Source organism: Pyrus communis, chromosome 15, assembly GCF_041283825.1.
Source record: "Pyrus communis isolate YQ-2024b chromosome 15, ASM4128382v1, whole genome shotgun sequence".
NCBI classification, from domain to species: domain Eukaryota; kingdom Viridiplantae; phylum Streptophyta; class Magnoliopsida; order Rosales; family Rosaceae; genus Pyrus; species Pyrus communis.
Genome location: NC_142579.1, coordinates 35,251,950 through 35,360,634, shown reverse-complemented (window position 1 = coordinate 35,360,634; position 108,685 = coordinate 35,251,950). Strand labels below are relative to the sequence as shown.

Below are 108,685 nucleotides of genomic sequence, written 5' to 3'. Positions count from 1 at the left end.
CTATAGGAAAACTAAATCTTCAAAATATGCATGTGTAATTCATAAGGGATTAGAAGAATTGCGTAGGATTGTTAAGGGGACGGCGGAACCCTAGGCTTTTACAATTTGGTTTTCAAAACGTTTTCTTTTGTTTTCTTTACTTTGTCAATTTATTTAATTGTTTAATTTAAAATTCGTTTTTAATATTATAGGTCATAAAATCAACCTCTTCCAAACTTTGTTTTCAAATAATTAATTAAGAATTAGTTTAAATACAAATTATTCATTCAATCCCTGTGGAAAACAACCTTGCTTGAGCCGTTTATACTACAACTACCTTGTTCTCTTACAAGTATTTTTAAGTGTTTTTATCTCTACTTTTACAGGTGGTAAAACCCCTATCAGTATGCATTATGCAGAAGAATGTCTCATTTCATTCGTCCTAATATGTATTATTCTTTGAGAAATTATCATGGGTCCAAGAATCAATGCATAACTGATGGTGGTTTTGAACTCTATTTCTATACAGTCCATTGTATGTCCAGCTAATGAATCGTGATCCTTTGTTAATTAGTAATTGCAGGGTACTTATGATGAAGACTTGTATGCGGAGTACTGAACGATGATATAATAAAAAACTAGATGAATGTTCGGGGGCATGCTGCTCATATGATGCCGGTTGTTGCCAGCAACTCAGAGGCTGAACATCAATCTCGACAACATATGCAAGCCATTTTGTCGCAAGATGCTCCTTTCCAAGGTACTGCAAACCTAAGAATCCATTTGAGAAAGAGAAAGGAAAAGTTTCGTGCAGAGTCACACGAATCTTCCAACTCAGACAAGTCGCCAAAAGGCTTTAGTGAATAGGATGAACGATCGACATGTGTTATTATATATATATATATATATATATATATATTATCTTGGGGTCCAAGAATGAATATTTAATCAAATGTTTATTAATATTTGCGGTGAAGTTGGTATTGGTGTGTTTTCAAAAGTTAAAATTGAAACCAAACAGTCTCCTAAACTGTGGTTTGGTTACAGAACCGAAATCGTGTCAAAACTGACAAATCGAATCATTTGGTACGATCCGATTTGGTTTGTGTTTCGTTTACGTTTCCAAAGTGCCCCTACCAAACATTGAGCCGTGCGAATTTGATTATGGGCCTTGTTGGGCCCATAACCAAGGTGGGCCAATAGGGCTACAAGGGCAAAGAGGACAAGATGTTTCTCAATTATCCACCCAACCGAGTTTAATGTGGGGTGTTTACCAAAAAGTAAAGAGCTTAATGTGGGGTTTTAAAACTTAAAACACAAATGAATAAGAAATGGATGATCCCTTGTTTGATGAAAAAGTTGGAATTACCCATTTGACCCTTACAATTTCCAATCAGGAATCCTTGTTACATTGATACAACGTTCAAATAACAGGCCAAATTAAGGCGGCATTCCAAACATTAAAATATTGGTCAAGACGTGACACCTTATCTCATTTGTATTGTTGTTACCTGTGAGCATCTAACTCAATTTATCAACAGACGCACTTGTGGATTCTTTTTATCATCCAGTCTTGCCCAATTTTAGTCAATTTTTAAGTAGTACATGCTTGTGGATATTACATTGTTGGGAATATGACTGATATGGAATAATCGGGACGTGATTCTTAAGTTGTTTAGGTCTTTTTTTGTTTTCTTTCTAAAAAGAGGGACAACTGGTAGCAATCCACGGTTATCCACCCATTTCGAGAGGACAGAAAGGCTCACACAGGCATTTCAGCCTCTTCCTGATCACAAGTCTGGCTTCCACACTAGTAGCGGATTTCGAACCCAAGACCTCCAGTTTTTAATTTAAAGGAAGCCTCGCAATTCATCTTTTACCATTGGGCCACCAGCTCATGGTTAAAATTTTCGGCTTGATACCTTGTAAAACTTAGGGTTGAAACACATTTTCAACACATATGATTCATTTATTTATAGGAAAACTAATGAAAATGGTTTGAAAATTTTGAATTTTAACGATAAGGACAAAATAAAGGGTAAAGTGAATAGTACTAGGATTGACTTTTTAATGTAAAAATGTGGTTTTTCATTAAAATGAACAGTATCGAGAGCTTTTCTTTAAAGTTTCTTTTATTTATTGCTTGTGTGATAGGAAAACGGAAATGAAAATGATTCCCATACCTTGCACTCTCATTTCTTGTCAGTATAAAGTATCGTTTGACGGTGTATTTAGAATGGAAAGTTACCTTAGGATAACAATAAACGTTTATGATTGAGTTGGGCATAAAAGATTAAAAATAATTTTAAATTATAAAATCACAATTTGAGCGACTTTTAGAGAAGCACACAACATTTGATTCTTTGAGAAGAAAAAAACTCGCATTTGGAAGAAGAAAAAAAATTTATGTGTTCCGAACAAAAGCGTTTTTTCCAAAAGTGTTTATAAGCAGAATTGATCTTCCAAACCCTAGAATAGCACAAACAATGCACATATTCACGCTGAAATTGCAGCGAATGCAGAGCAAGGAAAAAAGGAGCATTGTCCCAATGCCACTAGAACCACACGTATTATAATTTGTCATTGTCCCCCAGTTGGCAGAGTAAGACAGGCTCCCATGTGCTGCTGTGCGTTTTGTTTGTTAAAATATGTTGATATCGAAAAACTCTTACGATTTTCGTAATAAGCAAAAGGAGTCAACGCGGGAAATGCAACAAAAAACTGAAACTTCTACTAAACTAACCCCAATTAATTAACAATGATTTAACCATAACAACTTTGGACAACGTCGCCTCGTGTCGGAAGCTCAGCGATTCGCGTGATTTGTAGTCATCGACTCATCGAGGTAGAAGGCTGTGATTGTAAACGGAGCAGGACATAGAGTACGAATATATTATTAGTGTGATATTTCGCGCCGTGTTAATTGCTCTCTTGATAATGTCATACATTTACCTCACGATATAAGTATACTGTTACTGTGACATCATAAATTGCTCAATAATGTCCTAGATTTACCTCAGTAACAACATTTTTACACGTTAATTTACCACCAAATGAACATTTTAACAGCTTCTAACTTATCCAAAGAGAGAGAAGTTTTGGACTCCTATAGACGACAATGTAGCAGAAATAGATTCCACATCTAAACGAGGAAGAAAGAGTCTTGTACTCAAACGTCTAAACAGAAATGCACGTTCAGTTTTTGTCAGCTAAAAGTTTCCAAAACTCAAAAGTCATTAATTGTAGTTCAAATGGAGTTCCAAATCCAAAGCAGATGTTCCAACCAAGAGAAACTGCCCAAAGAAACTCGGTAACTTATGTCATCCGGCATTTTCCGAAAACAGGTCGATAAGTCAATCTCAAATCCTTCGTTCCCTTTCGAGTAAACTGATGAACTAACATGGTTTAGTACGACTCAAATGACGGGGCTGTACGTGTCTTTGAACAATATCCTGACTTGGAGCACCTCAGGTTCCACATAACAGCTTTAAACTTAAGGTAAGGAACCGAGCAAACCCAGCCGGTGTACAAGAAAGCAATCTGTCTCACAATCTAACTACCAAATGGAGGATTAAACCCATGCAAGCAATTTTCTTGCTGGAAATACCAAAAACTTATACGGCATAAGACTAACATACCTAGACGGCAAATTTAACCCGTCCTGGTCCATTAAGGGTTGGTGGATCGGATCGCATTGAGAGCACAGAACTGGTCAGTCTTGTAGGTATTAATAAGGTTTAAGATGACTTAGTTTAATTACCGTGTAAATGCGAGATGGCAGCTTGGGGCAAATTTTCTAGCTTTAACCTAACTCACTAACTTATATGCCCACAAGGAATTGGACTTAGTCAAATAACAGCGCAATTGTCATAACTATGGTGAGAAGATAAAGATGACATCTTCAAAATGCATTGACAAACTGTTGTGTGCCGCCGTGAAAATTCTCCTATGCTCCGGTGCACGGCATACACCGAGCAAAGGTATGGTTGGATCTTGGATGTGCGGTGCAGGATCTAACGGCCAAAACCCCGGTGCACGCTATACACTCACAGAGTTGAGTCTTTTTGTCTAACCATTTCAGGAAGAAGTGTCTACTCAAACATGAGTGCAACTCAGAGAAACCAAAATGTGATCAAAGTTATAATGTAATTTTCATCCACAGCGATCCCATTGAGACAGAAAGATAACGAATATGAATAAATAAGGAGTTCCTACACAAATACAAATAAAAAGGGAAAAATTCAGAAACAAAAGACAAGGCAACTGAGATTCTTCCTCTGCTAACATACTTGATTTGGCAGCATAAGCAACACTTGCAGAATCTCAAATCCCTTAAACAATACTATATATTGCTAATCATAATAAAACCGAAATCTAGAACAACATACCGGAAACCCGAATTCCTCATCCTCAAGAAGCAGAAGAAAGCCGAATTTCCTCCGCCTCCGAATTGGACCCATTTTACGCTCTTCCACCACCTACATTCACATTTTGTTTTTATTATCATAATCCAGCTCAAATCAGAGAAGTCCCTGGATCAAATTAAAGGGCTCGGAAAAAATCATTTCTGGGATTCATTCCTCTTCCCGATTCCTTCCCCTTCCCTCTCCTCCAAGAGCCTGCTGGCCTCCTCGTCGGGCTGCGCGGCCTTCTTCTGCGCATCCTTGGCCTTCAGAGCCTGCAATTTAGAGTGGTTGTAGTAGGCAACCCCCAAAAACGCGAGGCCGTAGCCGAACAGATTGATCGGGGTCACGGTGTCCTTGATAACAGACCACGAAAAGGCGATCAGAAGCCAATCTTTCACCACTCCGGCAACATTCATCGTCAGCGCCGAGGTCTTTCCGACGAGCAAGAACACGGCGAGATTCAGAGCAAATGCGCAGACAGAATTGGTCCCAAAAATCACGAAATCGAAATGGAAGCTCGAGGAATCACGCAGAATCGGGTACTCGACGAAGATCCAGGGGACGAAGAGGAAAGCCAGACAGCAAGGAGCCACGTAGTAGAGAGATGTTATGGGGTTGAGGGTAATGCCTTTGGATGTGAGGAGGATCTGGATCAAGACAAGGCGGGTGGCCTCGAATGCGACGGCGCCGAGCTGGAGCATGACGCCCCAGGTGTCGAATCGGGCCTCTCCGTAGGCGGCGATGGCGACGCCGATGGAAATGGAGATCATGTTGACCATGGTGTCAGTCTTGAAGGACTCCTTTTTGAAGGAGACGCCAATGGAGTAGACCGCGACGGGCATGAGGGCCTTGAGCATCTGGATGAAGGAGACGGAGAGGTAGATGTAGGCGGAGTTGGAAAGCCAGAGGGAGAGGGAGTAGAGGGCGCCGATGGGGACGACGGAGGAGAGGTAGAGGTCGCGGGACATGGTGACGGGCTCGACGAGGCGGAAGACGCGGACGAGGAGGAAGGCGAGGGAAGCGCAGAAGGACATGTGGATCATGGTGAGGGAGATGGGAAAGGGCCAGTTGTACATCTTCTTGTCGAGGATGTATTTGTTGTAGACGATGACGGTGAAGGAGAGGAAGATCCAGATGGCGACGTAGGTGTAGGAGAGGAGGATCTTTTTTATCACCCCCTCGCTCAGGGAGCCACCTTTTCCCATTTTGGAGGTGGGTTTTCGCCGGTGGTGGCGGTGGCGGTGGTGGGGGAGAAAGGGAGAGAAGTGAGGAGGAGGAGCAGGAGGAAGAAGTCAGATTCAAGGTGATAGAAGAAGGCAGTGAGAGCTGGATTTTAGTGAGAGAAACGGGGGTAATATAATAATTAAAAAAATATTAAATTTGGGAGCGTATCTGGTGTGGAAGTTCCATTTTTTATTTGGTGTGGGAGGGGAGGTGGTATTTAGGAGATCCTGGATCTAAGACTAGGGATCAATAGATCTGGACCATTGAAATTTGATCAAATGGTTATAATTATTATAATTTTTAAAGAGCTCCATATTTGTAGCTGTCAGATCAAATTTCAATGATCCCGATCTATTGATCCCTAGGCTCAGATCCAGAGAGGACCTGTGTCCGTGGTATTTATTTAGGCTTTTGCAGGAACAGTCTGCATTTTTGTGCAATTATGCATTTGATTTTGAGGTAGTCACGATTTTTTTGGATTTGGATTTAATTTGTACTTTTATCGTGGGATGGGAGGGAGGGTGGGGATGACAACTTTGAAACGTATATATTACTGTCGGGCTTGCATTAACTTAAAAGATTATAGTGCTAATGCTTATGGGATTTTCTGTTCATATATTATTGTCACGTATTCATTAAAAATATTGCTAACAGTCTAGTTAAATGCGAGATTTTCATTGTTTTAACTAAAAATGCAGAAAAATAAACTCTGACATGCTAGCTAATTGACTACCAATCTTAACTATGTGAATAATAATTAGCCAAATTTAGTTAGGAGGAGACTGTTAAATTTTTGCTAAACATTAGACTATAAGATTGTATTGTTTGTAGGCTTGAGAAGAAAAAGAAAAGTTTGGGTTGTTAAGTTTAGAAAAATAATATTAAAATATTTTAACTTAAACTAAAATAGTTAGTATTGTTGGATGTGATGACTAGCCATATTAATATTTGGGTCATGTGTTAGGTACAAAAACAAAAATTTAACTAGTATTGTTGGGGTTATTCTAACTAAACATTAGATATTACCATAAAATATAAAAATATAACTAATTTATCCACACTATCTCTTGATGTAAATATATAAATTTGAAAGAAAAAATCAGCAGAAAATATAAAAACGTCACGATCAAAATTTCTCGTGCACACAATTAAATGCCTTCCCAAAAATGAAAAAACAAACAGCGGCGAGTGTGTGGAATGAATGATGAATTGAATTGAAATGTGAGTTTCAAGTCCGAAAGAAAGGGAGCGTAGATTCTGATTCAAGGAAGTTGCTTTACGCGACCTTGTATTTTGTAAGTCGTTTGAATCCTCACGTGGGCTGCACCACGTGACCTCAGTATTCGGTATTCCTATTCAATTCAATACAAAACCGCAACCGTTTTTCTCTAATTTGGGTCTGTGGGCATTCGGGTACGGGCCTTCTTTTTCATTTTTTTTCTTTTTTCCTCTTCATCAGGGTTGTTGTCGGTGAGAAATTTCCAAATAAGGGGAGGGGATATGCCGTATTGGGAGGGTTCATTGCATTTCTTCTTCCACCTGGCCCACATAAAATAATCATTGCATTTTTTTTTGTACATTGAAATGAAATCACATTATTTTAGCGAGAGAATAAAATTTATAAGCAGATTTAAACTACATTATTATACCTGATTTATTGTGAAGTCTAGTTCATTCCTACATTTTTTAATGTAGATAGTATTGTGTGTCACAAAAAAATAAATATTATAACAGGATCCGTGCGGATCCTAAAACCATACATATCAAATGTTAGCATGAGAATAGTACTAAAAGGAACATTGTTAAACCAAATATAAAAATGATCGTAAATACATTCTAAATTTACTAATCGATCAACTTGTAATATTTATCTCCCTGTATATATGATTAATAGAAAATGAGGAATTTGATAAAGAAGATCTCATATGTCTTCTTCAACAGTCTTGATTCTCCTTGGTATTCGAATTTGATGTTGAATTGCCTGAATTACTAATTTCCCTAATGGCTAGTCGCCCACCAAAACCCTTGTTCTTTCCCCAATTATTTCATTTGAAAACTCGAACTGGATTTTGATAGGTAACCAATTTGTGATGCGGAACGATCCCAAGTGCTTCTTGGTTGTTAAGTTCTTGTCAAATTAGGATTAATAGTCAGGCAAATGTGTGTGAATTATTTGTGTTTTTCCTCTGAGTATTGCTTTCTGATATAATTCATTAATTCTAATGAAACAACTATTGAATAAAAGAGCTTAATGCAGAAGCACGTTTAAAAATGCTGAGCTGCTAGGCTGTTGAACGTGTTATATCACTTACTATAAAGTTATATAAACCTAGGGCACTATGCATCGATGAATAAATTATTTGTAAAGGTTTATAAGAGGTTGAATTACTCCTCATATTGTCAATGAGTTTTATGGTGGAATCTCAATTTTCTTCATAATATTATAGCAGGTTGACATCCACGTGTGAAGCTCAACAGTCGCACGTGCTCCACGTCACCCAATTCGTGTTGTCCATGCTTTTGGCAACACACGTGTGAGGGGGTCCGTTAGAAGTGAAGGTAAAAAGAGTCCAACATTAATGAAAAAATAAACCTTGTAAAGGCTTATAAAAGGTTAAATTACTCTCTATATTGCTAATTAGCTTATAACTATTGAGTTTTTATAAGTTTTTAGGGTAGAGATTTTCATATAGAAACAACGTGAAATACTAGCAAGGCCTTTTCTAATTAAGAATCTTAATTATGGATTAAAGACTTAATTATCAAGATTTTGGAGTTATTTACACTAATATTGTTCAACTTAACCACTTGCACAACCCAACAAATGACGAGTTGTCAAGTTTCCAATATAGAAATTGGTGCCTTCTCGAGACTAATATGTAACTGACCGGTCAGCCAGCACTCAAACTGTCAAACAAGTACAAAATTTTGGACAAATGAAAGTGAAGTCTACGTTTGGACAAATGAAAGTGAAGGCTACGCCAAGAAAGTTGCAGAGCTTAATTAATTATTGCTTTGGAAATGTGTGTTTGGAGACAAGAATCCTTTGCAAAGAATGTAACTTCATGAAGTGTCAATTATGTTAGAAGTAAAATGTTTCTTCCGTTCATATTTAGAAAAGAAATGGTAGTATCCTTGGGTTAGAATTTTGGGTGACAAGTTAAATATGGTATCGTATGAGGAGTTGTTAGCTTAGACTTGTAACGATTGGGAAAATGTGAATATGTGAGGAGAAATTACACTTTATATGATTAAATTTTTAGAATGCTAATAACAATTATAAAGATGTAAAGAAATGTCTTACATTAGGAAGTTCAAAAAATAATATTATAATTGCTTAATTGATTTTTATAAAATAGCTCAAAGCTAATCAAATTACCATACTTTGTTGTTCTCTTTTCTCATTCTTGTGTTTACTAACAATCAATGATTAGAAATAAATGAGTGATTCTCATTCATCTGTTTACTAACACCAAAAGAATGATAAAAATAATGCATCTAATCTCATTCCTTCTCATGGTAAGTAAACATTAAGAGCATCTCCAACATGTGCGACTTGGTTTGGGTCATTCGGCCCCCATATTTGTTTGTGCGGGTTCTGAACAAGGACAAACTACCTTGCCCACCTAGTTAGTTCTTTTGTTGGTTGTAAGGGATGGCGTGGTCTTGCTTCGTGCCCTTCAATCTCCCTTAGGCCATCTCTAACCGAGCCGACCAAAGGTCTATAGGCCAAAACATAGCCCATTTTGACACAAAACTCATCTCCAATGGAGGGCTGGGCCTAAAAAATTTGGGACCCACCGGGCCAAAAATATAACCAGAGGGCCAGAGGGCTGGGCAAACATAGCCAGTCAGCCAACCCTGAAAGTTGGGGCTAGTTGTGATGCTAGTTGACGTCATATAGCCTTTTTTTTTTAAGACAAAATTAAAAAATTCTAACATTTTCCAATAAATACCTAAGTCATTTCCACATCATTTTCTCACATCCTTTTTACCTTTCCATACTATCTTACCTCATTTTAATGTCTATGTTGTTAACATGCAAGTAAAATTAAAATATTTAATAACATGAAAATTAAAACAACATTTAGCGATAAGTAGCCCTCAAAATATGTCCGGAAACCTTATTTTAATATGGAAATTTAATTCAATAAACCGACAAAATTAAAGAACAAACTTGAAATAATAAATTATTGAGGGGGCTAAAAAATAGCCCCCTTTGGTTGGAGATTGTGTATAGATATGACATGACATTGTTCATTAAAAAAAATAATTTCTTGCAAGGCTATAATCTGGATGGAGGCCTTTCAAGAAATTATTTTTTAATGAACAGTGTCAGGCCATGTTTATATACTATATCCAACCGAGCGAGCCAAATGGTCATAGGCCAAAACATAATATGTTTTCACACAAAACCCATCTCCAACCGAATAGGGCTATTTTTTAGCCCCCTCAATAATTTATTATTTTAAACTTGTTCTTTAATTTATTAGTTAATTGAATTAAATTACCATATTAAAATAAGGTAAGATAGTATGAAATGATGAAAAGGATGTGAGAAATGACTTAGGTATTTATACAAAAAAAATTAGAATTTTTTTTTTAAATTTCGTCTGAAAAAAAATAATTCAAATTCCAACGGCTACATGACGTGACATCAGCTAGCTGGTGTCAGGATGACGTCATGTTACCGTTGGACTAGATTGGGTCTACCCAAATCGGGATGGCTGGTCAGCTTTCTTTGGCTAGCCTGCAAGCCTTGTGGTTGATTTATGGCCTAATGGGTCTCGCAAGCCTTTTGGCCCAACCCTCGGTTGGAGACGACTTTTGTGTCAAAACGGACTATGTTTTAGCCTATGACCCTTTGGCGGCTCGGTTGGAGATGGCCTTACTTCCAATTATTTTCCTATGTATTTGCTTGCCCTTAGTGGCTTTCTCGTTCTATTGGCTTCAGCCCTAGCAATGAAATATTCCAAGTTATTAAAAAAAAAAGCATCTCCAACAGATAATTTGTTAACCCACATGACAATTTGAAAATTAAATTTTTTTTTATCACAATTTTGCTCCGCATATAAAAAATTTACTAAGTTTTAATAAATTAATACTCTTATTAAATATTAAATTAAGACTCTTCTTATTAAATTAAGATTCTAAGGGACCATGAGAGAGCAGAGCGTTTCGTCCTATCATAATCGCAAATCTGTTTATTATCGCGACTGTCGTCATAGTCAACAAAGTTGAAACTTCTAAAAATAAAAACCCTAATAAACTTAAAAATAAAAAGAATAAAGACCCAACAGAAATTACTTTTGTTTTTAGACATCGCTGTAACTCAGCAAGTAATATGACTTTATAATAGTAAATAAATTTTTGGGTGTAGAAGAATAGAAGTTAAAAAGTTAGCTACGTGGACGAGAGATTATGATAGGGCCCCTCCACAGACACAGTGGCCTCCCCTCCCCACAATTGCGACCTCCCAGTTTATTTTTTTTTATTTTTTGAGATTTAAATTAAATATTAAAAAAATCAAGAAACAAAAATAATGCAGAACAACGAAAATCATTTCCATGTTTCTTTGACCAGAAAACCCGTAAAGTTGTGTTTAGGTGGTCGTTTACCTTTTTCGAAAGATGTTTCAGTTTTCTTGGCCTTTGCTTTTGTCACCACAATCATTTTCCACGTACTCGTTGTTTCTTTTTTCCTTAGATTTGGTAACTTTTTTTGAAAAGAAGCTTATGAGGAGGGTCCAGTTGGATGGACAAGGAACTTAAAAACACAAACCAAAGTATAAACTTTACTTAATATTGTCACAAAGTTTCATGTAATGTTGGGAAAAAAAAAATTGTTCAATTTCTCATGTGCGTATGGCTAGAATTGTAACATATTTACTTATCATGAATGAGAAATGTAGGGAGTCAGAAAACTTAAGAGTAACGGAATGAATGAGAATCATATTATTTATTACTCCTAGTTTATTTCATTTCTGGTTTTGAAGGCATGGAATTACTGATTTTAGGGTGGGTTTAGTAAAATTGGGTTTTCTAATGATTTTTCAATATTCAAGTGTTGAACTAATCAATTTTAAAAAATGGTGAGTCAATAAAGTTGAAATCCGAGTGATGTGATGGGTTTACAAGAGTGTCAATTCTGTTTCACAATCAAGATTTAGTTTTTCATCATTTAAATTAGTTGCCAAATTATTATTTAGATGTTAGTTGAAGAAAGTTGAAAGTTGGAATAAATTAGTCTTCTTAGACCATTTCCAATCGAAGGGTCCAAAGCGTCAGAGGACTGAAAAACGCCTGAAAACTGTTTCCAACCGAGGGCTAGGTCAAAGAGCTCGTGGGTCCCATTGGACAAACAAGAGCCAAAGGGCCAACCGGCTAGCCCAAATGAGCCAGCCAGCCAGCCCCAGGCTGAGCCATAAATTTGAGCATTTCTGTCGGATATAACTGATAGGAATGCTAGGCCAAATTTCAAATGCAACGGCTAGCTGACGCCAGTTATCGTTGGATTTTTTTTTTTTTTTTGGGCCAAATTTTTAATTTTTTAAATTTCTCATTTTTTTTCCCCTATAAATACTTGAACCATTGATTCACCATTCCTCACAAATTTTTCACCATTCCTACACCATTTCAATTCTCATATTTTCTTACCTCTTTAAAAAATATTCCCTTCAATTCTTTCAATAATTTTCAAATGGCCTCATTTGCAATAAAAGGTAGGGCTTGGACCCGAAAAGAAGATGAAGCTCTTTGCAGGGCTTATAGATGGGTGTCGGAAGATAGTGTGAGGTGGAGTTCTCAAACAAGTGAAGGTGTTTGGACTCGAGTGTCCAAAAAATACTTAGAGTTCTACGAAGGCACCACTCCACTGAATATCCGAAACCACGAGAGTTGTTCTTCAAGATGTAAGAAACATCTTCACCCAAGTTTGAACAAATGGTATCAAGCACTGTTAGCAGCCGCAAGTAGACATGAAAGCGGTGCATACTGTTACGACGAAGTAAGTGTTTTCACAATTTATTTTAAATATTTAATTATATTACATTTAATTTCATGAATTACTTTCCTTTAATTTTTGTATATGAATGGCAGCTCGAAACCCTTTCAGTTTCACGGTTGTTGGGAAATTTGTAAAGGGTGGGTGTTATTTGAAGATCCACCTCAACATAGAGTAGGTCCTACGCCGGTGTTCGGAACTACATCCTCAGCTGTAGATATAGATGAAGATGGATCTCCTACCATTCAACAAACAAGGGTAGAAAATCTGTCTTCGCGTGAAGGTTCCATACCTAGGGCCATGAGACGAAACAAGGCCCAAAGGTTGAAGGAAAAGGGCAAGGCAAATGATGATTATGCTGCTCTACATGAAGTGGCAGCCTTGTTGCGATTAATGGGGGAGCAAAATGCCATTGCCACGGAAGAAAGGAACCGTTGGCATGAAGAACGGGCCAAACAAATACAAGAAGAGATGGATGATGAGAATATGGAAAGGAACACTTTGAATTACACTTCATTGAGTAAGGCCTATTTTGATAGGAAAAAAAATATATATTATGATCCGACGGCAGTTGTTTACCTCTGACTACACTCTTACAATGGCGGATGATGAAGATGATGTTGATTATGGATATTAAATTTAAGTTGTTGTAGTTTTAAAATATCAGTTAATATTGTTTTTAAATATAAGTTGTTGTAGTTTTTAAATTTAAATAATAAATTATGTTTTGTCCTATGACATTTTGGCCCTTGGTTAGAGATGGAGGCAAATATGGCCATGTATTGTTCATTAAAAATATTAATATCTTGGAGGGCTAAAGAGCTAAAACGAGCTCTCTGTTGGAGATAGCCTTAGTTCCTATAGACTCTATCCTCTTTTCTTTTTTTTTGGTGAAAATAGACTTTATCCTTTTTGGGCAAGTAAATATGCTATATTACTAGAGCGAGCCATACTGCGATTTACGTATTATCTCTAGGAGATGCGGTCCCCATATGTAATAAAAGAAAGGCCATGTTTATAAACACCAAGCGTTTGTAGTCCAACGGTTAGGATAATTGCCTTCCAAGCAATAGACCCGGGTTCGACTCCCGGCAAACGCATTTTTGCATTATTACGTGGGCAAAATCTTCCAGTTTTCATTAGCTATAAGCGATTGTTGCTCTATTATCTTCAATTTTTAATTTATATTATTACGTAGGCAAAATAATTCTCTTTTCTTGTCAAAAAGAGAAACAAATAAAACAAAAAATAATCTACCACGGCTGGAAGTTGAACCAAGATTTTACAAATTTTCCAGTTTTAATTTGCTACAACGAATTCTTATTCCATTATCTTCAATTATTTACATTATTACGTAGGCAAAGTAGTTTTCTTTTTCTGTTCAAAAATAATTTTTCGTTGCTGGGAGTCAAACCTAGGTTAGACTAATTTGCTACAACGGATTATTGCATCTTCAATTATTTAATTTACATTATTACATAGGCAAGTAGTTTTCTTTTTTTTTTTTTTGTTAAAAAGATAAGCGAATGTTTTCTTTTTCTGTAAAAAAGATAAGCAAATAAAACAAAAAATAATTTTTGCTGCTGGGAAGTGAACCCAAATTAGACAAATTTTCCAATTTTCATATGCTACAACGAATTGTTGTTTTATTATCTTCGATTACTTTATTTATATGATTACGTCGGCAAAATAGTTTTTTTTTTTTAATAAATTATTTAATTTATAGTATTGCATAGGCAAAATATTTTTCTTTGTTTTGTCAAAAAGATAAACAAATAAAACAAAAAATAATTTTTCACTACTAGGAGTTGAACCCAGATTGGACAAATTTTCCAATTTTCATTTGCTACAACGGATTGTTGTTCTATCATCTTCAATTTTTTCATTTATATTATTATGTAGGCAAAGTAGATTTTTTTCTGTCAAAAAGATGAACAAAAAAATAATTTTCTTTGTTTTGTCAAAAAGATAAACAAATAAAACAAAAAATAATTTTCCACTACTAGGAGTTGAACCCAGATTGGACAAATTTTCCAATTTTCATTTGCTACAACGGATTGTTGTTCTATCATCTTCAATTTTTTCATTTATATTATTATGTAGGCAAAGTAGATTTTTTTTCTGTCAAAAAGATGAACAAAAAAATAATTTTCTGCTGCTGAGAGTCAGACCCAGGTTAGACTATTTTTTTTCAATTTTAATTTGCTACAACGGATTGTTTTTCTAATATGTTCATTTATTTTGTTTATATTATTACGTAGGTAAGCTACTTTACTTTTTCTGTCAAAAAGATAAACAAATAAAACAAAAAATAATTTTCCGCTGCTGGGAAGGGAGGAAGTGGTGGTGGGGAAAATAGTGGATGGGCAAGCTAAATTAGGATGCGGGACATGGAAAGAACAGAGAGGAAATCTGAGGTGGAGATGGAGGGAAGGGGAGACCGATCGAGTTGCACACGGAGAGAGAGAACAAAAAGGAAAATGAAAGTGGAGGAGAGATGAAAAGCGAAAAAAACCACCACAGAGTGTCGAATAGCCATCACATAGGCTGCCACCACAAAAAAGGATGGAAGAGCCATCACAAAGAAGGATGGAGGAGGTGCCGCCCCTTAGGGTGGCGGGAGAGGCGAACAACTGATCAAAATAGGGTTGTGCGAAAGTGAGTTGTAGAGAGAAGGAGGAGCACTCACACCATTACATAAGCCGATCGAATAACTCAAAATATATGAACAAATCAACTGTTCAAAGCTAGCAAGAATCCGCTGTAGCAAATTAAAACTGGATTATTTGATTGAAGCCAAGGTGGGCTCCCGGCCGCGGAAAATTCTTAAATTCTTTTTTCATCTTGCTTGAGTAGTTATTCTCTCGTGTGTTTCGAAAGAAGACTTCTCCTTACCTCTAAATTGGCGGCGAAATCAATCAGTTTAAAGATGAAAATATATGGTATTATTATTTTGTTAATTCATATTACATCACATTTTCGTGAGGAGAAAAAGTATGTACTTCACCAAAGAATTTACAAAATTTACTAGAAAGAATAGCTTAAAAAAAAAAAAAAAAAAAAAAAAAAAAAAAAACTAATTTTGCTGAAAATTGGTCATGAGGCAGTGCATGAAGCATTTCTAGAGCCAAATTCAGTCGTTGGAGCAGAAGAAGATACTGATAAATAAACTGCACTTGGCCTTGGCCTCGTATCCTGCAATTCGAATAGCTTCTCATTAGGGTTCATAAGAATTTGCACCACCTTCCGTATCTTTGGTCTTAGCATGGAATATGTGTGCAAGCATGCAAGCCCTACAATCAATGTCCTCTTTACTTGTTCCTCCTCATATTTTCCGTCCAATGTTTGGTCCACGCAATCAAGCAACGCATTTTTCGCATACAAATTCCAAACGTGTTCTACTAAACTGTGATCGTCCATGAACCCTTTTGATCTTCTCCCACATACCACTTCTAGCACCACCATTCCAAAGCTATAGACATCTGATTCTGGGGTAGCTTTCGCAGATAACCCTAGTACTTCCGGAGCTATGTACGCGGGAGTTCCTGCCAAAGGGATTGTAATTGATGAGTCTTGGAACATTAGTCTCGCTAGCCCGAAATCGCCTAGATGAGCATTGAAATTGGAGTCCAACATCACATTATTTGGTTTAATGTCTCTGTGCACCACAGGGTTGCCACACTCTTCGTGGAGGTAGAGTAATGCTGATGCCAATCCTGTTAAGATCTTGTACCTTGTTTTCCAATCAAGGTAGGGTTTTCCAATGTATTGATCGAGGCTTCCATTAGGCATGTATTCGTAGACCAGGAAACGATGGTCGTATTCGTGACACCAGCCTTGGAGTTGCACTATGTTCTTGTGCCTTAAGCGCCCAATGGTGCATATTTCTGCTAAGTACTCCCTTTCACCTGTTTTGGATTTTGAACATACAATTGTCTCAGTAAACAGAAATCAAAAGAAACTATTAGGAAAATAATTGCAGTATCTGAACCAAAAAAAATGATGCATTGATTATATTTTTGTACCATATTGTGTGTAACATTTGTGACATATGTGTGATATGAAATGTAGTACAAGAATGTGGTCTAAACAGTTGTCATGTAATTCTTTTCTTTCCGGTAAATTAGAAAGCAATGCAACTAGAACAAACCTTTTTTGGAGGTTGCTGAAATCTTCTTGACAGCAACGGTTTTAGGAGGATGTGATGAGAGGATGCCTTTGTAAACAACTCCAAATGCACCTGCACCCAGCAGATTTTCCTTGCTGAAGTTCTGAGTGGCAACTAACAGCTGTTTGTAAGTGAACATTTCCGGGGTATTTGCAGCTGTTCTTGACTGGCTTTCTATGTCCTCTCCATCCCTATGATTTCTCTTCACAACTTTCAAAATCAAAGGGTAAGTGCAGGCTATCAAAATTGCCACACCCAAGAAAATAGGAAGATCAACAGCCCATATGTTCTTAATATTATTGTGATGATCTTTGTCAGCAGGCCCTAAGGGTATTCCTGGTAACTCCACTGATGTGAAAACCCAATCAAGGACTTGATGGGTCTCTTGGAGGGTCCCACTGGAGGCGGTGAAGCCAACATAAACTGATCTTGGGACAACTTTAGACATGTCAATTGATTGGTTGAGGATGCTGATCAGTGTTGCTGGGATGTCAGTGTACCCAGCAGAAACTTGGAGGATCTGACTCCAAGCATCATAGCCAATTGTGAATCTGATGTCTCTTCCACTCTTGAGGTCAATTCCTGTGGTGTTGAGACTCTTTGCCACAACTGGGTTCATTACGCTTGTTGTGTCAATGGCAATGTGGTTCCCATCTGGATCATCAAATTCTTGATTCATGAAAGTATCTAGCTCAATGGCCATTTGTTTAACCACCCCACCTAATTTTTAGACAACGTCAATCAAGTATGTAAAAAAAGTGTATATGTATATGCATAATAAGCGCGCGTGCACACTTACACGTATTCTACAATACTAGAGTTTTTAAATTTGGTAAATTCTATATTTCTAATCATGAGACGTAGTTGTAGTAAACCACATTATATGACATGTCAAGAGTTCATTATAACTGGTCTTGATAATAGACAAAACTAGTAAATTTTACAGTTAGTGTGAAACTAATGTAACTAGTAAATGTTGTCCAACTAGCATTAGTTAAAAAAAATTACGCGTGCCTTCCAAATCAAGAAATAAAACTTTAATAGGAAATATAACTAACCTTGAGTTGATCTATCAAGGAGTCCAAGCAACGAGCCATAGCTATCAGGTGGAGAAGGACTAGTGTCCTGTGCAAAAACAAATGCCATTCCGTCTCCAGATCCAGTTGTGTTTGGAAAGGCAGAAATCCTAACAGTAAAGGTGGTGGAGATAAACGCTGGCCAGGCAATCACCGGGAGGTGATACAAAACCCTTCCAACCTTATACAATTGTGAGGAAGAAGATGAACTACTTGAATTGGCTTCTTGTGGCTCTGGTATGAGGTTCAAATATCCATTATTTGCAGTCACCGAGCCCATGCATATTAGGTCACCATTGTTACAGCTTTGAGGAGTGAAGGTGGGGAAGGAGAAAGTTGTATGTGTTTGATCGTTCATGGAGTACACAAAGGCTTGGCTGCTGATGAGAAAGGTAGAGAAGAAAAGAAAAAACATGGTTAACTGTAAATTGGAGGGAGCCATAGAGGCTTTGACTTAAAATTGGGTGGTTGCTCGTATATGCATATTATATATAGGTAAATAAAGTTTTTGTTATTTTAATATGGATTCCTACTGCTACTGAATTTTATGTTGTTTTTAGTTAATGTTTTTTTTTTCTTTCTAGTATTGTGACAGGGGAACTTTGAATGGAGTTTTGGGTAATAACCCATTAAAATATTCCTTTGTTTGTATATAGTTTTATTTAATCCTATTTGTACATGGTTTTTCCAAATCCTATTTTAAATGTTTTTATTACAAACGGATATTGTTAACCTTTTTATTCGTACCTTCCCGATTGTCTACTTAACTCTCATGTCCTTCTTATAATGTTACTTGATGATCATAACTGTCTACTTGTCAAATTATTCTTTAAAAATCAACTAAATAGAAATAGTTTTACTTTTTATGGCTTGTTTAAAAGTGTTTTTAAAATAACGCTTTTTGTGAAATTTATTTTGAATTTCAAAAGATGTTAAGTGCTTTTTGGAAGAAATATCAAATATGTGATTTTTACATGAAACACTTCAAGTGCTTTTCCAATATCCAATATTGGATTTTTGATAAGAATTGATTTAAAAAATATTTTCACTAAAAACATTTCAAGTCATATTCAAAACACTTCCAAACGAGTTTTTAATTAATATTTTTAAAATTTCAATATTTACGTAAAAAATATTATTCTTCAATTTATTCAATAACTGTTAGATGATTAAACGATTTTAAACTTAGTTAATATTTGTAAAAATAATATGTAAACACTGACTAATTTTAAATAGAATGAGAAGATTGATGGCGATTTCATTTTTAAATCCTATTTGTATATGATTTAGTGGCTGCACATGCGACAGGATTTGACTGTTACATTGAGTAAAATTTTGACCAATGAACAAACTTTTGTTTTTCAGATTTGGAGCTTTAAAATATAAATACTACCAGAAAAAGACAGAAGCTTGTTCAAAAGTTTCACCAAATTAAAAGCAGTAAACGGTAAGACCCCGCTGGTAATAAGAAACAAACGAAAGAATATAAAGGCCTTATTGTGCTTTTCCTTTTTTTTTTTTTTTTTTTGGGTCTGGCAGTTGGTCTGACTGTGCACACCCGGTTTACATGCAAAAAAGGTTAAAACGACATAATTATGGCTCTTAAATTAGAACACTTGGTTAACATGCAAAAAAGTGTGAAAAAAACAAATCCAACTTAGCACATGTAATCCATCACACTTGGTGTATATGCAACCATGACTTTGTATGTTCTTGCAATGTTGCGAGAGATCCCGGGGCCACAAGGGGGAGGGAGCTAGAGTGATTAAAATTAACACATACAGATGAAAATTACTAAGTGGTACTAGTGTATCACATAGTTTGTTTAACTAGTCAAAAGAAAGGCCTTCAAATAATGGAGTTAAACTTTTGCTTGTGAATTGATAGATAGAAGGAAATTGATATATGATGTAGATTGAAGCCTAAAAGCTTATTTGTTTTTCGGTTTTAACATATAATATTTTTTTCGGAAAATTCTATTCTAATCCTTATCTAAGATTACTTTTTGAATAAAACCTTATCTAAAATTAAAAACTAATTCTAATCCTTGGCATTTAATTGTAACTTTTTAATATTAAATAGGTTGTAATAATTATTGAGTTTTTTGTTTGTAGGCTATATATTGATTCCCATAAATAATAAAAATGTTATTTATCATTGATAGTTATTATTAAGTTCACATAATAAGAAAAGTCATATATTATAATATAATTTTCATTGTGCGTGAATTTCTCCATATATATTATATGCATATTACGTACATATGTATGTTTAGATACTATAGTTACGTGCCGATACATTTGTACCGATATTTTTGTACCAATACATTTCTACTTAAAGTTATGTACCGATATATTCTTACCGAAACTTACAAACAGATACTTCTGTACCTATGAATAATATAAGGTACCTAAAGTTATGTATCGATACTTCCGTACCTATGAATAAAATAAGATACCGAATGTTATGTCTAAATTGATTTTGTTTTGTTGTTGAATTTTTTTAATAATGAGAATTTGAATTTTGAATAAATTTTTATTTGTTAATATGATCAGAGCACAAAATGAAAAACATAATTATGGATGGGTAAGAATTTCGAATGGTAAGTTTATAAATAATAAATGTGCTATAATTACTTAAATATGGTAGGTTTTAAAAATAGGAACTTATATTAGATTTTGAAAACCTTTCAGGTTAAAATCTAAAAACAATCTTATTGAAGCCTTAAAATCTAAAAGCCCAATATTTTTTTGAACGATTAGTTATATCACACTTCTACAGTACGATGATGTAGTATAACGGTCTGACAAATGATTTTTCGTACGTATTAATGACCATTCGTTAGATACCGTTGCCAAACGACAAAGAAAAATATGCCGTTTTATTTTCTATGCATGAATTGTTAAATGTGCGCTACATCATATAGAAATTTGGGCGCTAAAATGCATACTATTAAATTATGGCATTCCAATGAATCAAGTGAATTCTAATCCATGATTAAGCAAATAAAAAAAATGTCACACTAACAAATAAGAGACTATGAATATGGAATTTAGAAGTTAAAGTCTTTAGCTTGTAATTTTTTGTTTTCTTTTTTCTCGGCATCATTAGCATATGAGTTAGATGTTCGCGAGGGTTCAAAATAATATACTACAATTCAGAATAAGGAATTGCAAAGACTAAATCTGAAACAAAGCATTTTATTTTCATCCATATAGGATTTGAGTACAATGTCACAGCTCTAATGACAAAAAGATACAAGAAGAACCTGAAATCTTAAACATCAGAAACTGTCGAGCTTTGTTCTTTGAGATCATCACGTCTAATCCCTGCGTTCATACTTCCGAGCCCATATGTGTTTTCCATTGATCCTAAACTTCGAAACTCGAGTACCTTTCAGAACACGATCAACATAAACTACGGTACTCAACACCAATTTAGCAAACAAAGGTTGTTCGTTAGGAGGAACATTTTCCATTTGCACATTTTCCACACAGGTTTCAGATCCCAAAAGTTCCATGAATAGCTCCTTGACCTCATATTGTGACACAGGGAAGCCTCTAGAAAATGTTAGGAACATAGTCCGATCATCCACGGACAGTTCAAGAAAAGGGCTCCAACCCCATAACCCTCCGGTGGGAACACCATGGTCGATGGAGCTATCGGGGTTCACTATTTTCACGTTACCAAACAGCCCGTTTGGGAATAACGGGATTACAAAAGTATCCTCCGGACTAAAATGTGCATGGGACAGAGGAAACAAAATCCTCTGCAAAATGTCAGTAAAAATTCTAGCACAAACATTGTTAACGAAATTTTTTACCCCACTGATTAATGTGTATCGGTTTACGCTGATGATTTGGAGTGAAATTTCCTTCCCCAGGAGCCTTTTAGTAAGGCGTAGGCTACCACCATTGGGTGCAGTTCTTGAAATGGTTCTAGGGCAATCGGTAGACTCTAGGCACTTCAAACATTGGACAGCTTCGTCAGCTAAAGCACTGAGTACAGCGTTTGAAAGCCTCACCATCCTGTGCACGAATTTGTTGTAACCCTTCTCCTGAAGGAAGAGCCACAACGCCATAATCATCAAGGATTCCGCTACATCACGGCGGAGAGTGAGCACCAATCGAGAAAAAATTTCTCGATTAGTGTTGTTGAGAGCGTGGAGTGTCACTTGGCTAATTACACTGGAGGAGGACATTTTGATAGTGAGGTGGTAGGTATGTAAGAGAAGAACTAAGAATGCTATGCGGTAAATAACTGGTACAAAACTACATTAAATAGGTGAAAAAGTGTGGGGCCCTTGATGTCACGTGACAACTCTCATTCATATGATAATTACATACACAAAACAGTTCAATTAAAAAATGACATGTGTTTAAAGTTGATAGTCATGTTAGGTAAGTTTTATGACACCACGAAGCATACTAAGAAATTTCCTAAATTCAAAATTTTAGATTAGGATAATGCATAGCAAGTTGTTTATAAGCACAAATAGATGCATGACAATTGTTCTTCGAGTGCAGAAGTTTTTATAACCTCCCGTATATGATTTTTATTTTTATTTTCCTGGCATCCGTTCTTAAATTCACAACAACTATCACCTTGATTGGATTTCGTTCACGACATCCATATCCGGTGTAATTAATGTATTTAAATCACCTCTGGAGATAACATGCAAAGCAAGAAGCGTTACGGTTGTTGGATGCAGAAAATGACAACAATGTACACAGATTCATGTACGAGATTAGTTGTTTTTCTTCTTTTTATGAAAAAAATTTAAATTTAAACCCGCGGCTTTGTTGAATTCAAGAACTAGTTACATTGACTCACCAAGTTTAAATGGACACAAAGATGCTGTCAGAATGGCGCACGATTCACGTTCAAAGTAAAAGCTTTGCAACTCCATTTTTGAAGATAATCTTCTTAAAAATTGGGGTATTTGGATTTTCATCATTGGATAAAATTGTAGTTTACATTCATAATTTTGATTTTAATCACTATTCTAGTTTCATTATTTAGGTACAAATTGTATTTGTAGGTACATCTAAATTCAATCTAAAATTCAACTTTTTACTGAAAAATCTTATTTAAGGATGACAGTTTGTAAATAAATGATGACATCTATACTGCTATTAAGGATTATTTTTAAGGGTATTGTTATTCACACACTCTTTTTTACCTTCCATACACCCTTATTGATTTTTATCCATTGATCTTCTTCCATTCATTCGATCCGACGGCCGAAATTTGAGATGAATGTGTGAAAAATAAAAAAGAATGCATGGATAGCACCATCCTTTTTAAGTCCATATACGTCCACACGTTCTTTCACTTGGAACTTACAAAGATAATTTGCTGTTAGGGGACAAAATTGGTGCAGTTACTCACTTGGCCCCTATCTCTTTTGATTCAGTTAAAAAAAAAAAAAAAAAAAGGATATCTAGGGGCCAAGTGATTAACTACACCAAAATTTTATTCTATATTGATCAACAATTGAGTTTTGCTTTACTTTGTTATGAATTTTTTTTGGAAAATTAGTATCTAGTCCCTAGCTACTAATGTTCATTGATTGAGACCTTATTAGTTTTCAAATTTTGATTGAAGTCCTTAGCATTAATGTGATAATGAATGTACATGTTAATTGCATATTTTTTAATTAAAAATTAGTAATTAATTTAGGGTTTTAATACTCACACCTCTATTAAACTCCTAATTAATTTTTGATTCAAACATTTCCAAAATAAAAATTAGAATAAGTTTGTACCCAATTGTTTTTTTATAAAAAGAATCTCAATTTTTTAATCTTAAATGTACCCATTCCTATAATTTTCAATTTTTTAAATCTTAAACGTACCATTCTTAAATATACCAATTTGTTATATGTAAAATGTACCCTTTTTTAATACAAAATATACCCAATTTTTCAATATAAAATCCATTTTTAAAATTATATGGGTACATTCTTTTTCGTTGATTTGAGAATGTATCCATGTCAAATTTAATCGAAGAAATTTACTAAGGTTATTAAGCCTAATATCTTCTTTTTTATTTCCTATGGTTTTGAAGAATGTACCCATGTTTTGGTACAATAATTTTTGTTTTTGTTAATTTGATGAATGTACCTATATATATGCACACAATATAATACAGAGCATAATTTATATTTTATTATTTTTAATCCAACAAATTATGGGTTTTATTTAAAATCTCATTAATATAAACAAATACAAATTTCAATTTTTAATATAAAAACTATAGTAGCTTACATTATTACATTAATGTCAGAGACTTCAATAAAAAACTAAAAACAGACAAGGTTTCAATTAAAGAATATTGATAGTTAGGGACCACATTCAAATTGTGCCCCCCCCCCCCTTTTTATTTTTATTTTTATTTTATCCTAACAAAGATTGACTACGTAATGGTATACTGTGATACGTAATAAAATGATTGATCGATAGATATGTCAAAGATACAATGCTAAAGAAACTATTTATTTAAACTATATTTTATGAATCATACGACGTGATTCTATATGATTGAATTACTACTTAAATGTTGATTGAATAATCCACAAGTATGTAGTAGATCACTCACATTTGTTGATCATAACTTGTTGAAGTACATAATAAGAAGGATGGTTCTTTTGCGATTGAACTGTCTAATTTGGACCCTGAATAGGATTGATTAGTTAAAGGTATATTCAGATGCGTAATCAAATGATTAATTGACACGTATGTGTAAGGTACAAAATCAAAAGATTTCTCATATTTTCATAATTTGAATTCATGTGATTGAATTTTTGGACACGTTAAGCACAATGCTGATTTGATTAGTTAATGGTATATTCAGAAGCGAAATCAAATAATTGATCGACAATTATGTGTACAATACAAAATCAAAGATTTCTTATCTTTTCTTAATTTGGATTCATCTGATTGAACTTTTGGACACATTGAGCACAATGCTGGTTAAACAATAGATATTTTTAAGAATAGAAACATTGAGCAAACCCCAACAAAAGAGGGTTGATGTAAAACAAAAATATTTAACAAGAAATAACTTGCATACAAAAATGAGTAAATAAAAAGTTCAACTAAAGAGCAACTCCATTGGAAGCCAACAAAGAAAGAAATCTGGATTGGCTTTTCTATCATGCTTCAATTAGAAATCTTATGACATAAGGTAAACCTCTCCAATATGCGCTCTCTCTTAGAGCAGCTTCATCGGGACTCTTAGCCCGATGGACTGGCGATTTTTGCAACCCAATAGCTAAAGCTGCAAGCTCCAGCTCATGCAGGCGTGTGGATGAGGGTGGGGCCCGAGTGAGAGGCCCGGCTCGAATCAGTGGCCCGAAAGGCCCGAGGCCAGGTGACGCCAGGCTGACGTCAGAGCAACGTCAGCCACAATATAAAATTAATAAAAATATTAAATATTAAAAAAAAGGTAAAAAATTAATATAAAAAAGTAAAAAATTAATAAAAAAAGTAAAAAATAAAAAAAAATATAAAACCCAGCAGGCTTCGAACTCAACGGCTTTCGCCTTAGTTCGTTGCCGAGGCTGATGATGCACCCACAGACAAATGGTAGAGACTAAACCCAAGGGTTTCAACTCGAAACACATAAAAAAACAAGAGAATAACTCAAGCAATTGAAGTAAGGCAATAACCTCACCTGGGTTTGAGCAATGGAAGCTTGAAACTCTCGGCTTCAATGGTGGATCACCCAAATGGTGCTTTGATGATGCATGCAAGGACATATTCGAGTTCCTCTCATCCAGGAAATTGATATTTTAGAGTTTGTTAGTTTGATTTGCTTTGGTTTCGAAGAAGAGGAAAAATGAGAGCTCTTAAAGCTGTAAAAATACAATGAGAGTGTCGAGATATTAGAGAAAGAGAAAGGTTTCAGAGATGAGCGGGAAGGGTTGCGTCGGTAGAGAGAGTGTGAGAGAGAGGGAGAGCTAAAGAGATGTGGGAACCGACTGACATGGGAAAGAATTTGAATAAAAATTCCGAAAAAAAAAATTAAAAAAAATTGATTTAATTTTTCCTATAAATATGTTATCACAATCTTCCAACTTACACCATAATTTTATATTTGGGTAAAGTACAAAAAACTACCTCAACTATTGGTTTCACGACACTATCATACCCCATCTTTTTAAATTGACAATGCATACCTCATCTTACGAATTTGTGCCAATGTCATACCTCCGTCAGTTTTTCTGTTAGTTTCTCTGTTAAGTGCTGACGTGGCTAGATACGGGGGTCACTCACTAATAATTAAAAATTAAAAAATTAAAAAAAATATATATTAATTCTCTCTCTCTCTCCCCCTTCTCTCTCGCCTCTCTCCCTTCTCTGTATCCCCAAAACCCCTTCCCACCCGACCTCCCCGTCCACTTCTCACCTGTCCCCCTCAACCTTCATCCACCACCTTTTTTCTCCCCTCTCTCTCCCGTATCTCCCTCTCCTCTTCACCGTAATCTCCTTCCTCCCCACTTCTCTCTCTTGCCGTGCCCAGAACCCCCCAAACCCACCTGGATTTTTTCATCCGCCCTCATTTCTCGGATCTACTTGTAAGCTCCGACCCGCTTCCCTCTCCTACTCCATTGCCCACTGCTGATCCACTGTCGTTGCCATCTCCAAAGCTGTCAAGGAGAAGGGGAGAGAGGGAGAGCTGTCAAGGTTGGGGCCGACGAGGTTGCTGTCTTCCCCTAACCTAAACCCAGATCCCACCCCAAACCAGCCACTCCCATTCCCACCAGGTGCATTTCTTATCTTCCTCTGCCGCTCTCTCTATTTCTAACCTACAAGCATGCATAAAAAACAAAGCATCCACCAATCTTTAGAACACACCATTAACAAAAGTTCAAAAATCCATCTTCCAATTTACCTCACTTTTCTAAGAACATAGAACCTTCAGAATATCAAAAAAATTCATTTCCTTTCTCCCACATTTTTCGAGCAACCAAACAAAGCAAAACCATTCAATTTTTCCCAGGAGAAAAAAAAAACCCAAGTTGTATTCACAAGAGACTCGGCAGCGGTGGTGGGTGCGGGATTACTGTTGCGTTTTGCTGGGCTTGAAAATGGTGCTGGGTTGCGGGAACAGAAGGAGGTAGCAAATGCGGTCCTCAACTTCTGTAAACCCGACGACGAAGTCGATTTCTTGGTAATCGTGGGGCAACAAGGCTGTCAAGGATTCGCAGATTCGAACCCATATGGGTAGTTTGGTAAGGAAGGGGAGGAGATCAATGGAGGGATTGGGTACCCGAAGAGGGGTAAGGTTGGTGTGTTCGAGATCGGCGACTTCGATGTCGTCAGTTAGAATGGGGAAGAAGGTCATGGTCGTTGGTGGATGGAGTCGACGATGAAAAAAAGAGAATGGAGGGTGAGTGCGAGTTGCAGATGAGAGAAATGTGGGTGGGGTTGCAGATGAGAGAAGGGAGAAATGGGGTGGATAGGGAATAAAGGGGGTGGATCGGATTTGGTAAAGACGGGAGGGGAAAAGGGGTGGGTCCCTATGTAAAAAAAATAAATAAACGATTTTAATTTTTTAGTTTTTAATATTTAATTAATATTTTAATAATTTATTTAAGCCACGTCACTATTTAAGCTAAGCCACGTCAGCACTTAACAGAGAAACTAACATAAAAATTGACGGAGGTATGACATTGGCACAAATTCGTAAGTTGAGGTATGAAAGTGTCGTGAGACCAATAGTTAAGGTAGTTTTTTGTACTTTACCCTTTATATTTTTCTCAAATAGTTTGGGTTGTAATTTCTTATTTAATGACACGTGGTACAACGAGACCGATTAACAATCCTATCCGAAATTACAAATAAAATTATTTTGTTTTATTTTATAAAATAAAAAATACTAATATTTTATTACCTATTGCCATGACTATTCAGTTTAGAGCAGTTCCAGCGTGGTGGAGGCCCCTTAGGGCTATTCATTATGTTACCCAACGAACAGTAACCGCATTTTGCATCTCCACCCCTACATTGAATAGTCCTGGCAATTGACAATAAAATATTAGTATTTTATTTATTTATAAAATAGTACAAAATAATTTTATTTGTAATTTCGGATAAGAGTTTTTGTAACATCCCACATCGTCCAGGGGAGTGGATCTTCTAAGCCTTATATGTATATTCTCATCTCTACCTAGCACAAGGCCTTTTGGGAGCTCACTGGTTTCAGAGTTCATCAGAACTCCGAAGTTAAGCGAGTAGTGCGCGAAAGCAATCCCATGATGGGTGACCTACTGGGAAGTTTTCATGTGAATTCCCAGAAACAAAACCATGAAGGCGTGGTCGGGGCCCAAAGCGGACAATATCGTGCTACGACGAAGTCGAGCCCGAGATATGGTAGGGGTTTGGGCCGGGATATGACAATTTAGTATCAGAGTCAATTCCTGGCCGGAAGTGTGTTGACGAGGTCGTCGGGCCCTTAAAGGGGGTGGATTGTAACATCCCACATCGCCTAGGGGAGTGGATCCTTTCAGCCTTATATGTATATTCTTAACTCTACCTAATACAATGCCTTTTGGGAGCTCATTGGCTTCGGAGTTCATCGGAACTCCGAAGTTGAGCGAGTAGCGCGCGAGAGAAGTTCCATGATGGGTGACCCACTGGGAAGTTCTCGTGTGAGTTCCTAGAAACAAAATCGTGAGGGCATGGTCGAGGCCCAAAGCGAACAATATCATGCTACGACGGAGTCGAGCCCGGGATGTGGTGGGGGGCCTGGGTCGGGATGTGATAATTTTGTAACATCCCACGTTGCCCAGAGGAATGGATCCTTTAAGCCTTATATGTATATTCCCATCTTTACCTAGCACGAGGCCTTTTGGGAGCTCACTGGCTTCGGAGTTCATTGGAACTCTGAAGTTAAGCGAGTAGCACGCAAGAGTAATCCCATGATTGGTGACCCATTAGGAAGTTCTCATGTGAGTTCCCAGAAACAAAACCGTGAGGGCGTGATTGGGGCCCAAAGCGAACAATATCATGCTACGGCGGAGTCGAGACCCGGATGTGGTGGGGGCCTAGGCCGGAATGTGACATTTTTAATCGTTTTCGTTGCGCCACATGTTATTATTCGAAAAGACAATAACAATAAAATATTAGTATATTTTTTATTTATAAAATAATACAAAATAATTTTATTTTTAATTTCAGATAAGATTTTTAATCGTTCTTATTGCGCCATGTGTCATTATCCGAAAAGACAATTATTGAAGATACTTAAGTTCATTTAGTCTTTATTTTTATTTCATTTAGAGAGTTTTTTTTTATTTGGTATGTTGATGTAATTTTATTTGGTGTGCTTAAATGTCTTTTGAATAAAGATTCTCTTAGTATAAATAAATGAAATTATTGGAAAAAAAATTGGACTGAAACTTTGACAAGATATGAAATTGTGGTGCAAGGTAAAAGATAATGAGAAGGTATTTATAGAAAAGTAAAATCATTTTTTTTTTTTTTACTTTTCAAAATTTTTTTTTTCTGATTTTAATAATTTTTTAAAATTTTAAAATTTTTTTATTCACCTAATTAATCTATACCATTGGATTTAAACAAATTTGAATTCCAACACTCCAGATTGTGCCACATGGCACAACGGTAACATTTCTGATTTTTTAACAGTTTTTTTTTTCAATTTTTAAAGTCAAATAACATGGTCCATTGATCTCAGGTCCAACAACTGATATTAAATAAGGTTTTTTAATTTTTATTACCGTTGGAAATCCAACGGGCACAATTTGTAGCCGTTGAAATCCAACGGGCGTGGGGAAGCCACGTGGCTTCCCAACGGTAACAAAAAATTAGTGCACCGCGGGCCCTTTTTCGAACTTTCTATCCCCTGACGTGCCCACGTGAGCTTGAACACCACGCACCTGATAAAAAAAATTTAAAATAGGCACCTGACATCAGTTGACGTCAGACTTACCTCAGGCGCTCGGGGTAGCGCGAATCCAAGGGCCTGCTTGGGCTCCCTCACCAACCAACGCTGGACTTCCTCCCTCGGGCAATCAGGCCCTGTGCTGAAGTCTATTCATCGAGCAATTGCTCCCGCTGGAGCTGCTCTTAGGGGTGGATATGCAAAAGGCAGGTACTGTTCACTGGAGATTATTCAGTAGTGAGTTGCCCTAGGGGGCCTTTGCAACGTTGGAGTTGCTCATACTTTCACACTCGGGCTGACTACATTGAGGTGGATCGCCTTATGGTATGAGATTTAGTGACCAACAAATTTATCCAAGTTAGTTTTGTTTCCTCAAAAGATAAAATCATATATTTATTTACTAAGTCACTATCTCTCAACAAGTTCTTGCACTTTGAAGAAAGTTGTTTGTACCGTTCAACTTTAAAGGAAAAGGGATCCTCTCCGAATCCCTTCCTCATAATCCACCAAGTCCGGGGATTCGAGCTATTGAAATTTGATCCAACGGCTACAAACAAGGGTCCACTTTAAAAGTTATAATAACTTTAGCCGTTTGATCAAATTTCAATGGTCTGGATCCCCGAACTTGGTGAATTAGGTGGAAGTGATCCAAAAATGATCCATTTCCAACTTTAAGAGGGTGATAAAGGACACTTGGCTTAGGGTTAGAGTTTATCAGTTTAGGGATTAGGGTTTAGATTCTTTTTCAAATTTAATTTATATGAAAGTAAAAAATTATTTGGTTGAATAAATCAAATGAATAATTTTATATATGTATGAATTGTCAATTTAGTTCTTGAATTATCACCTGAGTGAAAATTAGGTCCTTGAACTATTTTTTTTTTCTTCAGAAAATAAGTCATTGAATAAAAATCTGCAAATTACATCCTTAATATTAGATTCGAAGCTACTATATTCAATTTTTCGTCAATTTAAATCACGTTACTTACATGTGATACACATTGGAGAGTAGAGTGGCAATTTTCATAAAGAAATAGTGTATAGAGTTAACTTTGGAGGGTAAATTAGACATTAGATTTACAATGTCACATCCAAGCCCGGGCCCCCACCACATCCCGGACTCGACTCCACCATAGCACAATATTGTCCACTTTGGGCCCCAACCACGCACTCACGATTTTGTTTCTGGGAACTTACACCAGAACTTCCCAGTAGGTTACCCATCATGGGATTGCTCTCGCACGCTCCTTGCTTAACTTCAGAATTCCGATGGAACACGAAGCCAGTGAGCTCCCAAAATGCCTCGTGCTAGGTAGAGATGAGAATATACATATAAGGCTTACATGATCCACTTCTCTGGGGCGATGTGGGATGAAACAATCTACCCCCCTTAGGGGTCCGATGTCCTCTTCGGCACACTTCCGACTAGGAATTGGCTCTGATACCAAACTGTCACATCTCGGGCCGATCCCCTACCACATCCCGAGCTCGACTCCACCATAGCACTATATTGTCCGCTTTGGGCCTCGACCACGCTTTCACGGATTTGTTTCTGGGAACTCACACCAAAACTTCCCAATGGGTCACCCATCATGGGATTGCTCTCGCGCGTTACTCGCTTAACTTCGGAGTTCTAATGGAACCCGAAGCCAATAAGCTCCCGAAAGGCCTCGTGTTAGGTAAAGATGAGAATATACATATAAGGCTTACATGATTCACTCCCCTTGGCGATGTGGGATGAAACAATCAAATTGTCATATCCCGGCCCGATCCCCCACCGCATCCTGGGCTCGACTCCATCGTAGCACGATATTGTCTGCTTTAGGCCCCTACCATGCCTTCACGGTTTTGTTTTTGAGAACTCACACAAGAACTTCCCAGTGGGTCACCCATCCTGGGATTGCTCTCATACGAACTCGCTTAACTTCGGAGTTTCTACGAAACCCGAAGCCAGTGAGCTCTCAAAAGGCCTCGTGCTAGGTAGAGATGAGAATATACATATAAGGCTTACAGGATCCATTCCCCTGGGCGATGTGGGATGTAACTTGATTTTGATCGGGGTGTGTCACACAACCTACATGAAATGTTAAGGGCTTATAGGTGAGAAAATGATGGTATTACACTCTAAAGTGTGTCAATTGACTTAAGTTGACAAAAAATTGGATAAAATAGCTTTGAATATAATAGTAGAGATGAAATTAGCAATTTTTAATGAATTTACGGACTTATTATACCAAAAAAATAATTCAGGGACCTAATTTTCACTAAGATGATAGTTCAGGGACTAAATCGACACTTGACCCTGTGTATATTTTTGCTCACCACCTCATTTATCACCATTGGACAAGTTTAAATTTCGAAATGTGTGTAGTGGATAGAAACAAATCTTAAAATTTAAACTCATTTAATAATAATACGTAGAATAGTGAGCATTACCACCACCTCAAATGGTGAGCAGAAATGCACCCATTTCTATTAGACCATTCCAGGCAACAATTTTTATATTAAATTTTAGAATTTTGACTATTTAATTTAGGTCCATTTTGTATTTATTACTTTTTTTGCCAGGTTCCTTTTGAGGTTGTGTTTGGGTTAGGAAATTTCTTATTACTTTCTTTCCAATGTTTGGCAAAGAAAGGAAAATGAGCTAATTTGAGTAATGGTTTGTGGACTTTAGTCTAATTAGAGCTTTGATCTTTGAAAAAAAAACTGTTAGTTTAGATAAAAATTTATTACAATGTGTAGCCATGGTGTTTTGGATAACTTCGTTAGACATTTTGTCAGTTTTGTTGCTCCTTTTAAACTGCTTATTGACAAAATTTATAATGGAGTTGCAATTACTCTAAAAGACAGTCCCTAGCAAATTCATAAATCAATGTTTATGGATTGTTAGGTTATGCATCAAAACTCTAATTGGGCCATGGTTTAGGGCCTATACTCTAATTTTCACAAGCAAGATTTTGTAATAGATGCCCCGGATTTGCATTCTCCTCTTTTTCTTAATTTTATTAGCATTTATAATAGTTTTAAATATTGAAAAAATAGAGGGAAAATCGGAAAAGTAACCCACATACTCTTTCTTTTAACATTTATTATAAATATTTAGGACAATATTTTTTATGAAATGTACGATATTCATTGATTGGGAATTAATAAATACGATACCTACGACAATATTGACGATATTAAATAACAAATTGATATTCATGCACTTATTTTTATCCCTCGCAGCCTTGTTAATTTTGACCATTGATTTTCTTCAATTCATTCGATCTGATGGTCGAAATTGAGAGGCTATGTGAGAAATAAAAATGTATGGATAGCACTACTTTTTTTTTAACAAACGATATTATCCAGATAACGGGCTAAGCCTCACAATGGGTTTGCTCATAATCGAATATTTCATAGTCGACCAAATGCATGGAAATTGACGTTCATTTTGTTCGCGAACGCGTTCAACGGAAAGATTTACCTGTCCCTCATGTTCCTAGCTCTGAACAATTGGCTGATAACATGACCAAGGGGTTACATTGTCCTCAGATTTTGTCTCTTAGAAACAATCTCATGCTAGAGAGTCCTAGCTTGAGATTAAGCGAGGGTATTAGCTAGTCTTATGCTGACCTGGACAGTTAGGACACATATAATGGTTAATTAATGATGTTTTTCTGTTGTTTAGTTTAAGTGTCTGTTTCTGAATTGTAGATGTGCAATTTCAGTTGAATGAAAAGTTGTATTTCCTCTCTCTATTTTCTAACCTAGTTCTCTTTGAAAACCCTAGCTTCTCGGAAAAAAAGAAAAAAAAAACTGAAGAATTATCAATTTCGATCAAATAAAACTCTTAGAATATTGAAAAACACTTCTTATATATAATATTGAAATTTTCTCCAACAAAAGAGCGAATATAGTAAGGCTCTTACAAGGCCATAGGGAACTACAACATAGAGTTGGATCAAGTAGAAGCCATGAACAGTGCGATCACTTGTCGAGGCAAGGTACGGGCACAGTACTGTCATTGCAGGTTCCTTTGGCATGGCTGCAACTTGCATAAATCTTCTTACTAGGAACAGCAGAGGTGATACGAATTTCTTCCATAACAATGTTTTGACAGCCTTGAATCTGGTTGCAATTTAATTTGATCGCCTCCTCGCTTCCAGAAGTTCCTTGAAAATCAATGTATCTCACATCGCTCACGGTCACAGCTGATGTCTAATCATCAATATTTGGAACAAGTCAAGCCCCATGTCAACAAATGTGATATTATGGAAAAATTGTTCTCTTGCCAGAATCTTTAGTAATGCAAAATGGTTTACGTTTGTCAATTAAACTGTAAATTTGACACATTTATTATTCTAATTTTGTTGCATGTGAAATACAAATTCATAGTTTGACATCATAAGTATGGTAAAATAACATTACCCTATAAACTGTTAAACATTTCAAATAAAAAAGAGAAAGTAAATATACCTGATTTTCGCAGCTTAGTTTAGCTTCAGCATCACAATAAAATTGGTCAATGATGATAGGGTTTTCAGCTGCAACAAGTGTGATCTTCTCGAAAACTATATTCTTAGCATAGCCAGATCCACCCTGAAAATTAACAAGGACAATATCTTAGAGAATCGATGCAAATACAGGAAATGGGTCAACTGTATCTTAATTTGGAGACTGAACGTATAAATACTAACCATATAAATGGAATTTCTCCTTTGGACAAACAATAGGATAGTTCATTTAAACTACGGGGATGAAAGTTTCAATTTGGGTGTAGAGAAGAGATCACATTGATCTACCCAACTTGGATAAGATAAGGTGTGCATATACATAAATCTTTTATGGTACATATAATTATATATACCTGCCATGTTTTGATTCTTGCTCCATTTTGAGTTCCATTGAAACTACAATCTCTCACGTAAACATTTTCTACTGTTTCATGAGCTCCATTTTTTCCTAAGCTTCCCACACTGAATTCGACAAAGTATATAAAGTTACAACGAGTGTTAAACTTAAGGATAATGAGAGGGAGACTAAATTTTTAAACCTAATCTGTAAAGCAAATGATGTGTTACCAATATAAAGTAAGCACGTTAATTAACACTTAAGTAATAATCTAATTATTAACAACCACATCATTTGGTCTACAAAATTTAATTAAAAATTTTAGTCTTCCTAACATTACTTTAAACTTAATTATATGCTCAACATCTAATTAATGTTGTCAATAAATTGATATAATATATTTTGTGTGGTTATTTTGGATAAACCTAATTCCATGGCCCGGTCCACACGCAATGTTGGTAATGTTGATGTTGGAAGACCCAGAACTGATAGCGATACAGTCATCACCTGTTGTAACAAAATGCACAAAAAAAACTAATTGGTTGCAATGGCCTGCAAAATAATGATCATGATTAATTACATAAAATTAATTTAAATTAATTACCAGTTCCAATAAAAGAGTCATGAATATTGACACTGATAGAGTTTGAGATATCAATTCCATCAGTATTCGGACTTTCGGCAGGGGCAATTATAGTAAGATGGGAGACATCGACGTTGATGCAGTGGTTTATACCAATATGAGCTTTTGGGCTATTGACATGTGTAAGTCCACTTAAACGGAGATTGTTACATCTGTCAAAGTGTAGAGCCTGCAGTAATTGGTAAAACCCAACTTTAATTTAGTAATATGGATTAAAATGATATTGGTTCAAACAAATTCCTATGGTACCATTCTACCAGATGAAGTAATGCTATGTTTTTAATACAAACGATAGTGAGGAAATCGGGATCAACACACAAAACTGATACATTTGTTTATACACGCTTTAATACAAGTGAGTTCCACTTTCAAATGAAATGGTTGATCAACCTAGATTAGAGAGTGCGTTAATTATTGTGTCTTATGCGTGTCTAAATAGTTTTGTTGATCAGATAATAAATTTGCACCACACACTACTAAAAGAAAAATCAGTTTGACTAATAGTTTGAATTCATAGTTTGATAATTAAATTCATACTAACCTTTGGTCTTTCGCAGCTCTTCTCATTGACCTGTAAATATGTTGGATGGGATAAGCATCTTAGATGTATGGTGATTATATTATAATTTCAATAGATACGAACAGAGTATTACATTTATGAAGGAGATATATTGATTGGCGATGCTATTGCTCCACCAAGATGAACCCTGGCCATCGATTGTTCCTGAACCATCGAGCGTGAGATTTGCCACATTTGTAAATTGGAGCCAGGCATTTGATGATGGGCACTCTTTCCATGCATCCACCGTTTTGGGAGCCACTACATTCCCCAGGACCTACTCTCCGGACCCAATATGAAAGGAACATTTAACCATTTTTCAAAAGTTGAAGTCATATTACTGAATAATTTTAGTTTGCACCAATAAACAGACAATAGCCATGGATGAACCTGAGCCTACTACCAGAATAGCCACATATCTTACATCACTAAAGATTATTAAGCACAAGAGACTTACATATGCTATGAATACATTGTCACTCGTAGCGTTTCATACCACAGTGACCCAATACATGTGCCATATAAATATTTCTTATCCAAACTCGAATGAGCACATTAGGATACAAAATAAAGAAAAAAACAACAGAGGGAAATATAAAGACGAAGAAGGAAAGGAAATCTTAGCTATAATTAGAGGATTATAAATTCCTTATTAAATTTGCTTGCCATAAATATTCCTTATTAGATTTACCTGAATATGGACCCTCTTAGGCCTGCAAGGGCCTTCAAATTCGATAGGCTGCAGTAAGAATGTTTTTCCCTTGGGTACAACTAGTGTAGGTACGTCACCAACTTCATCTGCTCCACATAAGGCTTTCCATGCATTTACAAAAGCCTATACATGCAAAGTTAAGAACGGTTCATTATTTTTTCTATACAATGATGCTGGAGTGGAAAGTGTGGCTAAGTAACACAATGATTTATATTTAAGTTTATTCTTTTTAACTTGTTCAAGTAGTATTCGAAAGAACGATTTTATCCACTTACTTTTGTTTTTACCTCCCAAGCTTCTACACACAATCCGTTAATTTATGTCCTTTAGTTCTTTTCAATAATTTGGTCCAACGCCCAAAAATTGAGAGGTGCGTATAAAAGATAAAAATGGATGTATGGATAACAACACTATAGTAAAAAAATTATTATTCAACAAAAAAACAACTGATTAAAATATTTTCATTTGTTAAAAAATAATTGATAAAATAATTAAAAAAAAACTAGTATTTTCCTTTGTAAGATGATGAAAAATGAAAAAAGATTGAAAATTTGGCCCCCAATATAACACATTTATGTCCTATTTCATGAAAATAATTTTTTTGGTGTCAAGCATGCTTTTGATTTAATAATGTGACGAATTAATTGTTTTTGAACCACTCATGACGACTTAAAAAAGAATATGTGTTACATTACTACTGATTCATGTACTTGGGATAGAACGTCCTGAATGACCAGGGGTCCAGAACTCAAGTATAATCAATAGAGAACCTATACACAAAGCATATACCTGTACAAAACATATGAATGTGAAAACAAAGAAGAAAGTGAGAAGTTACTTCAGAATCGTCAGCTTCTCCATCCCCAACTGCTCTATAATTAAGAACATCAAATGTTTTTTCACTGTACCCAATATCAATCAACCCAGACAGCACAATGCTAAATATCAAAAGGCTAACGAGTCGGTCCTGCATTTTTTTACGAAACGGGGGGAAAAATTAAACCAGAATTGAAGCAACAAAAGAAATATGCTGGAGTCCAGCAATAAATTTGATAAGAATATGAATTGTTTGAGATTATGTACCAATACATATATATATAGTAGCCGCATGCAGGCGGGGGCTGCAAAAAAAATTGAGAGCGGGTAATGCTTATCTTTCATATTCATCAAAGTAAATCATAAAATTGAGATCTTGGTTTTCTTCATTTCCTTGTATTTTCTGATTGCGATTTTTCTTTTCCAAGTTAAACATCTACGAATCCAGATGCAAATATATTACTCAGAAAATAGATTTTTTTCCTAAAAGAAGGTTGACTAGGTTGAAGTGAAACTCTGTAGGCCACGTATATAGAACATTTGTGTAAAATTAAGATCTTATAGTTTAACTGAATATATCCTTAGAAAATGTTTTTCAATTAATTACATTAGTTTCCATATATATAATTAGCTTACTAGCCAGAAACCTGTTTGCCTATTATGTTACTATTTAAATCGTGCCCCTTATATATTAACGTAAATTAGTAATGGCAAAAAGGACAGTACAGTGACTTTTACAATGCAGTCTCAAAACCAAACCATCACAAAGGAACACAATTAGATACCGCACTCATCACAAATCTATATCGTTATCACAATCAGTGTGAGTCAAGCAAATTTGTACCAAATGCTTAGTAGGTAAAGCAAAAGAACTTTATTCAATTTCTTTAACCATATATTTTCAACCACCATTTCCAATTTGGAAGCATTTTCCAACTGACTGGAGATTTTTAAACTAGGTTGGTGGTAAATCATTTTTTGTACGGAAAAACCAGAAGTCATAGTACACCTTCGTGAAGCTTTCTTTCTAGTTTGTTGAGAAGAACATATATATGACTGAGAATATGCAAACGCTTGTTTTATTTAGTTTGAGGGTTTCTTTTTTCCTTTTTTTTTTTTTTTTTCTTTCTTTCACACAATTCTACGTTCACGCATATTAACGATGGTCACACGTTAATGTTTGTTAGTCACATAGATACACATTAACAGCATCCTTATTTTCGTTAATCTTGAATTCAAATTTTCTCTTGAGCATGTGGCCTTAAGTCAACATGTGGAAGCTTTTCTTATTCCACTTTGAGAGTCTCTTTACCAAATAAGGTTTCGTCGCCTAATGATTTGCCCGACAAAAATTCGTCGGGCAAAAGTCGTCGATTATATGCTTACCCGCTAAATATTAAAACTTTGTTGGGCAAATATTGTTCACTGACAAAATTACCAACGACAATTTCATCGAGTCAAGTGCATTGACCAACTTGACCCTATGATTATAACTTGTCTGAAGACAGCATTTTATCAGACAAAGTCGTATGTTTCAAAATTACACTTTCATATCTCAGGTTTGGGGTCTATTTCAATGTCTTACAACATATTCGAAACATTTCACTTTCATACCTTAAGTACTATTTTATTTTAAAATAATACCTTCGTTACATTTTTCATCCATTGATCTGTTAAGTGCTGATGTGACTACCAACGTGGCACACCACATGGCAAAAATAATAATTTTTAATGCATTAAAATTATTATAATATTTACCCTATTTTTTTTTATTATTAAAATAAAAACAAAAAAAAAAAGGTCATCGTCTTCCCCGCGACCAAACCCCCCATCCCACCCCACTTATTTCCGGCGACCTCTTCCATCTCTTTCTCTTCCCCCTTCTCTCATTCTAACCTCAAATCGACATCGATCGGACCCACGAGATGCAGACGGGTTTCGGATATGGGAGTTGAGACTTTCGGAGTTGTCGGGATTTGAGCCGCCACCGCCGAGTTGCTGCTGCTGCTGCTGCAGACCCTGGCGTTGGTGGCCGTGCCATTGTTGTTGGTTCTCGGTGAGTTTATGGGGGAATACGAATAGGGCTTCTCTCTAAATTCTTGAGGCCTTAAGCTTGTGGTGTACTCCATTTGGATTTGGTGGGTGTTCTTTCACCGCCACCGCCACCAAAATCTGTTCTGAGTCTGAAGAAAAACAGAAAGAGATTGCTTTAAGATGGGGTTTGGGTTGCAACTTAGAAGAATACTTGGGATTTGGAACTGGAAGAGTGAAAAACAAGGCTTTTGATTTTTGGTTTGGCCCTTTGAAATGGGAAAAGAAAGAAAAAGGAGAAGAAAAAAAAAATGGTTGCGGGGGAGGTGGGGGTGGGGTGGGATGAGGTGGGTTTTTGGATGGGAGGGGAGGTGAAGAGAGTGGAGGAGAGGGAGGTGGTTGGGAGGTTCTGGAGGGATAAGAGGGGTGGGTTCTGCGTTTTCAATTTTTTTTTTTTTGGGAAGAAGATTTAGGTTTTTTTTTAAATTAAAAAATTATTTTTTTTTGCCATGTGGCACACATTTGGCATCCACGTGGCACAAATGTGGCAAACACGTCAACATTTAACAGATCAATAGATGAAAAATGTAACGGATGTATTATTTTGAAATAAAATAGTACTTAAGGTATGAAAGTAAAATATTTTGAAGATGTTGTAAGGAATTGAAATGGATCTCAAACCTAAAGTATGAAAATGTAATTTACCCATAAATAAATTTCAAAATTTTTTGCCCCACAAAACAATCGTTGGGCAAATTTCTTTATTATTTTAAAAAAGTCATAATTCACTTTGTCACGCCTAATTAATTCCTTATACACACTCTTGGAAGTAATTTTCTCCAATTTCATCCTCTCTTTAAATTTCTAGCTACATCTATTTGAGTCTTCAGTTTTGGTTGAACTAAGAGTAAAATTTGAAATCATTTTCAGAAACAAAACAAAGGGGAAAGAGTGAGTTGAACTTGGAGCGGAGAACCCTAAACAATAAATAATTGGCACATGTTGTCTGGGAACATTTTTGTTGTAGTGGAAAACAGTATCTGTACCAAATTGTTCTGGTAGTGAACATGTGTGTTTTAAAAAAGGAAATCGATATCAAGAGTATTAGTAGAATCAAAGATAGGTCAAATTATAAGCACCAAAATTAGCAATCTTTAGAAAACACATCACCTGCGTGGCGGATTTGGTGAATCCACTCTTCACCTTATGCGTGACTGTGCGTTTGCTCGGTGCGTGTGGATGGCTTCTCCAGTTGGCTTTCCACCATGTCCTCATCGCTCCTCATCTTCGATGGATTGGATTGCTTCTTGGGTGGCGGTTCTGAACCCCGAGAATTTTGCTATCTGTTTGATGATTCTTTGGGCTATCTGGGGTGCTCGTAACAATAGGCTGTGGAATATGCAATGGAGGCCCCAGATATTCTCGCGTCCAGATGCATCTCTTGGTGGCAGGCTTTCATTCGAACTGCTGTCCCAACTGTGACTGCAAGTACACGCCTCCATCAGGACGTTAAATGGTCTTGGCCTCGGACAAATTTTCTGAAAATCAACATTGATGGGGCTTGGAACGAATCTTCTAAGCAGGGGGGAGTTGGCATGATTAATTTAACGATCAGGTAAGTTTTGTAGCTGCCACAAGGAGGAAAATAAACCATATTTCTTCTCCTTTACATGTGGAGGCAGTGGCCGCTCGTGAGGCTTTGCTTTTGGCGATGCAAAGGGGTTATTCAAAAGGGTAATGCTATGGAGACTCAATTTGTAGACTAAATTTTGAAAACTAAAGGACATGAAAATTGATGATTGGTTTATTGTTTAAGCGTTGATAAACATGCTTATTTCTATTGGTGACACATCATTTAGTTTGTAAATTTAGTCTACAATTTGAGTCTCCTTAACATTATCCTATTCAAAATTTTATTCTTGAGAGCGTTTCGCTCCATATTGCGGCGGCTCCGTAGGATTCTTCTAATGACTTGTTTGAGATTGGGCTCGTTATTGAAGATTTGAAGGAGCTTTTGGCCTCAATCATTGGAGTTTCTTCTACTCATGTTTGCCGACAAGCTAATGGCATCGTCCACCGTCCACCGTCTTGCACGATTTGGTTTACTTTCAGGCTCTAATTGTAACTAGTTTGAGAACCCCCAGACCTCAGATCAGATTTACTTTATGAGGAAAACTTGGTGTAACTGGGTTTTGTAACTTCATATGTTTATGGCAATGAATCTATCGACTTTTCTTCTAAAAATAAAAATCACAATTTTCAAAAGGTTCCTTTTCAAATTTAATATTGCAGGAATGAAGAAGAGAGAGAGAGAAAAGGAAAGGGGCACAATTTATTGATTGGCAGCAACGGCCAAATGAACTCGAAAAAGAAAATGTAACTTCTACCTTAAGAAAAAGGAAATCTAATGAACAACAAAATTGAAAATTGAATTGCAATATGCATCGACGGATCGATCACTCTGATAGGCAAGGAACGACAGGTGTAGTAGAGCTTGATTTCCCACTGGCATTCTTGCATAAAGCTTTGAGTACTGGCTTTCAAGGCACCGCCGAAGTTAGGTTGACAAGATCCATTACAATGTTGGTGCAACCCACGCTATCGCAATCCAGTGTTATAGCTTGTTCACTCGCTGAAGTTCCTTGGAAGCCAGTGTAAGTCACATCACTCATGTTTATAGCCTAAACCAAAGAAACCTTTATATAGTGAATCTAAGCCCCTTTAAAAATAAGGATAACTAGATTTTACACCTTCAAGTTTGAGGTGATTTTCAAAATAGGCCATGAGGTTTCAATTCATCTAAAATTGCACCATAACGTATTGGAATTGTATCAATTCATCTAAAATTGCACCATATCCTCCCTTCAAACAAATCAAGAAGAGTGTTATTGAATATCTAAATTAATTATTTGAAAAACATGTTACATCACAAACTGTTTCGTCTAGAAAAATGATATATGGTAGAGAGAGAGTCTTCTATTGTAAGAGACCGATTTACATTAGAGGGTATCAACACATGCGCAAATTTTATCCGCCTAAAAACGTAAATGATATTTACCTTCCAAGTCTTGATTCTTGCACCATTTTGAGTATCGGTGAAGGTACAATGTTGAACATGCACTTGTTCAACTCTATCATCAGCTCCACCTTGTCCTAAGCTTCCCACACTTTAGAAACAGAACACACACGCATACAGTTAAAAAGTCAATTAGAAAAATAGTTTGATTAGGTTGTTTGAAACCAACTAAGGCTTAGGATTTAGGGTTTAGGGACCCTTTAATTGTTCGTCAAGTTTCATTTTGTGACGAAAATGTAAAAGACAACTTTTTCACATACCTAATACCGTGACCTGGTCCACATGCCACATTTGTTATGTATACAAAAGAAGAGCCACCCTTAATTGCAATGCAGTCATCACCTATGTCTTGTAAACAATTAATCATACGTTACGAAGAATATATGCAAGTAAATAACATAAACAACTAAACAATGACGAAAATATCATGGGTGTCCACAACGAAATATGTCATGTTGACGTGTCTTCAAGTATAAAATCATTGATCACCATGTTAAAATTTAACTTAATAGGCAACATCACGTCAATAATGTTAAGCAATGTTACAATTACACAAACTTAGCAAAACTTCAAGTTGAAATACTAGTGAACTCATAGTTATGAATACAAAGAATACTTAAGCTTCAAATATATATATAAAGTAATGTGAATTACCGGTTCCAACGGAAGAGTCACGTATATCTATTTGACTTGACAAACTGATGTCAATGCCGTCAGTGTTGGGGCTATTTGCAGGTGCATTTAGATGAACATTTGATATATGGACACCAGTGCATTGATGGATCACGATATGATTTCTTGGGCTGTCTTGAGAAGTAAATCCACTAAGTTGGAAGGTTGTCACATTTGTGAAAGTGTAGAGCCTAACCACAAAATCTCAAAATGAGATTTCAAAATCCCAAAGTATATATATCAAATATGAAAACCAAAATTTCCTAGCTCAAATAATGTAATCTTTTTTCCTTTATAATCATAGTGAAAGGTATATTACCGATGGTGCTTTGCAATGAAACGTATCCTCCTGAACATACATATTAACAAAAAAAAAACCTGATGAGTTTTTAATCTTCATAAATAAAACATGAAAAACGGTATTTTAATTATAATTATGAGTTAATTTACCTACTTGGTTCCACCAAATTGCACCCTTCCCATTTACATGTCCGCTTCCCTTGATGATCAGACCCTTCACGTCTTCGAAGCATAACCAGCATCCAGATTCGCACGCCGTTGTCCATACATTAGGACCGGAAGGACCCACAATATTCCCGTCAACCTGATTAAATTCAAAGAGAAGTTAAATTAATATCATTCACACATTATAATTAAAAGAGGAAATGCATGCATAACCGTAAACCTTAGTTGATTAATCAAGTACAAGGATTAACGAAAAGAATTCAACGAAACCATATATATGCAGATATGCCTGAATTTGAACATTGTTGGACTTGCAAGGACCCAAAAATCTGAGAGGGTTGAGTAAGTAGGTTTTCCCTTGTGGGATGCTTAGGGTTTGTGAAGATCCTGGAGTTCCACATGCTCTTTGCCATGCCTTCAAGTGAGGAAAAAATCATATCATTAAAGTGAGGAAAAGATTTATCTAATTACTTGTGAATCATCTGCGACGCCATCTCCAGATGCACCAAAATCAAACACATTATAAGTACCATTTTGCCCATATCCAATGCCAAAACTAGATGTAGGTCCTGCACACAGAATTTAAATAAATAAAATGAGAAGCTAATTTTAGTAGAGAAAGAAGTAATGTTAGTACTAAGCAAGCAAGAATCGAGTCCAGAAATTGCAGTGTTCCTCACCATTATCAGTACGTAAGTATATGCGAGATAAATTAAAACTCAATTTCATAACTTAATTTAGCGATGATCACCCTACGCTCCTCCCTCTTCTTATACATGGTGTGGGAGTTGGCCGTGCATGCATGCAGTCACTATACTAGGATTAACGCTTAATGACTATTAATCAGTACATTTGGGTATGCAATTGTTTTTTGTATGTAAAATAAAGTCCACGGTTAGCAGGGTTGTTTTTTATTTTTTATTTTGGGATAAAATTAGGGTAATACTAGAGAGAACAAATTTTAAACCAAATATGCAAACTAGATGATGTATCACCAATAGGAAATAAGTACGTTAATCAACATTTAAGTAATAATCTAATTATCAACAACCACATCATTTGGTTTACAAATTGAATTTAAAAAATTTGGTTTCCCTAACATTATTCATAAAACAAAGTCCATGCATGCAGTCACTACCTAATATTATTTCTTTCAAAGTGCACTGCCACAATTTTTTTTTTTTTTCCCTCTTCTTTTTTTCTTCATATTTTTAAAATTTTGAATTTTTATAAAACATTCATCGAATCCATAGCGACTGAAGCTATGTACCAAAAATGGAAAGTGTACAATTACAAAATTTAAAATATTCATCTAGTAGTATTCCTCTTCACTTGTAAATAAGAGGTCTTAGGTTCAATTTTCGTCAAAGGTGAATTTGAACCATATTATTGCTAACTCATTGTGAGGCTAAGCACACCCCCTCCTCCTTAATGTAGATAATATCGTTTGTTAAAAAAAAAAAATTGAATCCATGATTCATGCAGTATTTCAAAAAAATTTAAAACATTCTTCTAATCCATAAGAACTAAAATTATGTGTTATAACTTGTGCGTATATACCTTAATCTAATACGTAGAATGTTTTATATCATAATTGATCAGATTAATAATGACTTTATATAGTGAAATTTAGACACAGCATCACGATCGTAGTGCACTTATAAGATTAACTATACTGATTTCATGATCAATCATAGTCGGGCAAACATTCTAGCTACGACCTTGCTCGACGAAACCTTGTAGAGCAAAACCTTTAACGACAAAATCCTGTCAGACAAAACCTTTAACGACTCGGCGAAATCCTTTTGTCTGGAAATGATGTTTTTTTACAGTGTCATTATTGGAGTTCCGCATGTATAGTTGGTGGGAGTTGGATTTCTTAAAACTGAAATTCTTTTACCACCTCATATATTACATAATTATTGGGGTTTTTTTTTTTTTTTTTCTTAATAATTTCTCTTGCATGTAGTTGATTGATATGTTACATGGCGAGAGCATCTCTCAAATGTTTTGTTATTTCCGAAGTGTCTTTCTTTTCTTTTCTTTTTTTTTTTTTTTTGTGATACAATATGTTATTTTTATTTCCAAAGTTAAATTTGCTATGCGAAGAACAATATATATACATCTCATCCATATGGCATGCACATGAATTATTCTGTCAATAACAATTTCAGTTTTTTAGAATAAACGTTCATCAATAAAAAATGGATTGTGGAAAGGAAAATATTGGAGCAAAGGGACAAAGAGAGAAATCAAATTCAGGTACAGAGAAGACCAAGGGGCACTTGCAACCAATATGAAATGTGTTCTCTAATTCCATTATTCTTTACCACTCGTTACTAAAATTATCTTTCAAAAATCTACACACCAGAATTGGTGGAGTCCTGTAATTCATCACTCCTAATTGATCTATAACTATCACCTTCATTAGAATTTTTAATAAAAGACAAAATCTTCACTTCCACAGTCACCTTCACCCTCGCAAACACCGTTCAGGCAAGGCACAGTAGGTGTGGAGCAGCTTGATGTTCCTTTTACATTCAGACAATAAGCAGAAACCTCACTTCCATAGTCCCATGATGAAATGTTAATCTTGTTCATTGAAATGTTGGTGCAATTTGTACTTGCACACTTCAATGTGATTGCATCCTTCCTAGCACTAGTTCCAGTCACACCAAAATATGTAACATTGCTCACTGACACTGCCTCCGTCTGCAACATTAATTAATTAATTAATTGCACAAAATAATTAGAAATTTTGCATGTGTAATTAACTAAAACTTTTTTTTTTTATTTTTTTAATAACAGTCAATATGTTATCAAAACTCATGTATATCTTTACCGAATTTTTGCAATCGTGTCGACCATTGCAGTAAAATTGGTCAATGATGATCGGATTTTTGGCTTCCCTAAGATGGATGTGTTGGAAATGGATGTTCCTGGCGTACCCTGAACCTCCCTGATAAACAACAATGTTTATGAGATGCTTAAATTAAAGTTATTGATCAAGTAACTGATAGTTCCTGTCTAAATGTGTGGTCCATATTCATTGTAGCTAACGAACACTACTCGTTAATTATAAAGTTTGGCCCAAAATATTGTTGTCCCTAAACGCTACCTGCCAGGTCTTGATCCTTGCTCCATACATGGACTCTGTGAGGGTACAATTTCCCACGAACACTTCTTCAACTGTTTCAAACGCTCCTTGTGCTCCAAGGCTTCCCACGCTACAAGATCAAACAAAGTTCTAATTCATTTTATAATATATTCTTTCATATATATGTTTTTGCTCTATCTCTTGTCTTGTGGATAGAGAGAGCAAAATCGAATTTGAATTTGGTAATCTAAAGAAACTCATGTGAAAACACTTGCTCCAAGGCCCCCTTTTTTTTTCTTGTGAGAGGCACACATTGTATCTGTTTCATGTAAGTTTCTCTTTTATGTAGGTTCTATATCAACAAAAGAGAAATTAGGTCATTGACAAACCTTATACCATGCCCTGGGCCACACATAATCCCTGTAATATTGATCTTGGAACAATTTCCCTTGATAGCAATGCAGTCATCCCCTAAAATCAATAAAAAGTAAAATCATTATTTTTATTAATACGAACAGAACCACGTAATTAAGTAACAGATATTGGGATTACCAGTTGCAATGGTACTTTCATGGATGCTCACATTTTTTGAGCTTGAGAGATCAATTCCATCAGTGTTAGGGCTTGATTCAGGTGCAGTTATATTGAGATGAGTGAGAGTTACATTTTCACTGTTACTGATATAAATATGGCTTCTTGGGCTATTAACATGAGTAAGTCCCCTAAGATGAAGATTAGAGCAGTTGCTGAGCCGTAAAGCCTGCAATACAATCACACGTAACTAATTAGACACTTCTTTTATTAGGATTGTTTTTAGTTTAAAAGAAAGGGCTAAAATTTCTTTTAGGATTTCTCTTATAACTAATTAGCCACTTCTTACCTAAATTTCTATTATAAATTAAAAGTGAGAAATGATTTTTTTTATCGCTCTATACATATCTTTTTTTTTTTAATCATGTTCCTTGATTCTCTTTTAATTTATTCAATGCAAATGTTAAATATAACAAAAGTACGGAGTGTGAAAATGAGTGTTTAAAAATCACTTTCCTAATATATTTCGACAATATTAAGAAGAGTGGTCTTACTGTAGGACTATAGCAGTTTCCTTTACCCTGAAAATCGAGAGACTGGTATCTGATTATTTCCTGGACATGAATTAAAGTTTGGTTACCTATGTCATGATGTAATATGGATAAGGTTAATATGCACATAGAATGAGAAATGTGTACTTTGTGTTTGTGGTGTTCCTTTGGTTTATGCCACCAATTTTCACCCTGGCCATCAATCTTTCCCGATCCATTGATCATGAGGTTGTCCACGTTTGAAAATAGTAGCCAGCTATTTCCAACACAACCAGTCCATCCACTTATATACGCAGGAGCAATGATAGTTCCAAAAAACTGCATCCAGCAAAATTAAGTTTCAATTGATCAATTTGAATACTGAATAAAACAGTAAATAATCGATCCAAAAGTTGTTAGAATGTGAGCATGACAGTGGGAGTTAGAACCGGTCGTAATGCTTTAAATGAATCTTGATACTTAGCACTCATAATTCGATTAGAATTATGTGTCAGTTTCGGATCCTACACGATTTTAATAAGATTATTTCAATATAAATAGTAGTCAGCGCTCTCACATAATAGGCAGCTCATTAATGGACGTAGACGTATTGTAAGTCGAGCATATTGTTGTGCAAGAGAGGAGAAACTTACTCTTGAAGTCAAGCTATGACTTATCTTCTTCGAATTTTAAAGAACAGATTATTCTGACATGCAGTGTTAGAGCCTTAGTTAAAAACTCTCATGATTTTCCATTATTAATTATTCTTACAAAAATATAATCCAACTTTTCAGTTACTTTTTTTTAATACCGGTGATATTCTACACTACAAGAAGAAGGATTCGAATTTGAGTCCATCGATGGAACACATATGAAACAACTTATACTGGTTAGAAGCTCCCAAAAAAGCATTTTTTATTTATTTCAACCATAACTAACCACCAAAAACGTTTTCTGCTATCTGAATACTACTTTGACATTTTCAAAATGCTCCAATGAACAAATTAATTAGTACCTTAATTTGAACTGATCTCTTGCAGGGGCCCTGGAAATGCACAGGTTTCAGTTTAAATGTCTTTCCGCAAGGTATTTCAAGCATTGGCAGACCATAATAACTTCCTTCAGCTTCACACAACTCCTTCCATGCTTTTAAAAAGGCCTTTCATTGCACAAGATATATATATACATATATATATATATATATATATATATATATATATCTTAGAAGGCAACTTTGAGGATTTAAGAATTAAAACGTAATTAACTAATTACAGTAAAAAAAACTGCAGACACAAAGTTGAAGGCATGAAGATATTTATTACTTCGGAATCATCGTGCTGGCCATCTGCAAAGGCGCCATAGTCAAGCACGTTAAAAATATTACTTCGGGTTTCATCCACAGCGCCAAGCACAAAACTCGTTAAAGCAATATAAAGCATCAAACTGGTGCGCAGTAGTTCCTGCATGAAATATATATGTAGTAGTTATACTAACTTAGAGAATGATAATATATGCCTGATTTATTAACATTTCGTGTGAGCAAACTTACTCCAAATACAGTTATGTGGTGTTATTATTTCACTCAAATTATAACATGCGTATTTGTTTTCCATTAATATACACTAGAAGTGAGACATCAGACATGTGAAATCTTATACCACGTATTACGTGTGCCATAGACCGATAAAAAATTCTCTATTCTATGCATGTATATGTATGTATGTATATAAATACATATTCCCAAATATAGTCGTAGTACTAGCTAGTAAAAACTAACTTACAGATAATAGGATTGCAAGATGAAAAAGGAGGTAGAAATTCTTGTATATGGATACCATTTTGAATATAATATCCACTGAAGAAATGGCTTTGTCAAAAGTTTTAGGCATGGTTTACATCAACTTGGCCCGACTTCTATAAATAGGAACAGTATTGGAGCAAAGAACTGCATCCTATTAACTCTCTTTCCTGTTATTCCAAAACACGTATCTGCAGATGAGGAAAGTGTTTATTGCCATGGCTCATGGTGTTTGACTCAGTTGGATGGTTTATAATTTATGAGAAAGTGCTCTATACAGACTCAAAATTGAGATCTCAATTCGGGGAACACTATGACTTGTGAAAAACATTTTTGGTTGCAACAGTTACACCTTCATGTATTCTTATTAATTCACGTATTAAATATAGGCGGATAGCAGTTATGATTTATTGATAAACAGATACTGTGTATTTAGCATAAGTGACTTAAAAACACTATATAACAATGTGAAACTGTACTACCGAAAAACTCCTCGCATCCTGTGAGTTACATCGTATTCGTCAATGCATCTTAGTGCTGGTGCATTGAAGAAGAGAGCAGCTTGTCAATCAATTCCCCAAACATAAGTTATGGTTCGACTTAAAAGCCATCATTTATAGGTTTTAAGTTTCCGATTTGAGCCTGAAAAAACTTTCGGGTACATTGGAGATGTCCCAAATATTGCAAATGGGTGAGAGTGTGATTATGACAAGGGGTCACTAGAACCAGTTCACTAGTGTGTTGGACTTCGTAATTTACCAAAATAGCAACGGGGACACTTCGGTCATTTTAAACTTCTCACACGACCATTCTTTTATTTAACCGTTGAATTATATAAATTAAACAAAAACAACAAATATGATTAAACAAGAATGTAAAAAATGCTTTTTATCCTTTCTCGAACAGAACTGTTACAAACAGTTTTTCCGACATCATCATTTCCCCAATAGAAATGCATTCGGAATTCAGAAATCTTGCATCATCAGATACCGACATAAAAAAAAGAACAGAAATAACGTCGAACAAAATCTTCATAGTAAAATCTCAATACCGACACGAAATAATATTAAAGCAAATAACATTTTCTTTGTTCTCCCTCCTCCTAGTGTCTCATCCTTTCTGTTTTAACCGACCCTGCGAGATGGCTGGTACTTCATACATAATACTGCAAATGAATTCTAAAATTTCCAACTCTGCTAACATCTCAAACCAAGCCCTACCGGGTAACAGGTTGGGGAGGACCGCAAATTTCTACACACCCATATTTAAAAACACTTATACATCAGCGTCGAGCTTCTACCGCATAAAACAAATCGTTCAAAATCAGTCTGATAAAATAACAGAACGGTTTGCAACACCCTCCACCACCAGTGCAAATGATGCCTTCATACTGAGATGTAAACTTCAATTAAGATGGCACTGCATACAAAGAAGATAGTGCATTAGGAACGCATAAATTCAGCTAATCACCTGTCAGAAGCACAGGAAGGGCTAGACGCGAGTAGTAAATTAGAATTATGGTCTGACTTGCAGTAACGATTGACATATCAAAACTGGTAAACTAAACGATGAAGAAATAGCAGGGCATTAATGGAAAGAGAAGGAAAATATCAACCATTTACTGCCATGTGGTTAAGTTGCTAACTGTTTTCATTAGAAAAATAAACCCTAATTCTTTTCCTAAATAAAACAGAATAAAAAAAATTCATAAAACAAAAAAGTGGCGAGGTTAGATATTTAGGGAAACCCCAAAAGATAGGTCTTTTGTTTTTTATTATCTCATTTTTCCTGTTCAAGAATAAAAAACTGGGGATGTTAATTGTTAAAAATAATTTTTACTGAAGAAAGGCAAATTATCGGTGTTGTACAGTCAAAATAAAAACAAATCTGAGAAGATTGTTAAATGTGATACAGGTGCTTCTGTTTCCTAATTCCAATCAGTTATTTTCTGACCTTTAGACCAAAAATAAAAAGTTGACTATAAAGCAAAACACCAGAAAAAAAATATCCAGCAAAGAAAACATACTGTATGTGGCAGTATCGATCTGTTCAGGAAGCTCCTTTATGTCAACCTCAAACCTCTCCTGAACCTGCATTTGCATACCCAATAAGTTTAAAACAACGGAAAAATTACAATAAACAGAAGAGAACACACGTGGATAACTAATTTCGTACATCATTTAGAACATCAGAGTCTGCTGCGGATGAAACAAACGTAATAGCAAGACCTTTGGTGCCAAACCTACCAGCTCTGCCAACCTGTCAGAATTTACATGAAAGCAAGAAGTTAGATCCAAGATATATTCGTGAATGTGTTAGCTGTTCATCATCATGTTAATCATCAGAATACTACTACCTACTACCATCCATCTTTGTAACCAGGCACAATGTAAATGATCTTATTCTGTACCCAAAAACTATAAGACTCTTAACGTAGCAGATCTATTACATATGAATATAAATTAGTTGCCAGCCATTCACATAAGAGACAAAAGATGTAATAGAAATGCATTTTAATCTATATTTATATGAACAGTAAACCACACCGCATAAATGCTCATGCATTATGATCATCAAAATACATTTTCAATATCAGGCCTCTCTTCCAGCTACAAGTAACCCCAAAAGAAAAACTAGAATTCTTTCTTAGTTTTCCTTTTATGGAAAGGAACCAAAGGCATATAATTATGCACCACAATACCCAAAAAGAAAAGATAAACAGACGCTAATCAAAAGACAATACATAAGCTAAAATTCAGTTAGACAAGACTTATTTCAAGAATCAAACCATAATATCAACTTACCCTGTGTAAATAAGTGTCAGCAGAATCTGGCATGTCGTAGTTGATAACAATGTTAACACGCTCAATGTCGATTCCTCTACCGACTAAATCAGTTGCCACGAGAATCCTGTTCTGACCCTCCTTGAATCCTTTGTACCGCTTCAACCTACAAAAGAGATACAATTTAAAATTAAACGGTCAACCTCCCAAATTGAAATAACTAGGCCAAAAAATGACGACAAGTTCAACAAGACATTTTAAATGACACAGGCAATCAGAGGAGAGAAGTAGGGGCAGTGGGACACAAACATCAGAAGATAACCGGAGAGAGTACTCATTGCCTATAACATCAATTTAAAAGTATGAAAAAACTCTAAAGCACAAGAATCACCAGGCATGCAACTTGAGAAAAATAACATTTATATAACACCAGACAAGTATATAGAGAGAAGAAAAAAAAATATAAGACACTGAAACATTAACTTTATAAATAAATACACAGTATAATAAACACCGAAACAAAGCTGGTTAGCTAATAGTTTGAATCAAATTTTATAAAACTGTTAAGCAAACTTTGATTTAAAGATGGAAAATGACAAATTACTAAGATCAACTAAAGCAAAAGTTGGGGTAATGAAATATCCCAAATCCAATAAAAACAAAATTTGTGACAAAAAAGTGTCAGAGTAACAAGAAGTAACAACTCGACAAGGAATACAATATGGAATAATAATATATAGGAATTAGTAACAAACCTTTCTTCTTGGCTCATTCCAGAATGGATGCATATAGAGGGAAAGTTACACTCAGAAAGCAGTTTGTTCAGCTCAGCAGCTCTGCTAACACTTTTGACGAATATAACAACTTGATTGAAGTCCAATGCATCAAGGAGGTCATTCAACTTGCGGTTCTTCTCTGCCTCGGTTAACTTGATGTAGTGCTGAAATTTTAGATTATTGAGGTAAGATTCTAGTTTATTTTTATGAAGGAGCAGTGAAAGGTAATAATTATATGAATAAATAAGTGTAATAAACTAAAAGACCACTTGCAAACTAAATACCTGTACTAGACCATGCAAGGTCAACTTGGCTTCATCATCAACATATATTTCCATAGGCTGAAAGGAACAAATGTCACAGTAAATCATATTAGGGGCCTTCCTCAAGCTAATAGAATCCAGAACGAAATGAATGACGGATGCAGATCTCCTGAATCAAGATTCCGCTCCATCTGTTTTGTCTCCTTGAAGTTAACTTTTTCTAAATCACTTTAAGCCACCACCATTGACGCTCAATACAATCTATTAAGAAATTTGACTGCTGACCAAGGCTGATCCCAGTGGGGGACACCAACATGAGTACCCCCGCTCCCCAACACCGCCGACCCACCCACCCACCCACCCAACCGCTCTCACCCTTGACTGGAAAATAATGCCAATACACTGGACTACAAATTTAAACCCACCAGATGACTTACTAAAAACAAAAAAGCCAAACCCAACGAGGAAGATAAACCTAAGGAAATACTAATGCAGATTGCAAGGCACTTATCCCACAACTGAGAGAACTCCTAGTAGATGGCCTCCTTTGTGTCTTACTCTCGCTTTTTACTCCAGATGAACACCCTTGTCAAGCCGCAAATTCCAAATAAACGGCTGACTGGTGGTATCCAAATAAACACGATGCCAACGGTAAGCACGTTATGTAACCACCAGATTCGACTTAATTACAAAATCTCTCGGAGAATGTGGGATTATGAAAAAAGAGACTTCAAAATTGAAGTAGATTCGGCCATGGGACATTACATCTTGCATAAATTTCTTGCAAACCGGGCGGATGTCTTTGCTGAGTGTTGCGGAAAACATCATCACTTGCTTATCGTGAGGCGTCATCTTGAAGATCTCCTGCACATCTCTCCTCATGTCTGCATTGAGTAGAAGCAAATATTAAGATGTCAGGACACCAACTGAGACATACATAAAAATCAGAGCACAACCAAAATTCAAAATAGGTAAAATCCATACCGAGTGATTCAAGCATCTTGTCGCATTCATCAAGGATAAAATGCCTCACATTCTTCAAGGAGAGGTCTTTATCTCTTGCCAGTGCTAGTATTCTTCCGGGAGTTCCAACAACAATGTGCGGGCATTCATTTTTCAGTAAATCTTTGTGAAGTTTGATATTAACACCACCATAGAAGACAGCAACCTTGAGATCAGGCAAGTATGTACTGAACCTCTCAAATTCATGACAAATCTACACAAGAGTTCAATGACAAATTAGTATTGTATAAACATGAACAGATGGAAAAAAATTCAGTACTATTATAATCAGATCCCAAATGTACCTGGTATGCTAATTCTCTAGTATGGCAAAGGACAAGGGCAGAGACTTGGCCTGCGACAGGGTCAATCTGCTGTAAAGATGATAGAACAAAAACAGCAGTTTTTCCCATCCCAGATTTAGCTTGACAAATAACATCCATTCCGAGGATAGCTTGAGGGATACATTCATGTTGCACTGATGAACCAAAGAAAACCGCATCGAAGGAACCATTGGTAAGTAAAACATAACGTCTCCAATCTTTTTATGAAAGTCTTTACCGAAACTCTAATAGTTCTCTGAATTCAAGATTATGATAGTAGGACAAATTACCTGAAAAACATGAACTAAACTGAATTAGAACTAAACACATAAAAGAAAACAAATGAGAAGAGGCCCGAGAAGTTAAATATTTAACCGACAAAGACATAGATTGATAAAAATAACATAATGGGGATTCAAATATACTTATATGACCAAAAAACATAATCATAAACTTCACCGATGAAACAGGAAAAAAAATATCAAGATAACACGGTTTGACTTCGGCTACAAAATAGCAATCGAAAAGTCTAAGTTCAAGAGTTTACCTTCAGAAGGATGCTCAAATCCAGAGTCGACAATAGACCGAAGAAGCTCAGGCTTCAAAAGGAAATCTCTGAACCCTGAACTGTGAATTCCAACATATCCCCTGCAAAAAAGCAATTACGAACATAACTTAGACCTAAATAATATTCAATTGCAATCAGAATACTTCTGCATTACGATCGGATTTTGAATTACAACAATCATATGCAAGCAACAGATAATAAGCAATTAGAATAACGAAAAAGTTGAATTTTTAATTCCGATCGACCAAACAACGAACTGAAATAAAAAAATTTATAAGTAAGCAAATCCGTAGAACAAAAACTCACTTTTTGGGGGCTTCGCCGTTGACTTTAGCTGCAGAGTCAGGGGCCTTCTCCTCCTCTTCTTCGTAATCGACGAGCTCCTCGTCGTAGACGTCGTCCCTTGTTTCGCCCATGTTCTGCTGAGAAATGGAGACTTCCAATTAGGGTTTTTCGAAGCTCGAGACGCAAATTAGGGTTTTGAACTTTGAATCGGATAAATTAGGGTTTTGGAGATAGAGAATTATACCTGGGTTAGGAAGAATTAAGAGTGAAAGTATTGAGTTTTGGGGATTCTGCAATTGAAAAAGTTAGATGAAAACGCGAATTTGAAAATTTTTGTTGTTAGAGAGAGAGAGCGGAGAGAGAGAGGGACGAGACCTCGACGAAAGAGGAGAGCAAGGGAAAGTGTAAGTGATAGGGTTACAGAAATTGGGAGCCGCAGATATATATGTAGCTGCGTCCCAGAATTGCCCTTGGGGTTGTCCGCAATTGCAAAAAGATTTTTCAGGATTTTTTCTTGCGGAAATTGTAGCAATAGTCTTTCAACTAAAAATCTATTACTATTGGTCTCTCAACTTATTAAAAGGTGCATGGTCCTTCAACTAAAAATTCATTATCAGTGGTCCCTCAACTCTAATTCAATTGTAGCAATGGTCCTTCTAACATAACTTGTTTTGACAAAATTCTGATGAAGTTGACGAAAATGACCATAGCTACACATTTTGATGAGTTGAGCGATCCCAATTATAGCAATAGTCCTTCCAACATAATTCATGTTAACAAAATTTTGACGAAGTTGATGAAAATGATGATAACTACATATTTTGATGAGTTAGGGACCAATGGTAATAGATTTTTAGATAACGGACCATTGCTCCAATTTGATTAAAGTTGAGGGACCATTGCTAGAATTTTTTTTTTCTTTTTTAAAACATTATTTTTTCTTTCTTTATTTTCATGGTAACAAGCGACTATTTACTACAGTAATGGAAATGTGTTAAGTCATTGCATGATGGTGTGAATTCAAACATCATTGATGACTAATCTAACATCTAATCTAATAAAATCTATCATTTAACTCAAAAAACACAAAAAAAAAAAGTTGAGTGACTGTAGTTGATTTTTGGTCCTAATCATGCGAGAAAAAAGTATTTGTTAAAAAACCAAAAAGAAAAAAAAAATCTCTACAACACTGACATGAAACAGATACTACTTTCTTAAAAAAAAAAAAATTTTGATTTCTAATTCAATGCGCACAAAAAAAAATAAAAAAATATGCAAGGCCCGTGTTACGATTCGTAATACATACTTGGAAAATTCAAGTTATAAATTGATTCGAAAGAAATTGTTCTAATATTTAATTATTTTTCTTTTTAGTAATTTATGATTTTCTCGATCCAAACAAGTAGACAACTCCGAAGTTTGGATAAAGGCCAACCATGTCATTGTATAAGGAGTTGATCCTAACCCTGTACCACCCACTTTCTCACCCCTATTGGGCTTGACTTGTAACCATCCTCCAAAAATGCATCTATTTATGACATCCAGTTTCTCGAGTATTACAACTCTTCCCTAATTTTCTTTGTAAAATAGCTTCTCTTAATGTGAAATGACCAAAATGCCTTCAGAAGCATAAATTTCGTCTCTTATTGGACCTTTGAGCTCAAGACACGTAGTAATCAATATTCGATTTCATTTGGACGGTACTCATCGTCGTGAATGCCTGCGAAATCCGGTGTTTTAACAAAGAAGTTGTGCACATTTTAAGTTTACGGGCAAAATGGTAATTTTGAGGGACAGAAAAGGAGCTAAAGGCAGCAGCCGCGCTGCCCTGTCATTTGCGTGGAAACGAGCAGATAAGCCTGCTACTTCTCTCTTCTTTGTTTTCTACCTACTCAATCTCCATTCAAACTAGTTTTCATCATAACTTGCTAGCTCCCTCCTCATTCTCCAATGGCTTATGCTTTGTACTTGGCACCTTCAAATTCCTCGAAAATCACCCCACGACCAGGTCTTTCTCCGCTTCTCTCCTCCTGTTATCCGCCTTTTTAGTTTGGACCGGAGCATAGTATGCGCAGGTTGGATCCTTAGCCATTGGATTTTTAGCAGTATATTGAGTCGTTCATTCAACTGTTCCATGCTATGAGCCGGTTCATTTTAGAATTTCCGCTTGTTAATGTTCTTTCTCATAAACTTAGTTGTTATTTGATCACTGACTTAAATCAATGTACGCACAATGATGGATAGGCAACCATAACACTGCTCAAAAGCTGGTTCGAATAGATAAGCTGCTCCAAAATTCTCCTGCCGCTAGATTTACCAATCTCAAAGCTAAGGTTCTTTACTTTTTTTTCCCGATCTAACCTTGAATTATTTTCTAATTTTCAAAGTATCTAGTATTCGAGTTTATTGTCTATGAGTTGGATGATCACATCATACTTTGGTATTACCATTAGAGCATGTTAATCACGTGTTAAGCTTAGAGGCAACACGTGCCCCACATCCCTAATGACGGTTGAACACGTATTATGTTAGATTGGAAATGAAAGTCTTGCATTAGGCGCTTAAAAGATAATTTTGATTAGACGCTCGTGTTTCAGCAATTTCTTCATTGATATAATTTTGATGCCTGTATACGTTGCATGCTGAAATTTTGGTGTTTTTTTTTCATCCCAATAGGCTGAGAAAAGCAATGAAGGCGTAAAACCGAACAGCATGATTTGCCCTGATTGCGATGCAAATGGTAAGCTAACTCTAAAAGCATATATATGTTCAATTTTCGTTTTGGGGAAAATTATATTCTTGTACTGTGAATTGGGCAGGTGCAGTTCTGTGCTCGCAATGCAAAGGTAGTGGAGTGAACTCTGTTGATCTCTTCGGTGGACGGTTTAAAGCCGGTGACTCGTGCTGGCTCTGCGGGTAACCCCTTTTCTGTCATTCAAACTACGATTTTCGGGCAAAACAATGTGCTAGTTTTCCTGGAGAGTATAGGGTGTAAAGACTCACTGAAACAAACCGTTTTGCTATTCATTCTCATTGTTCTTGTTTCCTTGTAGTGGTAGAAAGGAGATGTTGTGCGGAAATTGCAATGGAGCTGGGTTTCTCGGAGGTTTCATGAGCACTTGCGATAGTACGCCCGAATGATGTATAATGCCATTAGCTGCACAACCTTCCTAGCATTGGACTTGTATACTTGTGTACGTTGGCTAAGTATAGTGATATAGTCTTGTGACTTACTGTATATGGATGGAAATTTATGGGATTTCATATTATAATGTGGTTAATTTGCTGGTTCAGGTCGAATTTGATTAAGAATTTCAACTTAATGAACAGCTTCGAGTAGCCTTTTTTTTTTCTTTTTTTTGCATGCATATGACTATGATTACTAAAATGCAGATAGAAGTAGGAGTTCATGTCTCCGTTATTTTACAAATGGTTCATATCAGAATGCCCTAGTGACTGCCATCTGAAATCGCTAATGGCTCCTGATGAATTCACCCATATTTCTCTGAAGCAAACCGGCCCCCTCTGAATCTGGATGGAAGACATGAAACACATGAGACTCGTTCTCCGCCTCCACCAGCTTCACTTCTTTAACTCCTTTTTTCTGCAGAAAATCTGCATACATCACTCCCCTCTCTTTCAAAAAATCCAAGCCAGCCACATAAACAACCACAGCAGGGAACTCATCGCTCCATTCGGTTGCAGACAGTCCGGTCTTTTCAAAGTTACATCCGAAATAGTCTCGGTTGGAGCCTTTAGGTATGCTTAGTCGCCAAAACATGTCATTGCTCGTCACATCCTTTGCTCCCTCTTCAGCCATCTCTTTCTCGGTTCTCTTTTCACTCCCAAAATAAGGATGTACCAACAATAATCCCCTTATTTTGACATGACTGATTCGATTGCAAATGGCTTTCACAGCAACATTGTGAGTTATGTTCCCTCCAGCGCTGTCCCCGGTGAGAAAAACCCGAGAGAGATCAGCTTTGTCTAGCCATGGTTCAGAGCTTGCTTGGCGACTAAGCCAATCAAACGTGTAATAGCAGTCTTCATAAGCTACGGGGAGCCGGTTCTCTGGAGCTAAACGATAGTCAATGGACACAACAATGGATTGGGATGCAACAGCTAAGCCTCCTAAGAAATGATGGTAGCCAAGCCATGTGGTTGAGCCAATGCAGAAGCCACCACCGTGAAAATTAACCACAACCGGAAGCTTCTTCGAAGATGTTGGATTACCAGGAAGGAAAATCCTTCCCGTAATGGGTTTCGATGAGTCAATAATCACATCCTTGGACTTGAATCCGTCGGTTGATTCTGGTGAGGCAGATGCCACCCCGGGTGAAAAGCGTTTTACAGATCCATCGGAAAAAACTTGAAGAAAGTCCGGTGCTTCTTCAACAATGGACATAATTCTTCAAACGAAAAGAAGCTCTTCCAGTTTCTTCAACTGACGGTCTCCCAGTTTGTGAGAGTTTATAAAGGGTTGGTGCTAGTAAAAGATATGATGTTAGGTTCTTCATGTAAAGTGTGTTGGCCAATAATAAAAGAAGTCGGTATTAGAAAAAGGGTAGGTAAAATGTGGGAGGAACTGAAAAGTTTAGAAGTCAAAGAGGTGCGTTATGTATGTGTAGGGCAAAAAGATTTACCTAACATCAAGACCGGACTTTGACGATATCTCCAACCTTGACGGTAATTCCAACCAATAATGCAATATCATGTAACTTTACACAAGTTCTAAAAGACATTAAGGCTAGTCGGCCGGCGGGCTGGAACCTAATGCCTAGGCGGCTAGACGAGGTATGGGCGGATTTAATTAAATCAATTATATTTCATGTAAATAAGTGTTTGTTTATACTTAAAATATATATGATTTCATCATAAACTACAAAATGGAATGACATATATTATGAGTTATTGAAACATAATAAAAACATGGAAAACAAATATATAATGTGTGTTTCTTTAAATATTCAATAAGTCTATTACAATTTATTAAAAAAATAAAATGCAAAATGAAAGTTATTTATTTTCTGTCTAAGTGAGTCACAACTTAAGGCGGATGTCTAGACGGGTCTAGTCGGGCTAGGCGAGTGCCTAAGCGGGCGTCTAGGCGGGCACCTTAGTAGATCTAGGCGTCATTTCTCAATTTTCAAACGCCTAAGCATTAATCGAGACGGTGGCTAACCGTCTAGCGCCTAGACGGGGACTAGGCGACGCTTGGCGGGGACTTTTAGAACAGTGACTTTACAATATGGTAATGCATTATTGATTTGGAATACCGTCACAATGACAATTAGCGGAAGGGCAATGAAAACTAAAATTCTGAAACTTTGTACAAAAATTAAAAATTCACATAAAAAGGGGGCAACAATTGATAATTATAACAGACAGGGAGACAATCATCTTCACACGAGTTAACTTCAGTTTGACATGCAAACAGTGGTCAGGGTAAAAAGGGATGGGATTTCAAAGGCTCGATCCCACCGTTATGAGAATACAATTGGTATCTATGATTGGTCTAAATTCAATACCAAAAGGAAATTCAATCCCTAATTTTTCAAAACATTTATTTGGCTACTTGTTCTAAAACAGGCATATTCTTCAAATCCTCTTCCATCACATTTATTTGCAAAGGGGGCAATGAGAAGGCACTCACAGTTGAGCTTCCACTCCGTACCTCTTTCAAGACACGCAATGCCGACACAGTTTGCTTCACATAGACGCTCTCCATCTGTTTTATTTCTGCAAGTTCTGTAGGCGCTTTAAATATCCTATCTCTATTTTCAGTGACAGTCGTAGACTCACACCGTTCTTCCACTTCGGTTGCTTCAGATGGGGCTGATGGGTCATTCTTGGAGAAAACATGATCGAGCATCACCTCGCACTCCTTTACAAGTTTGTTTAGTACATCAGTAGTGAAGAATGGTTGTTGCATGACCCTTTGGACAAAGGGAAGGCGAATTAGAGCACCAGTTCGCTTGTCATGTTTCTTTAGTATCTTCAATAGACCTGTCGAGGAAATAGGAAGCAAAAAACACCAAAAAGCACGGTTCAAGATTCTAACAATTAGGAAAACTAAAATAAGATTGACAAGTTCCTTTATCAATATTAGCCATTCATTCAACTGAACTCGCCCATGTTGAGTTTTATTGGGCTTTACACCTTTATAAACATGTTATATTTTGTAATTACTGTTTTTCAATTACAACAATAAGAGATTCAATAGTTGGTAGTCTCATGCACGATCGCGCACAACCAGAATGTTAATCTTTTCAAGACTAGGCATCTCTTTTATAAGTTTTGCACACAAACACAAGATAAAGATGTATACCTGTATAGTTAAGGGCGCTGTAATTTTCTAACAAAACCATCTCTCCATGAAAATCAACTATCTCTCTCCCTACATTCATCAACTCTTCATTGGAATCCTTTGCGTCTGCTACCCTCTCTTGCAGCTCCTGTACTCCAAAATCAGAACCAGAAAGTACACAAATTAAAAAATAATCAAAGTCGCATGCCTCTGCATCTTAGGACACACTTTCCGCCAATTGGCAGGTCCAAAGAAATACATAGAAAACTCAGGGGCCAAGTGTATTTGCAAGTTCATTAATAGAAGTCGTTAAGTCTTGGCGAAGAAAAGAGTAATACTTGTGCATCATAACATGCCAAACAAAGCATCAATACCAATGATTACAGTAGTGCTTTTGGTCAAAGACTATCGAAAGCATGAAGCATGTCATGCTCTCCCTTAATCATATTGTGTAAGGCGATTACTCATAGAAGAATTGTGTGACACAATAAAACTAAATTGACGGTCACAAAAAAGAAGAGTGATAAGTTTTCCAAATTCAATTAGCTAATCAAACTTATAATACAGACATACTGCTTCAGGTGATAAAGGGTTGAAGAACAAACCGCATTTGATGATGATATATACAAAATTGGAGACAAAAGGATTAGCAAATTAGCAGCCAGGAAAGTCCTGCATCAAATTATGTGTAGAAAAAAAAGACCACAGAAGTTCATCGGCAATTAATGTTGCGAATATAGGTAAAGATTTTTGTCATGTTCCGTAGTTAGACACATCATGAATGCTCTGGGCAGTGGATTGCGGAATACAAGACAGATATATATCAAACAAATCATATTTTTTCTTTAACAACACTGATATAATGTCAATAAGTTCTTATATGCCTTAAGTGGTTGTACCAATTGCTGCAAAACCCGACATTTTAAGTCAAATGGAGCTCTGAAACAAACAGAAGGCCAATTTCGGGATCAATTCAACCAAATTACATACATCAAAATTGGCTCGTCAAATCAAATTACATAGCTAAATCTACAAGATTGCTACTGAAACCAAAATTTACAGCAAAACAATGTCCTAAAACAATGCAAAAACCAACCAATTTCATCCAAATTCAATATTATACATCAAAGACACAATCTTTCTATCTGCTAAACCAAAATTATCAAACAAAAACGTTAAATTTCCGAATTCGCAAGCAGCAATTCAATCTCTCAATTTATCAAAAAATTCTCGTAATTCCCAAAATCCGAATTGTATTCTTAGATAATAATTTCAAAATAAAATCAAGAAATTATACCTTCCATCGAATAACGTAATCTTCCTCCTTCTCCTCAAAAAAAGCATTAAACTTTTCCAATTCGTTCTCCAACAACCTCACGAAATCCGTTACCTCCTTGGAAACCTCACCGCCCTCGCCGTCAGCACGATCGTCGTCGTCGTCGGACAATCTAGGCCGTTTATTGGGAGGTTTGTCTCCGTCTTTGGGGTAGATCAGCTTCAGCTGCTTCTTCAAGTCCTTGTACGACAGAAACTTGTCCCGCCATTCCGGCAAAGCCTCCTCGATCAGGATGCCGAGGCTCTTCGAGAACTTCATGCTCCCGCGCTACACCGCGACGCCCGAAGTGTTCTGGGAATTTTCCGGCGAGATGTGCTGCGAACAGCGGCGACGTGCGGGTCTGATGAGAGAGAGAGAGAGAGAGAAGGGGTGAGAGAAGGACGGAGAGGTGATTATATTTAGAAGCGGAATTAGAATATTCGTCAAGTGGGTTATGGGGAATATTCCCTCTGTTAACTATGAAAGCTAAGGACTTTGTATTTTATCTTATCTTTTCATTTCTTTTTGGTCGGTATTTTTTTATCCTTTTTTGTATTAAAAAAATATTTGGAACATTTTTTTTTTTTTTTTTTGGTCAAATGGAACATTAAATTTTAGTCCAATTAAAAGTTTTGATCTTTTAACTAAAAACTTGTAAGTATTAATTGTGAACTTGTCCTAAATTCATTGTGCAAATCCAGGGTCTATTTGAGCAACTTTATAAGAACTTTCATTACTTTTTTTTCTTTCTTCTTTTATTTTGAACGGAAGTTCTAAATATATTATTCAATAACATTATTACTTCATATTGTGACAAGTTTAGAAATTAATATTTACGAATTTTTGGTCAAACACCAAAGTTCAATTGTGCCAATTTAAAGGACAAATAGTCCAATTTTCTCATATTTAAGTGATGATAAAAAAAAAAACTATAGTCCACTAGTCTTTTTATTTATTTATAAGTGAGAAATCTTATATTCAAATGTGAAAAATAACGAGTCGACAACTAATTTATTCTCTCACCTCTTCATGTAAATATACCAATGATAATAATAATATTAGGGGGTGTTTGTTTTCTCTCACTAAAGTTCACTGGACTGGACTAGACTAAAGATTAGTCCACTCCCATGTTTGTTTCCTGGCTAGACTAGTTTTAATGGGATTAGTCGGGACTCGCTTTCACTAACAACCTCACTAGCCGTTCTTAGCGTGTCCCCTTAAAAACCATCGGACTAGCTAAGAACTTCTTCGTCCTGCTTGAATCACCTCCCTGACGTCGATTTCGACGGCACAAGCTTTGGGTGAGGCTTCATCTCCGATGATGACCTCGTTGATTGGGTCATCTCCGCCATCTTCTTATCTTTCGCTGCTTCGTTATTGTCTTGGTTGTGGCTTTGAAGCTACTGATTTTGGCTTTGCCTTCGGCCTACCTCTTCATTGACTGGGTCATCTCCACCATGACTGCTTCGCAATCTTAGTAAATCGATTTTTGTTCTGGGTTTTTGGGTTTTTTTCCTGGGATTTGTAGGTTTAATTGGTTACTGGAAGGCTTACCTTTCTTTTTGGAATCTCTGAAGGCTTGGCGAATGGTTAACCAATAAATTCTCTTAATTAAACAAGAAAAGTAAGATATTGATGCATAATTTGATAGAGAGAAAATGATGGAGAAGAGAAACGAGGAAGGGTAAGGGGAGGAAGGGGAAATAAAATTTGTTTGGGTCCATTCATTTCCATACTTCAGTGCCCTTTAATTATTACTTTTTGTTTAATTTTTAAGGCAAAAGTGAATTAAAAATGGCAAAAAAAATATAGTCTTTGACTTAGTCTGACACTGCACCAAACACTTCACTAAGCTAGTCCAGCTTAGTCTAGTCTAAGCCAGTCCAGCTTAGTCCCTGAAACTAGTCCAATCCAAGACTGTCCGGTGCAACAAACGCACCCTTAGAGGCCAAGCTTTAAACCTCATTACTGCAAAGATTAATTATTGTGAATATAACGTTACGTGGCTTTTCGTTTTATCCACCTCATGTGTCCACCGTTGATTGTTTTATCTACTCACTTGCTATTAACGTATTAATTATGCAAATTTTGTAAATCAATTATTGATTCTTTTATTTTCTCAATTACTTGATATTATATGTGCAAAAGACCAACCAAATTAGAAATGATTTAGTCATCCATATATATATAAATATAATTAACAATTTTTAGTAATATATTCACTGTAACATCCCACATCGCCCAGAGGTGTGATCCTTAAATGTATTTTCCCATCTCTACCTAGCACGAGGCCTTTTGGGAGCTCACTGGCTTCGGGTTCCGTTGGAACTCCGAAGTTAAGCGAGAAGGGGGCTAGAGCAATCCCATGATGGGTGACCCACTGGGAAGTTGCTCATGAATTCCCAAAAACAAAACCGTGAGGGAATGGTAAGCCCAAAACGGACAATATCGTGCTACGGTGGAGGAGTGGGCCCGGGAAGTGATCCGCCTCGGACCGGGATGTGACAATTAACTGACACACCCCGACTGAGATCAGGGCGTGCTGGCCGTCATGTGGAAGTGACGTAGCCATGTGCACAGTGCGGAAGCTAAATAAAATAGTAATAAAAAGTACGAATAAATTAAAAACTAGCATACAAGTGATAACAACCAGTGCTAGCGAAAGTGAGACGCTAAGTTCAGAGCAATAAGTCTACAGCAGTCCAAAAGAAAAAGATGCGACAACAGTACACCCGAAGGTGACCCTACAATGGTGAGTGTCTGTCAGAAATGCCGGGACGCCCTCTGGGAAACCACCGAACCTGCTAGACCACTAGAACCTGGAGGGGCGCAAAACAAAAGCGTGAGTGGGCAAAAACAAAGCTTTTAGAAAACTATTTAATCAAATACATTCTAACCCCTCGCCGTAAAACCTGTATACTTCCTAGAAAGTAAATATACGTAGTATATATGCCAATCATGCTCAATAATATGCCATGCCGAAATCTCATAATGATATGCAAGTGCTCAGGTATAATCATATCTATAACATGTAATCTGGCAGCCGGAGTCACCTATCGTGACCTGTACGGCTGCATCTAGAGCTCAAATCTCAAACTCAATAACTGAACCTGCCCACGAGTCGGAACCACCTAAAGTGGTCTGTACGACAGACCTGGGTGTAATACATATATATGCTCTAGTGTTACGATCACGTGAAGGCTGTGCGAATAATCGCGGGTCACCTATGAGTTGGAACCACCTAAAGTGGTCTGTACGACAGGACTGTGCACCTAACTTGGATCCAAGCTGAGTGTGTGGTGCGGGAGATGAACATCACGTGAAGGACTGTGCCTTACTCTGGGCGGGAGCACGAACACCGGGGGTGGAGGTTATGAGCTCTCTAAATATCTCGAATCGCTACTGAATGTAAACATGAATTACACTTACCTGGCACTTACCTGTGCGTCCACAACACCCAATATGCATATGTATATATATATATATATGCAACTACTAACGTAACCAACGATGCATGAATAACGATAATGTAATGCATGGCATAACCAATAAACATTTAAATCAATTTATGGGAAAAATATAGTATATAGGTATATACGGAAAACCAAAAGCCCACTCACTGGTATGTGGAAGGGTCGTAGCCCCCTGCCTCGAGTGACCACGCTCGTCCTCGGGATACGTATCACCTATATGCGAAATAACTATAGAAACGTTAATTTTAAAGCACATAACCAACTTCTCGTAATAACTTCTCATACATTGCTCAATTTGGACAAATGAATATACCAACGTGCTCTACACAACCTCAGGATCACACCCAAATTTTTAGAAAAAATTTCCACCGCCGCACGCGCCCCCACGCGCAGGCACATGCCTGGCACGCTGACGGCGTCAACTGACGCCGTTAGGAATATTCCGTCAGTTTTGACAGATTCCGTTAACGGCGTCAGGAATATTCCGTCATACTTGATGGAATATTCCGTCTCCTTCTCCGGCGAACCTCCGGCGCCGTCGCCGGCGCCGGAAAATCGCGAAACCTACAAACCGTGTTTTCTCTCCCGTTTTTCAACCATTTTTCACGATTCTTGCACCAAAATGAAGCCCTAGACTAGTAGAACACGTCCATACAATTTTTAAGGGCTAAAAACTACTAGATCATACCTGTCACCAAACTCCAAAATCCGGCCAACTTCGAACACGGCGATCCCGACGTCCAAATTCTTCAAACGAAGTACTCTGAGACTCCTTGGGACCTCACTAAGTCACCTACGAGCTTCAAAATCCCAAAAACGTGCTAAATTATTTTTGCATGAATAGTACTCAAATCGGACCTTGTGAAATCGACGTGAAAACATCGGAGTTCTTACCTGAAAATGGTACGATCGTGCTCCTCTCAACCTCACGAGCTCGAATATGGGTTTAGTTCCCTCGATCTGCAAAGATTTGATGGGTTTTTGGTGTGTCCGTACGTATGTGTTTGAAAAAGGAAAGGAAAGGGAGCACGGGAGAGACAGGGAAAGGAACAGAGAGAAGTGCAGTGTGTGGGAGTGTGTGTATGGTTCCAAACATGCCAACAAGGCTCACAACAACGATTAAACGTAAAAGAAACGGACTAGGGGTAAAAGTGTCATTTCACACACACGTTTCGATATTTTCGGGACGGGATGTTACATTCACGATCTCAATTTGATTAATGTTACTGTTACACATATAAAAATATTTAAATGATAACTATCAAAATCGAATTTTAATTATGATTGGACAAAGTGATACCCCATGAGATAGAAAGGTTACAATTATTTTACTATTATTTTTTAAGAAAGAGATTCTTGGTACATACGCATGTGGTAATTAGTTATTTTTTAATTTGATTGTTTGTTTTTCAAAATATATTTTAATTAACTTTCTAATCACTCACATTTTCTTTTGCAAAATTTTATATGTTTTTATCGGAATTCTGAAAAGGAGGAGCAAAATTTTTTTTTTAGTACACGGCATAATTTACACGGAGAAGAGGACGTGTTCAGCTAAATCATACAATAGGCAAACTAATTTGGTATTGAATTCGCCGTCCATAAAAGTCGAACCTAAAATCTTTTACTCGAAGAAAAAAGCACAATTTAAATTATTCAGTTCTAATAAAACAATACTACATTTACGTTTTTTAACATATAGCATTATATTATTTGACCAAAACACCACTTGTATAAACTGGTCGTATATAAGTTGTAGTATTTCCAATGTGACTTTCATCGAACACTTCGCAGTCCGCATTTACTCTTCCTTTAATTTTGCCCTTTCCTTTTTCCATTCTAGTCAGAGTCACAAAGCGGGAACTTCTCGAAGAAGGGAAGCCAAAAAGCCACGAGACCGCAAGATCACGCTTCCTTCATTCACTCATAAACCTCTCCACATTCCACCACCGAGACACATAACTCACACTTAGTCTCTCTCTCTCTCTCTCTCTCTCTCTCTCTCTCTCTCTCTCTCTCTCTCGCATATTGTCTCGCTCCGAGTTCTCCAACTCAAGAGGTCAGTGCTGCTTTTCTTCCTCAGTTTCTGTTCATTTGTGTTTGTTTCCCGAGGAAATGTGGGGGAAAATTTGGGCTTTTCTTGTTTCTGGTTGTATGTACATGGTCTGATAGATTTCTGGTTGTAATTATGTATCAATGAAATGGAATTTCGTTCTAATCGGATGCAGTTTTCTCAGAAAATTTAAGTCCCGACAGTGGAAATTGAGTTTGGTTTTTGTAAGTGTGTATGATAACAATTTGTTCAGTTTGTTTTTTTTCTGTGCAAAAAATGGAACTTGTTGTTCTGATGAATCTGATCATGTTGCTACAAGAGTGTAGGAGATTAATCGAAAGCGAACACTTATGTATTTTTGTTAGTTGGGGTTAATGAATCTAGATCGCTGTCTTGGGGCTAAAGAGGAAGATGGAGTTTTTTTTCGATTTCAATTAGTTGAGGTTAATGGGTTTTCAGTGTTCTTCATTTGGTAACATATGATGTTTTGAATTCCACGACGATTCGCCAATACGTTGCGTTCTGTCTTGTGTGCGTGTATTGAACTACGAGATACACAAGGAAGGTGTGGGAGCGCCCATCATGTGGAAGCCCTGTCCCCAAACCACTAAACCAGACATATTGATCACTGTTCTTGTTTTGCTTTACACCATTTATGCTTCCAATCTCTCTTGCCGTCTTTTTCTTTGAGTGGAAAACCCAACACCAAACCACATTGTTGTTTTGTATTGTGTTTACTATTCTTCCATTCGGTTTGATTTACTGATTGATTGGAACCTTAATCTTTGGGTTTGTGCACAACATTCTTTTCCAATCAGCAAGGATTTCGTGAATGAGGTATGAGTCTGTTACAATTTTGTGTGTTATATTTCTTTAGATTTTGTCAAACAAAAGATTATAATTTTCCATCCTCGTTGGTCATGGTTGCTGAGGACCCTTTTTTGAGTTCTTCGTTACCAGATGGTGACTTTGGTGGTTGAATTATTGTGTGAATATTAATCTATGTTGCTGATTCTGCTCAAGTACATGTTTGTTCATTTGTATCAGGCGTACTGATCTGGTTTTTGTCATTTTCTTTTGTGTCAGACAGTGAATATTTGTAGAGAAAATGGAATCTGAAGCAAGTGAAACTAGCACAGTGGTAACTCAACTTAGTTTTGGTGGATTTGGTAGACATGTGAAGGCAAGCGATCTTGTAACGTACTTGGAAGATGAAATTGGGCTTGTATATAGGTGCAGGTTGAAAACATCTTGGACCCCTCAAGAGTCCTTTCCAAATTTTGAGCTCATTGATACTTCAAATATTGCAAGAACAAATGATTATATCATGGTGGAGCCTCATGCATTTGTGCATTTTGCCATGACTGAATCAGTAACTTTTGCTATGGATGCAGCAGGGCGTTCTCAACTTTTTTACAACAATGAACCATTGAAAGTAAGTTTGGGCCCTGAGAATCCATATTTCTTGAATAGGAGGAGGAGGGATAAAACGCCATTCAAGTTATCTGATGTATGTGTCGAGATTGGAAGTTTAGTTCGTCAAGATGAGTTTTTGGTTGCTTGGAGAGGACAGACTTATGGTGTTGACTTTATTGTGGATCCCTTTGATGGAACATGCAAATTTTGTTTTACCAGAGACATTGCATTTTCATTTAAAGGGATAAGGAAGCATGCAGTCATTAAATGCGATTTTATGGTAGAGTTCTTGGTAAGAGACATTTCCGAAATCAAGCAATACACAGATACTGCATATCATGTAATTCTGTTGCGGCTGGCTTCATCACCCTTGGTTTCGTATAGAACTGCTGATGATGACATTGACCAATCAGTCCCATTTAATCTGTTGGATGATGATGATCCTTGGATTAGAACCACGGATTTTACTCCTAGTTGGGCTATTGGGCGTTGTAATTGCTACAGAGTTTCAATACCCCCCCGACATGGTGCAAAGTTGAAGAGGACCATGGATTATCTTCGAGAATGCAGGGTGCGGGAGGTTTGCCTCAAAAGGCCTCCTAAGGTTCAAAACGAACCTGATTTTGGAATGCCTGCTTCAGATCCTTTCTTCTGTATTCATTATAAGGATGATATTTCGTTTGAGATAATGTTCTTGGTTAATGCAGTAATGCACAAGGGCATTTTTAATCAGCACCAGTTGTCGGACAGTTTCTTTGATTTACTGAGGAGCCAACCAAAGGAGGTTAATTTGGCTGCATTGAAGCACTTGTGCACTTACAAGCACCCAGAATTTGATGCCTGTAAGAGACTGAAAGTTGTTCAAGATTGGTTGCTGAAGAACCCCAAGCTTTTCAAGGATCCTAAGCGATTGGATGACATTTCTGAAGTTAGGAGGTTGATTATCACCCCAACTAAAGCCTATTGTCTTCCACCAGAGGTTGAACTTTCCAATAGGGTTCTTAGAAAGTATAAGGAAGTTGCTGATCGGTTCTTAAGGGTTACCTTTATGGATGAAGGTATGCAGACAATCAACTCTCATGTTCTGAACTCTTATGTTGCTCCTATTGTGAAGGAAATTATGACGAACGCCTCTCCTCAGAAGACAAATGTATTCAAAAGGGTGAAGACAATTTTGACTGACGGCTTTTACTTGTGTAGTCGTAAGTACTCTTTCTTGGCCTTCTCATCCAATCAATTGAGGGACCGTTCTGCCTGGTTTTTTGCTGAAGGCATGAACATTACTATCCTTGACATCAAAACATGGATGGGGAAGTTCGCCAACAAAAATATTGCTAAATGTGCTGCTAGGATGGGCCTATGCTTTTCGTCTACATATGCAACAGTAGACGTTCCATTAAGTGAAGTTAATTTTGCCCTTCCAGATATCAAGAAGGGTAAGTATGATTTTTCTGATGGGATTGGTAAGATTACTCCTGACCTTGCAATGAAAGTCGCTGAGAAGTTGAAACTTGTCAGAGATCCACCTTGTGCATATCAAATAAGATATGCTGGCTGTAAAGGGGTTGTGGCTTGTTGGCCATCCAATGGTGATGGACACCGGCTTTCTTTAAGGCCTAGTATGAACAAGTTTGAGTCATGCCATACTATACTGGAAATTTGTTCTTGGACTAGGTTGCAGCCGGGTTTTCTGAACAGGCAGATTATCACATTACTGTCTGCACTGGATGTTCCAGATGAGATATTCTGGAGAATGCAGGAAAGAATGGTTTTAAGGTTAAACCAGATGCTTGTGGACACGGATGTGGCATTTGATGTTCTCACTGGCTCTTGCGCTGAGCAAGGAAATGCAGCAGCCATAATGCTGAGTGCTGGTTTCAAGCCCCAGACAGAACCTCATCTACGGGGCATGTTAACCTGTATACGAGCTGCTCAGCTCTGGGGCCTTAGGGAAAAGGCTAGGATTTTTGTTCCTTCTGGAAGATGGCTTATGGGATGTCTAGATGAGCTAGGGGTACTTGAGCAAGGCCAGTGCTTTGTCCGAGTGTCTACCCCGTCGCTACAGAATTGTTTTGCCAATCATGGCTCTAGGTTTGATAAGATTGAGAACAATCTTCAAGTGATTAAGGGGCTTGTTGTGATAGCAAAGAATCCTTGCCTTCATCCCGGAGATATAAGGATTCTTGAAGCAGTTGATGCCCCTGAGTTACACCACTTGCATGATTGCATTCTTTTCCCTCGGAAGGGTGATAGGCCCCACACAAATGAAGCTTCTGGAAGTGACCTCGATGGGGACCTTTACTTTGTTACTTGGGATGAAGATCTTATTCCCCCAAGTAAGAAGAGCTGGACTCCTATGTTGTATGATCCTCAAGAAGCCAAACCTCATGGGCGTCCTATAACTCAGACGGTACTTACTTGCCCTTTTCATTGGGTGTCTTCAGGATTCTGTGAATATTTTGGAACATGATTAATTGTCTTCTCTTTCTATGCTTGCTTTCTATAATGGACAATATACCATTCTTTTCTTAGACAAACAGCATTTTCACTATCTTGCATGCTTCGACAACAAAGATTAATAAAACTGCATGTCTATCAGATATGTGAATTTTCTTTTAGAGTTGATAGTGTCATCAGTCTGATATCATGTCTAGTTTATGCTCACAAGAGTTGTTTTGTTTTATGCTCTATAGGAGTAAGTTTCTATCAACTAATTCCCTGGAAACACATTTGATGCCACCATTTTTGTTATGGTTGTACCATTAAGGATGCGTGTATCAACTAATTCCCTGGAAACACATTTGATGCCACCATTTTGGTTATGGTTGTACTATTAAGGATGCGTGTCATAAACTTCTTCAGTTTAGCGTTATTCCTAGAAGTTGAAGCTGGTAGATGGGGACTACAGAATTTTATGTTCACACTCCTACAGTATATCTAGCAACATGAAATGCAAGTTAATAATTGTTTTATATTCTATCAACATGAATTGTCAATGTCAAGTTTCCTGGCAAATGGGTTTTCTTTTTTGTACAAGATAACTATTCTTCTACTTAATCCATTGATGGAAAGGTTATATAAACAAGATGTGGCAGAATTATGACGTATTGTCTAAAAGTGAATCAAGCGATGTTTCCTTTGTGGTTTGTTCTTCATTTATTAGGTTTACATTCTAAATAAATTGTGTTCTCTTGTTTGATTTACACTATTTTATTTTGGTCCCAAAGTTTTTCATGGACATCTTTTGATTCTCTTACCATCATTATGTTTATACCTCAGGATATTATAAATTTTTTTGCGAAAAACATGGTGAATGAGAACTTAGGGGCTATATGCAATGCACATGTGGTTCATGCTGACCGTAGTGATTATGGGGCTATGGATGAGAACTGCCTTCTATTAGCTGAGTATGCAGCATTAGCAGTTGATTTTCCGAAAACTGGAAAGACTGTTGCCTTGCCAGCACATCTAAAGCCAAAGATGTACCCTGATTTCATGGGGAAAGAGGAGTACCAGACGTACAAGTCAACAAAAATTTTGGGGCGACTATATCGCCACATTAGAGATGCTTATGACGAAGAAATGGCAACCTCTTTGGAGCTGAATTATACTCCCGGTGACATCCCATATGATATGGATCTGGAGATTCCTGGAGCCACTGATTTTATAGCTGATGCGTGGGAGAAAAAGTGCTCTTATGATGGCCAGGTGAAGGGTCTAATGGGGCAATACAAAGTTAAGAGAGAAGAAGAGATTGTTACTGGGCATGTTTGGTCCATTCCCAAATCTAACAGCAAGAAACAAGGAGAGCTGAAGGAGCGGTTGAAGCAATCCTACAGTGCTCTTAAAAAAGAATTCAGGCTAGTTTTTGAGAATAGTGATTCAAATATTGAATCTCTTACTGATGATGAGAAGAGTATACTGTATGAGCAGAAGGCATCGGCATGGTACCAGGTGACTTACCACCCGAAATGGGTGAAAAGATCAATCCATTTGCAAGAGCCAGATGTTGCTGGAAATGTGGCGATGTTGAGCTTTGCCTGGATTACAGCCGACTACCTTGCACGAATCAAGATCAAGCGCCGCGGAGTTGAACATATTGATTCTTCGAAGCCTATCAACTCTTTGTCAAAGTACCTAGCTGATCGAATGTGACCAGTATTGGAAGACCTAAGAGCCGTTTATTGTGGCATCTGGAAACCCTTGAGAGTTGTCCCATGTCTCTCCGTTAAACATCACGGGCGACAAGGCCATTCTGCCAATTTTATTAGCTTAAGTTTTATGTTTAATCTTGTGTTTTTTGATTTCTCCTTCGGAAGTATGACTCATTGAAGCTACTGGTTGATATCTCAGTTTTATTTGTCATTTGCCAGAAAATAATTAATATCTCAAATTTAAATGATTCAAAATAAATGGTTTCTTTCAAACCAGAAAATTCAAAATTTAGCGGTCACCCCAGTAATTATCGAGCTAATCCATCAACATTATTCTAACAGAGTAGTTACCACTCCATTCAATCTACACTCTAAAAACGATCGAAGCAGAACATTGATTCTATTCCGAGACTCTGCACGGATCCACGACGAAACAGAGTATGTGCTCACGCACGTGAGTCCATGTGAGTGATAACCGTTGATGCAGGTGGGGTTAGAATGCAGCGACAGCCAAAATTTTCTCGTATGCAGGTTCGCTCACGAATGACGCTAGCAAAACTAAAGCTAAAATTTATCTGTGACTACAAATATCACTGTCAACTTCTCACTCGACGACAATCACATGCACTGAAAAAACCCATTAATTAGTACCCTTTGATGTATGGAGCATTGATGATCATTGACCATCCCCACCTACCCAAGGGCAGTCCCTTCTCTTTTAGCTTTGTCATCGAACGGACGTTTGGGGCGGCAGTTCATGTGGTCTTAATTCTTTCTAATTCACACCACTGGATGTGTTTGTCCTATTTCGCTGCCTTGAAAAATCCACATCTGCTTCTCTTCACCTCTTCAACTATTGGTAGTTGATTAACTTCAGAAAAATCTCATTTTGTCATTTACGACAAGAGTTCGACTCTCACTTTCTTTTCTTTTTTCTCTCTCTGAATTAATGGAAGAAAAATCCATGAATGTGTTGGGAAGAGTTTAGGAAATTGGGTTTCTTTCCTTTCATTTGAATTATGAAACTCGGGTATTGTATTCGTCATTCACAACATGATGAGCATATCTCTTTGCACTCGTGTTTTCGATGTCTCCTTCCTCGTAAATCTTTGTTAAACACAACCTTTTACCCAAGGGAACTAAAAACTCCAGAATTTCGGCTCTAATGGATTTACCGCTAGAGCTTTTTTTTTTTTTTTTTTGTGAAGACAAATATGTTTTACAGTAAAATAACTCTTCAGATATTCTGCGGCAGAAATCTAAAATTGTCCAAGCATGTGGTATATGTGCTTGTCAATCACATTAGAAATTCTAAGTTGATGTTGAAACAAAAAACATGATGGCTATGTGATGTTAACACTGCTTAAACAGATGTTATTTTCAAATAATTAAGCATAATTAATATTATTTTCGTATCAGATTTGTATCACATCTTTGATAGAGTCCACCAATACATGTGAATCTCATTTTTTTCAAACAGATAGTAGAGATGCTTTATACACCAAATTTAGATTTAGCCTATATATGGAAATCATCAGTTCATTCATGTGCCAAATTATTTTTACTGTGTTTCTATTTCTGCATTTGTCTGTAAGTACAACCAGAGAACAATCTTCACAATTCTTTTCTCATCTTTTGAAGCAATTGAATCATTTTTAGGGTTTTAATTGAAATGTACTGGACAAAGTCAAAGTTCAATTATTCTTTCTATGAAACAAGTTGTGTGCTTTGTGATTTCTTCTTTCTTGAGTTTTCCGATTAGGCAGGATTTATTTATGTGCATATAATAATGTAGGGTTGGGCATTTGGGATCGAAAACCAAACAGAAATACAGATTGAACCGAACTCTATTGAACGGTTAATTTTTACGATTTTGAAATGGTTTCCATCGGTTTGAAATCAGACCAAAAGTTAAAATAACGGTTTGATTTCGGTTCCTAGTATTTGGAACCGTCGGCATGCTCGCTTGTTGCCCAAACCACTTTTTAGTAACTTCTTTAGAGTAATATAATATCGTTCGAGTTAATATATAGATGTAGTTTATACAAATACTGAAATTAACCAAGTATTGCTACAACCAAACACACAGAATTCACAAATATCTACAAATCTTTCTACAATTTGTTCACCAATCACAAAACAACAGTGTGGTGGCATTTTATGATTTAATTAACTACTGTACGTAGCTGCAAATTGAGCACTTAACTGCCTCCCTACTTCGAGGACTAATAACACTAGGAATTCAAGCAGCTCAGCTGGTTGGTAATATCTATCGATATTTCTACTGTACTTCGAAATTTTCAACTGTTAAATTCCAATTATTGTTTTTTATCAAGAACTTAACGGTTAAGAATTCCGGCATATAGAATTCCCCTTAAATATTATTTCCTTCGTGAACATTACTTGTGGCTGAAGGCATTTGATAATTCCAATTCAGCAACTCCTCTATCATCTGCATTGCAAGTTTATCCTCTTCATCCTGATCTGCCTCACTCATTCCACCCTCAATCAACCCCACCATTGACGATGAACTTGACGATGACGTCAAGGACGACAGTGATTCCTCTTGATGATCATGATCAGAACTCTGCTTCTTCTTCTTCCCAAGCTCAATCCTCATGACCCAATTGGAGCTCGCCCGCGATCCAGCAGGGCGCTTCTGCCAGACCCCAATGTCGGAATTGTCATTGTCGAGTCTCAGGCAAGTGAGGGAGGGAGATGGGTCTTTGCAGCATTTCCTGAGCTTGGCGCTGAGCAGCTCGGAAAGTGCTTTCGGAGACCATGGAGTGTTTTGGTCGGTGGCAGGTTTCGTTTCTTGGTCGGAATTGTTGTTTGATATCGGAAAATTGGTCTTGGCATTCTGTCCGTTCATCAAAATTGCTGCTTGGTCATATGCTCTTGCTGCTGCCTCTGCTGTCTCAAATGTCCCAAGCCACACCCTCCTCTTCCTAAAACCATCAACAACAACACATAAAAAATAAAAAAAATAAAAAAAAAACAATAGAGAAAGTAAGAATCATTTCAATAGCATGGTGATCGAGTAGCGCAGTTAATCTAACATGTTATGTTACTAGATTCTTTCTTGTCAGACAGTCTGACATGTTACCATCCGACTGTTAGTGTTTGGAGTTAAAAATGATGAAATGGGGGGTGGATGAAGTATTAAATGGAAGAATGTGAGAGTATGGTGGACTTACAGTAATGGGTGGCGAATTTCTGACACCCAAGAGCCCCACTGGCGCTGCCTGACTCCTCTGAACTTCCTTGTTTGTACCATGTTTTTATGATTTTTGAGAAATGTCCACAGAGAGTTTTTGAGATATGAGATTTTAGAGTGATGAGGGAAGAGTACAGGCATTTATAAGGACTGTCGGTGGCTTGCTAGGTCGGACAGTCTAACGTAGTAAAGAGGGAGAGAGTGTGAGTAATAAAGTCATTCACCTGCACAGCCATTATAAACACCCTCAGGTTCTTGACAACTGGAACAAAAGGAAATGAGCGTCATGATATGATCCTTTCTCCCTCTCCCGGCCAAAAAGAAATTGCATTTACTATTTCTTACCAACAGAAATAAAATATTAAAAAATAAAAAATAAAAAAAAATCATATTTTGTTTACTCTAATCAAATTAGCCTAGGGTTTCTTAATCTCTAATCAAATTAGCCTAGGGTTTCTTAATCCGACGATTAACATCAAACTTTTTGGGAAATTTTTGGGCATAGCGAGTATATGCGACTGTCTTTCTCACAATAAGAGCATTGTAATACTTTCATGGGCGATAAGTTTTTCGTTTATATGTTGCATATTGAAGATTTTTTTTTTTTTTCCTTGGATGCTTAGGTCGATTTAGATTTTTTTTTAGGATTATACTATTCTTTTAGGACCAGGATTTCTTTAAAAATCATGTTGATCAAACCCATCAAAGGGTTTATTAATACAATACAAAACTCAATGTTTAGAAATTTTTGCTCACAGCAAGTATATACAATGTCTCTTTTCTCACAATATGAGCGGGGTTTTGTATACGGTTATGTGCACTTTTTCGTCATCGAGGCATAAAATTAAAAAAAAAATGTAAAAAATTAACAAAAAAAAAAAAAAAAGATTTAATTTTTCTATAAATATCTTTTCATTATCTTCAACTTAATGACACTTGGTACAACGAGACTGATTAAAAATTATATCCGAAATTACAAATAAAATTATTTTTTATTATTTTATAAAATAAAAAAATACTAATATTTTATAAAATAAAAAATACTAATATTTTATTGTCTATTGCTATGACTATTCAATTTAGGGGTGAAGATGCAAAAAGTAATTACTGTTCACTAAAAGCAGTTACTATTCACTAAAGGGGATGCAATAGGCAGTTGCCCTAGGAAGCCTACCAACACTGGAAGTGCTCTGAAGACCTTTTCTTTTTCCTCGGATGGGCATTAAGGTGTTTGGTTAGGGGTTGACTCAAAAGACTTGTGGACTCTGGATTGGTTGTTTACTCTTCTAGGACCACAAGGGTCTCTAAATTATTGACCTTTTAGCGTCCAAATTTATTGTTTGGCTTTGAATTTTCGACCTATTTTCAGTTTATCATGTAGCGTGGCTTGAATTATTGATCCCCTTTTCCATGTTTGGCTTAACACTATCTTCCGGACTAAATAAATGAAAGGATGTTGTTGTCAAGTTGTTGTCAAGTTGTTGTCAAGTTGGCTCGCCATCTAATTGTTGCAAAAGGTTCTTGAAAGCTTTAGACATGCAGATGCATTCAGTATTGGAATAGCAAGTAGCAACTCGAGAGGGAAGCAAGTGTAGAATATTGTAGGATTGATCGGCCTGCCTACTTGTCGGATCCAGGCAGAGACTTCTTGCGTGTTTATTGGTGCTGGGCGATGTGTCGTGACAGCTAGACGACCTATCCGATTCGTGATTTAGTTTTTTTTTTTATTTTTTTTTATTTTTTTTTTTAACTCTTATTTCGGGAGAGTAGGATTATCTTCTTTCTTTTTTTCCCTACTCTTCTCTCATCACCTATTTGAACGATCATGATTAAGTCACATCAACATATTGTGTTGACATTTTTTATAGAGAGAGATAGAGAGAAGGAGTGGAGAGTGTGAGATGCGGGGAGGGAAGGAGAGGGAAATTGAAGGAGAGAGAATCCTATTCCTCTTTTAGGAGGGTATCGGCTTACTTAGAAGGATTCCTTTGTACCCTAAAACCTATACTTGTAGATAGGATTTCAGGGTTTTCTTTTTTGTAAATGAAATACAAGAGAAACACTTTGAAACATTGTGAGAGTTGTGAGATACCAAGAACTAGGGTTTGGTGGAAGAGGATGTGGTCCGGATCTCTCTCATCAAAGGTTTAGGATTAAGTTTTCTTCGCCATTGACTAACTCCCATTGACTTTCTTTTTACTCTTTCCAACACAGAATAAATTGTCGTCTCATAAGGATAAGGATTGTCTGCTCTCTTATTTTCGATGTCTTTTCATATTCTTTTATTTTGTATGATCACGGTTAAATCATGTTAACATTTTATATAAATTTTTTATAGAGATAATAAGACAAAAATGAATAGTAATATAAAATGTTGACGTAGTTTAACCGTAACTACATAAACAAGAGAGCACGAGAGGGCACCAAAAGTGAGAGGGCAAACAATCCTTGTCCGTCTCGTAAAACCAATCGATTAAATTTGTCCATTTATAAATTGGTAGAGACATTTTTACATTAGCACTCAAGCACCAAGTAGTTAGTAAATTTAAGAGTGGGTTCGATATGATTATTGTACCCAAACCTTTATACAAATTACCATATCAAACTTTTGACACGGCAATACCAAAATTTCGGTATACCATAGAATTTAAGTCTGCATGATATAATAATGGTATCGCACCAATTTGGTATTCTTCTGTATTTCTGGGCCCGAATCTAATTTTTAGCCCAAAACGTTTTTTGCTTCATTTTCTTTTGTAAAGTAAATTAAAATGACGTTAACCACTAGTACAGGCTTAAAAAAATGTGTTACATTGGCATATTCCATAATAAATTAATACATTAAATTGGTTTGTACATAAAGTACATTGGTTTACATAATCTTCACCAAATGACTTGGAAGGTGCACAATAGGCATCTTGGAAGCAAAGAAGGAACTTATTCTAGCTTGAATTTTATGCAGATATATCCCTTCCTTCATAGACAAACTCACTGAGATCCTCCCCCTACCTCCCTCTTTCTATATGTATATCATTTATTCCAAAACCTCTTCAAATCTCTCCCCAACAAAGTAGCTTTTGTACAATACCATACACACCTCCCACGTCTTTATACACACAATTTCATTATAGTCAAATCCAACGGTTAAGAAGGTATCCGGGGATCCCTCTTGTTAAAGGATTCCTATATATATATATATATATATATATATATATATATATATATATATCATATACATTCGTTAAAGTTTTGCCCCATAAAATAAAATCCCTAGAAGTTTGTTCAATTTATGTTGCTTTAACTCTTCCTTGAAGCTATATAGTATTCTTTTATGCATGTATGTATATATACATGCATATGCTTCACCTCTATGTTTTGTTGCAGGCGAGCAATTCCCAAAAGAGTTTTAGTCACGGAAGTTAATAAATACAATGCCAAGTCTGCTTCATGGGATGCTTAATGCAACAATATATGAAGTTGATAGGCTGGACACTGGATGCGGGTTCAACTTGTTGTGCAAGGTACCTTGTTTTTTCAGTACGATTGAACCGAAACCTTTTAATTCTGTACATCATTTATTTGAGCTAGTTAATTTGGATGTCACTTTTTTGTTGTATGATGTTGTTATAATGCAGAAGAAGTGGTTATGCGGGAAACAAAGTATAAACCGACCAAGGAAAATTGCCTCTTTTCTACTTTTTCTATTTTTTTCCCCTCAAAATCATGTAAAGGGGTAAAAATTGATATGGTTGTAAATAATTTCATTTTTGTTGGTATGATATAGTTGCAAAGTTGTAGAACGAGGTGTCACAATAAAACCCAAATGACTTTTCAAAGCACTTCTTTAAAACAATATTATGCAAATTTGATGATTTCAAGTTTTCTCTTTTTCTATTGATGTGAGATTCATTATTAACACGTCATCTTATGTGGACAACATAAATCGGAAGACGTAGTGTACGTGTAGCCGTTGGATTTTACACATAAACTACCTTATCTTATAAGTACATGCAAAATCCCTTCTTTTTCCAATCTAAGATTTATACTTTCAACATAATATGTATGAAATATTTGTTGAGAAAAGCTTTTGATCCTTGACTAAACTATAAAGTCATTATCCCCAAGTTGTACCAAACATATTATAATGCCTCCAAGAATGTGTCAAATTTTGTTTCTCCAAAACTTTCTTAACTTTAAATCCTCTTCATCCCATACAAGATAAAGAGATGTCCTGTGAATGAGTGACTTTGCCTTCATAATCTTTCTTATACTTTCTTATGCTGTTTTTTTTTTTTTTTTTTTTTTTTTTTTGGTTACCTGCAAATCCTCTGCTACAAAAATTGGTGCATCTTTTATGAGTAAAATAGCCATGCAAATTAATCTGGTGAACTGTAACTTTTGTTTCCACGAATTGTACTGGAATACCATGCATAATGTCTCATATTTCAAACTTTTGACCGTATTTGAATGCTTAATTTCTCTTTTGCTCAAGTGTTTTTACCTGATATTTTTTCTTCCTTTACTTTTGACATTGTGGGTGCACCAAAGTCACCCAAAAGGTTTGCAACTCAAATCAAGAAGTTAGTGTTTTGCCGACCCCAGCAGGTATATTATACATCCTTTGCCAAATATATTTATATCAAGTTCATTTTCCTCCAAAACTAATACTTTTCTGCATAATTCACTCTGACATTTACCATGTACATTTTGTATATAGATTGTTGGATCCAAACTCTATGCAACAATTGATCTAGACAAGGCGAGGGTCGGGCGGACGCGAATGGTAAATGATCCAAACAATCCGAAATGGGGGGAAGAATTTCACATCTACTGTGCCCACAACATCTCACACATTATATTCACTGTCAAAGATGATGATCTCATTGGGGCAACCCTAATTGGAAGAGCATATATACCAGTTGAGGAGATACTCAAGAGTTATGGGGCGAAAAGATGGGTTGAAATTTTGGATGAAGATCACAATCCCATCAATGGTAATTCTAGAATTCATGTCAGGTTACAATTTTCCAGTGTTGCAGAAGATTTTCACTGGTCACTTGGGATTACAAACCCTGAGTATGAAGGTGTTCCAAGGACGTTTTTCAATCAAAGGCAGGGTTGTAGGGTTACTCTATACCAAGATTCGCACATTGCAGATGAATTTAATCCTCATATTCCTATGCCCCTAGGCGGATTATATGAGCCGCAAAGATGTTGGGAGGACGTCTTTGATGCAATCACTAATGCAAGGTACTTTATTTACATAACTGGATGGTCTGTGTACACTAAAATAACCTTGTTAAGGGACCCAAGAAGGCGAAAAGATGACATTACACTAGGGCAGCTTCTTAAGAGGAAGGCTGATGAGGGCGTTTTGGTTCTTTTGCTTGTTTGGGATGATAGAACTTCTATTGAGGAGCTGAAGAAGGATGGTTTGATGACAACTCATGATCAAGAAACCGAAGAATATTTTCGAAACACAAAAGTGCATTGCTTCTTATGCCCTCGGAACCCTGATGTAGGGAAAAGCATTATTCAGGGTTTTCAGACTGCCACAATGTTTACTCACCATCAAAAAACGATTGTGGTGGACAGTGAGATATCAGGCAGAGGATCACAAAAGAGGAGGATTGTGAGCTTTGTCGGAGGCATTGATCTTTGTGATGGAAGATATGATACTCAAGAACATCCCTTGTTTGCAACCCTGGGTACAACCCACCAGAATGATTTCCATCAGCCCAACTTTGCAGGCTCTTCAATTAGGAAAGGTGGTCCAAGGGAGCCCTGGCATGACATTCATTGTAAACTGGAAGGGCCGGTTGCTTGGGATGTCTTATACAACTTTGAGCAGAGGTGGAAAAAACAGGTTGGAGAGAAGTTTTTAATTCCAATAGGCAAACTTGAAGAAATCACAGTTCACCCTTTACAAGATGTGTTTTCAAACGACGACGAATCATGGAACGTTCAACTATTCAGGTCCATTGACAATGGGGCTGCTTTTGGCTTTCCTGAAAAGCCTCTTGAAGCAACACAAATAGGACTTGTGAGTGGGAAGAATAACATCATCGACCGAAGCATTCAAGACGCGTATATCCATGCCATCCGGCGAGCCAAAAACTTCATTTACATTGAGAATCAGTATTTTCTTGGAAGTTCATTTGGATGGAGATCAAAAGACATTAGAGATGAGGATATCAATGCTTTACACCTTATACCGAAGGAGCTTTCGCTGAAGATTGTTAGCAAAATTGAAGTCGGAGAGAGGTTCAGCGTCTACATTGTTGTCCCAATGTGGCCAGAAGGTATGCCTGAGAGTGCTTCTGTTCAGGCTATATTGGATTGGCAAAGAAGGACAATGGAGATGATGTACACTGATATCTCAGAAGCCCTTCAGAAAAAGGGCTCAAATGCAAACCCTGAGGATTATCTCACATTCTTCTGCCTCGGCAACCGGGAGTTGGAGATGGATGGAGAATATAAACCTCCCGAGACTCCAGAGCCAGACACCGATTACAAAAGAGCTCAAAAGGCCCGGCGTTTCATGATTTACGTGCATTCAAAAATGATGATAGGTAAGTGACTCATAACCGCATATTTCCATTAGAACTAGCATGTTAGAATGAACAGTCCTAATTCGTAGTCTAGTAACATGTTATAGCACATCAGAATTTATGGTCTTGAATCACGGCTTAGCAACGTAACATGTTAGATACCTCGTACAGATTACTAGTCATTATGTTCCAATATTGATTAAAGTAATTTTTCTAACATATGTCTTGTTTTAGTTGATGATGAATACATAATCATTGGATCTGCCAACATAAACCAAAGGTCAATGGATGGGGCAAGGGACTCTGAGATTGCTATAGGAGCATTCCAACCTAACCATTTAGCTTCGACAATCCCAGCCAGGGGCCAGATCTATGCTTTCAGGCTAGCACTATGGTATGAGCACCTCAAAGTGGTTGACAACTCCTTCTTGCATCCAGAATCTTTGGAATGCATCCGAAGAGTGAACCAGATTGCCGAAAGGAACTGGGAATTTTACTCGAGCGACACGATTTGTGACATTCCAGGTCACCTTCTCCACTACCCCATTGTGGTAAGCAATAATGGAGCTCTAACAACACTGCCTGGCTTCGAATATTTTCCCGATACCAAGGCTCGTGTTTTCGGCACCAAATCTGACTACCTTCCTCCAATCCTCACCACTTAGATGTTGTGTTTCCTCTAAAAGTGTAGTTCCTAGTTGAATAATTCGAATGTAAATTCCTACTAGTTACTAGCAAGTTCGTGTACAAAAACGTATGCAAATAATATCCAAATAAAAGTTTAATGTCCATCAACTGTGATATTGCATTTGCCTTTTTTTTTTTTTCTTTTTTTTTTTCTCTTTTAGTTCCTCTGCCCATAATGCAATGGAATTTCCCCATCTGACCTCACCAAGAAAGACATAACTGGCAGAAGCTATTTGTTTTAAGGAAAACTAATGAAAATGACTTGAAAACTTTGAGTTTTAACGATAAGGATAAAATAAAGGGTAAAGTGAATAGTAACATGATTGACTTTTTAGTGTAAAAATGTGATTTTTCGTTAAAGTGAACAGTATCGAGAGCTTTTCGTTAAAGTTCTCTTTATTTTAGGGAAATTACTTTTGCGCACCCCTTCTGCACTATAATTTATTTTTATAGTATGGATTAAACAAATCAAAGATTAAAGATTAAAACCAAAAAAAGGGCACACAAAATAATAGAGTGAAAATTCCCTGTTCTTTATATTCGTGAAGATAACTTCTTGTATAGGAATTTGGTATTGTGCCAAACGTCACACTGCCAACTTGGTGGAAGCACAAATCATAACATCTTCTCAATTTTTTTACTTGCTGCTCTTGGTTTAGTGTTTTTTTCTTTCTCTTGGTTTAGTGTTAAAAGTGATAAATTTGAGAGGTGCTTTTCATGTTGCATACATAATTGTAAATTAGTTGACACCTTGTTTTGCCTTATCCATTTCAATTTTTATGTCAATATTCTGATTCACCCAAATCAGACCAGAACTTCAGAATACACTTCATATGCCCACAGCAATCAGATAATTGAGTCCTTTTACCCCATATCCAATAACAAGTGTCATCTAAAAAAAATTACAGCAAATGATGCAAAAGAACATGGCTCCCGGTCTCTTTCCATCAAGATTATCGGATCAAGTGATTCGGGTTTTTGAAATTTCATCCAATGGTCCACCTGTTTTGATCTTTGAGAAAATGTGTGATAATTTTTTATCATTTAATAAAATTTCAAAGACTTAGATCACTTGATCCGATGACCTTAGTATAAGAGATTCTCTTTCCAAAGAACACTAATTGGATGATGATAACATGATTGATGGAATCCATCACAACACAATCCAAGAATTTCACTCCCTACTCACATTTGACAAGGACGCATAAAAATATTAAGAAAAGAAAGAAAAAAATAAAGAAAAGAGAAGGGGAAAGAGTTGAAGAAGAACAAGGGGTGCCCCTTCGGTTGAATCAGAAGCCAACCAGAGGGCCATCTGTTCCATTAAGGAGAGAAGGACCTAACACATATGATATACCCAATTTCCAATCCAACTATGCTATCTTTCAGGTTCATTATAATTAAATTAAATTAACAATTGCAAAATAAAAGGTTTCTTTTTATTTATTGCGGTTGGAATCATTTTTCTTTTTTATGATTTTAATGTATTTTTCTTCCCTGGAATCAAATAGAAACATGGATCTTAGGTTGCATGTGAATTTTGCTAACATTAAATTGTGGGTCAATCTTTTTTTTGTTTTTTTGTTGGAAAATTGTGGGCTAGGATGTAGGATGCATAGACACGGACACGAGAATACAACACAATCTAAAACGAGAATACATTGAATTTCTAAAAATGAAGACATGATACAGTTGGATACAAAAATTTATATAATAAATATATTTTATAAACAACAATAAAAAAAATTAATTACCCAAATATAAATTTATATAATTCAAACTCTCAAAAAGAAAGGGTGGTAGTGGTATAGAGTCGGTGGGCTATGTAATTTCGGGCTTTATTCCCATTTAAACACTAAAAATAATTAATAAAAATATGTGGTGTCGTTTTCTCTGCTGAAACAAACAAACGGCATGTCGACGTATAGCAGTCATGTTTCTTCGCAAAGCCTCCTTCCACCAGATCGGGTCGTCTTCTTCGCGAGGCCTCCTTCCACCACATTGCGTCATCTCCGTCGCGAGGTTTTCTTCCACGTATCCATACCGTCTGATACCCGCTTCTAAACCGTCGGATACCCGTATCCATCTGTCAAACGCAGTATCCGTATGGGATTATGCAGGATCGTGAGGTTTGTTTCTCTCCTTCGTGGATTCAGGATTTTGGTGGAAAAGTTTGAGCTTGGCCGCTTCTAGATGAAAAGCTGTAGATATCTCCCCTCTTGGGTCTCTGCCATTTTCACATGCGTGGGGTGAGTTTCTCTTTCTTTCTGTTATTTTTTGGAGAAAAAAGGTTGTGGGTTCTGTTTGTTTCCTGAGAAAATTAAGGAAAATGAAGAAAAGTTGAAAACTTTGGATTGTTTATGTTGATTTTCCCAGCAACCAAACATAGGCATTCTGCTCTAATTGTCTGGTTATTGAGAGAATGAGGGAAGAATCATTAAAGTGAGACTTCACATGTCAGATGAGATTTGTTTTTCCAAGTATTGACTCTTGAAATTGAAATCTGAGATATGCAACTCCTTGGTGTAGTAAAATTGATTTTGCTCTTTCTGGGATGCTGACATCACAGGAAAAAAAGAAGAAGATTTAAAAGTGAAAATTTGCTGTTTTTACTTCGTTTTCCCCCTTAGTTTTCTGGATGACCAAACAGGGACTTTATGTTTCTTCTGTAGCTCAAGCTTTTTCCTTTAACTTTGTTTTAGAATCTTTGTACTTTGGTTTACTTGTTCGTTAAGCGATCCTGAGAGTGAGTGAACTTGGAAATGTGTTTCTAGCTTTTTTATTTCACATTCTTTGCTTCAAGCCTTAGGCATTTGGTAAGTATATTCTTAGGGGTTTCCCTTCGCATGGATTTCTATAGGAAATATGTATTCTGGGTGTTGTTTTTGGTCTCAGACAGAGAGATGCTTTGAGAAGAAACCGTGCTGTTCATTTTTTGTGTTTTCCGGTGCTTGTTTTCGATCTTTTGTGGTTGTAGTTATGGAGAAAATCAATACGAAATGCAAGGCTCTTTTCAGAGTAAGGGATGCATGTTTGTTCTTTTTCATATGTAAACAATTTATTTGTAATGAATTTCTACTCCAGGGAATGATAATGCCTTGTGTTGTTATAAGAGTTTTTCGTAATTGGATTGTCAGTGCCGTTTGTTGAACTTGGATCTGGTGGCGTGAGTTTGAGTGGCTAAGTTATTTTCTCATGTTTGAGTTTAATAACTTTAGTTACAAGGCTTCATTGTTGCAATGGTTGAATTCGGTACCAGTGCAGTGATATTTTAGCTTTATGGATAATGACGGATCTAAATTCATGCATGGCCGTCCATTATTGTTGAATGGTCGCTTTATATTTTTTCTTATGCAGACTATGAATTGCCTTTGACAGCAATGCAAACCTTTTTTCTGTGAGAGTGCATGCTGAGGAGCTTGCATCATTTTCTTTTGTAAGGTTCTGTCTAGTTTACCTGAAAAAGAAAGCCAGATTTGATTATGGGTGGAAGTTTCATTAATTGGAGGATTCTACAGTTTTAAATCATGTTGATATGTATGCATCTGCGTTTCAACTGTTTCCTTATTTCTTTGTTTCTGGGGTGTGGAGGCTTAGAGAGATTCCGAAGATTTTTTGTATGCCGATTATATGCCCCTGTAGTATTAATTTTCAATTTCCTTTTACTCGTTACAGTTTGGCATGAACTTTTGTATCTTAAATGAAATTGATAGTTGTGGCACTAATCATTTTTTGTGGTTACTTCAACCTAATTTGTAACAGAGCAGAGGCTGTCTTGGATGCTGTAGCCAACCCCGTATACATATTCCAGTTGATGAGCCATCAAACAGACTGAGAATTCAAGGTCGATCAGTGAGAAAAAATAGCATATCAGAGGATTTCTGGTGTACTAGCACTACTGAAATGGAGGACAGCATCTCATCTGTTAGCACTTCAAATCCCCTTGATTCCCACAGTACTACTGGCAGCACAAGCAATACAACTGCATTTGTAAATCATGGCAAGTTCTCTCTGTGTCTCTTTCTCTTCAATGTAATTTTTGTGGGCATGCCATGTCTCACTGATATCCATGCACGTTTTATTTATCTTCAACAACAAAAGAGAAGACAGCGGGTGGATATTCACGAAAGTTTGATCGCATAACCATTTTATTTTATTTTTTTATGTCATCATTCTTTGATTGATCTTAGCTATCTTTGAGAAAAATAGAAGTTTGGCCTGGTGTTGCTGTTGCCATATTATCAAGCTGCAATATTTTAGACCAGCAAAGTGAGAGCAATGGATGATAGTTTTTGCAGTGCTTTTCTGAAACTGTGGCTTTACTATTTGTCCGGAATCATATTATTGTTTTACCATGCCTCTAAATCAAATTGTTCTGTCAAACTAAATTTTTAATGTTCAAAATTTAAATGGATTCAGGTCTTTTACTCTGGAACCAGACAAGGAATCAGTGGCTTGCAAATAAACAGCCTCAACGCCAGAAGCAACTTCGAGAACCTAGAATAAGGTGAAATTTTTATTCCTTGCACCTCTTGGCTCTTGCGGATATTCATTAAATCATCTCCGAACTGGTCAACCTAAACGCTTAAAGTATGAACCGACACTTCCAAGCATGTAGAAATAGGTGCCCTGATTTCCAACTTCACCGCTTACTCGTCTTCACTTGATCTTAGCTCTCTCTTGTTTGCACATTGGATCGGCACGCAGTTGCTGCTTGTGCAAGTTTTTATTCCTGGCAATTGAATTGTCAATTTTACGCTGATGATTGGATTACTGTGTTTTTGTAGTTGGAACGCCACTTACGAGAGCTTACTCAGTACCAACAAGCCTTTTCCCCAGCCGATCCCTCTTCCTGTAAGTTGACTTGGCTCCACACCTATTGCTAATGCTTCAGCAAACCTCTTTGATTCTGACCATTTCTGTAATTTAAATGACAGGAAATGGTCGATTTTCTCGTCGATATTTGGGAGCAAGAGGGTTTGTATGATTGACCAAGAAAACACTAAAAAAACTCTCTTGCTTTTTTGCATGGTTTGCTTAATTATCAATAGCTACCTTACACTATTTCTCAGCTATTGTTTTTGGAAATTGTTATTACCACTTGAAATAGTTGTCTTCAACTCCTTCCCTATTTTGGAGCGCTAATAACCATTTTCTTGTTTTTTCGGAAAAAAATAAAACTCGAAGACTGACACTAGCGTTAATCCAGGTGGTTAAGTGCGATTAGCAGTAAAAACTAATTGATTAAAATTGAGGGATTGTCTACAATACTTATATGTATTTAATACAATCACCATCTTACGGTCAACTAATTCATGTGAATGTATGTGCTGTAGTCAAATCCAAAAAATTGAACATTTACTTAAGTAGATGGTGAAAGTAAATTGCATGGGTAGAATTAACAAAATTGAAGGTACACTACCTAAAGTCACAATGGCCAATTTTAAGACTTTTGCCCTTATTTATTTGTCAAAACAATGTACGGTTGGTCCATCCACATGTCACTAGTGCTTCCTTGGTGGCATCACGTTCTTCAACATTTCGTCCTACCTTAATGCTCTTTGTCCGTAATATCCACAATTTTGAAAGCCATCACTTTGCCAAACGTAAAATGCGGAGTCCCATTTCCTATTTATTTTTATTTTGATTATAAACGCCAATATCATACGATGCGTTAATTAGACAATTCAACTAAAAACAGACAAATCATCAAACTTCGATCATACGATGCGTTAAAGACTTAAATTTAATGAAAACCTTTAAAATCTATAAACCAATATTTTTTTTATTGGTATTTTTTTTTATATAGTTGAACCAAACCGAACGAAATCGAAATTAATCCTAACCACGGACGAGACACTTTAGATGATGCCTAAAAGGAGGAAAGAAATTGCGTGAGCCAACTTAAATGGAGCCAAGTCAAAAAAAAATTGAGGACTTTGGACTAATGTGTTTGAGTATCAATCTAAATACAATGTTTTATGTCATGCATGTTCCATGTTTCACGTTTAATAAGTGTAATCAGAATAAATAAAATAATAAAATGGATGTGTGAAGTGTGAACCTCTTGCTAATTTCTCCTTTTAAATTTTGTGGTATGCTTCCATGTAATGTAAATTATGTAATGGTGTTCTTTTATGAAACAAAGTCCAACCTACGATAGCGATTGATATAAAACGAGTTTACTGTTATTGTAGCGTCTCAATTTTTAAAACAATATAATGTGAAAAAACCTTTACACATGATATGCTTTATTGAGGAGAAAAGTAACGTAATAGTAAACTTGTTCAATGTAAATTATTTCCTGACCCCACATTTCTTCACTCTTGCTTCTCTTCAACACACAGAAGACAAAGACATTTAAGCACCATGTTTTGTTACTCCTTTAAACACTAGTGCAAAATTCAAACATTGAAAGTGGATGTGGGCCATCTTCATTTGAGATTTTTAAAGATAAAGATGGGTCAGCCCAATAATACATGATCTAGCCTTTTTCTATGATTTGAGGTGCATGAATAAAATAACGCTTCTTTATAGTAAACGAGTCATTTTATTTATTTGTAAATTAAAAAATATATATAAATAACCTATTAAAAACATAAAAATGAATTAATACGTGTCAAATTATGTTTGATCTGTATACCAACGATCCTAGATATAGGAATGGTTAATGAGCATACATTTAGTTAAATGGAGGTTCATGTGAGTGTAGTTTGTTACATGTGGTGGTGAATGGTGGTGATTGTGCTTGTGCTGGTGATGACAGTGATATATGGGCACCCACTGACCATCATTAGGGATACAGTCGCGCACCATGTGCTGACAAAATGTTCTTGTAACATAATATTTTAGGTAAGGAGATGTGAAATGAGTTGTTTACATGCATGGTAATTTTAAGGTTAAAAACATTAACATATTAAATGTTGTAATAAGGCCTAAACGTGTAGGTGGCCAAGTTGGAAAAGGAAGAGCAAAGAGCAGTAAGACGTTTTAGGTTCAAATTTTGATAGGTGTAAGTATATTTGACTCATTTGATGTTTAGAAATCGATTAAATTGGATAACTCATTAGATTCAAGCCATGTTGAAGCAAGAAATTAAGAAATTTTGTTCAAGTAAAAAAATGAACTAATCTCGAATGAAATTTACTTCTTCCGAACTTCCCAAATCCATGCAAAATGAATAATTCTTCACCTCTACCTTTATTTTCCAGTTTAACAAATATTAAATCTTATGAGGTATTCAATCTAATTCAATTCTAAGTACTAAACGAGCCCTTCAACATACACTTGAGATATGCATGTAGTTGGACGTAGGAAGTTTTACCTTAAATTATATGGTGATCAATATATTCGTTAGAAAAGAAATAGTGGGTTGGCCAGCATGATCCTTCAAGTTCAAGAAGAAATCTTTTAGGTTAATTAGGGGATGTCATGAGATATTCTTTCTTGTTTTTCCATGAGAAATCCTTAACCTACAACTTAAACTAATATTTAGCCGGGAAAACATATTTCAGAGAATCTTGGAATACGGATGCTCCTGACGGAGACAATCCAAAATCCATCTTCTTAGCAAATGCAAATCATATTTCTTAATTATATATTGATAGACCCGCTAATCCAGGGAGGTTACATGCTAATTAATTAGCTTAATTTAGCTGGCTGATGATCTGAAAGGATAGTGCTTGTGCCTCTGGCTCCGCGTGGGACGGATTATTGTAAATCAAGTTGCTAGATTTAGTTGCTTAATTATATAGTTAATAGAGATTAAAAATAGTGATTAATTAGCCTCAAAGCAAGGATTCAAAGAATGAAAGATGTGCTTGGGTGAATAGGACTATGGTCAAACATAGCAGGTACACATGCATACGATGCACCAATTTCAAATTGCTTAAAAATCGAGAGAGAGAGAGAGAGAGAGATGATTAATATTAAAGCTTTTCTTGTAGGTATCATGGGACTGCATACATGGAATCGAGATTATCTACCAGCGGACTCAGAAATCTGTGCCGTTCAAAAGAGAGAGATTTAAACTCTTGATTTGTGTGAGATGAATCAGTAAGATGAGCTAATGAAGACCTTAAAAATTAAAATAAATGGTCTAAATTTCTCAATCGTTCACATCAAACATAAAGCTTCAGAGAACATCTCAGTTGACTGGGATTCGTAGTCATGACTCTTATTCACCGTTCATGCTTGCTCGAATTCGTGTTCTCGAATTCGTGTTCACTTTAATCACTGATTAGTAAACATGCTATGAAAAATGATTCCAATAATCTTCTCGTAATTCCCTTTGCTAGTGTAAAGACTACCTCATTCTCTACCATCTCAACAAACTATTTGTATCAAAAAATGCATGCTCTTATAATAGTATTTGGATTCTCTCTTCTCCCATTTCCTCTCTCATTTTATCTCCTCACTCCTTCTATTTGAACGGTTAAGACTAAGTAACGTCAACATTTTTCGTTGATTTCTTTATAAAGAGAGAAAAACAAAGAGGAAAGTATGAAAGGAAGCAAGTAAAATGGAGGAAATTAAGAAAGGAGAAAATCTTACTCCCTCTCTTTTCTGCCTATGTATAAGACTAAAAACAATTGACTTGGGAAGCAGCAAGTTCAAGTTGGGTCAAAAAGAGAATCCAATAGGGAAAGGAAAAGTAGAGCAGAAGAAAGAAACAGCGAACCTAGAAAGGTGAGAGGTAATCCGTACGCGTCATCTCTCTCTACCTCTCTCCCGTTGCAGGCTGCAATCCTTCATTGTACATTGAACAACTAGGGGAAGCACCGTCCGTCCCACTTGCAATATAGTATCCTAAAAGTAAAAGATTAAGATAGGCTTTGCGTAATTAGCGTCACAGTTATCATTCTTCTAATAAGTTAATTCACTCTTGGATCTGGATTCCATGATATATGAGATGGCTTAAGCCAAGTGGTGTGATATTATTAAGAATGTTTAGACTTTTCTTTTCAAGTTGAGGATTTAGGTTCCCAAAATGTGCTGGTTAATTACTCGTTGGAGTAGAGAAGAGAGTGCAAGAATAATCAAAATATTATACACTACTTATATTCAACGTGTCGTGCGCGATTGTTATTGATGTGTACGTGCAAAACTCATTGTAAGATAGTACATACATTGATTTTAAACTAACACATCAACAATTAATTATTATCTATTCTAACAGTTGTCAATCTACAATCTAAATGATACGAAAATTGAAGGCAGTCAGAAATCAAACACGTGATTGTGTGAGGATAATACCCCTAAATGCTCAATATTTAAGCTCCTCACATAACAAATGAAACTCTGAGAAAATACCTTCAAAAAAGTCTTTTAATTAATCCTATGACATAACTTGTTATGTTATCATTGTTAACTAAAACACTCGTCAAATTTATATTTTTATGCAATCTTAGATTTATTGTTTGAAAATCCTCAACAGACCTTTCAATTTCAACCGTTACTTCTCGATTATACAATGATGGTGGGGTTTGTTTTCTTCTCTTTTGGGCAATTTAAAGTACCTTGTAAGTCAAGGTTTCAAACCTTAAAGTAAGGCGATTCACCAATAGGTTGGCCCCCAACCCAAGAACCAATGAACTTGGAGCTGGCATTGAACCAAATTTAACCAACCCTCTGGCTCTTTTTTGCCAACCGTGGTATCCACATTGAGTGGCTATCAATTATAAGGCTTGGATGATTAGATACACACAGCTGGATCCCCATTAGGGAATAGAATAATAGTGCAACTTGGTTGTTCAAGTTAATTATTTCCAACTTGGGAGGTTTCCAATTTGTAAAGAGTTTGCAAAATTCAATTGAATTATTTGAAAAACACCAACTGAGAGTATAGTGATGAGAAATGGGTGATTAAACACTTGAAAATAAGCTGACATTCTATTTCGATGGTTCAAGGAAGGAGTATAAGAATCTATTACAAGCTACAATGGTTTGAAAAAATCAATTATGAAAAAAAAAAAATCACCAAATAAGAAATCGTTTAGTCATCTAACTTTTATCTAATAAATGAACACGTTGTCAGCTAAGCACTAAACCTGATGATTAAACAGTTTTTTATTAGATGAATTCTTCACATAATTTATTTTTGAAGGGAGACTTAAAAAGTAGATATTTTTTATCATCAAATAATGAGAACGTACAAGTTGATTGAAATAAGAAGGCAAATTAAACATGAATGTATTGTAATGTGAGATAAGGGATGAAAGTAACATGAATTAACCGTCTCAAGTACGCAATGTGGTACAAGATATTTAACATATTTAATATGATTGGCAAATTAAACATAACAAATGTCATTTTCAGCAAACACACAAAATTCAAATTCATTGTTCCCTTGGTACGATGCAAAAGGGTACAAAATGGGTTGACTCGTAAGTACCACTTTTTCCTTCCTTTCTTTTTACCTTTTTTCAACCCTCAAGTCTAAATGGCCTATTTATAGGAGTTAAAGTGGGGATAACTATCTAATCTTCTGGAATGATTTTAAATTAGTTTTAATCTTTTAAAATATTTCAAATAACTATTTAAACGTTTTAAAAATTAGACATATTTTAGATCATCAGCATTAAGTGATGACTTAACCAATATAAAGTGATGAAGTTTTTAGCATTAAAGGATGAGGTGGACAAATATTAAAGTTGATCTCTACTAATTGCATTTAGAGCTTTAATTCCCCCAAATCAATTTCCTTTAGCCAAGTTAAGTTGTAAATTTGCTTAGCTAAACTGCGTCGATTTGGAGATTCAAAACTCTATAGATGACTTGAGAGTAAAAACTTGCATTAATGATTGTCCACATCGCCACTTAGCACTAGTGAACCAAACATATATCCACTTTCTAAAATGCTTGGTAGTCATGTGGAATGTTTTAAAAGGTTAGGACTAATTCGAAATTAGCCCTAAAAGTTGGGTAATTCTCCAACTAAAATTATTTGTGTATGAAACCATGTCTTTCTTGAAAATAAAATGCATTGAGAAATCTAATATCTACTCAAATTTTATCAATTTTGACGCATTTATTGACACAGTTAATTGTATAAAGCACATAATGCCCTCGCACTTTTACTCAATTTTCTTTAATTTTGAGCCGAAATTATTTTTTCAGTCACCATCTTCGGCCGAGTTCTTTGATTCACCAGTTTAAGTGTCAACATCTAGCCTTCAAATTGCGAATAATATCGAAAACGAAAATTCGCTAAAAGCGGGGCAGCACATTTTTTGAAAAATGAGAAGGAAGATTTTATTTGAATGTATATTTTGTTACTCTACATCCAACTTAAAAGTTTAATATGAATTGTCATTTCTACCCTAAGGTACGTAAAGCGATGACAAAGTATTTGGACTCTTGTGTGAGGGTTCGGTTTATCACTCCAATCCTCTCCAAATTTTAAATTTTACTTTAGAATATGTTAATATCATAAACTTATCACGGGCCTAACTTTATTTTCAAACTTTTTACTAAATAGTACTTTTAAATAAAATATGTTGCAAGACTCAATTTGCTAACGTGAAGATTAGCAAATGACCGTGTATCTTTGTAAGTATGCGAGGTCAGTTGTCATCTTTTCAATTTGCTAATTGGGCTGTTACTACCTTTGAATGTACGTCTTTCCTATATGACATAACAAGTCTAACTTTACTACCCATTTGTCCACCTTTACCTAAAACAAGTAAAAAATATGCATTTGTGATTAAACGTAACATAGTAGGAAATCAAAATGTATCGAATCGGGCAACACCACCTCTACAAAGCGAATTACTAAATGAATTGGTATAGTTCAGTTGTGCTACTAGTTTAAGGTAAAAACAAACGAGAAAGTTACACTGCTTGATGCGAAGTTTGGAAAAGCCCTACGAAATCGAAACGCACCAACCTCTACTCAAAACAAGTAAAAAATCCGAATTAATTGGATAAATATTACATAATAGGAAATCAAACCGTAAATAGATGGACCGTAACGGCCTCTATCAAAATAAGTAGAAATTTGAAATCTCGCACAAATAGAAAAACAAACTGTAAAATATCGGACTGCATCCACCTCAGCCTCAATAAATAAAAATAGGATAAATATAACATAATAGTATGTCAACCCGCACAAAACCGGACCACATACAATGTTTCTCGTAATCAGTAAGAAATCTCGCAGCCTGGATTAAATCTAACATAATAGGCAATCAAATAAATTGGCAAACCCAATTTCATCTATATAAGAACTCCCTCATTCTCCATTTTCCTCCACACATTGCAATAGCAATCTTCTTACTCACCAAGAAGCAATCCAAAGAGTGTTCTTCCATTAAGCCTTTTCCAATAAGAAACCTTGTCCATCCTCTTCAACCAACCACCATGGTTACCATTACCATAGAGAGGGGATAATTTATATACCCCTTCTACATCAAATCCAACCAAACACCCCCCATATCCACCATTGTGTCCAAACACCCCCACTAGGCAAGTCCCCTCAATACCAAAACCAAACTGAGAAAAAAAAGGCAGGTTACGGTTTGTGGTATTCATCGGGTGGGTGGCAGAATATTACAAAGAAACCCACCTCATATCCAAATACATTGCATGTGAGTTTATCTTGCGTGTATTGTCACGTACCGAAACCCTGTCGTTCACGATAAAATCTCCTATCAGACCGAGTCCCACCCTTCATTTCTCTCAGCTCCCTCTCCCTCTCCCTCTCCTCTCCATCTCTCCTTTTTTCCCTATCTGATAGGGTTTCCATGTCCGTGTAGCTCCAACCTCTCATGCATAAGTGCCTTCAAGCTTTACTGATCGTTGTTGCAGCCTTAATCATTTCTGGGTTTCTCTTTTTTGCTCTCTTTCGAGGGTTTTTCGACCAAAAGCTTTGCATTTTCGACCGTCAGGAGGTTTTTGAGCTGCACCCATGTCGAAGCTACTCGGTTTCTCCGGTAAGTCTCGAGATTTTTTTTTTTTTTTTTTTGGTTAAATTTATTAACTTTTGGCTTAAATAGTTGTGGGATTGTTTGAAATTTGTGATTTGAACGATGTTTAGCTGTTAAATTTGTAGATCAGGGATGATATATATTGGAATTTTGACTATCTAGCCTGTTTTGTCTGTTGGGTTTTCTTGTTTTGGTGATTCTTTTATATTTTAGTTTCATTTTTGGAATAATAATTTTGGGTGCTTAGCTGAGATAGTTTTGGATTTGAAACCCTAAGGATGGATCAGCCTTCTGTTTCATGTATTTAATTTGGGGGTTATTGTATTTATTTTCTTCTTTTTGGGTGAATTTATTGCTTTCTGAAATTAGATGAGGATTAATTTATGGATCATGGATCTGATGTGCAAGTTTATTAATATGGGTAGATTATTCTTTGTCTTCAAATAGTGAGGGACCTGTTCTGATCAAAATTAATCTTAGATCTTGATTGAAAGTCTAATTTTGAATTCAAATTTCAATTTTTTTCTTATTATGTTTCTGGATGAATGTTTTGTTTCAGCTGAGCATGTTTATTAGATTAGATCTTCATTAATTTATTAAGTTAACTTAGATAGGGATTTGTAACATATTGTGGATGTTAATATTGTGTTCTTGGTTAACAGGTAAAGATGATTTTTGCCCTGGGGGAATATACACAAACCCTAAAGAAGCTGGCCTCTTCTTGTCTCTTGGACACCATGCGGATGTCCTATTTCCTCCTCGCAAGAGGTCTCGCATCAGTGCCCCCTTCGTTTTTAGCGGAGGACGTTTTGAGAAGGAGGTGTCTATAGATGTTCTACCAGATGAGTGCCTCTTTGAAATCTTTAAACGGATACCTGGAGGTGAGGAAAGGAGTGCTTGTGCATGCGTTTCCAGGCGGTGGCTTAATGTTTTAAGTAATATCAATACAGACGAATTCAGCAGCAACCCAACCAACCTATCTTTCAAGTCTCAGGATGAGGTCTCTGGAAATAATTCTGAGGATCAGGAAGTTGAGAATTGTGGATATCTTTCCAGGAGCTTGGAAGGAAAAAAGGCAACAGATGTTAGACTTGCTGCTATTGCTGTTGGAACTGCTAGTCGTGGTGGATTGGGAAAGCTTATGATCCGAGGAAGCAACTCTGTTTGTGGGGTGACAAACCTTGGCCTTAAGGCAATATCCCATGGCTGTCCTTCCCTGAGGGTTCTTTCTTTGTGGAATGTGTCCTCCGTTGGAGATGAGGGCTTGTGTGAGATTGCTAAGCGCTGTCATCTGTTAGAGAAGCTTGACCTCACCCAGTGTCCTGCAATATCTGATAAGGGTTTGATTGCAATTGCCAAGAAGTGCCCTAATTTGACCGACGTATCACTTGAGTTTTGTTCCAACATTGGAAACGAAGGTCTTCAAGCTATTGGCCAGTGCTGCCCCAATCTCCGATCCATTTCAATCAAGAATTGCCGTCTTGTTGGGGATCAGGGAATTGCTGGTTTGCTATCTTCCACCTCTTATGTCCTGACAAAGGTTAAGCTTCAGGCTTTGACCATCTCTGATGTGTCACTTGCTGTTATTGGACACTATGGCTTGGCTGTAACTGATCTTGTCCTTGCCAGCCTCCGGAACGTGACTCAGAGGGGTTTCTGGGTCATGGGCAATGGTCAGGGACTGCAGAAGTTGAAGTCCTTCACTGTTGCATCCTGTCAAGGTGTTACAGATACCGGTCTCCAAGCAGTAGGAAAAGGTTGCCCAAACTTGAAACAGTTTTGCCTTCGCAAATGTCTATTCATATCTGACAGTGGGTTGGTGTCATTTTGCAAAGCAACAAGATCTCTTGAGAGCCTTCATTTGGAGGAGTGCCACAGGATCACCCAATTTGGGTTTTTTGGTGCTCTTGCCACTGGTGGTTCAAAATTGAAGTCTGTAGCTTTTGCTTCCTGCATGGGATTGAAAGATGTAAACTTTGGATCACCTGCTGTGTCTCCATGCCAATCTCTTCGATCATTGTCCATTCGTAGGTGTCCTGGATTTGGGAACGGTGGCCTGGCTCTTTTGGGTAAGCTTTGCCCTCAACTGGAGCATGTAGACTTCAGTGGTCTTGAGGCTATAACAGATGCTGGGTTTCTCCCACTGGTTGAGAACTGTGAGGCTGGCCTGGTAAAGGTTAATCTCAGCGGTTGTGTGAATCTAACAGACAAAGTGGTTTCATCCTTGGCTGACCTACATGGTTGGACTCTGGAAGTTGTAAACCTTGAAGGCTGTAGAAGGGTCAGCGATGCAGGCTTGGCAGCTATTGCAGGGAACTGCACATTGCTCAGTGATCTTGACATCTCAAAGTGTGCAATCACCGATTTTGGAATTGCATCTCTAGCCCTTGCAGACCTGCTAAATCTCCAGATCCTCTCCGTGTCTGGGTGCCCTTTAGTATCAGACAAGAGCTTTCCTGCCTTGGTGAAAATGGGTCAGACCCTTCTTGGTTTGAATCTTCAGCATTGCAACGCAATCAGTAGCAGCACTGTTGACCGGCTTGTGGAGCAGCTATGGCGTTGTGACATACTTTCCTAGGTTGGGAAGAAACTGGTAATTGTTCATTTCAGAATCGTCAACCAGTGATCAGGATTGACGTAGTCAGGAAGTCCACAAATCTTAGTCAGCTTTTGTGAGTAGCCACAGTTCGTTTAGTTTTTGGACCCATCAGCTATGGGTCTTTAGTTGTCAAGTGCCCCGGTTACCTTTTTACCAGGGAAAAATGGCCATTTACCATTTTTTGCAGGTTTCCTATCATTGGAGATCTGTTCCAGGTACTTGTGCCGTATATATCCCTGAGCAAAACTGCTTCCGGGTGCTTGATCTAGGTTGCCCTTCCAGTTTCGAGTAGTTCTGGTTTGTATTGCTAGGTGCAGGAGGCCTGTCTTTTTTGCTTGGCTATGTTCAATGCTTAGGCCAAGTTCTTTTAGGCATCCTATACCTAGTTCTAGTTTCTAAGTCAGTCCGTTGTTGGTTTTACCGAGTCGCTCACGTTTTTTTCACTTGTATGCCGTACGTGATGGTTGGGTCGTATGTTTTCCTCAAGGGGTGGGATCAGAGTTGCGAGGCCATCGATTTGTCTGTAGTCATGTAATCCGGTTGCTTTCGGCGGTTCCGAATCTGTGGTGTCCTTGTGTTTGGGGGCTTTGGCCTGGCGGCGTTATGCGTCTGCCTCGACAATCCTTTTCCTTTTGGGGAGGGATTTGTTTTTCTTCCAAGCCCCTGTTTTTCAGGCACCATTTGTTCATGGAATGTGCTCGGCAACTTCTTCATATTATGTAGTGGTCTCTGTATCTCTCTGCCCTTTGCGATGTATGCTTCTAATGATATTAAATAAAATTCAGTTGTGTTTTAAAATGTGTTTTCCATTTCATTTACGCTGAGATCAAGGGTCGAGATTAAAACATCCGGTTGTCTGTCGGATTTGATGTCAAATGTTGAGATTAAAATGTCCTGCAAAGTCCATTTATGTGAATTGGTATGTTGTGTGTTGTACATTTATGTGAATTGATATGTTGTGGGGATGTAAGCAATTGTGGAAGCTGTTTCCTTTCCCATGTTGTTCCAAACCGTGTTGTCTCGCTTGCTGAGAAGCTTCCTTGGCATGTTCAATGGATATTTCAAAAAATGATGGCAGTAGTTTGCTTTATACTCCCCGTTTTCTCCTTCGGTGCTCCTCCCTTTAATTCTCTTTTGAGGAGCGAAAAAGAGAAAACGAAAATGTGAAAATTACTATCTTTCTTTGGAGTGCAGAAGAGAAAACGGAAGTGTGAAAATTAATAAAGGTAAAGCCTTGTTAGGGTCGGCTTCAAATGCAAGTTTGAACAAGATCTTTGATCAAGATTTTTATGTCGGGATGATGGTAAGCTTGACCTAATAATATAATATATTGAAGTTCCACATTTGCCCCTATTATAGTGGTTGCCACAGTTACTTCGTCTCTATGATGGATGTTTTGTCTCGTTCACACAAGCCAAAAACTCATTTTCTGTACGCCTCGTTTGTTAAAGTGAAAAAGTCCAAACGTAAAAGTTTGTGCAAAAGTTGCTAATATTTTTCTTATTAATATCTCTTGATTCTCATTTGCTTTATCCAATTCAAAAGATGTGCGGAAATCACTTTCGCAGTAGGCAGCTAGACCGAAATTGTATGAGCGTTGTTTGAAGGTCGCTAAAGATGCAGGAAAAACAAGAGGGCTCGGTTTATCTTGCTCAAAACTACGCCGTTAAGGAGTTCAGTTCACTAGTTTTTCTCATAACCTCCTCTAACGAAGTGGGGACTCTACATGATCACACCCACTTCCTTCAATCTCTCCACCTTTCCATGCACGTCTCAACCAAGAAAAATGTTAAACTAGCAAGACATCTTGGTTTCAGATCGTGCTAAGAAAACACGGTTCAAAGTCCTCGAACGCCGATTTTACCCTGTTTGCGGTTCAAGTAACATACAGAAAGCAATACAATTTAAGACATCGAAGCGACTGAGAAAATCTACAACACAAAATCAGCCTTGATTGATTCACAATGCCCAATTGTTCAACAGAACCAGCTGAAATATATTTTCCAAGCACGAACTAATATCTAACAAAAGTTTTTCCAAAATTTTCCCCGAGTCTTCCCAATTATCTGGCAACTAATGCATATGCTTAAACATATAACTTAGAAAAACAACCTGACAAATAGTTACATACAGTGCAGAAAGCTGGAATTCAGAATTCCAATGACAATGACCAGCAACCTTGAAAGCAAGCACACAAAACAACCATGCTGCTGACTACGGACAAGACATCACAAACCATAATGCAAAATTCTTCATGCCGCCTTCGTCGAATTGATATAGATCTATTACCTTTCTTATTTTAGTAAACAGTGTCCTCTTGATGGAGCTCTCTCTGCGCGTCCAGTTTTGTCCATGCTTTGTGCTCAATGCTTCGAGGCTATAGGTTCTTGCATGTAGGTGGGCTGATGTTGCTCTTCATCGGCTGTCTCGTCATCTGTATGGGACTGCTCTTCGCTTACATTGGCCTTGGGAACTGCTGCCTCCTGATCTTGGGTGTGAGATCCAGCTTCACTTTCTGCAGTGGGCACGGTGGCATTCTCATTCATTGCAGCAATTAAGTTGGTCTTTTCCTTGTTTACTGCCTTAAAAGTCGTTTTTTGTTCATTCACTGCATTAGGTAAAGTAGTCTTCTCAGACGGGAGTCTAGGAAGAGATTTCCGTTGTGGCTTCTTTGGATGCACAGGAGAGGGCCCTTTAGAAGTGTTCTGAGGGACTTTCTGATCCAGACTAAGCCTGCTAGATTGACCATTTGTATTACCATTTGCTTCAGAAACTGCAGGAGGTAAGCTCTTCCTACGTCCGAGCTTGGGAGACTTGGCTCTTGTTGTTGGTATCTGCATCAATTGCACTAAAGACATCAAGGCGAAAATAAAGCAACACAATGCCGTCAAATAACAGCCAAGTACAGTGAAGCAGGATTATCACGATGCCATGCTAGCTTAACTAATGGTAATAGAAAGGCATGTTTAAGAGTACATATTAGTCAAGAAACTTGACACCGATTTTTTTTATAAGCTTTCGCTAGACTAACAAAGTATGAACTGTAATGTGCAGTGCAATTTTGTGTAAAACAGTTGTTGGTAGCTTCAAAATATTACGCCCGTGGTGCCTCCTTTCCAATCAAACGGAGCATGGTAGCTGTACTAGACTAGTCAACACTAACTCAGATGCTACCATTGTTCCAACCAACAGACAGGATGGGCTAAGTTCATGAGAATATGATTAAGCGATTGATAACTTCAAGGATTGGCATGAATAACATGTTCAAATGGCCAAGAATGAAAAAGGTGCAGCACAAACTCAAGAAGTGGTAAAAGATGCACTCTCTTCCCGTGGGGATTGAAGAATGCGAAAAAAAACTTAGGACCAAGACTTTACCAGTAAACAATTGTTAACAGTTGCACATGGGAAGAAGAAATTTAAGCGAGACTATATAGGAAGATCTAACAAAGGCAAACATGCCAATGTACATACGACAATTGTAATATAAGAAAACTGGCAATGCAACCAGCATGAGCAAAGGAGGGGGAGGCATGCATGTCCTTTACCAACATGCATCATGCCATTTGTCATTTTGAAAGAAAAAGCAATACCTTCTTCAGCTCCACCTTAGGAGGTGGAGGCTCCTGATAGAAGCTTGGCATTGGAGTTGCTTTGAAAGTCAGTTTCTTCCTGAGCATCCTAATCTCAGCTTCTAGAGTTTCCTGTAAAAGAACGGCCAACATTAATATTAAGAACAGGATTCACACAGAGGTTTCCCTTGACCACCATTGATTGAATACCACCTTAGACTTGGCTTGCAAATTATTCTTTTCCATCTCCTTTGCATGTATCTTTTCCTCCATTTTCGTATAGAACTGCCCAAGGTAATTGTAAATGTTACTTCGATAACAGAAATAGTGTTGGAGGACTGAGCATAGGAAAGAATCAGAAAGGTGCAAATGCAGAAAACTAACCTCTCTCCTTTTCTCAGCTCGTTCATCACACCTAAAACTGAAACCATAGTTCGGAAGTGTACCAACCCTAGGATGTTTATCTCCTTCTGTAGGACTTCTAAGCAGCTGTTAAGGATAAATGATAAAACAACAATAAAACGCAACCGAAAAATAATGTAAGAAAACCAGCACATTTGGAATGCAACAAATGCTCAAAGAGTTAAGGATACAAAGAGGATTGAGATTCTCCTTCAGCCTGATTCTGGGATCCCTTTTTCAAAGGCTTCAGCTTTGCCTTCTCCCTGTAAAAGGTAAATCATTATTAACAAATAGCTGAGCTAACAATTCAATACAATGGTTTCCGAAATAAACATCTCAAATCAAGATGGTCACCAAGGATTAGGAGAGAAAATAAAATATAAGAGATATAAACCCCTAATTCATAATAAAGAGACAAAGAAATAGAATATAAGCACAAACATAACTCACACGCTGCTTTCAGACAATTCTGCATCAGGTTTTTCAGGTTGCTGCTGGAATTAAATAGAGATTAGACAAACTAATCAACAAGAACAAAGATATCAAAAACCAAAAACACAAAATTCGTTGCAAAGATAGGGAAAACTGTAAAAAAAAAAAAAAAAAGGAAACCGAAGGTGAAATTGATGTTTACATTGGATGACTGAACCTGTCGCCCATTAAATGATCCACTCTTGTTAGGCTGTTTGGGGCGTGAATTTGGAGCAGCTGAACCATTCGAAACAGAAGCTTTAGCCTCTGCGCCATTTCCATCTTTGCTGTTCTTCATCGAAATTGGGGAGACGCTCTTGGCACCAGGGGCCTTCTCATTCTTGTTCTTCCCTGGACCTTTATGCACTTTGGCGGGTTTTGGGTGAGTAGAACCTTTCACTTCGTCTTCCTGCAACACAGATATGCAATCAGCTCGATGCATATAATTACTCAAAGCAACCAGCTGAAATCCAGGCTCCAGCACTTCCTACCTTAGCAATAGTCAAAGCAACAGTCAAACCATTGCTTTCAGGGTTGACATTGGCCTCTTTGGCTTTCCAAATAGATGAGCTATTATTAACACCGTCATCCTGCTTATCAACATTTTCAATTTTCCCGTTTGATGCTGCAGTATCCGTCATAGTATTCTCGCTGAAGGTCCCATTCATGTCGTCTGAAACAACACCAGCTTGCCCATGAACACCGTTTTGATGAGCCACCTCAAGCCCGTAGGTGGCTGCCAAATTATCCGAATCCATGACACACTAACTACAAAAATAAGAACAAAATAATTATTATTCCCATCAAAACTATTATCCATTGAATACGGACTCGAATTACGGTATTGCCCAATAAAAACAGTAATTAGATTAATTTTCCTCCACTTTCTCAGCATACAAACAGAGTATAGATATACTCGCTTCGGATTAAATTCCGAAATTAGTTCAATCAAAATACACCAAGATTTAAAAGTGAAAAATAAATAAAATAAATTATATAATAAAATCCACATCAAGCATAAAACACAAGCCACATTTTCCAGAACAAAAATCTGCAAATTTTACACTGATCTAAAACAAACATGCAACAAATTAACCAGTAAGACAAATCAACGATCAATACAAAAGGCACAAGATTCAACATTCGGCTATCCCTAGAGCTCAGAGCTCAGTCTTCAAGCTGAAATCAATACAAAAAAGACCACAAGATTCAGCATTTTCCTGGCATTTCACCACATTTTCTCAGCAGCCAAACGGACTGCCACTGTAAACCAAGCTCAAAGAGTTTCCACTCACCTCGATAAGCGCGCAACAACAACAATCAAAACTCCATTACCTCCGGCCCAACCGCAGAGACGGCTTGAAGGATCTGAGCGCCGGAGAGGGAGTAGAGTACCGCAGCGACGACGGCGGAAGCGGATCGGAGGATCCGGACCCAAAAGGAAGGATCTTTTCGGATTCAAAAGTCGGAGTTTTGATTTTTCCTTTTCATTTTTTCGGGTTTAAAGAAAATGAAATCTGGAAACAATAATTATAATAATATAATATTAAGTATTAACTGTTGTGGATTTGAAAATTGACGAAGGTGAGCAAATAATGAAAGCGAATCGGACTGAGTGAGTGGAGACGCCGGGCTGACTCGGTTATGACTCGGAGGAGGAGGCGTTTTTCTTTATAGATTTCGGATTTTAAATCACCAAATCCAGGTCAGGTCAGGTCAGGTCAGGTCAGGTCAGGTCTCTCTCTCTCCCTGCCCGAACCAAATACGCCTTATACGGTCATTATACTTTCAACAGATACGGTTTTACGGTTTTCGGGCAACCATTAACTACCTACTAACAAAGTAATAACCACCAACCCTCCCCACCAAGTATTTTACAGTTACTTCTTTTGGTTTTTCTTGTACAATGTGAAAAAAGATATCTTTCTTTTTTCTTGTTTTATTTGACCGATAATATGAGAGGAGAAATCGAATATAGAATGCACGATATAATTTTTTTATCGAGACAAGATGTTTGTTGTTTTATTGAAGGATGAATTGTTGTTATCGATAATGTGTAGATATCGTATTAATTCTGTTGATAGTGTTGGTTAGGCAAAATACAATCTATATCCGATACACGATTGACGATCCTCATGTCACCACCTTAGCCCTTAATGTCTAACACAAGCGATGTACGGAATGAGATATTGGACGCAAGATCTTTGGTGCAAGAATAAATGCATTTAATTAATTGGACATCTCTTTTTAGACAAAATGTTTGTTATTTTTAAAGGACGAATTGTCGATGATGATAAAGAGTGGATACCGTAAATGTAGACTGCCAAATTTATATTGTAACCTAGACACGTTTGGCAATCGTAACGGCACCACCTCACTATTAATATATGACAAGAGCGATCTACGAAATGAGGAATCAAACGTGGGATCTAATGACCAAGAATAAATGTACTTAACTACTTGAACATTTCTTTTGGAGACAAGATGTTCGTTGTTTTTAAAAGAACGGATTGTCGGTATCGATAAAATGTGGATATCGTAAATGTTATATCAATACCGACACTTTATCCACACTTTAATGATACCGACAATTCGTCGTTTTTTCTCATTTAAAAACACTGGTTGATGATCCTAATGATGCCATCTCCACTCCTTAGTATGTTTTGTAACCAAAACACAATTTATGATCCTATTAGAATGTTATATTAGTTTACATAAGTTGAGGGTGTATTCAATTAGGAGTTTAAATGATTTTGAAAAAGTTATAATCTATGGAGTTTAATTTAAAGAAGTTTTATAGACTCCATGTGAATTTTGAGTGAAATAATTTGAAATATTAGGGGAGCGGCCTAATTTCCTAATGCCTAAAAAACACTATAAAATCTCTTGAAGTCTATTAAAATCCTTCGTTTTTAAAATACGTTAAAATTAAATTATAATGAATACATATGAAATTTTGTGAACTACTTTAAAATACAAAATGAATACACTCGAAGTTCTATGAAGTTTTATAAACTTTTTTAAATCTTCATTGGATAGCCATGAATTTATTAAAAAATTTGATTGAATATATATGGATTTATAATTTTTTTTTTTTTTAACCATTTAAACTCCTAATAGAATACACACTCTGTAATATCATTCTACTAATTAATGAAATCTTATTTGTCAATCAAAAGAGGGTGAAAAGACAAATTAGTCTTCTATCACACACAAAAAATGATGGGCAATAATGTAATTTCACATGTCTAAATTTTACCGTTTTTATTGAAGCCTGTGATGTTAAAATACTTCCAATATTAAAATAAATATAAAAAAAAACCTCTCACTCCCCCACGTTCTCCCTCTCTCCCTCTCTCCTTCTCATTTTCTAAAAAAATATGTTCATATACACAAAGTGTGTAGGCAAATGCTAGTTAATAATGAAAAAAACACATACTTAAGGTGATTAATTAATTTTGTTTTTGTTTTTGAATATGATTCAATTAATTTTTTAAATACAAGTCATGTTTGAATCAAACAATAAATTAAAATTTTGAAAGCAACTAACTAGAATTAGTAATGCATAATTTCTACCGCTAGAGAAAATCATTAAAACAAAACCCTAGCCGTCGAACCCAACACCCAAGGCAGGGGTCGCCAGCATCCTTTTCTAATCTTCTTTTTCCTCTTTGTTTTTAATTGTGGTCGTTTGAGAAGAGCCTTTGGTTTATGATTGTAGTCGCTCTTTCGCTTTGTCAATAATAGCTTTTTTGGTTGTCATCGTGTCGTCGTTTGTTCAATATCAACTTTTAGAGCGATAATTGTTATAGGAAGAGTAATCTGAATTAGTTGTGAGCTACAGGTATTCTGGTTTTTCTTGCCACCTTGAGTGTCACGTGTCGGTGGTTCAGAAAATCATAGTCCCACAATTGCCCTTAATTATGCTTCTGAGAGTGCACTCTGCTTGAAGATGGATAGTTACCAATAAATGATGACCGAATTATTGTAAAATGAACTTGATACACA

The 108,685-nt window shown here is 36.6% G+C and overlaps 15 protein-coding genes, 1 non-coding gene and 2 pseudogenes across 30 annotated transcripts; 7 read left to right on the top strand and 11 right to left on the bottom strand.

Moving 5' to 3' along the window:
- Nucleotides 1–4,149: 4,149 nt before the first annotated feature.
- On the bottom strand, nucleotides 4,150–5,766 carry LOC137732527 (putative sugar phosphate/phosphate translocator At5g25400). Its single transcript, XM_068471850.2, has one exon. It carries the CDS (start codon nucleotides 5,588–5,590, stop codon nucleotides 4,541–4,543), a length of 1,050 nt encoding a protein of 349 aa, XP_068327951.2. The 5' UTR covers nucleotides 5,591–5,766; the 3' UTR covers nucleotides 4,150–4,540.
- Nucleotides 5,767–12,308: 6,542 nt separating this feature from the next.
- Nucleotides 12,309–13,248, top strand: LOC148690921 (uncharacterized; annotated as a pseudogene).
- Nucleotides 13,249–13,639: 391 nt separating this feature from the next.
- TRNAG-UCC (transfer RNA glycine (anticodon UCC)) lies at nucleotides 13,640–13,711 on the top strand. Its single transcript has one exon. It is a non-coding gene; the product is annotated as a tRNA-Gly (tRNA).
- A 1,996-nt stretch (nucleotides 13,712–15,707) lies between these two features.
- On the bottom strand, nucleotides 15,708–18,213 carry LOC137734215 (putative L-type lectin-domain containing receptor kinase S.5). Its single transcript, XM_068473537.2, has 3 exons — nucleotides 17,838–18,213; nucleotides 16,762–17,499; nucleotides 15,708–16,519 (listed from the first exon to the last, which is right to left on the bottom strand). The coding sequence occupies exons 1-3, from the start codon at nucleotides 18,211–18,213 to the stop codon at nucleotides 15,708–15,710; spliced, it is 1,926 nt and encodes a 641-aa protein (XP_068329638.2).
- Nucleotides 18,214–21,177: 2,964 nt separating this feature from the next.
- Nucleotides 21,178–22,056, bottom strand: LOC137734287 (uncharacterized). Its single transcript, XM_068473591.2, has one exon. It carries the CDS (start codon nucleotides 22,054–22,056, stop codon nucleotides 21,178–21,180), a length of 879 nt encoding a protein of 292 aa, XP_068329692.2.
- An 11,642-nt stretch (nucleotides 22,057–33,698) lies between these two features.
- Nucleotides 33,699–39,463, bottom strand: LOC137734346 (putative polygalacturonase At3g15720). Its single transcript, XM_068473652.2, has 9 exons — nucleotides 39,231–39,463; nucleotides 37,357–37,420; nucleotides 36,498–36,641; nucleotides 35,918–36,083; nucleotides 35,209–35,421; nucleotides 35,030–35,111; nucleotides 34,621–34,729; nucleotides 34,230–34,352; nucleotides 33,699–33,971 (listed from the first exon to the last, which is right to left on the bottom strand). Exons 1-9 carry the CDS (start codon nucleotides 39,461–39,463, stop codon nucleotides 33,741–33,743), a joined length of 1,365 nt encoding a protein of 454 aa, XP_068329753.2. The 3' UTR covers nucleotides 33,699–33,740.
- Nucleotides 39,464–41,905: 2,442 nt separating this feature from the next.
- LOC137734429 (putative polygalacturonase At3g15720) lies at nucleotides 41,906–44,261 on the bottom strand (annotated as a pseudogene).
- A 1,715-nt stretch (nucleotides 44,262–45,976) lies between these two features.
- LOC137734515 (putative polygalacturonase At3g15720) lies at nucleotides 45,977–49,625 on the bottom strand. Its single transcript, XM_088685047.1, has 8 exons — nucleotides 49,572–49,625; nucleotides 49,059–49,196; nucleotides 47,905–48,075; nucleotides 47,228–47,435; nucleotides 47,065–47,146; nucleotides 46,697–46,805; nucleotides 46,421–46,537; nucleotides 45,977–46,290 (listed from the first exon to the last, which is right to left on the bottom strand). Exons 1-8 carry the CDS (start codon nucleotides 49,623–49,625, stop codon nucleotides 46,015–46,017), a joined length of 1,155 nt encoding a protein of 384 aa, XP_088541173.1. The 3' UTR covers nucleotides 45,977–46,014.
- A 922-nt stretch (nucleotides 49,626–50,547) lies between these two features.
- On the bottom strand, nucleotides 50,548–55,953 carry LOC137733931 (DEAD-box ATP-dependent RNA helicase 15). Of its 6 annotated transcripts, none has more exons than XM_068473158.2 (13): nucleotides 55,910–55,953; nucleotides 55,779–55,824; nucleotides 55,556–55,671; nucleotides 55,229–55,329; nucleotides 54,664–54,836; nucleotides 54,341–54,572; nucleotides 54,122–54,240; nucleotides 53,378–53,434; nucleotides 53,073–53,257; nucleotides 52,339–52,483; nucleotides 51,710–51,793; nucleotides 51,561–51,624; nucleotides 50,548–50,953 (listed from the first exon to the last, which is right to left on the bottom strand). In XM_068473158.2, the coding sequence occupies exons 3-13, from the start codon at nucleotides 55,663–55,665 to the stop codon at nucleotides 50,943–50,945; spliced, it is 1,281 nt and encodes a 426-aa protein (XP_068329259.1). In that variant the 5' UTR covers nucleotides 55,666–55,671; nucleotides 55,779–55,824; nucleotides 55,910–55,953; the 3' UTR covers nucleotides 50,548–50,942. The 6 variants fall into 6 exon arrangements, with proteins under 6 accessions (XP_068329259.1, XP_088541497.1, XP_068329264.1 ...); XM_088685371.1 differs by having other exon boundaries at nucleotides 55,556–55,668; nucleotides 55,910–55,943; XM_068473163.2 differs by having other exon boundaries at nucleotides 55,556–55,668; nucleotides 55,779–55,953.
- Nucleotides 55,954–57,354: 1,401 nt separating this feature from the next.
- Nucleotides 57,355–58,857, top strand: LOC137747626 (protein BUNDLE SHEATH DEFECTIVE 2, chloroplastic). 2 transcript variants are annotated; one of them, XM_068487771.2, is made up of 5 exons: nucleotides 57,355–57,609; nucleotides 57,779–57,867; nucleotides 58,211–58,274; nucleotides 58,354–58,450; nucleotides 58,588–58,857. In XM_068487771.2, exons 1-5 carry the CDS (start codon nucleotides 57,492–57,494, stop codon nucleotides 58,673–58,675), a joined length of 456 nt encoding a protein of 151 aa, XP_068343872.2. In that variant the 5' UTR covers nucleotides 57,355–57,491; the 3' UTR covers nucleotides 58,676–58,857. The 2 variants fall into 2 exon arrangements, with proteins under 2 accessions (XP_068343872.2, XP_068343880.2); XM_068487779.2 differs by having other exon boundaries at nucleotides 57,357–57,542.
- LOC137747617 (putative carboxylesterase 17) lies at nucleotides 58,775–60,361 on the bottom strand. Its single transcript, XM_068487760.2, has one exon. It carries the CDS (start codon nucleotides 59,937–59,939, stop codon nucleotides 59,007–59,009), a length of 933 nt encoding a protein of 310 aa, XP_068343861.2. The 5' UTR covers nucleotides 59,940–60,361; the 3' UTR covers nucleotides 58,775–59,006.
- Nucleotides 60,362–60,879: 518 nt separating this feature from the next.
- LOC137739137 (SPX domain-containing protein 1) lies at nucleotides 60,880–63,605 on the bottom strand. Its single transcript, XM_068478643.2, has 3 exons — nucleotides 63,139–63,605; nucleotides 61,863–61,989; nucleotides 60,880–61,540 (listed from the first exon to the last, which is right to left on the bottom strand). Exons 1-3 carry the CDS (start codon nucleotides 63,433–63,435, stop codon nucleotides 61,098–61,100), a joined length of 867 nt encoding a protein of 288 aa, XP_068334744.2. The 5' UTR covers nucleotides 63,436–63,605; the 3' UTR covers nucleotides 60,880–61,097.
- A 4,790-nt stretch (nucleotides 63,606–68,395) lies between these two features.
- Nucleotides 68,396–74,463, top strand: RDR6 (RNA-dependent RNA polymerase 6). Of its 2 annotated transcripts, none has more exons than XM_068478424.2 (3): nucleotides 68,396–68,688; nucleotides 69,773–72,508; nucleotides 73,378–74,463. In XM_068478424.2, exons 2-3 carry the CDS (start codon nucleotides 69,791–69,793, stop codon nucleotides 74,251–74,253), a joined length of 3,594 nt encoding a protein of 1,197 aa, XP_068334525.2. In that variant the 5' UTR covers nucleotides 68,396–68,688; nucleotides 69,773–69,790; the 3' UTR covers nucleotides 74,254–74,463. The 2 variants fall into 2 exon arrangements, with proteins under 2 accessions (XP_068334525.2, XP_068334517.2); XM_068478416.2 differs by having other exon boundaries at nucleotides 69,769–72,508.
- Nucleotides 74,464–76,320: 1,857 nt separating this feature from the next.
- On the bottom strand, nucleotides 76,321–77,724 carry LOC137715992 (ethylene-responsive transcription factor SHINE 2-like). Its single transcript, XM_068455382.2, has 2 exons — nucleotides 77,450–77,724; nucleotides 76,321–77,200 (listed from the first exon to the last, which is right to left on the bottom strand). Exons 1-2 carry the CDS (start codon nucleotides 77,608–77,610, stop codon nucleotides 76,627–76,629), a joined length of 735 nt encoding a protein of 244 aa, XP_068311483.2. The 5' UTR covers nucleotides 77,611–77,724; the 3' UTR covers nucleotides 76,321–76,626.
- A 2,811-nt stretch (nucleotides 77,725–80,535) lies between these two features.
- On the top strand, nucleotides 80,536–84,815 carry LOC137717014 (phospholipase D alpha 1). Of its 2 annotated transcripts, none has more exons than XM_088686772.1 (5): nucleotides 80,536–80,621; nucleotides 80,854–80,990; nucleotides 82,018–82,074; nucleotides 82,187–84,041; nucleotides 84,255–84,815. In XM_088686772.1, exons 2-5 carry the CDS (start codon nucleotides 80,901–80,903, stop codon nucleotides 84,683–84,685), a joined length of 2,433 nt encoding a protein of 810 aa, XP_088542898.1. In that variant the 5' UTR covers nucleotides 80,536–80,621; nucleotides 80,854–80,900; the 3' UTR covers nucleotides 84,686–84,815. The 2 variants fall into 2 exon arrangements, with proteins under 2 accessions (XP_088542898.1, XP_088542899.1); XM_088686773.1 differs by having other exon boundaries at nucleotides 80,540–80,573.
- Nucleotides 84,816–86,604: 1,789 nt separating this feature from the next.
- On the top strand, nucleotides 86,605–89,827 carry LOC137709354 (uncharacterized). 4 transcript variants are annotated; one of them, XM_088684881.1, is made up of 6 exons: nucleotides 86,605–86,956; nucleotides 88,065–88,143; nucleotides 88,475–88,707; nucleotides 89,127–89,214; nucleotides 89,495–89,561; nucleotides 89,645–89,827. In XM_088684881.1, exons 2-6 carry the CDS (start codon nucleotides 88,115–88,117, stop codon nucleotides 89,696–89,698), a joined length of 471 nt encoding a protein of 156 aa, XP_088541007.1. In that variant the 5' UTR covers nucleotides 86,605–86,956; nucleotides 88,065–88,114; the 3' UTR covers nucleotides 89,699–89,827. The 4 variants fall into 4 exon arrangements, with proteins under 4 accessions (XP_088541007.1, XP_068304553.2, XP_088541006.1 ...); XM_068448452.2 differs by lacking the exon at nucleotides 88,065–88,143 and having other exon boundaries at nucleotides 86,616–86,956; nucleotides 88,470–88,707; XM_088684880.1 differs by lacking the exon at nucleotides 88,065–88,143 and having other exon boundaries at nucleotides 86,618–86,956.
- Nucleotides 89,828–96,969: 7,142 nt separating this feature from the next.
- On the top strand, nucleotides 96,970–101,030 carry LOC137731780 (EIN3-binding F-box protein 1). The gene is made up of 2 exons (XM_068471003.2): nucleotides 96,970–97,639; nucleotides 98,296–101,030. The coding sequence occupies exons 1-2, from the start codon at nucleotides 97,615–97,617 to the stop codon at nucleotides 100,209–100,211; spliced, it is 1,941 nt and encodes a 646-aa protein (XP_068327104.2). The 5' UTR covers nucleotides 96,970–97,614; the 3' UTR covers nucleotides 100,212–101,030.
- A 1,134-nt stretch (nucleotides 101,031–102,164) lies between these two features.
- Nucleotides 102,165–106,553, bottom strand: LOC137745183 (protein WVD2-like 5). Of its 4 annotated transcripts, none has more exons than XM_068485109.2 (9): nucleotides 105,973–106,553; nucleotides 105,169–105,445; nucleotides 104,841–105,086; nucleotides 104,657–104,697; nucleotides 104,398–104,469; nucleotides 104,189–104,285; nucleotides 104,018–104,089; nucleotides 103,826–103,936; nucleotides 102,165–103,066 (listed from the first exon to the last, which is right to left on the bottom strand). In XM_068485109.2, exons 2-9 carry the CDS (start codon nucleotides 105,433–105,435, stop codon nucleotides 102,596–102,598), a joined length of 1,377 nt encoding a protein of 458 aa, XP_068341210.2. In that variant the 5' UTR covers nucleotides 105,436–105,445; nucleotides 105,973–106,553; the 3' UTR covers nucleotides 102,165–102,595. The 4 variants fall into 4 exon arrangements, with proteins under 4 accessions (XP_068341210.2, XP_068341194.2, XP_068341201.2 ...); XM_068485093.2 differs by having other exon boundaries at nucleotides 104,657–104,700; nucleotides 105,973–106,474; XM_068485100.2 differs by having other exon boundaries at nucleotides 104,657–104,700; nucleotides 106,013–106,400.
- Nucleotides 106,554–108,685: the final 2,132 nt, after the last annotated feature.

Coding starts and splice junctions, on each gene's coding strand:
- LOC137732527 (XM_068471850.2), bottom strand. CDS start 5,590: ATGGGAAAAGGTGGCTCCCTGAGCGAGGGGGTGATAAAAAAGATCCTC.
- LOC137734215 (XM_068473537.2), bottom strand. CDS start 18,213: ATGAACGATCAAACACATACAACTTTCTCCTTCCCCACCTTCACTCCT. Junction 17,500..17,837: donor CCTTGATAGATCAACTCAAG/GTTAGTTATATT, acceptor TCTAAAAATTAG/GTGGGGTGGTTAAACAAATG. Junction 16,520..16,761: donor TTCAGCAACCTCCAAAAAAG/GTTTGTTCTAGT, acceptor AATCCAAAACAG/GTGAAAGGGAGTACTTAGCA.
- LOC137734287 (XM_068473591.2), bottom strand. CDS start 22,056: ATGTCCTCCTCCAGTGTAATTAGCCAAGTGACACTCCACGCTCTCAAC.
- LOC137734346 (XM_068473652.2), bottom strand. CDS start 39,463: ATGGAGTACACCACAAGCTTAAGGCCTCAAGAATTTAGAGAGAAGCCC. Junction 36,642..37,356: donor GAGAAGCTGACGATTCTGAA/GTAACTTCTCAC, acceptor TTGCATGTATAG/GCTTTTGTAAATGCATGGAA. Junction 33,972..34,229: donor AACTAAGCTGCGAAAATCAG/GTATATTTACTT, acceptor ATTGATGATTAG/ACATCAGCTGTGACCGTGAG.
- LOC137734515 (XM_088685047.1), bottom strand. CDS start 49,625: ATGCCTAAAACTTTTGACAAAGCCATTTCTTCAGTGGATATTATATTC. Junction 46,806..47,064: donor GGCCCAGGGCATGGTATAAG/GTTTGTCAATGA, acceptor TTGATCTTGTAG/CGTGGGAAGCCTTGGAGCAC. Junction 46,291..46,420: donor GACACGATTGCAAAAATTCG/GTAAAGATATAC, acceptor TTAATGTTGCAG/ACGGAGGCAGTGTCAGTGAG.
- LOC137733931 (XM_068473163.2), bottom strand. CDS start 55,665: ATGGGCGAAACAAGGGACGACGTCTACGACGAGGAGCTCGTCGATTAC. Junction 55,330..55,555: donor AACGGCGAAGCCCCCAAAAA/GTGAGTTTTTGT, acceptor GCTTTTTTGCAG/GGGATATGTTGGAATTCACA. Junction 52,484..53,072: donor GGAATGAGCCAAGAAGAAAG/GTTTGTTACTAA, acceptor TCTCTTTTGTAG/GTTGAAGCGGTACAAAGGAT.
- LOC137747626 (XM_068487771.2), top strand. CDS start 57,492: ATGCTTTGTACTTGGCACCTTCAAATTCCTCGAAAATCACCCCACGAC. Junction 57,610..57,778: donor CCGGAGCATAGTATGCGCAG/GTTGGATCCTTA, acceptor AATGATGGATAG/GCAACCATAACACTGCTCAA. Junction 58,275..58,353: donor CCCTGATTGCGATGCAAATG/GTAAGCTAACTC, acceptor TGAATTGGGCAG/GTGCAGTTCTGTGCTCGCAA.
- LOC137747617 (XM_068487760.2), bottom strand. CDS start 59,939: ATGTCCATTGTTGAAGAAGCACCGGACTTTCTTCAAGTTTTTTCCGAT.
- LOC137739137 (XM_068478643.2), bottom strand. CDS start 63,435: ATGAAGTTCTCGAAGAGCCTCGGCATCCTGATCGAGGAGGCTTTGCCG. Junction 61,990..63,138: donor ATTACGTTATTCGATGGAAG/GTATAATTTCTT, acceptor TTTGGAGTACAG/GAGCTGCAAGAGAGGGTAGC. Junction 61,541..61,862: donor CAGCGCCCTTAACTATACAG/GTATACATCTTT, acceptor TTTCCTCGACAG/GTCTATTGAAGATACTAAAG.
- RDR6 (XM_068478424.2), top strand. CDS start 69,791: ATGGAATCTGAAGCAAGTGAAACTAGCACAGTGGTAACTCAACTTAGT. Junction 72,509..73,377: donor GGCGTCCTATAACTCAGACG/GTACTTACTTGC, acceptor TTTATACCTCAG/GATATTATAAATTTTTTTGC.
- LOC137715992 (XM_068455382.2), bottom strand. CDS start 77,610: ATGCCTGTACTCTTCCCTCATCACTCTAAAATCTCATATCTCAAAAAC. Junction 77,201..77,449: donor GAAATTCGCCACCCATTACT/GTAAGTCCACCA, acceptor TGATGGTTTTAG/GAAGAGGAGGGTGTGGCTTG.
- LOC137717014 (XM_088686772.1), top strand. CDS start 80,901: ATGCCAAGTCTGCTTCATGGGATGCTTAATGCAACAATATATGAAGTT. Junction 80,991..82,017: donor GGTTCAACTTGTTGTGCAAG/GTACCTTGTTTT, acceptor GGTGCACCAAAG/TCACCCAAAAGGTTTGCAAC. Junction 82,075..82,186: donor TGTTTTGCCGACCCCAGCAG/GTATATTATACA, acceptor TTTTGTATATAG/ATTGTTGGATCCAAACTCTA.
- LOC137709354 (XM_088684879.1), top strand. CDS start 87,573: ATGTATTCTGGGTGTTGTTTTTGGTCTCAGACAGAGAGATGCTTTGAG. Junction 88,708..89,126: donor AACTGCATTTGTAAATCATG/GCAAGTTCTCTC, acceptor AAATGGATTCAG/GTCTTTTACTCTGGAACCAG. Junction 89,215..89,494: donor CTTCGAGAACCTAGAATAAG/GTGAAATTTTTA, acceptor GTGTTTTTGTAG/TTGGAACGCCACTTACGAGA.
- LOC137731780 (XM_068471003.2), top strand. CDS start 97,615: ATGTCGAAGCTACTCGGTTTCTCCG. Junction 97,640..98,295: donor GAAGCTACTCGGTTTCTCCG/GTAAGTCTCGAG, acceptor CTTGGTTAACAG/GTAAAGATGATTTTTGCCCT.
- LOC137745183 (XM_068485093.2), bottom strand. CDS start 105,435: ATGGATTCGGATAATTTGGCAGCCACCTACGGGCTTGAGGTGGCTCAT. Junction 104,090..104,188: donor GAGCTGAGAAAAGGAGAGAG/GTTAGTTTTCTG, acceptor TACCTTGGGCAG/TTCTATACGAAAATGGAGGA. Junction 103,937..104,017: donor ATTTGCAAGCCAAGTCTAAG/GTGGTATTCAAT, acceptor GTTCTTTTACAG/GAAACTCTAGAAGCTGAGAT.